We start from the raw sequence: 144,179 nt of genomic DNA, 5'->3' as shown, positions 1-144,179 counted from the left end.
ACAGGGGGCGGGAGCACAGGGAGCAAGAGAACAGGGAGCAGGAGAACAGGGGGCAGGAGAACAGGGAGCAGGAGAACAGGGAGCAGGAGAACAGGGAGCAAGAGAACAGGGAGCAGGAGAACAGGGAGCAGGAGAACAGGGAGCAGGAGAACAGGGAGCAAGAGAACAGGGAGCAGGAGAACAGGGAGCAAGAGAACAGGGGGCAGGAGAACAGGGACCATGAGAACAGGGAGCAGGAGAACAGGGAGCAAGAGAACAGGGAGCAGGAGAACAGGGAGCAGGAGAACAGGGAGCAGGAGAACAGGGAGCAAGAGAACAGGGAGCAGGAGAACAGGGAGCAAGAGAACAGGGGGCAGGAGAACAGGGACCATGAGAACAGGGAGCAGGAGAACAGGGAGCAAGAGAACAGGGAGCAGGAGAACAGGGAGCAGGAGAACAGGGAGCAAGAGAACAGGGAACAGGAGAACAGGGGGCAGGAGAACAGGGAGCAGGAGAACAGGGAGCAAGAGAACAGGAAGCAAGAGAACAAGGAGCGGGAGAACAGGGAGCAAGAGAACAGGGAGCAGGAGAACAGGGGGCAGGAGAACAGGGAGCAGGAGAACAGGGAGCAGGAGAACAGGGAGCACCTGGGCCCAGATGGCCACATCTGTGGATGGGAGAAGTAACACTGAGGAACCTCACCCTGAGATTGGACTTGGACCATTGAGACTAACATGGTTTGCTACTTGGGCAACCTTGACGTTTGCAGATATAAGACACAGACACATGGCCATGATCCAGACGACGGAATCCTTCAGGAAATGGAAACACATGATTTTGTCATCTCCAGGTCTGCCAGACACCAACGGCCTCAACCAACGGCCTTAACCAGCCCACAGGTCATTAAGGCCAGCCAGCATCAGAACACACAGAGTTTCCCTCTCACATGCATCCACACAGAGGTTCAAACAGCTGAACAAAACTGACAGATATTAGTCCACCTACCACCACTATGGACTTGAGTGAGCCTCTGGCAGCCTATCTCCTGCATCTTTGGTTAATAATTTCAGTAAAATGAAAGGCACCGCTGATGTATGCCACAAGGTGGTGATATTACACTTTGTATCGAGGACAGTAGCCCTCGCCAACATTCCATTTTTATGCAGTCTATGCTTCATACAGTAACCTAGCCTACATGCAATTTTTCATTTAAGGAAAGACATAAGAAGCCTACATTTAAATATATATGTTTGTTAAGCATACCATATGTACGATTTTCATTTAAAAATGCATATTATTACTGTTGCAATTTCATTCATTAATTAAAGTCCATGATTTTTACCACATTCGCACCATGCATTTACTTTTAATCAATGGACCGCATTTTGGACAATGCACGTGATGTCAGAGTAATCCGTGGAGCCGAAATGGCTACTCTGAACACACAGCGTGCGCAAGCCAACTGACTACTGAATGAGCCAGAGGAAGTGTACTCCACACCTTTCCGGTAGATCAGAGTAGTAGCACAGATAGAACAATGAGCCAGATATTTCACCGGACGTATAAATGTGAAGCATCCGGTTGGCGTTTCCACTTACTACCAAATATGGTGATGAGAGGAAGCCCAGTGGTCGGCAAGTGGGAGAAGATCGAGCGAGATAGATTTTGACCAAGATTCTGCTAATTTTCTCATCGTTGAAACATTTGATCTTGATACAGTTTTCTGCTTCCCAAACTATAATCTGTAACAAACAGAGTGGACTGCGTTTTGTAGACTTTACCCTTTGCCAAAGTTTCATAAAATTGCGTCGTTTAGAAGGAGTTAATGCACAAACGCACTTCACATAGGAAATATGCAAATAAATTATAGAACGCGCCAATAGGATCTTACTAGCTCGTGCTTGGCTCTGCCCACCTCCATACTTGTCCTGCCCACTATGATTAATTTGCTCCCATTGGAAACGACAGGCTCTGGTCTATCTTGGGTTAGTTATAACAATCGTTGGTAGTAGCACTTCAACTAGACTGAAAAGGAGAGAGACGAAAGCGGGTTGGAAATTACTGAGAGAGGAGGGGGGAAACAGAAAGTAATATATTTGTATTTATTCGGAGATTTGTGTAAAAGATTATAAAGGGTGCATACTGACTAACGTCCGCATTTTTCAGTTTCGTTGACCTATCCAGAATGTAGCGTGAAGTAGCTAGCAAGCTAGAAGTTAGCATTTAGCTGACGTTAGCTAGCAGCCGTTAGCTTGCTAAATTGAGCTTTCTGACACTCATCCCAAACCTCTTCTGTTTCAGGGGGACAAGAGGGGGCATTTTTGGATTAAATCAATGACCTTAGTCACCGGGACTTTAGGATAACGGGCTCCTACGAACGAGTGGGTAGCCCAGTGCGACGTTTGATGGAATAGCTGCAGAAAATTGCCTTTTCTCCTCCGGTGGTGCTGATCGAAACAAGGGCGAGAGGGGGGACCTCGAAACACATTCACCAAGAGGAAGTCAGAAGTACCGCAGGCTTTTTGGAGGGCCTATTCGAGTTCCATGCTCTATCAACAGACCCTCTAACCCGGAATAGAATAGAAATCGACAGGAATTAGAAATCAATAATATTAACATTTTGTGACAGCTACAATTAAGAAGTATACGGCTTGTCATACAATTGACTTTCCAAATCTTTGGGTACACCTTTGAACTTGGATGCCTCAAACTCTGAGCAATAAGTTATTAGCAGCAATCCTCAAAGTTACTGATTTGTCACCAGGAATAGGCTTATTGTTGCCAGTTTATTTGACGGACTCCCTTCTTTGGCCGACACCCTTCTTTGGCCGACACATTCGTTAAGCATTGATTGATCCTGACAATGCTCAGTGTGAGCTTCATATTTCACACCATGTCCATTGACAGTTAGTTGCAGGGTTACGCCAGGTTAAGCAAATACATTAAGTAAGTAATAAGGGACATACGGAAGAACCCAAGGTAGTTTTTTCATTTGAAACGGAATATTTATGCACTGTTTACAAGATGGGGAAAATGCTATCGAAAATCTTTGGCAACAAGGAGATGAGAATATTGATGCTTGGACTTGATGCTGCTGGAAAGACCACCATCCTTTACAAACTGAAACTTGGACAGTCAGTCACCACAATTCCTACTGTTGGTTTCAACGTCGAGACTGTCACCTACAAAAACGTAAAATTCAATGTATGGGACGTTGGAGGCCAAGATAAGATCCGTCCCCTGTGGCGACACTACTACACGGGCACTCAAGGGTTAATCTTTGTTGTGGATTGCGCTGACAGAGATCGCATCGATGAGGCGAGGCAGGAACTCCATCGCATCATTAATGACCGTGAAATGAGGGACGCCATCATCTTGATATTTGCTAATAAACAGGACCTGCCAGATGCCATGAAGCCGCACGAAATCCAAGAGAAACTAGGATTGACCCGCATCAGAGATAGGAATTGGTATGTTCAGCCCTCCTGTGCGACCACGGGAGACGGACTATATGAGGGGTTGACATGGCTAACATCAAATTACAAATCTTAATGATTGAATTATGACTGTTTTCGAAAAAAATTTAAACTACGAAGTTAAATTGAGGCAAGTAACAAATAACTTTACTTCTCAAATGAATATAATAAAGGAGTGGTTATCCATTTATTTTGATTACAATGATGATCCTACAACTAATTTATCTTTATAAGCTGTGTTTGCTGGTTTATAGTTTGCATCAACTCTGTAGCAAGCCTATGTCACGTTATTTTTGCGGCTTGATGAATACACAATTAAATGGGTTCATAATTCAAAACTACAGAGATTACCGCCTTTGACTATTCTTTATCCCATTTAATTATATTTTCTAATTAAGATGGATTTGTATATTTTCATTTGGGCTAAGGCTTGGTTCTGTTATGCTTTTAAGATACTGTTGGATTGATTGAGTAACAAGGGTCTGTTTCCTAGTTGTTCCTTTCAGAACTAAAGTCTGATGTTTAGTCTAGCTTGTTTGGGATAGCTAGCTACAACACCTTATATTAAACATGTTTTAATACAGAAACCCTGTAGCAAATTGAGTTATTTATTTTAGATTGTATTGGTGACTACACTGCAAGATGTGATTAAACTATTCACCATTTCTTACATTTCATTGTCAATATTCTGGACATTGTGACAAAATTATGTCTGAAAAGACATTGTGTAGTGTTTGGACTTGCCATCTGGAACCCATTTGCACAAGTGATTCCCTACAGTGGGCAATATTGTGAATTATCCCAAATTGTGCTCAAGCATAAAACTGAAACAGGCCTCTGGTAACTCAAACATGCTTTTTAGAATGCAGGTTTTGTTAATGGGTAGCCTAACATTGATGGTTATGTAGCCAATGGACTCAATATTCCAAAGGAATGTCATTCAGCTCTGAGCTCTCAACGTACTACCATTAATATGTCTCAGGATACGAGACCTATTACTAGACTAAATCTGCAGCATGAGTACAGAAGTACAGTAACCCTACAGCAGAGTGACCTGTCATTCAATGGGAGAGAGCAGCTCCCTGGTGAAATGATGTCATCTTTTGGTTCAGGTTTCTTACTCTTGTTGACTTGGAGAACCATGTACAGAACAATGTCATTGTAATGTCTAATAAAAAACAAACATTTTAAATGTCTAATTTTCTTGTTTTGATCATAACAGTGGTTAAAGGAACCCAGTTCCTTTAGGACTTGAAATCCATCATAAGAAAATAATGCTAGAAACAAGATTTTAATTGGTCTATGCTAATAGTTGACCACCTTTGCACTGCGAAAATTCTTATCTGATTGATGTGAACACCCCCCCCCCTTGAGGAATGTTTTGCAGAGCTCGCACTTGATGTGCTGCAGACTGCAGGTGTTCAATATCCAACACAAAAAATATTTTACAGCATTTCATTCAAATAAGTAGGCCTAATAAGTCATTATTCTGTTATGTGAACAACACAATGTCTTGTTGGAGAAGTGTTGCAATGAAAGCAGTTTATATACACTACAAGTAAAAAGTTTGGACACCTACTCATTCAAGGGTTTTTCTTAATTTTGATTAGTTTTTACATTGTAGAATAATAGCGAAGACATCAAAACTATGAAATAACACATATGGAATCATGCAGTAACCAAAAAAAGTGTTAAATCAAAATATATTTTATATTTGAGATTCTTCAAATAGCCACCCATTGCCTTGATGACAGCTTTGCACACTCTTGGCATTCTCTCAACCAGCTTCACCTGGAATGCTTTTCCAACAGTCTTGAAGGAGTTCCCACATGTGCTGAGCACTTGTTGGCTGCTTTTCCTTCACTCTGCCGTCCGACTCATCCCAAACCATCTCAATTGGGTTGAGGTTGGGGGATTGTGGAGGCCAGGTCATCTGTTGCAGCACTCCATCACTCTCCGTCTTGGTCAAATAGCCCTTACACAGCCTCGAGCTGTGTTGGGTCATTGTCCTGTTGAAAAACAAATGATAGTACCACTAAGCCCAAATCAGATGGGATGGCGTATCGCTGCAGAATGCTGTGGTAGCCATGCTGGTTAAGTGTGCCTTGAATTCTAAATAAATCACAGACAGTGTCACCAGCAAAGCACCCCCACACCATAACACCTCCTCCTCCTTGCTTCACGGTGGGAACTACACATGCAGAGATCATCCGTTCACCCACACCGCGTCTCACAAAGACACGGCGGTTTGAACCAAAAATCTCCAATCTGGACTCCAGACCAAAGGACAAATTTCCACCGGTCTAATGTCCATTGCTCGTGTTTCTTGGCCCAAGCAGGTCTCTTCTTCTTATTGGTGTCCTTTAGTAGTGTTTTCTTTGCAGTAATTCGACCATGAAGGCCTGATTCACACAGTCCCCTCTGAACAGTTGATGTTGAGACGTGTCTGTTACTTGAACTCTGTGAAGCATTTATTTGGGCTGCAATTTCTGAGGCTGATAACTCTAATGAACTTATCCTTTGCAGCAGAGGTAACTCTGGGTCTTCCATTCCTGTGGCGGTCCTCATGAGAGCCAGTTTCATCAGTGTGCTTGATTGTTTTTGCGACTGCACTTGAAGAAACTTTCAAAGTTCTTGAAATTTTCCATATTGACTGACCATCATGTCTTAAACTAATGATGGAATGTCGTTTCTCTTTGCTTATTTGAGCTTTTCTTGCCATAATATGGATTTGGTCTTTTACCAAATAGGGCTATCTTCTGTATACCCCCCTACCTTGTCACAACACAACTGACTGGCTCAAACGCCAATATTTTTAAGAAGGCAGACCTCTTAATTGAAATCCATTCCAGGTGACTACCTCATGAAGCTGGTTGGGAGAATGCCAAGAGTGTGCAAACCTGTCATCAAGGCAAAGGGTGGCTATTTGAAGAATCTCAAATAAAATATATTTTGATTTGTTTAACACTTGTTTGGTGACTACATGATTCCATATGTGTTATTTCATCATTTTGATGTCTTCACTATTATTCTACAATGTAGAAAATAGTAAAAAGAAAGAAAAACCCTTGAATGAGTAGGTGTGTCCAAACCTTTGACTGGTACTGTAGCTGTCCACCATTTTTTTTAAAGCCGGTATTGTCGCTCTGTTTGCCAACATTGGGAAATATATGTTTTCCCTATTACCCCAAGTCCAACTGGTTTCAGTGGAATAACTACAGAGCCACATGACTAGCCTGCATTGGGGTTTGGGTGATTGACTGGCTGCACAAATTGTTGGAGCAATACAGCTGTTTCTGAATTCTGTGCTCACTTGTTTGTGCTTGATATTGAGCCAATGCTGGGTTGTCAGCTGTTACTTCCTCTGCTTGTGGTTCAAAACAGGCTGCAAATTCTGTTTTTGCCCTCCCATCAATATTTGTTTAGAAGGAACTTACTTAATTGATTTATGCCCAGTACAAAACAAAGATTAAAAAAAACATTTGTAAATGTTCAATCTAGTTTATTGGGATACTTTACGGCATCGTTTCGAAAAAACCATCCTCCTGGTTTTTGTAGAGTTTTTTCAAGGGTCTTGATTTACCGAAAGAGGCCAACATCTGTTAACAAGTTATTGTGTCCTCTCCAGTTAGAATCAGTAAGCAATCCAGCTGCATGCTGGTTTGTATCTTGTCTGGGGTCCTGTGAATATTGTAAACTGTCCACCAGATTGGTTCAACTCTGAAAAACGTGTTTTTGTTGGTAGAAATTGTCCTGCTAAATGTGCTTTTTTTTATTGGGTGTTTTATCTTTGCCTCGAGGTAAATATAGATTAAGGAATCAAATAAAAGGTCACAATGGGACAAGGTCTCTAGTTACTCATTCATCTGTGTATTATCTCACACCAGGCAGTAATGGTGCCTTGGCCTTTTGAGAGCCAGAAATGCATTTCCTGGTAATTTAATTACCCCGAGGTGTCTTATTAAGTCTTGACTTAGTGAGTCTTATTGAGTAGTCCTCATTACAAGAGTCAAAAGAATAGGACCAGAGACTCAGGCCTTTATACTCACAGACACACTGACTCGATCAGCCGAAGAACCAGCTTGAGCTTATCTGGTTTGCACATACTGAACAGGGGTGCCAAGGCCATCATCTGTAGTCAGCCTATTGGTTCAGGAGGAGAGGAGTTCACTGAACCTGGAGTCAAAAGCCCAGAGAGAGACAGGCTTGACTTTTAAACCTGAGAAAGTCATAGGACAGATGTACAACCTGAATGACTCTTATAGCCCAGGCAACAGGAGCTTGTCATACAGTATCAGTAAAATATGGCTTTTGTTTGAGTGTCTAATATGGACTGCTCCTTGTTAGTGTAGCTGACTTCAAGGAGGAGGAACTTTTGGAGGATTCATTTTGCCTGACACTATGTGGAAGCCCAGGCAGTGGTGTCACATCACATGGGTGGTAGGTAGCCTAGCGGCTAGGAGCGTTGTCAGTATTCAGTAACCAAAAGGTTGCTGGTTCGAATCCCCGACTAGACTAGGTGAACAATCTGTCTGTGCCCTTGAGCAAGGCACTTATTGCTCCTGTAAGTCGCTCTGGATAAATGACCAAAATGTAAAATCTGAGTTTCATTTCCTCTTTAGCTCGAGGAAGTTATGAACTATGCTCCTGCAACTATGCACCTCACACAGCTGAATTAGTGGATATAAACATGTTGACTGTTCAGAAGCATTTAAAGACCTCCATGTCAATAGAATATATGGCATACCATGAACATTCTTACTTTGGACATGGAAAAGGATGAACATGTTTCAGCTGTGCTGTCAACATTTAGTCTAAATTTGTAGCCACTAGCCAGTAGGTCTCTCTCTGTTCCAAAGTCGATTCCTCTTTGCTTGCCATATGCTACTGGCCAGGAAGGGGTTGTTGGGGATTCTCTGGCACTGGGTGGCCATTTTTGAGAGGGTGTGGATTGTGGTTGAAGGTGCTATGGGTGGAGTGGGGTGTGGAAAAGGACTGATGTCCAGAGATGATGGAGGTTGAAGTTTAAAAATAACACACTTCTTACCACCACTGAAATGATGAGGAGGATAAAGTTACATATTAGAGGGACTTTTACCCTGAGCAGGAATGGAGAAGTAAAGGGGTCCTCGAACTGGCTCTAGCGTTTGGTTCAGGACGAGTTTCATTCTTCAGCTTATAAGGTGTTCAAAAGTAAAGACAGACCAAGACTAGTGGCTAGGGGATGTCTCCTCTCCCTGGACGATGGTATGGGTAGAACCTCATCAGCCTGGGGTGTGTGACGGGCGTCCCTCAACAGTAAAAGGGAGTCTGATCCCCCTCCAATCGATGTTGAAGGATGGAGGACTCACATCTTCCAGCGTCCCACAGAGTCAATACCTGGCAGTGCCACAGAGAGAGATAAGACAGGCCTCTCCTGGGATATTTATTGATCCCCATTCGAAACTGCAGTGGAGAGGCGGGGTCTGATGAATAAATTCAATAGAATTGTCCAAACCCCGCAAATGCTTGTTATAGGGGATGACATGACCCAGACCAAGCCCCTCCAATTTATACTTTTCCATGGCCAACTGTCATTTTTCGAACATTATCAATCATTTTCATATTGTTTTTTGTTGTTGTTAATAATCTGACTGATTGGATTTAATTTGTATTGATGTCATGTCTATAAAACATACTGATTGAGTCTTTGTATGTTAAACGGTTGCCTGAAATAGCAATGTGAATGTAAATACAAATGGTGCATGCACCATTATGTATATTGCTATATTGTGGTGGAGCCTTATTTCTTGAGGTCACAGGCTCTATGAATATGATTAACTGCTTGGTCTGAGTAGTCCTGTGTGCCCCTTGTTTAAAGGCCTAGTTCAGTTAAAAGTGTGATTTTTCTGTGTTTTATATATATTTCCATACTATGAGGTAAGAATAATACTGTGAAGTTGTGAAAATGATGACAATGCCCTTTTAGTGTAAGAGCTGTTTGAAAAGACTGCCTGAAATGTCAGCCTATTTTGGTGAGATGGCGTTTTGGCCTGCCTGGTGACATAATAGACCAATAAGAAAGAGAGCTCCAAACCTCTACCAATAACAGCTAGTTTTCAGTTTTCCCCTCCCCACTCAGACCACTCCCAGACAGTCTAGCAAAATTATTTCTTTTAAAATTGCTCTTTGCTAAGAGGCAATTGTTCTTTATTTTTGACAATTTTAATTGAAAATCACAAAGATACTTAATTGTTAACCAGAAATGATTTGATATTGAAACGGCTGCATTGTACCTTTAACAAAATGTTTAAAAAATAATCACTGCATTTCACCAGCAATAGGACTCCATTAGAGACAGACAGAGAGACACCGAGGAGGCACGATAGAAGGAATGCTTTAGTTCTCCCATTAAAGCTGATTAAGGACAATAAAGGGAGTGTTTACAGTCCTGACAAAGACAGGATTGATGGTGTTAGATGCGGGTAGGCCCTGGTGTTTTGGGCAACAGAAGATTTGTTTGTTATATTCAACAGATATCAACGGGTATTTCCTTTCTCAGCAGCACAGAAGGGGACAGTGTCCTTTATAGGTTTGATACAGTCATGTAGGGGTAACAAAAATAGGTGGGTAAACTCTGATTGCTGGTCATGTTGAATAAAATAATGTTTCCTTTACTCTCAATGCATTTTCCCACAAAAGGTGGGTAAACTGCATTCACTTGCGTTTACCCTCCACTACACCACTGGTTTGATATTAAGCAATAAGTGATACTGTTTACCATGAATTTCATGTATTACATTCAATACAACAGTCACACTTAATGTGTCAATCCATTTTGCTGTACATAAAGAGTACTGCCTTAGCAACAAGATTGGTGCATACGCCCTCTATCTAAGTCAAAGGCAATGGGACAAGTGGAGACATGCAGGAGGCGGAGCTAAGGACAAACAGAGGTCATTATCCATGCACATGTGTGTGTCCATATCCACACACAGTCAGTTGGCCATGGACTGATTCTGGCTTGTTTTAGCGCTGCACAGGTTTCCGTCAGACAGGTCAGGTGACGTCGACCCACATATGATACAGGCACTGGAGAGATGTATCACACAAACCACATGCCACAAGCAAAAGTGATTTATAGCTCTGGTAAAACACGCACATAAAAACACTGAAACATATGCTTACTTGCATTTTCTCAGATCAAGCAGTTAGTGTGCTTGTGTGTTGGTGTCAACACATGCACTCTGTCACCCTCCTTCCAGTAGGAGCTCGGTCAAGGGCCTCCATTACGACACTGACTTCAGTTGAATTGGGCAGTAATGGCTACTGTAGTTCTCCCTGCTTCATTATTACCAGATGATCTCCACAACCTTTGATAGCCATATGTCCCTGAGGGGGAGGACAGAGACAGTCAGACAGGTTTTACGACCATTCCTCGATGAAGAAAAGACCCCCAGTCCCCCTCTCTTCTCCCATTGGGGTTGGCTGGAATCCCAGAGACTTCCTGAGAGGAAAATATGTCTAGGAATGGGTTTTCATGCAATTGTGACGTACTTGATAGATGCACCAATGTCTGACGGATGTGTCAACAGTTGGGATTGGTCTTAGATGCTCTGCCAAGGTGGAATGATCATAGATGTGGTCATGGAGCATGTGCAGTGTCAGTGTTCCAGGACCCAAGACAACCACAGCATATGACAGTGATATGGAAAAGGATCAGGAAGCATGTGTTCACTGAACTTCAGTGTTACCAGTGGTGTACAGGCATGTGTTCTTGGAACCCTGCCACTGAAGACTCAATCATACTCTCCCCATTGAACCTGACAAAGTGTTAAGCACTTTTGTATCATAAACTCACATAGCAGGAGGGGGAGGGCGTAACTATATGCAAAGGTCACAGCTCGACGTGCACACCCTTTCGCACGTTTCTCCAAGAATGTGCAAGACAAATTAATCAGCAGGCCAGAATGTGCTGTTTGCTGGGCGACTATGGTATGGGTGACTATGGTAACTATGGGTAACTATGGTAACTACCTAATGGGGCCAGTGGAGTGGTTTTGGTATCACTGAGGTAAGACAGTTTGAACTGTTTCCTGTAGTGGAGTTACTCTATGCTACATAGAAAGGGGAAGAAGGCAAAGAATACCAAAGAGAACAATTTCACATTGCACTCTTGGCCAGATTGCACTCTTTGCCCAGTCTAGGCAAATATTTAACATGACCTGTGATAAACCTGTAGACATGACCTCAGTCTGATCCCTGTCTATGGTGTTTAGGCTTACTAAAGCATCAGGCCTTGTGAGTAACTCACCTCTGGCCCGCTCTCCTCTGCTCTTAGTTTGGGCTGTGAGTGTAGTCAACTAATGGCCCAATGCTGTAGCTTATGTTCAGCCACCACACCCAGGGGGATAATCCGTTTGTGGTTTGTGAGTAACGCGCACACACACACACACACACACACACACACACACACACACACACACACACACACACACACACACACACACACACACACACACACACACACACACACACACACACACACACACACACACACACACACACACACACACACAACACACACACACACACACAGTGATTCATGCAGATTATTTTACATCTGCCATGGGAGCCCCACTCAAAACCATATTCCACAAAGCTCTGTTGGGTAACTGTTTATCCTCAAGAACAGTAAAACATCCATTATTCAACCCAGTGAGGGAACCTCTCTCCTCTGGTAATCCCAACCCACAGCGAGTTAGCTACCTCTAATGCTACACTGTCAATAATCTACACATACACAGAGAGGTGCTCAGTTTAAAGCTGGGACAGGAAGGGGTTTGAAGTTAGCTCTGGGTTTCCTGCTGGGGCTCAGAGGCTTGAATGAAGTCATATGTGAGTCAAGCTCTCAGCAGACCAGAGTGAAAATACATACAGCTGCTGTCTGTGAGCAAAATAGAGACTTTAGATTGAGGATTGGTTATCACTACTGAATGTATGTTGGTGTAAATACCAGTGCTGGAAAAGGTACCGAATTGTCATACTTGAGTAAAAGTAAAGATACCTTAATAGAAAATGACTCAAGTAATAGTTAAAGTCACCCGGTAAAATACTACTTGAGTAAGTCTAGAAGTATTTGGTTTTAAATATAAATATACAGTGGGGAAAAAAGGTATTTAGTCAGCCACCAATTGTGCAAGTTCTCCCACTTAAAAAGATGAGAGAGGCCTGTAATTTTCATCATAGGTACACGTCAACTATGACAGACAAAATGAGAATTTTTTTCTCCAGAAAATCACATTGTAGGATTTTTAATGAATTTATTTGCAAATTATGGTGGAAAATAAGTATTTGGTCAATAACAAAAGTTTCTCAATACTTTGTTATATACCCTTTGTTGGCAATGACACAGGTCAAACGTTTTCTGTAAGTCTTCACAAGGTTTTCACACACTGTTGCTGGTATTTTGGCCCATTCCTCCATGCAGATCTCCTCTAGAGCAGTGATGTTTTGGGGCTGTCGCTGGGCAACACGGACTTTCAACTCCCTCCAAAGATTTTCTATGGGGTTGAGATCTGGAGACTGGCTAGGCCACTCCAGGACCTTGAAATGCTTCTTACGAAGCCACTCCTTCGTTGCCCGGGCGGTGTGTTTGGGATCATTGTCATGCTGAAAGACCCAGCCACGTTTCATCTTCAATGCCCTTGCTGATGGAAGGAGGTTTTCACTCAAAATCTCACGATACATGGCCCCATTCATTCTTTCCTTTACACGGATCAGTCGTCCTGGTCCCTTTGCAGAAAAACAGCCCCAAAGCATGATGTTTCCACCCCCATGCTTCACAGTAGGTATGGTGTTCTTTGGATGCAACTCAGCATTCTTTGTCCTCCAAACACAACGAGTTGAGTTTTTACCAAAAAGTTATATTTTGGTTTAATCTGACCATATGACATTCTCCCAATCCTCTTCTGGATCATCCAAATGCACTCTAGCAAACTTCAGACGGGCCTGGACATGTACTGGCTTAAGCAGGGGGACACGTCTGGCACTGCAGGATTTGAGTCCCTGGCGGCGTAGTGTGTTACTGATGGTAGGCTTTGTTACTTTGGTCCCAGCTCTCTGCAGGTCATTCACTAGGTCCCCCCGTGTGGTTCTGGGATTTTTGCTCACCGTTCTTGTGATCATTTTGACCCCACGGGGTGAGATCTTGAGTGGAGCCCCAGATCGAGGGAGATTATCAGTGGTCTTGTATGTCTTCCATTTCCTAATAATTGCTCCCACAGTTGATTTCTTCAAACCAAACTGCTTACCTATTGCAGATTCAGTCTTCCCAGCCTGGTGCAGGTCTACAATTTTGTTTCTGGTGTCCTTTGACAGCTCTTTGGTCTTGGCCATAGTGGAGTTTGGAGTGTGACTGTTTGAGGTTGTGGACAGGTGTCTTTTATACTGATAACAAGTTCAAACAGGTGCCATTAATACAGGTAACGAGTGGAGGACAGAGGAGCCTCTTAAAGAAGAAGTTACAGGTCTGTGAGAGCCAGAAATCTTGCTTGTTTGTAGGTGACCAAATACTTATTTTCCACCATAATTTGCAAATAAATTCATAAAAAATCCCACAATGTGATTTTCTGGAGAAATAAAATCTAAATTTGTCTGTCATAGTTGACGTGTACCTATGATGAAAATTACAGGCCTCTCTCATCTTTTTAAGTGGGATTACTTGTACCATTGGTGGCTGACTAAATACTTTTTTCCCCCACTGTAAGTATCAAAGTAAAAGAAAAAGAAATCATTTCAAATTGCTTATATTAAGCAAACCAGATATAACATATATATATATATTTAAATGATTTACGGATAGCCAGGTGCACACTCCAACACTCAGACATAATTTACAAACAAAGCATTTGTGTTTAGTTGAGTCCGCCAGATCAGAGGCAGTAGGGATGACCAGGGATGTTCTCTTGATCAAAATAAAATAAAATAAAATGCGCCGAATACAACAGGTGTAGACCTTACCATGAAATGCTTACTTACAAGCCCTTAACCAACAATGCAGTTCAAGAAAAATATATAAAATATTTACTAAATAAACTAACGTAAAAAATAAATAAAAAGTTACACAATAAAATAACAATAACGAGTTTATATACAGGGGGTACCGGTACCGAGTCAATGTGCGGGGGTGCAGGTTAGTCGAGGTAATTTGTACATGTAGGTAGGGGTAAAGTGACTATGCATAGATAGGATAAGAGCGTCTGCTAAATGACTAAAATGTAAATGTAAAATAATAAACAGCGAGGAGGGGGGGGGGGGGGGGGTTCAATGTAAATATTCCGGGTGGCCATTTGATGAATTGTTCAGCAGTCTTATGGCTTTGGGGTAGAAGCTGTTAAGGAGCCTTTTGGACCTAGACTTGGCGCTCTGGTACCGCTTGCCATGCGGTAGCAGAGAGAACAGTCTATGACTTGGGTGACTGGAGTCTTTGACAATTTTTTGGGCCTTCCTCTGACACCGCCTGGTATAGAGGTCCTGGATGGAGGCTGGTGATGTACTGGGCATTACGCACTACCCTCTGTAATACATTATGGTCGGATGCCGAGCAGTTGCCATACCAGGTGTTGATGCAACCTGTCAGGATGCTCTTGATGGTGCAGCTGTATAACTTTTTGAGGATCTGAGGACCCATGCCAAATCTTTTCATTCTCCTGAGGAGGAAAGGTGTTGTCGTGCCCTCTTCACAACTGTCTTGGTGTGTTTGGACCATGATAGTTTGATGGTAATGTGGACACCAAGGAACTTGAAACTCCTGACCCGCTCCACTACAGCTCCGTCGATGTGAATGGGGGCGTGTTCGGCCCTCCTTTTCCTGTAGTCCACAATCAGCTAATTTGTCTTGCTCACGTTGAGGGAGAGGTTGTTGTCCTGACACCACACTGCCAGGTCTATGACCTCCTCCCTATAGGCTGTCTCATCGTTGTCGGTGATCAGGCCTACCGCTGTTGTGTCGTCAGCAAACTTAATGATGGTGTTGGAGTCGTACTTGACCACGCAGTCGTGGGTGAACAGGGAGTACAGGAGGGGACTAAGCACGCACCCCTGAGGGGCCCCCGTGTTGAGGATCAGCGTGGCAGATGTGTTGCTGCCTACCCTTACCACATGGGGGCGGCCCGTCAGGAAGTCCAGGATCCAGTTGCAGAGGGAGGTGCTTAGTCCCAGGCTCCTTAGCTTAGTGATGAGCTTTGTGGGCACTATGGTGTTGAACGCTGAGCTATAGTCAATGAACAGCATTCTCGCATCGGTGTTCCTTTTGTCCAGGTGGGAAAGGGCAGTGTGGAGTGCGATTGAGATTGAGTCATCTGTGAATCTGTTGGGGCGGTATGCGAATTGGAGTGGGTTTAGGGTTTCCGGGATGATGGTGTTGATGTGAGCCATGACCAGTCTTTCAAAGCACTTCATGGTTACCGACATGAGTGCTATGGGGCGGTAGTCATTTAGGCTAGGTTACCTTCGCTTTCTTGAGCACAGGGACTATGGTGGTCTGCTATAAACATGTAGGTATTACAGACTCGGTCAGAGAGAGGTTGAAAATGTCAGTGAAGACACTTGCCAGTTGGTCCGCGCATGCTCTGAGTACACGTCCTATTAATCCGTCTGGCCCGCGGCCTTGTGAATGTTGACCTGTTTAAAGGTCTCGATCACATCGGCTACGGAGAGCGTGATCACACAGTCAACCAGAACAGCTGGTGCTCTCATGCATGCTTCAGTGTTGCTTGCCTCGAAGCGAGCATAAAAGGCATTTAGCTCATCTGGTAGGCTCGCGTCACTGGACAGCTCTTGACTGGGTTTCCCTTTGTAGTCCGTAATAGTTTGCAAGCCCTGCCACGTCCGACGAGCGTCAGAGCCGGTGTAGTAGGATTAAATCTTAGTCCTGTATTGACGCTTTGCCTGTTTGATGGTTCGTCTGAGGGCATAGCAGGATTTCTTATCAGCGTCCGGATTAGTGTCCCGCTCCTTGAAAGCAGCAGCTCTAGCCTTTAGCTCGGTGTGGATGTTGCCTGTAATCCATGGCTTCTGGTTGGGGTATGTACGTACGGTCACTGTGGGGACGACGTCGTCGATGCACTTATTGATGAAGCCGGTGACTGAGGTGGTATACGCCTCAATGCCATTGGATGAATCCCAGAACATATTCCAGTCTGTGCTAGCAAAACAGTCCTGTAGCGTAGCATCCGCGTCATCTGACCACTTCCGTATTGAGCGAGTCACTGGTACCTCCTGCTTTAGTTTTTGCTTGTAAGCAGGAATCAGGAGGATAGAATTATGGTCAGATTTGCCAAATGGAGGGCAAGGGAGAGCTTTGTATGCGTCTCTGTGTGTGGAGTGAAGGTGGTCTAGAGTAGTTTTTTTCTCTGGTTGATAAGTGACAGAATTTGACAATTTTCCTGTCCTGCTAAGCATTCAAAATGTAATGAGTACTTTTGGGTGTCATGGAAAATGTATGGAGTAAAAAATACATTATTTTCTTTAGGAATGTAGTGAAGTAAAAGTTGTCAAAAATATAAATGGTAAAGTAAAGTTCAGATACCCCAAAAAACGACGTAAGTAGTACTTTAAAGTATTTTTACTTAAGTACTTTATACCACTGTTAAATACATAGTAAATATTTAAATGTGGTGGTCCAGTGTAGTGAGAATAAGGGCCAGAAAGTCATAGGTGTTCACTGGGCATCGCTCCAGAATACATTACAATCATATCTTAGGCCCAAGGTTAAGTTATGAGAGAGAGACGGAGAGACAGAGACTGGGAGAGACAGAGAGGGGGAGAGACCGAGAGAGAAATAGCAAACAGTAGGGAGGCAGGGGTTGAATAGTGTCCTCTTATAAATGAGTAGTGACTGGTGGTCAGTGCTCTTTGGTGGACTGAGGCGGTGACATGAGCCTGTTAACCACCATAGCAATTTAATCCATTAAACGAAAGAAGAGCCCGGTCTAGTTGGCAGCTTGTGCATTGACCCATAATCATGATCGTTCCTTTTTAACAGCAATGCATTATGACTCACATAACATTATTTTGTGAGGAGCCCAGTAGGGGGCTTCTATTTATATCATATTATATGAAAGCCTGAAGTTTGTCTGTATACCTATCACAGCTGTGTAAGGGTGTGAACACACAGAAAAGCTGATTTACAGTATATTTGTCCCAGAATGCCTGGCCTCATATGGAGAGAGCACTGTGTTTGACCAGCTGTACAGGATAAGGAGAGAAGTGCTGGATCCAATGCTGGTCTCACTCCTTGTTAGGTCCTGTACAGTAGGAAGAACAGCACTCTAGACTACATCTGTTGTTGAGGGGAAATGAAGTCATTTGTAAATCTGGTTTATTACACATGTATAACTTCCTCATTGGATATTTTACCCTTCACTTTCTGTGTGTGGGTATGTGTGCTTGTGTGTGTGTACGGTATGTGTGTGTCTTCTCTCTCTGTATCAGGTCTTGTGAGTCAGAGGGCCTATATTTCCTTTGTTCCTTTGTTCAAGACTTAGTCAGAGAGTAGAGGTGCAGCACTGACCTCTGTTATAATGGAATCATTTAGATTTACATATAGAACACTTCTCATACTCAGTTGAGGTTAACTGACTGAACAAAAATATAAACGCAACATGTAAAGTGCTGGTCCCATGTTTCATGAGCTGAAATAAAAGATCCCAGAAATGTTCCATGTGCACAAAAAGCTTATTTCTCTCAAATGTTGTTTCCATATTTGTTTTACATCCCTGTTAGTGAGCATTTTATTATTTGCCAAGATAATCCATCCACCTGACAGGTGTGGCATATCAAGAAGCTCACTAAACAGCATGATATTTACACAGGTGCACCTTGTGCTGGGGACAATAAAAAGCCACTCTAAAATGTGCAGTTTTGTCACACAACACAATGCCACAGATGTCTCAATTTGTGTGCAATTGGTATGCTGACTGCAGGAATGTCCACCAGAGCTGTTGCCAGAGAACTGAATGTTCGTTTCTCTACCATAAGCCGCCTCCAATATTGTTTTAAAGAATTTGGCAGAGTGTCCAACCGACCTCACAATCGCAGACCACGTGTAACCACGCCAGCCCAGGACCTCCACATCCGTCTTCTTCACCTGCAGGATCGTCAGAGGGGGGAGGCACTCAGGAGTATTTCTGTCTGTAATAAAGCCCTTTTGTAAAGAAAACCTCATTCTAATTGGCTGGTTTTGGCTCTTCAGTGGGTCGGCCTGGCTCCTAAGTGGGTGGGCCTACCCCAGGCCCACCCATGGCTGCACCCCTGCCCAATCATGTGAAATCCATAGATTAGGGTCTAATGAATATATTTAAACTGATTTCCTTACATGAACTGTAACTCAGTAAAATCTTTGAAATTGTTGCATGTTGCGTTTACAATTTTGTTCAGTATATCTCTCATTATCTATGTCATACGCATATAAGTGGTGTTTGCAGCGACTGGTGTTTGCTGGTGATATTCACTGAGTGGCACTGGCGGCAGTATTCAGTGACTAACCTACTCCACCAGTGACAGGGTGATGGAGATACAGCATTCACCGTTCAGAGACTTCTCATTACACTCCATCCACAGAGGAGCTCACCACCACAGTGTCACACTCAATGACTGACTACGTCTGTGTGACTGACAGGATCCCATCTAATTGCAGTAGTGTCAGGGTTCAGAGTGACTACGTGGTCTGTTATACAGCAGCCTCTGACTGCCTGAAGGAACTCAAGAGAACCACAGCCCCGACAACCGGCCCTGCACGGCTTTGCTCACAGCCTCACACTACAGAGACTCAGACTGGTGAGAGGTAATGACTCAGGGAAACACTGGTGCTGCACACACACACATGCCCCCCTCCATCCGCATGCCTGCAGGGAGGGGTGGAGTCAACACTGTGGATGCATCAGCTAGTTTTAATGTCGTTGCTCCATCCATTTATTTTCTAGAACTGGGCTTTGCTCCATTGGCACTGTACACTCATTTTTCAACCCCATAGAACTGAGCTTTGCGAATAATCAGCCATCTCAAATCAAATAAAATTTTATTTGTCACATGCTTCGTAAACAACAGGTGTAGACTAACAGTGAAATGCTTACTTACGGGCCCCTCCCAACAAAGCAGAGAGAAAAATATAAAAAACAACAAAGTTAATAACTGGAGGAATATATACATAATGGGCGGCAGGTAGCTTAGTGGGTAAGAGCATTGTGCCAGTAACCGAAAGGTCGCTGGTTCTAATCCCAGAGCTGACTAGGTGAAAAATCGGTCGATGTGCCCTTAAGCAAGGCACTTAAACCTAATTGCTCCTGTAAGTCGTTCTGGAAAAGAGCGTCTGCTAAATGACTAAAAAAACAATGAGTAACGATAACTTGGCTATGTACCAGTACTGAGTAGATGTGCAGGGCTACGAGGTAATTGCAGTAAATACAGCGCCTTCAGAAAGTATTCACACCCCTTTACTTTTTCAACATGTTGTTGTGTTACAGCCTGAATTTAAAATGGATTACATTTAGATTTTGTGTCTCTGGCCTATACACAATACCTCATAATGTCAAAGCAATCTAGGGGAGGAGGTCTTTAGGGAGGGATTTAGTCATATCAGAGGAGCCCCACTTTAACATTCCCGGTCTATTTTTTATAATCTCAATCTGATATCTATTCTTCAACTTAAGTAGGCAAGAAAATAAGTGTTATTTTGTGAAGCAGCGACAACATCTCCTGGCTGGGCTGAGCTGGAGAGGCAGCAGTGTGATGACGATGGCACAAAGGCTCCTCTGTGTTACTGGGCTGTGATGCAGCAGTGTCTCTCTCTCTCTCGCCACCTCTCTCTCGCCACTGTTGTACTTAGGGTGAGGCTGCTTCCTCATGTTATTTTGAGTATCCTTTCATAGGAACCCAGAAGAGGTATGCAGTCTGTGGAATTTATGCAAAGGTTTGGGAATGTGCTCCATAAGGGTGCAATACGTTTCTAATAGACACCAATGGTGTGTTACTTAAAAAAATATGTTTTAGTCTGGTGAGAATGATTAACAACTTTACAGAGCACTTCCTAACCTGAGGATTAGGATCTGCATGCAAGACTGACACACAAAGATGGAAACAGTAGTCCCATCACATGGTCATCATCATAATGACTTCATGTTTTCCCTTTTCACAGAACTGTGAACAGAGAGGAAGTGGTACTTGGAAATAACAATGTGTAGGCAGGTTTACGGAAGTATGCTCCACATGTTGAGGTTTTTGTAGTTATACCGCCATCTGTTGGAAGAATTGCCTCTGAATACAGTATTTCCTAAACATTGGCCACCAGCAGTCCTTATTGTTTTGCTGACCAGTATATTTCAAAAATAGTTATACCATTCACACATACAGTATAACTATAAAACTACAAAAGGTCATTTCCTAAAGAAAATGTGCTTGCTAGTCTTGCAGTATTTATGGTTGTAAAATAAATAGTAGTAGTGGTAGTGACTGCAGTAGTAATCGTAATAGTAGTAATGGTAGTAATAGGGTTGTCATAGGCTATGGGTTAGTTAAAGTGAGACATTTTGGGGTGGTTTGTAGGTGTGGAGTTATTATAGTGGGTTATAGCGGGTTAGTATAGAAGGCTAGAGTGGTTACTATAGCATCTTAAGCCATAGAATGTGTATTTAAACTCTGAAAATGTTTTAGTTTGAACATTCTGAAAGGTCTGTGGCAGTGATTTCAGTTTAGCAAAGCCTGCATTCCGCCATTGAAATCAATGGGGATACAACAAGCTGAATAGTTTATAAAGAATAAATGATAGCGAAAAGCTGTGTTGAAGCAATCTATGTTGAGTCAGTCTGCACATGTCAACGTTGGGTTGGTATTTGTAGCTAAAACGCTTCTAGAGCAGTGGCTAATCCAAATGTTGCCTTTGAAGTCTATGGAGCTTTTAAACATATTTAAAACAGTTATAGTTCAAAAAGTATAAATAGCATCAACAATATTTTGACAAGCAATCTTAGTTTAGTCAGTCTGCAGGTCAACGTTGGGTTGGTGTTTGTAGCTGAAGCGGATCAAGAGCAGTGGCGAATCCAAGTACTTCCCATTCAAGCCTTTGGAGCTTTTATGAAGATTTAAAATGGTTCTAGTTCAAAAAGTATAAATGGTATCAAAAAGCTGTATACAAGCACACTATTACAGACCGGTCTGCACGTTTAAAAGTTTGAATGGCGTTTTTAGTAAAACAAATTGTAGACTAGTTATGACCGGAATTTTTACCATTCAAGTCTAGGCCCATTGAAATGCATTGGGATTTACTGTATGGAAATATGGTTGTAGTATAAAAAGTATAAGTAGTATCAATACGTTTAGTTTTTTTCAAGCACATGGAAGACAGTCAGACTGCACGTTTTAAAGTTGTTTTGGTGTTGGTAGCTTTTACCATTTTGGCGCTAAAGGTGGCAGCAGAAAGAGAATCAGAAGCACCACAGGGGGCCAGTATGAAAAATTAAAAAAGAATGTATGCACTCACTAACTGTAAGTCGCTCTGGATAAGAGCGTCTGCTAAATGACTAAAATGTAAAATGTAATGAACAATTTTTAAGGTTGTGCTTGGCTTTCAGCAAGCACACCTTATAACTACAAAATGACATTTCCTGAAGTAAATGTGTGTGCTTGCTAGTCTTGAAGTATTTATGGTTGTGGAATAGTAGTAGCAGTGGTAGTGACAGCAGTAGTAATGGTAGTAATACTAGTGGTAGTAATAGGGTTTTCATAGGCTATGGGTTGGTTACAGTGACCTATTTTTGGGTGGGTTGTAGGTGTGGAGTTGTTATAGTGGTTTATAGTGGGCTATTATAGTAGGCTAGAGTGAGCACTAAAGCATCATGAAAGTTCTGTGGCAGTGATTTCAGTTTAAAATGTTGAAGCCTGCATTCCACTATTGAAAGGAATGGGGATACAAAAATATATACATATAAATATACTTTTTTACAAGAGTAGCGCACTGGGCCTTTACTAGTCCTGTATTAGCGGGCCTATATAGCCATCTGTAGCGCAGGCAAAAACATGTATTTTTACAAAAGTAGTGCACTGGGACTTTGCTATTCCTGTTTTAGTGGACCGATATAGCCTTCTGTAGCACAGACCCAAAAAATTTACAGCACCCCAATATACAGTATCTCAGTTTATTGCATAAATCATGCATGCATTGGATTGCAATGCTGGTGCGGTAAAATAATCCAGTCCAGTTTAATGAATTACAGTGTAGGCTAATCCAAGTGCATGACACACGCTATGACAATGTAAATAGAGAAGAAGGCTAAAACGTGGTCAGCGGCAGATCATAATAGTGGCACAAAGTCTCCGGGTGAATGGAGGAGTTGTCCATGGTTCTGTCATTCAAGGTCCTTTATTTACCCTGTTCATATTGGGCACCAGACCGTTGCATTTTGGCTTCTGCTCAGATGGATGAAGCCAGAGAGGAACACATGCAACATACAGCCACCGATCTACCACAGATCTTACTTACAGTGGTGTAGTGCTATTGATTTTTTTGATGAGGGAGTACAGAAAATATATAAATTACGTCATAATTTCCTCAATCAAAGTTTGTACCGACAGATGTAGCCTATTGAATATCCTATCATGGCTCTCCAACCCTGTTTATTGAATGCTACCGTCCTGTAGGGTTTCAGTCCAACCCCAGTTGTAACTAACCCGATTCATTTTATAAACCAGCAAATTGTTAGAATCAGGTGCGCTAGATTAGGGTTGGAATAAAAACCTACAGGATGGGAGCTCTCCAGGAACTGGGTTGGAGAGCCCTGTTATAAAATATGCACAAAATGCATCCTCCAATTGCAACGTTTGCCTATGCCCACACGTATTGTCTCAAGAAAATGTTATTTTTTAAATATCTTCAAACACCAAGTTAGGCATACCTAATTTCAAAATAGGCCATCATCACTGTCAATCGTGAATGATAATTATTCTCGTTTTACGGGTGAAACATTCCAATAATTGGACTGATCTCAATCAGTTTCATGGGAATAGCCTATGCATTTCGATCTTGTTGAATTTCTGTTTCGTGAGCGAATTAGAGCAGATGATGTTAACAAACTATTAGTCTTGTATTTTGTTTCAATCAAAACATACAGTGCATTCGGAAAGTTTTCAGACCCTTTTCCTTTTTCCACATTTTGTTACGTTACAGCCTTATTCTAAAAATGATTAAATTATGTTCCCCCCTCAATCTACACACAATACCCCATAATGACAAAGCAAAAAATACAAAACAGAAATACCTTATTTACATAAGTATTCAAATCCTTTGCCAAGACTCGAAATTGAGCTCAGATGCATCCTGTTTCCATTGATTGAGCTGTTTCTACAACTTCATTGGAGTCCACCTGTGCTAAATTCAATTGATTGGACATGATTTGGAAAGGCACAGTTGCAAAAACCAAGCCATAAGGTCTAAGGAATTGTCCGTAGAGCTCCGATACAGGATTGTGTCGAGGCACAGATCTGGGGAAGGGTACCAAAACATTTCTACAGCATTGAAGGTCCCCAAGAACACAGTGGCCGCCATCATTCTTAAATTGAAGAAGTTTGGAACCACCAAGACTCTTCCTAGAGCTGGCCGCCCGGCCAAACTGAGCAATTGGGGTAGAAGGGCCTTGGTCAGGGAGGTGACCAAAAACCCGATGTGGAGATGGGAGAACCATCCAGAAGGACAACCATCTCTGCAGCACTCCACCAATCAGGCTTTTATGATAGTGACCAGACAGAAGCCTCCTCAGTAAAAGGCACACAACAGTCCACTTGGAGTTTGCCAAAAGGCAGCTAAAGGACTCTGACCATGAGAAACAAGATTCTCTGGTCTGATGAAACCAAGATTGAACTATTTGGCCTGAATGCCAAGCGTCACATCTGGAGGAAACCTGGCACCATCCCTACGGTGAAGCATGATGGTGGCAGCATCATGCTGTGGGGATGTTTTTCAGTGGCAGGGACTGGGAGACTAGTCAGGATCGACGGAATGATGAATGGAGCAAAGTACAGAGAGATCTTTGATCAAAACCTGCTCCAGTGCTCTCAGGACCTCAGACTGGGGCGAAGGTTCACCTTCCAACAGGACAACGACCCTAAGCACACAGCCAAGAAAACGCAGGAGTGGCTTCGGGACAAGTCTCTGAATGTAGTTGAGTGGCCCAGCCAGAGCCCGGACTTGAACCAGATCGAACATCTCTGGAGAGACCTGAAAATAGCTGTGCAGCGACGCTCCCCATCCAACCTGACAGAGCTTGAGAGGATCTGTAGAGAAGAATGGGAGAAACTCCCCAAATACAGGTGTGCCAAGCTTGTAGCGTCATACCCAAGAAGACTTGAGGCTGTAATTGCTGCCAAAGGTGCTTCAACAAAGTACTGAGTAAAGGGTCTGAATACTTACGTAAATGTGGTTTACTCTAAAAAAATCTGTTTTTGCTTTGTCATTATGGGGTATTGTGTGTGTAAATTGATGAGGGGGAAGAAACTATGTAATCTGTTTTAGAATAAGGCTGTAATGTAAGAAAATGTGGAAAAAGTCAAGGGGTCTGAATACTTTCCGAATGCACTTTATATCCTGCATAGTGGCTCTGACGCATTATAATTTTTTTGGGACTATACAGCTTCAGCTAACCATCCTAAAACCTAATTAGAAATTAGGTGTTTTTAGGGGTAACAGTAATGTTATAGGCCTGCTATGCTATTCGGTTCTGTAATATAAAATACTAATTAATCACTATGTGTTCTTGCAAGACATTGATTCAGCTTTGATCTAACTTTACTAAACGAGCACCATTGTGAGAAGTGATAATCTTCTATTTGTAATAATAATAATAATAATAATAAGTGATGAGTAGGACTATTAGGCATAGGAACCAGATCTCGATGAGTGTTATTTTAAACGATTGGAGCTCCCTTCTTGGTTCTAAAAGGACAGCACAAATACACCTTGATTTGATTAGCTTGAATACATGGTTACAATATATCTATTACAGAATAAAAGTAAACAGAGGGCTGAACTATCAATTCATATCATTTATTTGCATAGACTTAATCATCAAATCAATTGACCAAGATGTGAACATAAATCATTACTACGTAGAATTGCAGGAAATTCTTTTTAAAACAGACATAAAATCAAGCTTTTGGTGTGTTGTATTCATGCACCTCAATAAACTATAACCTAAATGCATTATTACCTCCAACTTGGCCCAATTTCCAATTTCCCACCCTGGCATAGCCTATCCTAACGGGCCCTACGTCTCAACCAATAGTCAATATATTCCAAAAAGGCCAAGGACTGGGTAGAGAAGAGGTGGTCCTCTGTAGCTCAATTGGTAGAGCATGGCGCTTTTAACGCCAGGGTAGTGGGTTCGATCCCCGGGACCACCCATACGTAAAAATGTATGCACACATGACTGTAAGTTGCTTTGGATAAAAGCATCTGCTAAATGACATAAAAAAAAGAAGAGTGTCTGAACATTAGACATTAAACTTTAGAACCCGATTTGTCAAGCGGCGGGAATATAAACAGATCATATACAAAGACCCAGACTTCAAAGTTGACACACCAGACCTACCTCCCAACATCGCACCAGACCTACCTCCCAACATCGCACCAGACCTACCTCCCAACATCGCACCAGACCTACCTCCCAACATCGCACCAGACCTCCCTCCCAACATCGCCCTGGTTGACAAACCAACCAAGGAGGAGCTAGTGTCAAATATTTTCAGCCTAACAATGCAACTAACTTTAGCTAGCCTAATAATGGCAGTGTGATGTTGTGGAACGCCATCAATAACATGTCATGCAATCATTGGTGGCTGTGTGCAGTGTGACTGCCATGTAGACCACCTGGAACAGCACCCTTCTCTACCTCAGGGGTGTATTCATTCTGGTAAACTCATGGGCATAGACATTAGAATGAATAGAACAGGCTTGGAACCTCTAAGTCTGGCAATTTGACTGGTCAACTCATGGGTACACTTGCAATGGCTGCCTGGTGTTGTCATCAAATCAACTGTTATTTGGCACATGCTTCGTAAACAACAGGTGTAGACTAACACCCTTCCCAACAATGCAGAGAGAGAGAAAATAGAAAAGCAATAACACGTAATAATAAAAGTAATAATAAATACACAATGAGTAATGATAACTAGGCTATATACATTTACATTTACGTCATTTAGCAGACGCTCTTATCCAGAGCGACTTACAGTTAGTGCATACATTATTGAATTTTTTCATACTGGCCCCCCGTGGGAATCGAACCCACAACCCTGGCGTTGCAAACACCATGCTCTACCAACTGAGCTACCTCCCTGCCGGCCATTCCCTCCCCTACCCTGGACGACGCTGGGCCAATTGTGCGCCGCCCCATTGGTCTCCCGGTTGCGGCCGGCTACGACAGAGCCTGGATTCGAACCAGGATCTCTAGTGGCACAGCTAGCACTGCGATGCAGTGCCTTAGACCACTGCGCCACTCGGGAGATATATACAAGGGGTACAAGTATTGAGTCGATGTGCAGGGATATGAGGTAATTGAGGTAGATATGTACATATAACTAGGAATAAAGTGACAGATAATAAACAGTAACAGCAGCGTATGTGATGAGTAAAAAAAAGTTGGTGCAAAAAGGGTCAATGAAGAAAGCTATTTTGTTAACTATTTAGCAGTCTAACGGCTTGGGGGTAGAAGCTGTTCAGGGTCCTGTTGGTTCCAGACTTGTGTAATGCAATAATTTCCATGGTAATGTAGAATGTTCATTCAAATTTTGCTAACTGATGTGGCTCATGCAATGGAATGTATTTTTTGTAATGTCAGTTGAGTTGATTCAACAAATCACAGCACTGTGTGTGGGTTTACAGGCTAATTACAATATTATTGGTATAAAAGCTAGACTGGCAATTGCAAGCAATATGTTCTTCTCTACTACCTCTATTGACTTTATACTTCTTACACTGTTCAGTAATATACATTCTTGTTCATGTAGACCCAAATTGTGAAGTGTGCATACATTCTATTCAATCAATGGTCTCAGAGTCTCAGCATTTGAACTTTGTTTATTGTGGTATAGCATGATATAAGCATAATTCAATATAATTCCAATGCAAGAACCCCCCACAATGTTGCCCCATCACCGATTTCAACTGCCCCCTTAGTCACTTTATCCTGGCGCCGGGTCTGGGGAGCAGCTGAGTAGACTAATGGCTGGTTAGGGGATGAGGCTGGCTCACAGCTATCACACGTGATATTATTGGATGAAGTACTCATTCTGATATGACATATCATGCTCTGAACTCTGATATTCTATTTGTAGGATACGTAGGGATGCATTCTGTGTTCAGTCATTCATTTCGATATGAGAAACATGCACCATTATTCATTGGCGGGTGGTAATGTTAGCTTGCCAGCTTAGACGCTACCGTAGCTAGCTAGCTAACTTTAATAACTATTTCGAACACAGGTTGCTTACTTCAAGCCGCATTCCATATTTCCCAGTCGGAACAGTTTGTTGCATGGTGTGCGTGATGACACAGCCAGAGAATATAGTGGGAGAATCTCAATTGCACACTCCTCGAGTCCTCTCCTCAAAACACATTGGCTGAGAAAGCCAGAGGTCTGATCTTCTCCTCCAATGGGTTTTAAGAAGGAGTCGAGGAGAGCAGAGGATGCGGAGTATGCAATTGTGATTCTCACAGGGAGAAGATTTGTTCCTGCCTCTCTTTTATGTGTGATACACTCTGCATCTGCACACTTTTCATCAGACAACCCCCCCCCCCCCTTTTATTTTTTGAGATCAAAACGGCGAATATTGCCAAAAAGTGGCAAGTTTGCATCCCTGTATAGAGCTTTTATTCAAATGTAAAATGGTTATAATTCAAAATGTATAAATGGTATCAAAAAGCTGTATACAAGTAACATATTCCAGACCAGTCTGCATGTTTAAAAGTTTGAATGTTTCTAGCTTTAATGGTTCAAGAGGTGTAGCTGCTCCATTTTTACCTATCCTCTCTATTCAAGTTGGGCGGCAGGTAGCTTAGTGGATAAGAGCGTTGTGCCAGTAACCGAAAGGTCGCTGGTTCTAATCCCCGAGCCGACTAGGTGAAAAATCTGTCGATGTGCCCTTAAGCAAGGCACTTAACTCTAATTGCTCATGTAAGTCGCTCTGGATAAGAGCGTCTGCTAAATGACTAAAAAAAAAAAGTCTATGGCCATTGAAATGCATTGGGATTTATGCAAATAGGGTTATTGTGTGAAAAGTATTTGTAGTATGAAAAATAATCTTTCAAGTGGTTTTGGTAGCTTTCACGGTTTTGATGCTACAGGTGGCAGCAGAATGAAAATAATCATAAGAAGAAGTATGAACAATTTTTAAGTATGAATAATTACCGAAAGCCAAACAAAATTATATACAATATCTAAAGTTGTTCTTGTTTTCAGCAAGCACATCTAATGAAACACTTATCTCCAAAGGGACAAGTTCACCATCCGAATGCACCAATTGCCAGAGCTCCTCTTGTCAAAGCAGCCTTTCTCATTTCGGTGAAAGCCTTCTTACTGTATCCCCCTGTAGTGCCAGCCTAATTAACTGACTATAAGAACAGTATAACCATATAACTCTGCACTCCCATTCAAATCTATTTGACAGTAAAAAAGAAAAGAAAAAACAGAAACATTTTAAGAGAGCATAAGCTTTAACATTGTATAGCAGGAGAAACTGGCAGAAGAGAAGAGAGACCATCTGAAATGCTGCTCTATGATACCATGTACTGAACCTCCCCTCCATCCCTCTCATGCCGTGTCCTCACCACCCAGTGGAGGGGGAGACTCAATACCGGCTCTGTGTCAAAGTAATAAGGCTAAACATGGCCAAGGAGAAGGGATGAATAAGAAGCCCTACTACTTTGATCCTTACAGTCCAGTGGCACTTGGAAAGCACATAGAGGGAGAAGAGAGAGACACTGGGAGTAATTATCTCAAATGATCTGTTGTGGTTATTTATAGCAAAGGCAACAAATGGCAATTAATCTCTATGTGAAATTGCTACATCCCTCCTGCCTTTTCCTGTTGAGTGGAATGATTTAGAGGCTATGTATTATCCACCAAGAAGGCCTTGAGGGATTTGAGGGTGGGGGTGGTGGTCTGTGATTCATTCAACTAATACGCACCCTTTCATCTCTGTCTTCTGTGTGTGTTTGTTGTGACTAGGACATTTTAGAATGTACAGTATGTGTATTCGTAAAAGGCTTTTTTGTCTTTGACAGGATAGGGAGGCGCGTCTGTACTGTACATGTGTGAGAGGGTGGCGGGGGGGATGACAACCAAAGCTGTTTATTGCTGAGAGGGTGAGAGCTATTTAAGTGGTTAACCCAATCCACTCATTAAAGCACCCATAATAATCCATGCCAAAGCCTTGATTATCTACTGTTTAATCATCCAAAATTGGATTATGGAGAACTAATTATTCTTTGACCGACTCCTTCATTTAGATTAAAACAAATCTGTTTGTATTCACATTAGATTCCAATAAATTTGAAGTTTGTGTAAATTAATACAAAGGTCAAACTTCAACAAACACTCAATGAAACAAGCCCAAACTCAGGGGAGTGAATAGTATACATCACAGATGGTCCTTTTAGCAGGTTTTAGGATAGTAGGATTTTCTCAACCCTCTTTAGAATCACTGCTAAGTGGACCACTTGATTGAACCCAGACAATGACTGGTAGAGTATGATTACTATCAGGGCAAACTCCCTATTAATCATCAATAATTAATCTGCCAAATTTGATTTATATAATGCTTTTTACAAAGTAATTTGTCAGCAAGTATTTAACATGGAGTTTGACCCCCACCTCTATTTGTACATTTCATTGAGTCTCTCCATATAGCTGAAGAGAGGGCATTGGAGGCAACCCTGCCCACTACACTACAGACCCACTATGTAAACAGTGATCAGCATGAAAGGCTGAGAGGAGGCCAATGCATGCCTGTGGGAGTTTGGGGCGTGCTTCATGGTTTATGCTTGAAAAAGAGCCATAATTTTCCTACTAATCTGGGGCTTGGTGAGGAATTCCCCCTGCATGGAGGGCCAGGCCATTCAGGAAAGCTGGCTATATGCTGGATCTACTTGGTGATGCATGATCATTGAATTACAGTATAGAATATAGAATAACTAAGACATATAACAGGCTTCTTGTGTAATTGCTCAAAAGTTACATTAAATGGTCAATGATATGGTGGCTCATTGTATTAATTGTGGTGAATGTCTACTTTAGCTTCTTAAATGTTAAATCTGAATCAACATTAACACTAAATTTAGAATTAGGAAATGATATCTTTCCATGTTCATGTTTAGCAACACATCTTGTCACCCTTTTCCATTGTGAGCAACTATTGCCCCCTACTGCTCAGGAATGAAGGAGCTATGGTCATTTCTATGAAAATCATGTGTTAGTTTAGTGGACCCATTTGTTTGAAACATACGACAGGCAATGGGTGCTAATCATAGGTCACAGGAGAGGACATGGCTAGAACCATTCCCATCCACCAGGCCTGTTCCCCAGGTATCCGTTTGCATGGAATCTAGTAATCAGCAAATTTCAAATTTCAATTCTGCACGAATTTATGGGGAAAACGCAAATTGGAACTTTCTCGTTCTCAACTCCTGTGGCTGGACGCTGCTCGGGCTTGATGGATGTATTCCCGCCTTGTCATTGGGCCTTATCCGAATGGCCTGTTCTACCTGGAACTTGCCTGCCAAGGAAGTCGTCTCCATCTGCATCTCCTCCTCCATCTTGTAGTGGAGTAGACGGAGAACATCAAGAGGATTGTTCCAATCAGCGCTGGTCCCATGTCACAAGTCGTGGAAACCAAAGGCAGCGACATTCTGCTAAGCGGACTGGAGTGTCTGCGAGAGGTCCGGAGCAGATTGACATGAGGAACAGCTTCACCGCACTGGTGCCTGATATACCTGCCCCTTCATCGCTGGGACTGCCTGTGTCTGCGACGGCTGTGATGACTCCAACTACGCTGACTCGTCGAGTTCGGCTCCTTTCCCTCTCTCTGGATCTGACGGGGCACTGACTGCTGTGGGAGGTCTGGACCTATTACCGGGAGCTGTGGGCGTACGCTATCCTGCTTCTGATGGGCCCATGAAAGGTTCCACGAATTGTGTGAGGGGTAGGAATGGGTGGATTTCTCCATCCCCTTCTCTGGCCATTGTATTGGATAGTTCAATGGTGAGAAATGTCTCAGTCCCTGGACCAAAAACTTACAGGACATCAATAAGCTTCTCCCAAACATTTTAAACCTGCATAAGGAAATTGAGTCTATCATAGTTCATGTGGGATTCAATGACATTATGAAGGGTAGCTCAGAACAGCTGAAGACGGATTTTAAAGAACTGATTGGGTCTCTGCTTGACACCAACAAACACCCCATAATATCTGGCCCTGTACCCTCCCTAAATCGTGGCATGGAACGTTTCAGCAGACCTTTAGCCGTCCATAACTGGCAACGTGACTATTGCAGCTCTGTGGGTGTAACATTTATTGACAATTCTGATACCTTCTGGAAACAAAGCTAATTTTATAAGGAGGATGGGATCCACCCAAATCATTTGGGTTCCAGGATCCTTTCACAGCATTATAAGGCTGCGTTGAGACAATGACCCAAGCCCAGCTCAGTTAATCCCTACCATTGTGTCGCTGAGTTGTCATAATGCTTCAGCAAATGTACATTACCCCAGGGGCGTTGGAAGACACAATGTAAGTAAACTAATTTATGTCCCTCTAACTGCCCTGAATGCCTCTGCTGATCCTACAGCTATTGTATGCAGTAATCATGTGCCTGTGAACCAGAGATACTATTAGCACTGAGGCGGTGTGCCCTAGTAGGAAGTCCACTGTGTGCAGCTCACCCTGCACTAACATAAATAACATGAGCATTTCTACTTCTGCTAAACTTCCCAGTAAAGCAATGAAAACAATCAAGCATTCCAGAAAAGTGCTAAAAATAGCCCACGTTAACATATGTAGCTTAAGAAATAAGGTTCATGAAATCATTAATTTGCTAGTAACAGATGACATTCATATTCCCACAATCTCTGAAACTCACTTAGATAATACCTTTGATGATACAGTGGTAGCAAAACATGGTTAGAACATCTACAGAAAAGACAGACATGCCAATGGTGGAGGTGTTGCTGTTTATAGTTGAAGTTGGAAGTTTACATACACCTTAGCCAAATACATTTAAACTCAGTTTTTCACAATTCCTGACATTTAATCCTAGTAAAAATTCCCTATTTTAGGTCAGTTAGGATCACCACTTTATTTTAAGAATGTGAAATGTCCGAATAATAGTAGAGAGAATGATTTATTTCAGCTTTGATTTCTTTCATCACATTCCCAGTGGGTAAGAAGTTTACATACACTCAATGAGTATTTGGTAGCATTGCCTTTAAATTGTTTAACTTGGGTCAAACGTTTCAGGTAGCCTTCCACAAGCTTCCCACAATAAGTTGGGTGAATTTTGGCCCATTCCTCCGGACAGAGCTGGTGTAACTGAGTCAGGTTTGTAGGCCTCCTTGCTCGCACACGCTTTTTCAGTTCTGCCCACAAATCTTCTATAGGATTGAGGTCAGGGTTTTGTGATGGCCACTCCAATACCTTGACTTTGTTGTCCTTAAGCCATTTTGCCACAACTTTGGAAGTATGCTTGGGGTCATTGTCCATTTGGAAGACCCATTTGCGACCAAGCTTTAACTTCCTGACTGATGTCTTGAGATGTTGCTTCAATATATCCACATAATTTTCCTTCCTCGTGATGCCATCTATTTTGTGAAGTGCACCAGTCCCTCCTGCAGCAAAGCACCCCCACAGCATGATGCTGCCACCCCCGTGCTTCACGGTTGGAATGGTGTTCTTCGGCTTGCAAGCATCCCCCTTTTTCCTCCAAACACAACAATGTTCATTATGGCCAAACAGTTCTATTTTTATTTCATCAGACCAGAGGACATTTCTCCAAAAAGTACGATCTTTGTCCCCATGTGCAGTTGCAAACCGTAGTCTGGCTCTTTTATGGCGGTTTTGGAGCAGTGGCTTCTTCCTTGCTGAGCTGCCTTTCAGGTTATGTCGATATAGGACTCGTTTTACTGTGGATATAGATACTTTTGTACCTGTTTCCTCCAGCATCTTCACAAGGTCCTTTGCTGTTGTTCTGGGATTGATTTGCACTTTTCGCACCAAAGTACATTCATCTCTAGGAGACAGAACGCGTCTCCTTCCTGAGCGGTATGACGGCTGCGTGGTCCCATGGTGTTTATACTTGTGTACTATTGTTTGTACAGATGAACGTGGTACCTTCAGGCATTTGGAAATTACTCCCAAGGACGAACCAGACTTGTGGAGGTCTACAATTTATTTTTTTGAGGTCTTGGCGGTTTTCTTTTGATTTTCCCATGATGTCAAGCAAAGAGGCACTGAGTTTGAAGGTAGGCCATGAAATACATCCATAGGTAGACCTCCAATTGACTCAAATGATGTCAATTAGCCTATCAGAAGCTTCTAAAGCCATGACATCATTTTCTGGAATTTTCCAAGCTGTTTAAAGGCACAGTCAACTTAGTGTATGTAAACTTCTGACCCACTGGAATTGTGATACAGTGAATTATAGGTGAAATAATATGTCTGTAAACAATTGTTGGAAATATTACTTGTGTCCTGAACAAAGTAGATGTCCTAACCGACTTGCCAAAATTAGTTAATAAGACATTTGTGGAATGGTTGAAAAATGAGTTTTAATGTCTCCAACCTAAGTGTATGTAAACTTCTGACTTCAACTGTATATTCAGAACCACATTCCTGTAAAGCTTAGAGAGGATCTCATGTTAAAAACACTGTTGAAGTTATATGGCTATAGGTTCATGTGCCTCACCTAAAGCCCATTCTTGTGGGAGGGTGCTATACACCATTGTGTTTGACCAGATACAATGCTATTTTACAGTAAACAAATTGACAACAGACTTTCAGCACGCTTATAGGGAAGGACATTCAACAAGCACGGCACTTACACAAATGACTGATGATTGGCTGAGAGAAATTGATGATAAAAAGATTGTGGGAGCTGTTTTGTTAGACTTCAGTGCGGCTTTTGACATTATGGATCATAGCCTGCTGATAGAAAACGTATGTGTTATGGCTTTGCACCCCCTGCTATATTGTGGCTAAAGAGTTACCTATCTAACAGAACACAGAGGGTGTTGTTTAATGGAAGCCACATTACATTTTACATTTTATTCATTTAGCAGACACTCTTATCCAGAGCGACTTACAGTTAGTGAGTGCATACATTCTTTTTCTTCATATTGGCCCCCCGTGGGAAACGAACCCACAACCCTGGCGTTGCAAGCGCCATGCTCTACCAACTGAGCTACACAGATCCTCTCAAGCTCTGTCAAGTTGGATGGGAGCATCGCTGCACAGCTATTTTCAGGTCTCTCCAGGGATGTTCGATCAGGTTCAAGTCCAGGCTCTGGCTGGGCCACTTAAGGACATTCAGAGACTTGTCTCGAAGCCAATCCTGCGTTGTCTTGGCTGTGTGCGTAGGGTCATTGTCCTGTTGGAAGGTGAACCTTCATCCCAGTCTGAGGTCCTGAGCAGGTTATCATCAAGGATCTCTCTGTACTTTGCTCCGTTCATCTTTCCCTTGATCCTTGCCGCTGAAAAATATCCCCACAGCATGATGCTGCCACCACCATGCTTCACCGTAGGGATGTATTGGCCAGGTGATGAGCGGTGCCTGGTTTCCTCCAGACGTGACGCTTGGCATTCAGGCCAAAGAGTTCAATCTTGTTTTCATCAGACCAGAGAATCTTGTTTCTCATGGTCTGAAACTCCTTTAGGTGCCTTTTGGCAAACTCCAAGCGGGCTGTCATGTGCCTTTTACTGAGGAGTGGCTTCCGTCTGGCCACTCTACCGTAAAGGCCTGATCGGTGGAGTGCTGCAGAGATGGTTGTCCTTCTGGAAGGGACTCCCATCTCCACAGAGGAACTCTGGAGCTCTGTTAGAGTGACCATTGGGTTCTTGGTCACCTCCCTGACCAAGGCCCTTCTCCCACGATTGCTCAGTTTGGCCAGGCAGCCAACACTACATATGCCATTGAAACCAGCATTACCCTCATGTTCTATTGGTTTTCAAATCAACTTTCTAATATTGTCCAGCAGCCAAAGGCACAATCCTAGTCATATTAGTATCCCATGCTAGTTGATGCATCTTTACATCTCCCCTCTTTCTTAATTTCTAAAGGATATTTTCATCTCTGTCACATGAAACCGCACGAGACCGCTTGCGCATGTAGTGCACTTGAGAATGGTGTTTTCCCGCTAATTGCATTTTGGAACATTTGCGTGTAGCCTACAGCCATGTGCGCATTGCTGAGCTTATAATATGAAGAAATAAACCTGTATCAACATTTTAAGCTAAACGGTCTGATCTGTTGCATCAGCCTCATTGCTTTCATTATTTTTTTTTATATACAGTAGTTGTATGAATTTTGTCTCTGTCGTCACAGTCCCAGAACTGTCCCAGAGTCTGTTGAACCATCCTTGAAATATTTTACGCCTTTAATTATTTTATAAAGACATAAAAAGTATTTGGTTGTAATTGTAATGTTGCAATATTTTACAGGCTACCAAGGGTGGCAAACCATCCTCCAGGATAGCGTTAAAGGGGCAGTGTTATATTTTGAGACAGTCTTGAATATGCAAAGAGTGTAGCCTACATGTTTGTCTGATTCTCTATGGTAAAAAAGATCGTAATGCATTGTAAAGTGGTTCCTTGCATCATACAATGATGTAAACATGGTGTTACAGACTTTTTTTGGAGAAGTGACTTGAGCTTTCGGAAGGTAAAAAAAAAGAAAAAAAAAGTGGCTAACAAGTGGCTAAAAAAGTTACATGTCAAGGCCTGGACTAGCTATAGAAGACCTGTCTGTCATTGAAGGAGACTGCCATATTAGTTCAATAACAACACTGACAGAAATAAACTGTAAGATTAAAACGACATTTGATTAGAGATATTAGGCTACTTGTTGTGCCAGGAATATATTCACACATTTTTTTTTTAATATTAGTTACTCCTTCATACGCAGAACACTTCTAATGTCAGCATGATAATGTGGTAAACCCTCGCAAAACATGGATAATTCTGCCTGCCAACTGGCAGTCCCTCCATCCAACCACAGGAATATGAAGGGAGAGCTGAGGATGTTCATCACATTGTCCTAAAAGCTGCCAAAAAAACCAGGCAAAACTAAGAACAGAAGAGTATCTGGTCAGTTACACAACTTCCTTGATAAGATGATAATTCTTACCCTCTGTTCATAACAGGGGGTCATGTGCCTCTGTGGCTAGGGAAAGTTCCTGTGTGTGTGCACATTTTACCTGAGCCTCCAGGTGGGTTAGGTTTCATCCTCTCCAGGGGTTCAGAAAAAGCAGGTTCTGGGCAGGAGATGATGGGCATCTTTGAGGATGAATCTGACGGGTTCTGCTCAGCCATTGCCTTCTCTGATTGGCTCCCCTTGACCTGTCGCCGCTTCTTCACCAGGTAAAATCAGGAATTCCCCAGGGCAGCTGTTTAGGCCCCTTACTTTTTTCAATCTTTACTAATGACATGCCACTAGCTACGAGTAAAGCCAGTGTGTCTATGTATGCAGATGAATCAACACTATACACGTCAGCTACTACAGCGAGTGAAATCACTGCAACACTTAACAAAGAGCTACAGTTAGTTTCAGAACTGGTGGCAAGGAATAAGTTAGTACTAAATATTTCAAAAACTAAAAGCATTGTATTCGGGACAAATCATTCACTAAACCTCTAAATCTTGTAATAAATAATTTGGAAATTGAGCAAGTTGAGATGACTAAACTGCTTGGAGTAACCCTGGACTGTACACTGTCATGGTAAAAACATGTTGATACAACAGTAGCTAAGATGGGGCCCAGTCTGTCCATAATAAAGCACTGCTCTGCCTTTTTAACAACACTATCAACAAGGCAGGTCCTACAGGCCCTAGTTGTGTCGCACCTGGACTACTGTTCAGTTGTGTGGTCAGGTGCCACAAAGAGGGACCTCGGAAAATAACAATTGGCTCAGAACAGGGCAGCACAGCTTAAATGTACACTGAGAGCTAACATTAATAATATGCATGTAAATCTCTTATGGTTCAAAGTGGAGGAGAGATTGACTTCATCACTACTTGTTTTTGTAAGAAGTGTTGACATACTGAATGCACCGAGGTGTCTGTTTAAACTACTAGCACACAGCTCGGACACCCATCCATACCCCACAAGACATGCCACCAAAGGTCTCTTTACAATCCCCAAGTCAAGAACAGACTATGGTAGGCACACAGTACTACATAGAGCCATTGCTACATGGAACTCTATTCCACATCAGGTATCTGATGCAAGCAGTAGAATCAGATTTGTATTTATTTAAAAAAAAATACACCTTATGGAACAGCGGGGACACACATACACATGATAAGAGACACGCACTCTACACACACGTACACATGGATTTTGTATTGTGTATATACAGTGCCTTCGGAAACCAAACACTTTTAGACATTTACTCAAGTAGTATTTTATTGGGTGTCTTTCACTTGAGTCATTTTCGATTAAGGTGTCTTTACTTTTACTCAAGAAGGACAATTGGGTACTTTTTCCACGACTGAGTTTACACACAGCTGTTCGGCGACGCAGATAGCTATTTAGCACAGATAGTAGACTGTCTTCTGTCTGTTTTCCGTAAAGAAGCGCTGTAACATGGATATATAGCCTTGCGGGAACCTTAACCCTATAAAAAGGTGTGACGTAATTTAACAATTTTTTAAAATACATTTTAGAATAAGGCTGTAATGTAACAAAATGTGGAAAAAGTAAAGGGTTCTGAATACTTTCCGAATGCACTGTGTGTGTGTGTGTGTGTGTGTGTGTGTGTGTATATATATATATATATATATACACACATATCTATACACTTCCAGTCAAAAGTTTGGACACACTTACTCATTCCAGAGATTCTTTATTTTTACTATTTTCTACATTGTAGAATAATAGTGAAAACATCAAAACGATGAAATAACACATATGGAATCATGTAGTAACCAAAAAAGTGTTCTTTTATATTTGAGATTCAAATAGCCACCCTTTGCCTTGATGACAGCTTTCCACACTCTTGGCATTCTCTCAACCAGCTTCATGAGGAATGCTTTTCCAACAGTCTTGAAGAAGTTCCCACATATTCTGAGCCCTTGTTGGCTGCTTTTCCTTCACTCTGCGGTCCAACTCATCCCAAACCATCTCAATTGGGTTGAGGTCGGGTGACTGTGGAGGCCAGGTCATCTGATGCAGCACTCCATCACTCACAGCCTGGAGGTGTGTTTTGGGTCATTGTCCTGTTGAAAAACAAATGATAGTCCCACTAAGCCCAAACCAGATGGGATGGAGTATCGCTGCAGAATGCTGTGGTAGCCATGCTGGTTAAGTGTGCCTTGAATTCTAAATAAATCACAGACAGTGTCACCAGCAAAGCACCCCCACGCTTTACGGTGGGAACCACACATGCAGAGATCATCCGATCCCCCACACCGCGTCTCACAAAGACACAGCGGTTTGAACCAAAAATCTCCAATTTGGACTCATCAGACCAAAGGACAGATTTCGAATGTCCATTCCTCGTGTTTCTTGGCCCAAGCAGGTCTCTTCTTCTTATTGGTGTCCTTTAGTAGTGGTTTCTTTGTAGCAATTCGACCATGAAGGCCTGATTCACACAGTCCCCTCTGAGCAGTTGATGTTGAGGTGTCTGTGACTTGAACTCTGTGAAACATTTATTTGGCCTGCAATTTCTGAGGCTGGTAACTCTAATAAACGTATCCTTTGCAGCAGAGGTAACTCTGGGTCTTCCATTCCAGTGGCGGTCCTCATGAGAGCCAGTTTCATCATAGCGCTTGATGGTTTTTGCGACTGCACAAGTTCTTGAAATGTTCCATATTGACTGACCTTCATGTCTTAAAGTAATGATGGACAGTCATTTCTCTTTGCTTATTTGAGCTGTTCTTGCCATAATATGGACTTGGTCTTTTACCAAATAGGGCCATCTTCTTTATACCCCCCCTACCTTGTCACAACACAACTGATTGGCTCAAATGCATTAAGAAGGAAATAAATTCAACAAATTAAATGTTAACAAGGCACACCTGTTAATTGAAATGCATTCCAGGTGACTACCTCATGAAGCTGGTTAAGAGAATGCCAAGAGTGTGCAAAGCTGTCATTAAGGCAAAGGGTGGGTATTTGAAGAATCTCAAATATTTTGATTTGTTTAACACTTTTTCGTTTACTACATGATTCCATGTGTTATTCCCTCCCCTACCCTGGACGACGCTGGGCCAATTGTGCGCCGCCCATGAGTCTCCCGGTCGCGGCCGGCTGCGACAGAGCCTGGATTCGAACCAGGATCTCTAGTGGCACAGTTAGCACTGCGATGCAGTGCCTTAGACCACTGCGCCACTCAGGAGTTCATACCACTCAGGAAGGAGACGTGTTCTGTCTCCTAGAGATGAACGTACTTTGGTGCGAAAAGTGCAAATCAATCCCAGAAGAACAGCAAAGAACCTTGTGAAGATGCTGGAGGAAACCGGTCCAAAAGTATCAAATCCACAGTAAAACGAGTCCTATATCGACATAACCTGAAAGGCCGCTCAGCAAAAGAAGAAGCCACTGCTCCAAAACCGCCATAAAAAAGCCAGACTACGGTTTGCAACTGCACATGGGGACAAAGATCGTACTTTTTTGAGAAATGTCCTCTGGTCTGATGAAACAAAAATAGAACTGTTTGGCCATAATGACCATCATTATGTTTGGAGGAAAAACAGGGAGGCTTGCAAGCCGAAGAACACCATCCCAACCGTGAAGCACGGGGGTGGCAGCATCATGCTGTGGGGGTGCTTTGCTCCAGGAGGGACTGGTGCACTTCACAAAATAGATGGCATCACGAGGAAGGAAATGTATGTGGCTATATTGAAGCAACATCTCAAGACATCAGTCAGGAAGTTAAAGCTTGGTCGCAAATGCGTCTTCCAAATGGACAATGACCCCAAGCATACTTCCAAAGTTGTGGCAAAATGGCTTAAGGACAACAAAGTCAAGGTATTGGAGTGGCCATCACAAAGCCCTGACCTCAATCCTATAGAACATTTGTGGGCAGAACTGAAAAAGCAAGTGCGAGCAAGGAGGCCTACAAACTTGACTCAGTTACACCAGCTCTGTCAGGAGGAATGGGCCAAAATTCACCCAACTTATTGTGGGAAGCTTGTGGAAGGCAACCCGAAACGTTTGACCCAAGTTAAACAATTTAAAGGCAATGCTACCAAATACTAATTGAGTGTATGTAAACTTCTGATCCACTGGGAATGTGATGAAATAAATAAAAGCTGAAATAAATCACTCTACTATTATTCGGACATTTCACATTCTTAAAATAAAGTGGTGATCCTAACTGACCTAAGACAGGGAATTTTTACTAGGATTAAATGTCAGGAATTGTGAAAAACTGAGTTTAAATGTATTTGGCTAAGGTGTATGTAAACTTCCGACTTCAACTGTACAGTCGTGGTCAAAAGTTGAGAATGACACAAGTATTGGTCTTCACAAAGTTCACTGCTTCAGTGTTATGAGATATTTTTGTCAGATGTTACTATGGTATACTGAAGTATAATTACAAGCATTCCATAAGTGTCAAAGGCTTTTATTGACAATTACATTAAGTTTATGCAAAGAGTCAATATTTGCAGTGTTGACCCTTCTTTTTCAAGACCTCTGCAATCCGCCCTGGCATGCTGTCAATTAACTTCTGGGCCACGTCCTGACTGATGGCAGCCCATTCTTGCATAATCAATGCTTGGAGTTTGTCAGAATTTGTGGTTTTTTTTTGTCCACCCGCCTCTTGAAGACCGACCACAAGTTCCCAATGGGATTAAGGTCTGGGGAGTTTCCTGGCCATGGACCCAAAATGTTGATGTTTTGTTCCCCGAGCCACTTAGTTATCACTTTTGCCTTATGGCAAGGTGCTCCATCTTGCTGGAAAAGGCATTGGTCGTCACCAAACTGTTCTTGGATGGTTGGGAGAAGTTGCTCTTGGAGGATGTGTTGGTACCATTCTTTATTCATGGCTGTGTTCTTAGGCAAAATTGTGAGTGAGCCCACTCCCTTGGCTGAGAAGCAACCCCACACATGAATGGTCTCAGGATGCTTTACTGTTGGCATGACACAGGACTGATGGTAGCGTTCACCTTCTCCGGACAAGGTGTTTTCCGGATGCCCCAAACAATCGGAAAGGGGATTCATCAGAGAAAATGACTTTACCCCAGTCCTCAGCAGTCCAATCCCTGTACCTTTTGCAGAATATCAGTCTGTCCCTGATGTTTTTCCTGGAGAGAAGAGGCTTCTTTGCTGCCCTTCTTGACACCAGGCCATCCTCCAAAAGTCTTCGCCTCACTGTGCGTGCAGATGCACTCGCACCTGCCTGCTGCCATTCCTGAGCAAGCTCTGCACTGGTGGTGCCCCGATCCCACAGCTGAATCAACTTTAGGAGACGGTCCTGGCGCTTGCTGGACTTTCTTGGGCGCCCTGATGCCTTCTTCACAACAACTGAACCTCTCTCCTTGATGTTCTTGATGATTCGATAAATGGTTGATTTAGGTGCAATCTTACTAGCAGCAATATCCTTGCCCGTGAAGCCCTTTTTGTGCAAAGCAATGATGATGGCACGTGTTTCCTTGCAGGTAACCATGGTTAGCAGAGGAAGAACAATGATTTCAAGCACCACCCTCCTTTTAAAGCTTCCAGTATGTTATTCTAACTCAATCAGCATGACAGAGTGATCTCCAGGCTTATCCTCGTCAACACTCTCACCTGTGTTAACGAGAGAATCACTGACAAGATGGCAGCTGGTCCTTTTGTGGCAGGGCTGAAATGCAGTGGAAATGTTTTTTGGGGATTAAGTTCATTTTAATGGCAAAGAGAGACTTTGCAATTAATTGCAATTCATCTGATCACTCTTCATGACATTCTGGAGTATATGCAAATTGCCATTATCAAAACTGAGGCAGCAGACTTTGTGAAAATTAGTATTTGTGTCATTCTCAAAACTTTTGACCATGACTGTATGTATGTATGTATGTATGTATGTATGTATGTATGTATGTATGTATGTATGTACGTACAGTGGGGTAAAAAACATATTTAGTCAGCCACCAATTGTGCAAGTTCTCCCACTTAAAAAGATGAGAGAGGCCTGTAATTTTCATCATAGGTACACGTCAACTATGACAGACAAATTGAGAAAAAAATATCCAGAAAATCACATTGTAGGATTTTTAATGAATTTATTTGCAAATTATGGTGGAAAATAAGTATTTGGTCACCTACAAACAAGCAAGATTTCTGGCTCTCACAGACCTGTAACTTCTTCTTTAAGAGGCTCCTCTGTCCTCCACTCGTTACCTGTATTAATGGCACCTGTTTGAACTTGTTATCAGTATAAAAGACACCTGTCCACAACCTCAAACAGTCACACTCCAAACTCCACTATGGCCAAGACCAAAGAGCTGTCAAAGGACACCAGAAACAAAATTGTAGACCTGCACCAGGCTGGGAAGACTGAATCTGCAATAGGTAAGCAGCTTGGTTTGAAGAAATAAACTGTGGGAGCAATTATTAGGAAATGGAAGACATACAAGACCACTGATAATCTCCCTCGATCTGGGACTCCACGCAAGATCTCACCCGTGGGGTCAAAATGATCACAAGTGAGCAAAACGGTGAGCAAAAATCACAGAACCACACGGGGGGACCTAGTGAATGACCTGCAGAGAGCTGGGACCAAAGTAACAAAGCCTACCATCAGTAACACACTACGCTGCCAGGGACTCAAATCCTGCAGTGCCAGACGTGTCCCCCTGCTTAAGCCAGTACATGTCCAGGCCCGTCTGAAGTTTGCTAGAGTGCATTTGGATGATCCAGAAGAGGATTGGGAGAATGTCATATGGTCAGATGAAACCAAAATAGAACTTTTTGGTAAAAACTCAACTCGTCGTGTTTGGAGGACAAAGAATGCTGAGTTGCATCCAAAGAACACCATACCTACTGTGAAGCATGGGGGTGGAAACATCATGCTTTGGGGCTGTTTTTCTGCAAAGGGACCAGGACGACTGATCCGTGTAAAGGAAAGAATGAATGGGGCCATGTATCGTGAGATTTTGAGTGAAAACCTCCTTCCATCAGCAAGGGCATTGAAGATGAAACGTGGCTGGGTCTTTCAGCATGACAATGATCCCAAACACACCGCCCGGGCAACGAAGGAGTGGCTTCGTAAGAAGCATTTCAAGGTCCTGGAGTGGCCTAGCCAGTCTCCAGATCTCAACCCCATAGAAAATCTTTGGAGGGAGTTGAAAGTCCGTGTTGCCCAGCGACAGCCCCAAAACATCACTGCTCTAGAGGAGATCTGCATGGAGGAATGGGCCAAAATACCAGCAACAGTGTGTGAAAACCTTGTGAAGACTTACAGAAAACGTTTGACCTGTGTCATTGCCAACAAAGGGTATATAACAAAGTATTGAGAAACTTTTGTTATTGACCAAATACTTATTTTCCACCATAATTTGCAAATAAATTCATTAAAAATCCTACAATGTGATTTTCTGGATTTTTCTTTCTCATTTTGTCTGTCATAGTTGACGTGTACCTATGATGAAAATTACAGGCCTCTCTCATCTTTTTAAGTGGGAGAACTTGCACAATTGGTGGCTGACTAAATACTTTCCCCCCCCACTGTATACACACATACACAGCATTCGGAAAGTATTCAGATCCCTTGACTTTTTCCACATTTTGTTAGGTTACAGCCTTATTCTAAAATTGATTAAAATTGTTTTTTTTCCCCCTCATCAATCCACACACAATAGCCCCATAATGACAACGCATAAACAGGTTTTTAGAAATGTTTGCTAATTTATTAAAAATAAAAAACTGAAATATTACATTTACATAAGTATTCAGACCCTTTACTCAGTACTTTGTTGAAGCACCTTTGGCAGCGATTACAGCCTCGAGTCTTCTTGTGTATGACGCTACAAGCTTGGCTGTATGCTTAGGATCATTATCCTGTTGGAAGGTGAATCTTCGCCCCAGTCTGAGGTCCTGAGTGCTCTGGAGCAGGTTTTCATTAAGGATCTCTCTGTTAATCTTTGCCTCGATCCTGACTAGTCTCCCAGTCCCTGCCGCTGAAAAACATCCCCACAGCATGATGCTGTCACCACCATGCTTCACCGTAGGGATGGTGCCAGGTTTCCTCCAGACGTGACGCTTGGCATTAAGGCCAGAGTTCAATCTTGGTTTCATCAGACCAGAGAATCTTGTTTCTCATGGTCTGAGAGTCTTTAGGTGTCTTTTGGCAAACTCCAAGTGGACTGTAATGTGCCTTTTACTGAGGAGTGGCTTCCGTCTGGCCACTCTACCATAAAGGCCTGATTGGTGGAGTGCTGCAGAGATGGTTGTCCTTCTGGAAAGTTCTCCCATTTCCACAGAGGAACTCTGGACATCTGTCAGAGTGACTATCGGGTTCTTGATCACCTCCTTGAACAAGGACCTTCTCCCCCGATTGCTCAGTTTGGCCAGGCGGCCAGCTCTAGGAAGAGTATTGGTGGTTCCAAACTTCTTCATTTAAGAATCTTGGAGGCCACTGTGTTCTTTGGGACCTTCAATGCTGCAGACATTTGTTTTTACCCTTCCCTAGATCTGTGCCTCGACACAATCCCGTCTCTGAGCTCTACGGACAATTCCATCGTGGCTTGTTTTTTTCTCTGAAATGCACTGTCAACTGTGGGACCTTATATAGACAGGTGTGTGCCTTTCCAAATCATGTCCAATCAATTGAATTTACCACAGGTGGATTCCAATGAAGTTGTAGAAACATCAAGGATGATCAATTGAAACAGGATGCACCTGAGCTCAATTTCGAGTCTCATAGCAAAAGGTCTGAATACTTATGTAAATAAGGTATGTTTTTTTTTTTATACATTTGCAAAAAATTCTAAAAACCTGTTTTTGCTTTGTCATTATGGGGTATTGTGCGTAGATTGCTGATGATTCTTTTTAAAAAACGTTTTCCAAAATGTGGAAAAAGTCAAGGGGTCTGAATACTTTTCAAAGGCACTGTATGTGATAGTAGAGTAGTGGCCTGAGGGAACACACTTAATGTGTTATGAAAAGTGTTATGAAATGTAATGTAATATTTTAAATAACTGCCTTAATGTTGCTGGACCCCTAATGGGGATCCTTAATAAATACAAATACCAAAAAATCCATGACTATTCATGCAGAATAGAACGAGCAGGGCATTGTGCAAGAGCACAGAGTAATTTCATGTTCAGTGCTCCATGCTGTGCACCAATGTGTAAGGGCTGGACGGGGCTACCACACTGAACAAATAGCTCAGTGCATCGCAGCGAATAGTGATTGTCTGCTTCTATCTACATCTACACACAATCACTTTGCTGCTGAGCATATGTATTTTACATACTTAAAACAGCTAAAATCATCATAGAAAATAAATTCAAAATCTATTTATTTCATGAACTTTTATTAAGAATTCAATTAATTATCCTACAAATGTGTTCCTACAGTTAAATACTGAAATGAGAAAATATAGAATAATGTTTTATTTTCCCTTTTCACTAACTGGTATATTGTATTTATTATTATGGTGCAATGACAATCACAGGCTGGTAAAACTCATAGCACGTACTGAGACACAATATGGATATATATAATAGGAAGGATTTTTAGATAAGTTATTAGTGCTCTACCCTCTAAACACAATCACATAATGTTGGGGTCCATTCCATTTCAATTACTCAGTTGAACTGTAAATTCATTTCTCCATAGGAGTGCAAGTTAATTATATGTATAACACAACAACCCTGACACCCACACCCACCTACTCACTCACTCAGACAGCTCTGCGAATGTGAAGGATGCAGATGTCAGGACTGTTATACTCTGGGTCCTGCTTGTCCAAAGGGATCTCTTCAGACTGGAAGTATCGTAGCAGCAACTGATTGGACAACAGACCAGAGGACCAGCAAGTCATTGAAGAGGAACATGATCCTAAGATCTCCATAAGAGACATGAAAAGCTTAAATATAACAGCCACCTACATTTCCTTACACAACAGTTTATGTGATAACAGGAGGACAGACAGAATACTCACCTCAAAAAATGTTTTATAAACTTTGCGGTTGACATCCACTGTGTGTTGCTCATAGCATCATATGATGCAGGTCTCTGGTCCAGCCAGGTGCTTCACAGACTAAGTACAAAAGATGGTCAACAGTTAAAACAACAAACAGTCATTTTTTCAACCATGTATTGAACTCAAGGCAACTCGTAGTGTTCTAATACTGAATGTGTTGGGCAGTTGTACAGGTCTTGAAGCAATAATAAGCAAGTCCCACAAAAACTGAACCAAATTTTCAAATTGCAGCATGAATTGCGTAGCACAACGGTAAATGTGAAAGTATAACACCTGTGCATAATAGAAGCAGTCCACCATCAGGATAAAATGTGGGTGTAGTAGAAACTCTGACACATTTTCACCCCTTTAAAGATAAGAGAATTCCACATTAAGCATTTTCATTGTACATGTTTTGGACATCAACTATAGGCAGCTAGACCACATACAGAAAATCCATGGTTTGCATGCACATTACAGCCGACTGTGGTGACGATGGTTGTCGCTTGTGTTACGTAATAAAATCTCTATATTAACCAACAAGAACTAGAATAAGTACAGTACAGAGCATTTCAGTACCTTGGCTGTGATGGATCCACTGCTGATAAGTGTCTGGTTCTCTTGAATATTGACTTGGAGTAGAAACTGCAGTTCAACTGGACAGACGCATAAACTGGCGTTAGTTAGCTAGCTAGCAGTGAAAGTGAAGCAAATAGTTGGTTTACTAGCTAGCTAGCTAATAGGTCAAGAACATGTATTTAGTGGCTAACGTCACTCACCCCAAATATGCTGCATAAGGCATCTCTTACAAAATATGTATATTGTTCTAATGTTTGTTCCGCCATCTTGTTCTCTGACGTTTTACCGCTTCCTCATTGCATCCACGCCCACTGTGACTTGTGGCACCGCCCACCTGGCGAAATGCTGCCAAAGATGGCGGGTAATTGAAGATAGTTAACGCAGGCCGTTTACCATTCGGAAAAAAATGTCAGTTCCGGTCTACTTAAGGGGGTGGCTCTCCCATAGACACCAACGCGATAGCAGCTGGGTTTGGTCTACTGCTGCATTCAAATCAACTGCGAACTCGGTAATCTCCTACTTCAGTGCGTTCAAGACAACTGGGAACTCGGAAATAAACTAGTCATCCAACTCGGAATTCCAAGTCGGGAACTCGGGCCTCTTTCTAGAGCTCCGACATTCCGACCTGAATATCAATGATGACATGATTTGACCTAGTTTTTTCCACCGAGATCCCAGTTGTTGTGGAAGCTAGATTAATATTTGTGTGTGTGTGAACTGTGCCTTATATTACGCTCGTGCGTTGAATATGTTAGCTGACTCGCGCCCATTGACCCTGACTTTGCGGGAAAGTTATAAACGATGGCTACCTGAGGTTGAGGTAACTTAGCCGTCAACAAACTGTGAGGTGACCTTCTGTTATTATAATTTCTCTAAATTTGTTTGCCGAATCACCATCAAAACTCTTTGAAATGCTTCGAAGTAGTACAGAGGAGTTGACACCTGGCAACACCTCGGACTCCGGAAGAAGCTCGGTGCTGTCACCTTTGTATCATCGAGGCGGACAAAATGGGCCCGTGTCGCTCGGTCGTGGATCAACATCTGCAGGCCTGCTCACAAGAGGTAGGCCTACATAAACTATTTCCCGTTAGCTATGTAAACAAGCGTGCTAGCTAGCTAAGCTAACCATTCTGATTAAATGGAAATCATGTTGGCAAAGTTGAGCACTGCTAAATTCTCTAAATAAAGCTTATACACATTTTCATATTTTTAATTATCTAGGCTACAAGGCACTTAGCCAGGCAGGCTTATTTAGATTGAGTTGTAGACTATAAGTTGATGGCATCTTTCTTTGACTCAGGTCAGGTGAATCACAACTTCAGAGGGGGCAGGACAAGTTCATCTGTCCCACCCTCCAGTGGCTCCTCATTCTATGGGACCCCCAGACTCATGGGGGGAACCCCCAGACTCGGGAGGACCCCAGGCTCAGCTGGGGCTGTAGGCATACACCCTGTATGGACGCCACAGACAGAACCCTCTGGTAAAGCCATAGCGCAGACACACGCAACTGAGTTGTTTTTCACTGGGCTGTCTCAGTTTGAGAGTTGAATTATTCCGCTCTCTCCATTCCAGCAGTGACCACTAGCTGCTCCTCTGTGACCTCGGCCACTGCTGCCTCTGTGATTGTGGCGGTGGTAGAAGGGCGTGGGTTGGCCAGGGGGGAGATTGGCATGGCCAGTATCAACCTGAAATGCCCAGAGCTGGTCCTCTCTCAGTTTGCAGACACTGGGACCTATGCCAAGGTAGAACATAATAAACAAACAGGCTGAATTGGTTTACTGTCTTCAGTATCTCAGAACAGGGACAGACAGGCAAATCCATCTCCATGCAGCCTAGCTAAGTGCATGGTTATCTCAGTGTACTAAAGGAGCATTAAACTTGTCTCTGATCCACTTCCAGGTTATCACCAAGCTTCACATCCTGGTGCCACTGGAGATACTAATGCCAGACACTGCCAGTGAGAAAGGCAAAGGGACCAAGCTATACAACCTCATCACAGAAAACTTTCAGGTACTGAGTCGAGGTGGTCTGTCTATACTGCTGAAGTGAGACTTTTACCTTTGTCTTATGTGTTATTTGTTGCCTAACCTTCTTCTTTATGTTTCAGTCAGTATCTTTCACTGCAATCCAGAGAAAGTACTTCAATGAGAGAAAAGGGCTGGAGTACATCCAGCAACTGTGTGCAGCAGAGTACAACACTGTTATCATGGAGGTGCAAGCTAAGTATGTCACTGGGCTCAGAGAGCACAACAATAATAGTCTGTCACTTCATAATAATCAGTCCATTAAACTGCAGTGTTCATCCCCAGATACTATTGCCTGGCAGCTGCTGCTGCTTTGCTGAAATACTTTGAGTTCATTCAGAACTCCATCTATGCACCAAAGTCACTGAAAGTAAGCTTCAAAGGGAGTGAGCAGACTGCCATGATCGATTCAGCGTCTGCCACTAACCTGGAGCTGGTTGTCAACAACCGGGACCACAGGTATGGGGGCGTGGCAGAAGGATGTGAGACCGTCTCACTTATCAGTTTTTCAAACATGGTCAATACATCAAGAGAGTATGTGATGTCCAGGGTGTGTGTACATTTGTGTGTCTGCAGGAGTGAACATACCCTGTTAGGGGTGCTGAACTACACCAAAACCCCTGGTGGGGGAAGGAGGCTGCGCTCTAACATTCTAGAGCCCTTGCTGGATGTCGATACCATAAACATACGTCTGGACACCATTCAAGAGCTGTTACAGGACGAGGAGCTCTTCTTTGGCTTAAAGAACGGTTAGTAACAGCTACTAACGGTGTTACCTTATATTACAGTGATAGGTTTTCAATGTTGATTGACAGTTCTTTAAAGATTAGTGTATTTCCTTTGTTCATTTCTACTGTGCCTGCAGCCATTGGACATTTTCTGGATATAGACCAACTGCTCTCTGTTCTTGTCCAGATTCCCAAGCAGGAAACGGTACATATAGACGTTATTTGATTACTTGTGATACATTTGATTAAATAAACTATTATATTGCTCCTTTCAATGGTATGGTTTCCTGAAGGTAAAATAGTTGTCAAAGCCATAATGATGGAACAGTGAGAGTAATGTTAGAATCTGTCTGTTTTCCTCTCAATGAAGGTTCAAGTTGCAGAATCAAAGATTACACATGTGATTCAGCTGAAGCATACTCTGGAGTTGGTACCACCACTGAGGGTAAGTGCTCTGTGTCCTTATAATATATTCAAAATCATTACTGTTGTTGTACCATGTGCCTTTTTATAACCAGTATTGTGTAAACAGATGGTGCTGAAGAACTGTAACACTGCTCTGCTGAAGGCTTACAGCAGCTCACTGGAAGACAACAGGTACATTATCACTAAAGGGATTGGGTTTTCAATTAACAGGCCTCTAGAACACCTCTCAGGCACATTGCCTTCATTGATCACATTATGTTTCCTCAGGTTTGACATGATCCTGGACCAGATCAAGACAGTGATTAATGATGACACCAGCTACATGAAGGGGAGCCTCAACATGCGTACACAGAAGTGCTACGCTGTGCGCCCCAACATCAATGAGTTCCTGGACATCGCCCGGCGAGCCTACACTGAGATTGTGGATGACATTGCAGGTGTTCACTAGATGGTTATGATGTTTTAAAGGGATATGCAAATTGATAATCTCTTATCGGATTATCCCTAATTTATTTCAAACTGTCTCTGATGTGTTATGTGTAGCCTACAGTAAATCTTTCCTGGTGTGAATTACATAATGAACCCTGCTGATGCACAGGGCTGGTTGACCAGGTGGGGGAGAAGTATGGCTTGCTGATACGCACCAGCTTCAGCACAGCTCGAGGCTTCTACATCCAGATGAAACTGGAGGGGGGAGCTTTACCTGATGGGGAACTCCCAGCTGACTTCATCAAGGTAATAACCTATTTGATGAACACCTCTGTACCTGGCAATGCTGGATTGTGGCAATGATGAATGGATTATACAGAGCATTAAGTGAGAGAAACCCATTACAAGGTGTCATGTTGCTTCATGTTCATTGTTTAAAGTGGCTGTACCTGTCAGAATTTCTTTGGCCCTATATTACACTAAAACTTGTTCGGTATTCTCATTCATAGTAATATATTTTCATATTCTTGCTGTGTTTTATTCACACTTTCCTCAGGTGACAAAGCACAAGAACAACTACAGCTTCACCACAGCAGACCTGATGAAGATGAATGATCGCTGTGATGAGGCTCTGAGGGAAATATTCCACATGTCCTATGTGTGAGTAAAGAGCAGCTTCACAGCCTCACAATTATCAGGCTACATTTTCAGTGTATAATGTGTACAGAAAAATATGTATTCTTTGCTTTGATCTGACTGACAAACCTACCCTTTATTTCTGTTATTATCATGTGTCATAAAGCGTCTGCTAAATGACGTAAATGTAAATAACTGGGGGAAATTGGATTGATTTATTATTGTTTACCCAGTAGATGGGGCTATTTAGTTTGTTGTGGCGTTGTAGATAATGTTGTCCTGTTTACACCTGTCTCTTTCCAGGGTGGTGTGTCAGCTGCTGAGTACAGTTCATGAGCGTATCCACTGTCTTTACAAACTGTCCGATGCTGTGTCCATGCTAGACATGCTGCTGTCACTAGCCAATGCATGCACCATCTCAGACTATGGTAAGTCAAGCAGGAACGTTAATAAATGTAATCAATGATTAATTTATTCTGTACATTTCTGCAACAGAACACAAAAAGTATGTGTTGCTCAAATTCATAGTTCACGCTAACCATATGATCCAGTCAGATTCAAGCTATCCCTGGAGTGGTTTGACCTCTAGACAGTATCTGAAGAAACCCACCCACTCATCCATCTCACATAGCATACAGTCATAGCAGCATGAGTGAATAGTGTGTCAGCAGCAGCACCCCCAGTTCTCCTCTATAAGTGACAAAGAGGCTGCTGTGATCTGCTCTCTATTTAACATTGGTTGCCCTGCTAGCTTAAGTTGTCTGGGCAGCAGCTCCCATAACCATGTGGGTGGTGACCAATGGCCCACAGCTGTCTGAAAAAGGATCTCTGGAGGGACTTGTGCTGACTGACGGCCCTCTCTGTCTCAGTCATCTCACTCTCAGATTACCCTGGTCACGTAACCGTTACTGTATTTGACCAGACCAATCTCTCTGCAAGACACGACTACTGCATGTACTGTACGCTAGAAGTGTTTGGAATTTTCTCATAAAATGTGTGATAAAATAACAAACACAACTGAATGTCATCCACAGTAATTCAACACAGAGGAAAACATTTATTTACCAACCACGTAATTGTACATTTGAATTGTATTGTAATTGTTTTCCTTCTCTGTGCCTGCAGTGCGTCCTGAGTTCACAGACACACTGGCCATCAAGCAAGGTCGTCACCCCATTCTGGAGCGCATCGTTGGCCAGCAGCCCGTGTCCAACAACAGCTACATCTCTGAGGGCAGCAACTTTGTCATCATCACTGGGCCCAACATGAGCGGCAAGTCCACCTACCTCAAACAGGTGGCGCTGTGCCAGATCATGGCTCAGATAGGTGGGTGGAGAAACCACAAAATTAATTTGAAATGGAATGTAGTTATATAATTAACTTAATTTTCTGTGTTGTAACCATTCAACGGGCTTACTCACAGGCTATTTATATAATGAGTCTGATCTTTCCTAGGCTCCTTTGTGCCTGCTGAGTATGCCTCCTTCCGCATTGCTGACCAGATTTTCACCAGAATCGGGGTGGATGACGACTTTGAGACAAACTCCTCAACCTTTATGGTGGAAATGAAGGAGGTACATTTTCCATATATTGGCCAGTGGTTTGGTATGGATTTTCGAAATACCGCAAAGTAATTATATTTCATTTATTTGTCTTTGTACTCCCAAGGTCTCATATTTAATCCATAATGTGAGTGATCGGTCTCTCATTATCATAGACGAGCTTGGGCGTGGTACTAGTGCTGAGGAGGGTGTCGGCATCTGTCACTCTGTCTGCGAATTCCTCCTTAGCCTCAGGGTAGGTACAGTGTCCAACCAGCACAGTGCCTCTCTCCTATCTGAAACAATGGATGATTAATTTGATTTTTATGTATGAATCATGGAGTCCTTTCTTTTCTTTGACTTCCTGTTACATGCACTGCTCAGATCATAAGATAAATATGTGTGCTCAGCTGTTTACCTGCTGGTCCCAGGCGTTCACTCTGTTTGCCACACACTTCCTGGAGCTATGTCAGCTGGAGACATTGTACCCCAATGTGGAAAACCAGCACATGGAGGTTCAGCACACCCGCACTGGTGACACGGGTACAGAGAGTGTCTTCTATACCTTCCTGCTGAGCCGTGGAAGCTCTGAGGAAAGAAACTATGGTAAGGAAATACAATCAGACACTTAACATTGTCCAATCTCAATCATTCAACTTAATGGTAAAAGGTTTACTGTAATGTTCAACTTGCAGGTCTGAGGGCTGCGGAGATGACTGCACTGCCTACAACCATAATCCAAGAAGCAAAGGCGATTAGCTCCAAAATCAGCCAACAGCTCTTGGTATGCTTTTCCAGTAGGCCATGTCTTATAATTATTTAGATCTAATTTACTATCCCATCATCTTATTCTCTGTGGTCCCTGCTGGTCCGTCAACCTGTCATCTTCCTCCTCCCTCCTACCCTGTCTCAGGCCAAGCACCACAGTGATCCGGAAACGCAACGGCAGAGAGCAGTGTACCACCTGGCCACCCGGCTCCTGCAGACAGCCAGGAACTCCAAGCTGGACCCTGACAGCCTGCGCATCTATCTGAAGGGCCTGAAGAGACACTATGAAGCAGAGCTGCAGGTCACAGGAGAGCCTGTGTCCATGGAGACAGAGGAAGAATGATTCAGATGAGGAAAGGGATGTCAAAGGGTGGGAAGGGGGCGATGAGATGGAGAGGAATTTTGAGGAAGCTTGTGGACTTATGAATGATGCTGTTTGACTATAAATGGTCTCCTATAATGATATTCAATGACATTGTTGTTAGATGTTCCCATGGGGGGCCAGTATGAAAAATGTATGCACTCACTAAAACTAAGTTGCTCTGGATAAGAGTGTCTGCTAAATGACTAAAATGTAAATGTTGAGTATTTGTTTTGTCTCGATGTTAATCTGTAATATTTGGAGAATTTTTTAAAAATATTTTCCTAAAGTGTCTTATTAACTTGACATGGAGCTGGACAACAAGGGAGGGGCCCACATTTTTAACACCCACGTAGCTTCAAAACCCCTATCAGAGAAGAAGGCCCTGCCTTTCCAACGTCCTCGTCTCCAGTCTCCTCCCTTCATTGAATTCTACGCTGTGTCCTGAGACATATCGACCCGCCCACGCGAAACAAGATACACGGGCAGCGTTGAGTTGTGCAGCTCTGGGGAACTCACCATTTCATTTCAACATTTAGGAAACTGCGGAATTAAAACACCTCAGGGTATGTACATTACATGTTCTCATAACATTTTTTTTACGAGCTAGGCACTCAAGGTTTCGCGTAGCTGAGACAGTAATCTGGGCCTGGCACTAGCGCCAATGCACTGCCGGAAAATCGGGGACGCAAGAGTGGGTCAGATTTCAGGACAGGGGGGTGGGTGACTTTGTAGACGAGGCCTTTTGTTGGGATTGGCTTCTCAGGTGCTGTAGACTGGGTTAGGTTTTATATTAAGCCAACAGTAACTGTTTTGGAAACGTTATTTCTAAACAACATAAAGTATGTGGTTTCCAGCATTTCACCTGTTTAAAATAGAATAACGTTAACTATGTCCGTACATCTCGAGACGTCACTCACTGACCAGACAAGTTTTCCTGTAAGTGTCATGATTTGCAGCACGATGACACAGATGGAACTGGCTAACAAACGTAACGTTAATCACTTCATTTATTGTTGGCTGGTTTCCTTGGACAGCAAACTAGTTAGCTAGCTAAACGCCCTGACCCAAAAAGATGGCCTACTTCGTTTGTCTAAAGGAAGGCAGGCGTCATTGGAAAAGCCGGAGTAGTTAGCGAACTATCCATGAAATACATTAACTAGTTACCAACATGTACGGCCCTAGTCAAATAATGACATTACGGCTTTGTAACTAGCCAGTTCGTATCCAAAGCAGGGCCTTACCAAAGCCCTTCCGCCAGTATCGTGTCCACCCACTCATGTGTATGTTGCTAGCAAGTTACATTGAACAAAAATATAAACGCAACATGTGAAGTGTTGGTCCCATGTTTCATGAGCTGAAACGAAAGATCCCAGAAATGCTCCATATGCACAAAAAGCTTATTTCTCTCAAATATTGTGCTACAACTAGTTTCCATCCCTGTTAGTGAGCATTTCTTCTTTGCCAAGATAATCCATCCACCTGACAGGTGTGGCATATCAAGAAGCTGATAAAATGGCATGATCATTACACAGGTGCACCTTGTTGGGGACAATAAAAGGCCACTCTAAAATGTGCAGTTTTGTCACACAACACAATGCCACAGATGTCTCAAGTTTTGAGGGAGTGTGCAATTGGCATGCTGACTGCAGGAACAGCTCTGGTGGACATTTCTCTACCATAAGCCCCCTCCAATGTCATTTTATTGAATTTGGCAGCATGTCCAACCAGCCTCACAACTGCAGACCATGTGTATGGTGTCGTCTGGGCGAGCGGTTTGCTGATGTCCGCTGTGAACCAAGTATCCCATGGTGGGGTTATGGTATGGGCAGGCAAAAGCTACAGACAATTAACACAATTGCATTTTATCGATGGCAATTTGAATGCACAGAGATACCGTGAAGAGATCCCGAGGCCCATTGTCGTGCCATTCATCCACTGCCATCACCTCGTGTTTCAGCATGCTAATACACTGCCCCATGTCGCAAGGAAGCTGAACATTTCCAAGTTCTTCCGTGACCTGCATACTCACCAGACATGTCACCCATTGAGCATGTTTGGGATGGTCTGGATCAACGTATGACAGCGTGTTCCTGCCAATATCCAGCAACTTCGCACAACCTTTGAAGAGGAGTGGGACAACATTCCACAGGCCACAATCAACAGCCTGATCAACTCTATGCGAAGGAGATGTCGCGCTGTATGAGGCAAATGGTGGTCACACCAGATACTGATCCATGCCCCTGCCTTTGTGACCAACAGATGCATATCTGTATTCCCTGTCATATGAAATCCATAGATTAGGGCCTAATGAATTTATTTAAATTGACTGATTTCCTTATGAACTGTAGCTCAGTAAAATCTTTGAAATGGTTGCATTTATATTTTTGTTCAGTATAGATAATACATTTGTATTATGGTTAGTAAGATAATAGCAGAGCAATATCTAACCACAAGTGCTGCTTGCTAACTTACGTGCAAGGACATGGCAGGCATGCCAGCAGAGACAGAACATTTCATCGCCTTGAAACGGAACTGATTAGCCTAGGGCTAGGCCTTATGCAATACTAGCTAGGGGAGTTTTGCTTAGAACAGCCTGTTAGCACGGCACAAAACACCCGTTGTAGGCAGTTTTGTGGGTAAAGGAAATTACTACTTTATCTGTAGAATAGTTTAATTAGCTAGCTGGTTACATTCACAGCATTACACTGTTTTAATGGACGGAGAGATTACTGTTTTGAGTTGTCCCAGTCATCTGCACCTAAATGGTTGTTAGGCTTATCATATGATCTCGAATGGTCTAATACAGTGATTGTTGTGAGCCTCACATCAGTGTGCGTTTCTCTCCCACCATCTGTAGCTGTTGAGAAGAATGAGTGATCCTTGAGGTTTGTGTTTAACTAGCTAGGCTACTCCGGTATTTTGAAGATGATCTCTGCTTGTCATATCTATAACATTTTAACTGGATGAAGTCCCCCAAGTGCTCTTATTCATTACCCAATGACTTGTGTTGACAGGGGCCATCTACAAAATCTGTATGGCTTGACATTTGTGAAATGCTCTCCTTATGTTGCAGCCATATGAGGAGGTATTTTTGCAGTAGGCGATATACGTCCAGACTCCCTGGTCCTTTTCCTTACATTAGGGTTGTAATAATTAGTCCAAACAAGTTTTTTAACTAAAACAAGAGTTTCTGTTGGACAAATTCAGTTAGGTCCTTCCCCATTTGCTTCCATTTAAGAAACGCTTTGCAACAGAATTGGCGAAATGGATAACCTTTTTTTTCGGTTACCTTTAGTGATTGGTCAGTTAGGATTGTGTGTGTGTGTGTGTGTGTGAATGGCGGCCTTCTCTTGTGAGTCTTATTCCAGATATGGCTTGAAGGGGTGGTGATTCTATTTGTTTGCACCCACAGGGCTGGCTGCTGAGATACCTTACCAGCCTCTGGCTTCAGAGAGGCGTTGCAGTAAACCTCATGGCTTAACCTGCATACTGAGGGATGTAACGGCTGGTTCTTGTCAATGTCCCCCTCAATATCTCTGTGGGTTTATCTGCAATACTTAAATTATGCATATTTTGGCATGTTCAAGAATATATCCTACTGAAACATTAGCAGAGTAAAAATAAGTTTACTGCTGTTACTTTTGAACACGATATCACTGATACATATTACAGATAAAGGTCATGTGTAGTGTGCCCTTAAAGGCTGGTTCGTCACACTCTGTTTTCTCTCCTTCAGGACTGATAGATTATAAAGGGTTCCCGACCCAAGGCCGCCATGTCTGTCCCTGCCAAAGGGACAGCTAGCCAATGGCCTGAGAGGGCTTTGTCTTCCGGGCTCATTTCCATGCTGGGACATGGCTCCTGCTGTACTGGGAAACTTTGCACCCTCCAGTCTGAAGCATAGCTAGGGCTGCAAGCAAGCAAGCAGGCAGGCATACCCCACCCATCCTGTCCACACTGCCTTAGTGTTCTTTTCTGCTTAAGAGGTGTTTACTTTCACAGCTCCAGTTGTCCCGCCTAGGGTGTTTCCTGGTGAAGTAACTGTTAACGGTGGGTGCTCTGGTTTGGTGCCGAAAGGGTTAGTGGCCCAACAGCTCGCTAATCAGTTTGTTTTTGCACTTACATTTAAAATTTTTACATTTTTAGTCATTTAGCAGACACTCTTATCCAGAGCGACTTACAGTTAGTGAGTGCACACATTATTATTTGTTTTTTTCATACTGGTCCCCCGTGGGAATCAAACCCACAACCCTGGCGTTGCAAACACCATGCTCTACCAACTGAGCTACATCCCTGCCGGCCATTCCCTCCCCTACACTGGACGACGCTGGGCCAATTGTGCGCCGCCCTGTGGGTCTCCCGGTCACGGCCGGCTATGACATTCGAACCAGGATCTCTAGTGGCACAGCTAGCACTGCGATGCAGAGCCTTAGACCACTGCGCCACTCGGGAGAGCATAATATATATATATATATCTTTGTGTGACCTTGTATTCAAAATGTGAATTCTTCCATTGAGTACATTGTCATATGCCCAATCATGCCCTCCTACTCCCTGCTTTTGTTATTGAGCAACTTTGGTTCATATTGTTAGCCTTGAAAGCCTCTAGTTGCTTTTCCTACTGGTATCATGTCCAATATGGATGGAGTACTTTCAAATGAGGTATCCGATAAGCTCATTTTACTCAACAGATAAGCAAATCTTACTCAACAAAGAGATGTGGCAAAGAATTTTGTGCGAATATTTGCTCTTCTGATCAACTAGAAACTGGCACATACAACTAGAAACTGGCACATTAACCATTATGTGGTTTGAATAGGGGCAATTTCATGGTCACAGAATGATGCTGAGACTCACATTTTCACATTAAAATGTATTCCAAATAAAAAACATTGTTGCTAAATTGAACACCATATAACTCTATGCACAATAACTACTTTTAACAATTTCCACCGAACATTTTCCAAAAACACATTTACTTGAACAGTGCAGATGCGAAGTTTGGTAACAGAATGATGGTAAAATCTCCCTCTGTTTGTGACCAAGTTTTCCAAAAACTCTGTTAAATATCTACTCTTAAGATTCAGATGTCTGCAGAAAGAATGGGGTGTCGGCTATGATATGTCACCTTGGGTTTGAAAAAATCTATTTTGGTTATTGAACTACAGTAAGTGAAGTGGATTAACACCTGGTAATATAATGACATAATGGGTCCCTGATCTGTACTACACGGAAATGCATAATGATTGATATGAATGCCATTCTCTTCATGATGTGTCCTGAATATGTACACAACGGTTGTTACGTTCTCCCCTCGGGTGTAGTTCGTCTGAGGAGGAGACGTAAATGCCTGGGCCTGCGCACACAAGATAAACTAGATGAAGGTGGGAGAAATGTGGGGTGTAATGAACTAAAACAACCAGACAACAACCAGATCTCAAGGTTAGCCCTCTGGGGATGTTTAGTAAGGTACTTAAACAAAATAAACAACACCCATAAAGAAACAACAAATCAATCAAATAAACCAGGGAAGGTAAGAGAAGGGAATATTTGGGAACGGGGTCCAATTAATGAAAATAAACAAAAGGTCCCTCTTCTACACACCTAAACCTTCCTATCACACTCTAACCCTAACCCACTTTCCTACCTGTTTACCAAAAATACAGGGGTGACACCCGCCCGGCTAACCTAGTGTGTAAAACAATGGGTTATCTACGTGTGAATGTACACCCATGGGCAGATCTACCTTTCCCTTCTCCAGGACCTAGGTAGGGTGGAGTACATCAGCTAACTGTGCCACTAGAGATCCTGGTTCGAATCCAGGCTCTGTCGCCGCCGGCCGCGACCGGGAGACTCATGGGCGGCGCACAATTGGCCCAGCGTCGTCCAGGGTAGGGGAGGGAATGGCCGGCAGGGATGTAGCTCAGTTGATAGAGCATGGCGTTTGCAACGCCAGGGTTGTGGTTTCGATTCCCACGGGGGGCCAGTATAAAAAAAATATGTATTCACTAACTGTAAGTCGCTCTGGATAAGAGCGTCTGCTAAATGACTAAAATGTAATCAGGAGGACAGGCTGGAACACAAACAAAGATAAATTAACACAGCCAAACAACAAGTGTCCTCTCCCCTCCTTTCTTCGAGCTCACACGGCAAACAGGTATACTCTCATCAATCAGCTACAGCTGCCAGGACTCCGGACCGAAGCCACGCCCACCATCGTCAGCCGCAACTCAGCACACCTGTAATGCCCAGAACACACAAACACACTACAAAGGAAAATGGGGAGAAAGAAAAATACGTCACACGTAACAACGGTAGAAATATGCAATATCCTCCTTTGCATATTTGGGTATTTTAATGATCTCTGCCCCAAAACAAGAACACATTTTAACCGATCATAGATGCCTGTTTCTCAAGTTACACTGTACATTAGTGTGCTCTACTGCAATGGATCCCAACCTTTTTCGGTTACTGTTACCACCGACTGAATTTTTCTCTGCCCGGAGAACCTCCTTGTGTGCATTTTACCAGTAAGCATATGGTCTCATTAGTCTTTTCAAGTACCCCCTGTGGATAGGCCAAGTACCCCCTGTGGATAGGCCAAGTACCCCCTGTGGATAGGCCAAGTACCCCCTGTGGATAGGCCAAGTACCCCCAGGGGTCCTAGTACTCCGAGTTGGGAACCACTGCTCTACTGGACACTACAGTACTCTACTGTGCTGTTCAAACTTGTGAAACATTGGTCTGGCCCACCGGACCAAAAATCTACGTCTGTGGAAATCAATTACTATTAAATAAATACTTCACAGAGTTCAAGTAACATACACATCTCAACATCAACTGTTCAGAGGAGACTGTGTGAATCAGGCTTTCATGGTTGAATTGCTGCAAAGAATCCACTACTAAAGGACACCAATAAGAAGAAGAGACTTGCTTGGGCCAAGAATCATGAGCAATGGACATTAGACCAGTGGAAATTTGTCCTTTGGTCTGGAGTCCAAATTGGAGATTTTTGGTTCCAACCGCCGTGTCTTTGATAGACGCGGTGTGGGTGAACAGATGATCTCCACATGTGTATTTCCCACCGTAAAGCATGGAGGTGTTATGGTGTGGGGGTGCTTTGCTGGTGACACTGTCAGTGATTTATTTAGAATTCAAGGCACACTTAACCAGCATGGCTACCACAGCATTCTGCAGTGATACGCCATCCCATCTGGTTTGGGCTTAGTGGGACTATCATTTGTTTTTCAACAGGACAATGACCCAACACACCTCCAGGCTGTGTAAGGGCTATTTGACCAAGAAGGAGAGTGATGGAGTGCTGCATCAGATGGCCTGGCCTCCACAATCCCCAACCTCAACCACATTGAGATGGTTTGGGATGAGTTGGACCGCAGAGTGAAGGAAAAGCAGCCAACAAGTGCTCAGCATATGTGGGAACTCCTTCAAGACTGTTGGAAAGCATTTCAGGTGAATCTGGTTTAGAGAATGCCAAGCGTGTGCAAAGCTGTCATCAAGGCAAAGGGTGGCTATTTGAATAATCTTTGAAAAAGGTTTAACACCTTTTTTTGGTTACTACATGATTCCATATGTGTTATTTCATAGTTTTGATGTCTTCACTATTATTCTACAATGTAGAAAATAGTAAAAATAAAGAAAAACCCTTGAATGAGTAGTTGTCCAAACTTTTGACTGGTACTGTACATTCAAATTTAATTATATTCCCTTTTGTGCGACTTGAGCTGTTTCCCCTATCCAGCTGTTCCATTCTCTGTGTAGCCTGCTGCTACAGGTAATTGCCAGAATAAAGGAAATGTCAACATAGTGTCTTAATAGGGCGTTGGGCCACCACGAGCCGCCAGAACAGCTTCAATGCGCCTTGGCATAGATTCTTCCAGTGTCTGGAGCTTCCTGTGGAATCACCTCATGCTTTCAATTGTATCCCTCTTCCTTTATTTTGGGAGTTGCCTATAGAATTGAGAGGTATCACTCGAGTCGCAACAAAATGGAATATAACATTGTGCATAAAGTTCGGAATGACTATTTCATGTGTACAACATCGAAAGATCTGCATCGCTATATTGAGAGCTTTGCCGTTTCTACGAATTTGACATGCTCCTATGAACTTCACATGTTGGTGCTCATTGGTCTTTTTACATGGAAATTCTCATATGCATTATTGCTCTGTGAGGAAAAATGCCCTGTGTTTTTTCTATTTGGGCAAGTTAAGTGTCTGACCCTGTGGCATCGCGATACTGTTTGTTATCGTGATACTTGGCCTGGTATCACATTGTTAGTGAAATGTTGGTATTGTGACAACCTCATTCTGAAAATAGGCAAATTGTCTTGCAGTTGACACAGATTTTCCGTGCTAAATTAGTCACCTTTTTAGGCCCTCACCAGTTAACATCTCTGCTTAAGCCCATCAAGCCCAGAGCATCACTGCAGCGGAAAGTTATTCTTAAATGTATTATCATGGGTAATCTGATTTAATCCAAATTAGGGCCTACCTAAGAGGCCCAGCATGTATCTGCTAGACAGAGCCGAGTCCTGTGCTATTGCTGACACCAATCTGAATCCAGAGCAGGCGGGTATTGCCAGGTCAGCAGCACTGTTTGTAATTTTGACAAAAATAGTACACTTCTATCTAGACCGTGACCCAGGGCTGAAATGTTTTCATTTCCGCTCGGTGGTGTACAAATAAAGCGATGCCTGACTGAGTGAAACAATCAATGTTCAGATGATCACTGGACAGGCATTTCCTTGTAATGTTATTTGGCTACGTACTGGTTCTCATTTCTACCACTATCGTCTCTCCACTATTGTGGTTTTTTGTAACTAATAGAGCCGACTATGTTTGCATCCATTGTTGGTCTCCTTCGTTCTCTTTCCTACCACAAACTCCTAGGACTACCTCCAGTGTAGGAGCTACGAGACCGGTGTAGGCTTCACTTTGGCTGATGACTACTTATTGCTGTGTCTTGGGCCTGCCAGGGCAAGAGGAGCCTTTTCTCCTTTAACCAGTCAACGGGCTGGTTCAAAACTGCAGTACTGGTGTGACATTTACATGTTGGTGTTATTTTTGCCCCTTGCAAAGCCCTTCTGTAATGAGTTTAGAATGTCATGTAACTCTGCAGGTGCATTGAGGAAGGGGACTGGATTAACCATGGAGAGGGTCAAGCCATCAGATTTACATTTACATTTTAGTCATTTAGCAGACGCTCTTATCCAGAGCGACTTATCAGATGTCAATTTTTGTGTCCCTCATCTAATGGTATAGCAGTTAGCTAACATAAAGATAAACTGATTAATTCAATATGTATTGTTTTTCTTAATTACCAACTGTAGTAGTTAGTCTACCCTGTGTCAGTGTTTTCCATTAGCTCCGGCTGTCGGCTAATCAACTGGTTACAGACTAATTTTCAGCGGGCTACTTTTTCCACTTCATATTAACTACTTTTCATTTACAAGTTTCAATTTGCTATTCTGTCGAGCCCACTGTCGAGCCCTCTCCCGCTATAATGAAAGATATGCAGTCAAATGTCTTTACATGGAGGAGGGAGAGAGCATGATGCTCGTGAAATTGCACGTCCCATGTAATGGAAGTGGTAACGATGAGTCAAAATCCACCTAGCCTAATTATTGTTTTCTGGCACATTCATTTATTTTCTTTCCCGTGTTTCACAAAGCCAGCCACACTGAGTCGTGGCGCATAGGCTATTTACTGTGCTTTGATTGACAACTGAACAGCCAGTGTCAAACTGAATAAAGTCAAACTTCTATATCTCTTTGCCATTTATAAATCATGCTAGGTCATATGTCCATGGTATCGCATCGGGACAAGGAAACCAAAGGATTTCCTAGGTTTCTTTTCCTTGGATATCGGGACTTGCCAGACAGTGACGCTAAAGGGAGTGACTGACTCAGTCAGTGTAGCCTACCGAATCGCATCGGTGAGAGTGCTGTTCATTTTGGCTCCCTAATTTGCGTAGGCTTTTTGGCGATTATCTGCAGATAAATTATGAAAACATTCAATGAAGATGGTGAATCATAACTGCAGGAACAATAGGGAATGGAGAGCCTCATTCTGGTTCAAATATGATAATTAGGGCCCTCACTGAATCCAGGCATTCAAACAGAACTCAACAATTTTCAAAACTGTATGGACCTGAAGGTGTTACATTTTATTAATTTGCACTAGTTTATCAGAAGACATGAACAGAATGCATCAGTGACTCTCATTTCCTGAAACTTTCTGAAGAGGCAACGAGAATGTGCGGTGTGCGCGTCTACCATTAAAATTCTAAAAACCAGGCAGAATAAACGACATCTAAAGCCTGTATATCGAAAATACAGATTTTTGTTGGTAAACCTGAAAAATGTATTGAACTCGCCAAATTGAGCACGGTTTCAAATGATCACTCTATGAGAATAACTGTTCCAGACGCGAAATGCGCATCACTTCACGCTGGCAACTTTTTTTGGAAAAATATTCTGTTCCATTTTATTCTATTATATTAATGTTTTTTTTACTATAAAATAGATGTCTTGACTGTGATAAGGGTTCTGGAAATAAGAGCGTCTTGTCTGCTAAATTAACAAAGCAAGGCTATGCCATTGCTGAGGTTACTGCCTTTTTGAAGATTGTGTTCCGTGATATAATATAAGCATTTGGTATTACGGATTCAATAAATTAATCTAAAATGGCACTTGCTTCTTTTAACTGACTGAAAAAAAATATAATAATAATATATATATATATATATATATATATATATATATATATATATATATATATATATATATATATATATATATATATATATATATATATATATATATATATATATATATATATATATATATATATATATACTGCTCAAAAAAATAAAGGGAACACTAAAATAACACATCCTAGATCTGAATGAATGAAATAATCTTATTAAATACTTTTTTCTTTACATAGTTGAATGTGCTGACAACAAAATCACACAAAAATTATCAATGGAAATCAAATGTATCAACCCATGGAGGTCTGGATTTGGAGTCACCCTCAAAATTAAAGTGGAAAACCACACTACAGGCTGATCCAACTTTGATGTAATGTCCTTAAAACAAGTCAAAATGAGGCTCAGTAGTGTGTGTGTGGCCTCCACGTGCCTGTATGACCTCCCTACAACGCCTGGGCATGCTCCTGATGAGGTGGCAGATGGTCTCCTGAGGGATCTCCTCCCAGACCTGGACTAAAGCATCCGCCAACTCCTGGACAGTCTGTGGTGCAACGTGGCGTTGGTGGATGGAGCGAGACATGATGTCCCAGATGTGCTCAATTGGATTCAGGTCTGGGGAACGGGCGGGCCAGTCCATAGCATCAATGCCTTCCTCTTGCAGGAACTGCTGACACACTCCAGCCACATGAGGTCTAGCATTGTCTTGCATTAGGAGGAACCCAGGGCCAACCGCACCAGCATATGGTCTCACAAGGGGTCTGAGGATCTCATCTCGGTACCTAATGGCAGTCAGGCTACCTCTGGCGAGCACATGGAGGGCTGTGCGGCCCCCCCAAAGAAATGCCACCCCACATCATGACTGACCCACCGCCAAACCGGTCATGCTGGAGGATGTTGCAGGCAGCAGAACGTTCTCCACGGCGTCTCCAGACTCTGTCACGTCTGTCACATGTGCTCAGTGTGAACCTGCTTTCATCTGTGAAGAGCACAGGGCGCCAGTGGCGAATTTGCCAATCTTGGTGTTCTCTGGAAAATGCCAAATGTCCTGCACGGTGTTGGGCTGTAAGCACAACCCCCACCTGTGGACGTCGGGCCCTCATACCACCCTCATGGAGTCTGTTTCTGACCGTTTGAGCAGACACATGCACATTTGTGGCCTGCTGGAGGTAATTTTGCAGGGCTCTGGCAGTGCTCCTCCTGCTCCTCCTTGCACAAAGGCGGAGGTAGCGGTCCTGCTGCTGGGTTGTTGCCCTCCTACGGCCTCCTCCACGTCTCCTGATGTACTGGCCTGTCTCCTGGTAGCGCCTCCATGCTCTGGACACTACGCTGACAGACACAGCAAACCTTCTTGCCACAGCTCGCATTGATGTGCCATCCTGGATGAGCTGCACTACCTGAGCCACTTGTGTGGGTTGTAGACTCCGTCTTATGCTACCACTAGACTCCAACCAAATGCTTCCTGTAGTTGTTGATCAGTCTCTCACGTCGCTGTGGAGGAATTTTGGCCCACTCTTCCATGCAGAACTGCTTGAACTCAGTGACATGTGGGTTTTCAAGCATGAACTGCTCGTTTCAAGTCCTGCCACAACATCTCAATTGGGATTAGGTCTGGACTTTGACTAGGCCATTCCAAAACTTCCAATTTGTTGCTTTTTAGCAATTTTTATGTAGACTTGATTGTGTGTTTTGGATCATTGTCTTGCTGCATGACCCAGCTGCGCTTCAGCTTCAGCTCACAGACGGATGGTCTGACATTCTCCTGTAGAATTCTCTGATACAGAGCAGAATTCATGGTTCCTTCTATTAAGGCAAGTCGTCCAGGTCCTGAGGCAGAAAAGCATCCCCAAACCATCACACCACCACCACCATGCTTGACCTTTTGGTATGATGTTCTTACTGTGGAATGCAGTGTTTTTTGTTTTCACCAGGCATAATGGGACCCATCTCGTCCAAAAAGCTGACTCAAGTTTGCCAAAAAGCACCTGGATGATCATCAAGACTCTTGGAAGAAAGTTCTATGGACAGATGATTCAAAAGTATAACTTTTTGGACGACATGGTTCCAGTAATGCCTGGCGAAAACCAAACTCTGCATTCCACAGTAAGAACATCATACCTCAACATGGGGGCCCCTCAGGGGTGTGTGCTCAGTTCCCTCCTGTACTCCCTGTTCACTCATGACTGCATGGCCAGGCACGACTCCAACACCATCATGAAGTTTGCAGATGACACAACAGTGGTAGGCCTGATCACCGACAATGACGAGACAGCCTATAGGGAGGAGGTCAGAGACCTGGCCGTGTGGTGCCAGGACAACAACCTCTCCCTCAACATGATCAAGACAAAGCAGATGATTGTGGACTACAGGAAAAAAAAGAGGACCGCGCACGCCCCCATTCTCATCGACGGGGCTGTAGTGGAGCAGGTTGAGAGCTTCCTTGGTATCCACATTACGAACAAACTAACATGGTCCAAGCACACCCAAGACAGTCGTGAAGAGGGTACGACAAAACCTATTCCCCCTCAGGAGACTGAAAAGATTTGGCATGTGTCCTCAGATCTTCAAAAGGTTCTACAGCTGCGCCATTGAGAGCATCCTGACTGGTTGCATCACTGCCTGGTATGGCAACTGCTCGGCCTCCGACTGCAAGGCACTACAGAGGGTAGTGCGTGCGGCCCAGTACATCACTGGGGCCAAGCTTCCTGCCATCCAGGACCTCTATACCAGGCGTTGTCAGAGGAAGACCATAAAAATTGTCAAAGACTCCAGCCACCCTAGTCATACCGGAGCGCCAAGTCTAGGTCCAAGAGGCTTCTAAACAGATTCTACCCCCAACCATAAGACTCCTGAACATCTAATCAAATGGCTACCCAGACTATTTCCATTGCCCCCCTCCCCTCTCTGTTAAGCTGCTGCTACTCTCTGTTTATTATCTATGCATAGTCACTTTAATAACTACCTACATGTAGATATTACCTCGACTAACCGGTGCCCCGCACATTGACTCGGTACCGGTACCCCCTGTATATAGCCTCGCTATTGTTATTTTTACTGCTGTTCTTTTAATTATTTGTTACTTTTATTTTGTATTTTATATTGTATGTCTTTGATTTATTTTGGTATTCTTTCTGCATTGTTGGTTAAGGGCTTGTAAATAAGCATTTCACTGGAAGGTCTACACCTGTTGTATTCGGCGCATGTGACAAAATTTGATTTGACACACACACCAGTCAAAAGTTTGGACATACCTACTCATTCCAGGGTTTTTCTTTATTTTTACTATTTTCTACATTTTAGAATAATAGTGAAGACATCAAAACTATAAAATAGCACAGGTCTCATGTAGTAACCAATAAAGGGTTAATCAAATGAAAATATCTTTGAAATTCTTCAAAGTAGCCACCGTTTGCCTTGATGACAGTTTTGCACACTCTTGGCATTCTCTCAACCAGCTTCATGAGGTAGTCACATGGAATGCATTTCAATTAACAGGTTTGCCTTGTTAAAAGTTAATTTGTGGAATTTCTTTCCTTAATGCTTTTGAGCCAATCAGTTGTGTTGTGACAAGGTAGGGGTGGTATACAGAAGATAGCCCTATTTGATAAATGACCAAGTCCATATTATGGCAAGAACAGCTCAAATAAGCAAAGAGAAACGACAGTCCATCATCACTTTAAGACATGAAGGTGAATCAATGTGGAACATTTCAAGAACTTTGAAAGTTTCTTCAAGTGCAGTAGCAAAAACCATCAAGCGCTATGATGAAACTGTCTCTCATGAGGACCGCCACAGGAATGGAAGATCCAGAGTTACCTCTGCTGCAGAGGATAAGTTCATTAGAGTTAACTGCACCCCCTAATAAATGCTTCACAGAGTTCAAGTAACAGACACATCTGAACATCAACTGTTCAGAGGAGATCGCGTGAATTAGGCCTTCATGGTCGAATTGCTGCAAAGAAACCACTACTAAAGTACACCAATAAGAAGAAGAGACCTGCTTGGGCCAAGAAACACGAGCAATGGACATTAGACCGGTGGAAATGTGTCCTTTGGTCTGGAGTCCAAATTGGAGATTTTTGGTTCCAACCGCCGTGTCTTTGTGAGACGCAGAGTAGGTGAACGGATGATCTCCGCATTTGTGGTTCCCAAAGTGAAGCACGGAGGAGGAGGTGTGATGGTGTGGGGGTGCTTTGCTGGTGACACTGTCAGTGATTTTATTTAGAATTCAAGGCACACTTATCCAGCATGGATTACCACAGCACTCTGCAGCGATACGCCATCCCATCTGATTTGGGCTTAGTCCCACTATCATTTTGTTTTTCAACAGGACAATGACCCAACACACCTCCAGGCTGTGTAAGGGCTATTTTACAAAGAAGGAGAATGATGGAGTGCTGCATCAGATGATCTGGCCTCCACAATCCCCTGACCTTAACCCAATTGGGTTGGTTTGGGATGAGTTGGACCGCAGAGTGAAGGAAAAGCAGCCAACAAGTGCTCAGCATATGTGGGAACTCTTTCAAGACTGTTGGAAAAGCATTCCAGATTAAGCTGGTTGAGAGAATGCCAAGAGTGTGCAAAGCTGTCATCAAGGCAAAGGGTGGCTACTTTGAAGAATCTAACATCTAAAATATATTTTGATTTGTTTAACACTTTTTTTGGTTACTACATAATTCCATATGTGTTATTTCAACTGTTTTTGCTTTTTCATTATGTGGTATTGTGTGTAGTTTTAACTATTTAATCCATTTTAGAATAAGTCTGTAACGTAACAGAGGAAAAAGTCAAGGGGTCTGAGTACTTTCCGAATTCACTGTAGACCTAGACGATATCCACAATACCACAACTAATTTTTCCAATCTGGGAGGTGATCTTGATAAAGTATTCAATAATTTCGCTTTGTATTTTAGATGGAATCAAGGTATTAGAATGTACCAGAGGCCATCAAAATAGAGCTCCTTCGACAAAAGGAGTAGCCTGGCTGGCTACTCTATGCACTTGTGGAAAACACTGCTTTGTGTATAAAGAAAGTAGGCGGTGGGCCAGGACCGTGTAGTCTAATAGGATCATATCACAGAGACGACTTAGCGGAGAGTGAGGGAGGACACACACTAATCACCCCTCCCTCACGCACTCACTCGTTCTCACACACACATACATTCTCACTGCACAGGGCTGGCTCGCTCTGTCTGCAGACAACCTCTAGGAGAAAAAGTAATTGAGTTATATTTCTTACCAATAGATTTATGCAGTGTGGGAAAATGCATTAGCATTTCTGCTGTAGTATATCAAACCCATAAAGTATTGAGGAAATGTCAGCAGCAGCCTCTTATCAGGGAGGCACTGGGAGCGAGGTGGAATGCCTTCTGGCACCACAGGTATTCATATCAGGCTGGCTGGAAGTGCCCAAAGCTGTTTTAATAATAATTCGGGGGATGCTTATATATGTCCTGTTATACAAGTGTGTAATGGAAATGTTTTTTTTTTTCCTTTCCCAACTCCCCCTGAGACACCCGCAGGGAGTGGGGTCAGGATTGTACAGGGTCCTTGGAGCTAGGTTAAGTGCCTTGCACAAGGGCAGAGCAACAGATTTTTCACCTTGCCGGATCCAGTATTCAAACAAGCGACCTTTTGGTTGCTGGCCCCAGCGCTCTAACCTCGAGGCTACCTGCCGCCGCATTTCACGTTACCCCATTTCCCTTTCACTGGGCTGCTCTGGCATGGGATGGGGCTGTGCCAGTGTCTGGCTGGCCGGCCTTGACGTTTGGAATTGACCATAGTCTTTGTGAGAGAAACCAACTTTTTTAAATCTATGACATGTGTCAACAAAGACATAGGACATTTAGACATGAACTGATCAGCTATTTTGCAATATTTGCAGCTATGCAGCATTTCTATTTTTTTATGTCTTGGCTATTTTGAAAGTTTGCTTTGTGCTTATGACTTATGTGCATAAAACTAATGACTCATGCTTGCTCTCTCTTCAGAATGGCGCTGGACATCTATGACTCTCAGTACCTGGTGATCTTGGCCCCCTGCCTGGTCATCGCCCTCATCTTCCTCTTCTTCTGGCTCTTCATGAAGGAGACCTCCTATGACGAGGTGCTGGCCAGGCAGAAACGAGACCTCAAGCTGCCACCCTCCAAACCAGACACCCGCAAGAAGAACGACAAGAAAAAGAGCAAGAAGAAAGAGGGCAGTAGCAGAGGGGATGGAGGAGAGTCTGAGGACGACCTGCGGGACTTTGACGTGGCTGACGCCGTGAGCAGCTTCACCGCTGAGGAGGAGGAGGAGGAGGAGCCTGCCCCTGTGGCTCCGCCCACCCCCGTTCCTGCCCATGTGGCAGCGCCAGCCGAGGCCCCTGCAGGGGTGAGGGAGAGGAAGAAGAAGGAGAAGAAAGCCGTAAAGGCAGCTGCCGCTGCAGCCGCTCCCCCTGCCGAGGAAACTGCGTTGAACGGCTCCAAGCAAGCCAGCCACAAAGCAGAGCCCCCTGCCCCAGTGGTTAAACCCAGTCCCCCCTCACCCCAGCCTGACCCTCAACCCCCAGCCCAGGCTCAGACCCCCCCCCAGTCCTCTGGCAAGAAGAAGAAGGAGAAGAAGCAGAAGACAGAGGCTGGTGAGTAGCAGGCCAGAGTGGCTTTAGTAGGATGAGAGAATGTGTGGTTCACGGTGCGCTTGCCTGTGTCTGCAAACGGGGCTAGCGCCTTCCCCGAGGCCACTAGTTAGTGTCTGAGTGCACATCTATCCTCCCGAATCAAATCGGATTATTTAAAGCCCAGTATGAGAAGGGAGCAGGAGGGAGGGAGTTTGTTACAATGGCCATAACCTCAAAATTCCTTCTACATTTACATTTACGTCATTTAGCAGACGCTCTTATCCAGAGCGACTTACAAATTGGTGCATTCACCCTATAGCCAGTGGGTTAACCACTTTACACATTTTTTTTTTTAAGGGGGCGGGGGGGTAGAAGGATTACTTTATCCTATAGTCTACACAAATGTATCACAAGGCCATCATAATGGCATCCTTTTTTCCCTCTATCTCTAAAGCCTAATTGTCCTCGTGTTGGTTCCTGTCTAGTGGAAGAAGAGATTAAGGTGGAGAAAGCTCCAGCTCCTGTCAAAAAGGAGGCTCCCGTGCCCGTGGAAACGAAAGCCCAGGATGGTACTGCCCCCCCAGCCACCACCTCAACCAGTGGCAAAAAAAAGAACTCTGCCAAGAAGCAGAAGACTGAGCATGGTAAGGATGATGAAGACTTACTGATACTGCTGTGTAATCAGAGCAGGTTCAGAGACATTGTTCGAAGCTGCTAGCAGAAAGCAAAACAAATTTTACTCTGCCTATTTTTTTAAATTAAATCCTTGGGCCCACTATCTCAATTTGTGTGCCTTGGCTGGCCCCAAATATGACAATGTGTTTCGGTCTCCACCAGGCCAAGTGGATGATGTCCAGCCTGACTCTGCAGCTCCTGCTAACCACCATGGTGATGCGCCCTCCAAGGGGAGTGTCAAGAAACAGAAGAACGAGATGGATAAAGGTGAGAAACCTACACTCCAAAATATAGCTACTATACCATGTTTAAAGCTGACATATGAACAATTACATTTTATAAATCTATTTACACTGCACCCTTCTATTCCACTCCGCTGCCATGCAACACTTGTATAACACATCATAGTTCATCCTCTGCATGTATGTGTGTGTATTTGTAGAGAACTCTGAGGTGAAGCTGAAGGAGCTGCTTTTGGGCCTGGGCAGTCTGGCCTTGTCACAGGCAGAGGCTGTCAGTGTGGTCACTGTGCTTAAAGAGAAGAACCCGTCTGCCCTGGACGCTTGGCAGAAGTCTGCAGCTAAGGCTGACCCCTCATCCCTGGAGAGAGAGAGGCTCCTCACCACTCTGCAGGAGGAGGCCTCCATCGCCAAGGACAAGGTCCAGCAGCTCAGCAAGGTGCAGCTATACAGACTCATAATATAACCTGAAGATACCGGTACAATAATACATATCCATTGACTACATCACTGGTTGATTACCTGTGGACTCTGGCCATGGCTGGGTGGCATTTCATTCCAATACTGATCTGCTGCCGTTTCTGCCCTTTCCTGTGTTAGGAGCTGCAGCAGGAGAAGCAGAAGACTGTGAGAGTGGAGGCTGTTCTGAGGGACCAGCGTGGGGCACTGGAGAAGGAGCTGAATGTCATGCAGGCTAAATCCCAGGGAGAGCTCCAGGGCATGCAGATGAAGGTGACCACCATCCACCACTCTGATACCTTTACTAAAACAGGCCAAACCTCAACTTCCATCACCTTTTACTATCATGCTTTATACTCCAACGTCAGTCCTGAGGCAGCATAGACGAGTGTTTGTTTGATGCTGTATGTTCGGTGGTACTGACTCCCAGTGTTGTGTACTCTGTAGTTCCAGAAGCTGAGGGAGCAGCTGGAGGGTCAGATCGCCAGGCTGCAGCAGGAGAACGGCATCCTGAGAGACGCAGTCAGCTCTGCCACCAACCAGATGGAGAGCAAGTGAGTGCCACCTCCCAGCCATCTGTTCCTAGATTGTAAAGATGTTAAGGTCTTTGATTGGTATTGTATCGCACTGTAGGAATACTAGTTGCCTTTGAGGCATGGATGAGTGTGTGGGTTGTAATAGTGGTTGTGGTGTGCATGGCAGGCAGTCGTCGGAGCTGAACCAGCTGCGCTCAGAGTACTCTGGTCTGATGAAGGAGCTGGCAGAGAACAACAACAAGCTGCAGCAGGAGGAGCACCAGAGGAAGTCGCTGGAGGTCAACTACAAGCAGAACGTGTCTCAGCTGGAGGTATGCTGTCTGTCAGGGGAGGGGCCGTGCCTCACACAGGCATCTTATTTAGTTATTCACTAGGCTGCCCAACAGAGATTAAACACAAAGGAATCTCTCCTTCATGGTGAGACCTGGACTGGACTATTTAGGGTTTCTCACTGTAACCATGGGAGGGCCTGTGTGTGTCCGTCCGTCCGTCCTGGGGGGGGGGCTGGGTGGTGTGTAATAGAACAGGGAAGTGGAGGATTGTGTTGGCTCAGGAAGTGGGGCAGTTTGAAGCTTTGTGCTCAGTATAAACACTGCTTCCCTGCAACAGACACCCAGGTCTGCCTTTCCTGTGTTATCACCATAACCACAGTACAGTGAGCGGGATTGTGAGAGGTTGTGTCAGTGTATGTACACTGTTAAAGTGCCAAGTGTTGTGTGTTGTCCCGTGGTCACCAGGCTCAACTGCAGGAAGCTAAGCGCCGCTGGGACGAGCTCCAGAACTACCTCCACAATGTCAACGCAGAGAGGGAGAAACTTCATGCTGCTAAAGAAGGTGATCACAGAGAATCGATAAACAGACCTCTGAAACTCAAGCTAATGCACCACCCATTGTCAATATGTAACAAATGTTACATATGACGAATGTGATATGACTGGGTCTGGTGTCTCTCCTCTCTCAGAGCTGCAGAGCCAGCTGCTGGCGGTGGAGACGGAGATGAGCAACAAGAACAAGGAGATCCAGACGCTGCACAGCAGCCTGACCGACATCATCGTGTCCAAGGACCAGGTGGAGCAGAAGGTGATGCAGCTGCTGGAGGTGTCCCAGCACAGCCTGACTGACAACTCAGCGCAGGTCCAGGTAGGGGAACACAGCCCGTATTGTTGTAATGACAGATGTGATGTGGATAACAATAACACGTTCCCTAGTGTGTACACTCACCAATGATTTACAGTTGACTGTTAAACTTGGATGTTATAGTTATTGTGCCAGGTGTGAACAGGACTTCACACTCAAACCATTCGGAAACAAGGGAGAGGGGTAGTTAAAAAGGGGAAACAGGTTTAGTTGAGAGACTACGGGATAAAACAATACGCTTCTTCTTAAATAGGCCAAATATCTGAAGTATTTTTGTATTTATATTTTTCATATTCTGGTATGCACTGAATAGAACATCCTTTTTATCCTGACAGGATCTCCTGAAGGAAAACAGTGGCCTTCAGGCCCAGATTAAGACTCTGCAGGCCCAGTTGAGCTCACAGGTATGGACCAACATGTTTCACCCTTTAGTTCATCAACAAGAGTTAATGTTTCTATGTATATGTGAGTGTGTTGTGACCACGGTCTTCTCTCCTCTTTCAGGCCTCTACTGTCTCCCACTTTGAGGAGCTCCAGAAGCTGTAAGTGTTTACACGTTTGATATGAATCCCCACCCCACTTGCACATCTGTGTAGCCTGATCCTTGAATGTCCTTCAGTTCCATATAATGTCCTCTTTGACTCTTGTCCCTGTCCTATGGGTTTTGTTGCTGACTGTGTCCAGGCTGGCTGAGAAGGAGCTGCAGAGGAAGAGTCTGGAGGACTCCCTGAATGGCGAGAGGAGCAGTGGCGCCAGCAGGGAAACTAACATGCAGGTACCTACAGTAAAACTCTGTAATACTGTCTAAACCCCCATTATTACACCAGCCCTGTAAAATACGGTCTGTTAACCGGATGGAATGTGTTGAGCTGTAGGAATGCTGCTCACAGTACAGTGGATTGATTTGAGGGCTTACTATAAATGGAATGAATTTCTTTGTGAAGCATAGTAGCTAGTACAGTTATAAAACAGAACTATGATAATCCCTTTGGGCCGCCTTTGTTCATTAAACAAAGTAAATTAGCTGAAAATGGTCATTAGGATAAAGATATCAAACTATTACTGTAGACCTAAATGCATACTGTCAAATTAATAGTGATTTCTACTTTGTATGAGCTGAATGTTGTTGACTCTGGGCTTCCTGCCCTCACCCTCCTCTCTTCTCTCTCCTCCACAGGCCATGCACAATGAGAACATGTCACTGAAGCTAGAGCTCCAGAAACTGCAGACTCAGATCTCTGAACAGGTCAGAAGTGAAACGCCTGTTTTCATAGATGGAACTCCTGCTGTGATCTACCAGTCCCTCAGTATGCATAACTCTCTGACACACCCTCTCCCTCCTCCTCTCCCCATCTAGACTGCTTCTCAGCTGGCCTTGGACCAGTTCCAGAGGAGGTATGTGAGAACGGAGAGCATTAAGACCACACCAGAAAACAATGCTATACTTCACGTTGACCCTGTCTCACTGTGTCTGTCTTTGTGTTGTCCCCCCCCCCCACACACACACACACTCACACAGTTTCCAAGAGAGGGAGGAGAACATCAAGACTGTGGAGGACCTGCTGAAGATGGGGCTGATTGAGGTGGCCAATAAGGAGGAGGAATTGAAGGTGAGCAGGGGTCAAGGGTCAGGGGAATGAGCTTGATTAGGTCACCACATATCACCGTTTTGATCGTGCATTGTGTAGACAAAAATTATGTTGAAGTGTTTGAAATCAAATTGCTTTCTCTGTCAGACTGTAAGACAAGAGAATGAGGCTCTGAAACAAGAGATGGAGGCTTTAAAGCAGCAGACTACTGAACAGGTAAGTGTACACACACACACACACACACTTCTTTCCCACACGGATCTGCTGTGTCTTTTTATTTTGCTAGTCTCAACCCCGTTCCCTCATCGATTCTCCCTCTTTCTTTTATTCCGCTTGTCTTTTCCTACTCTCAGACGATAGTGGACGCACTACAGAGCAAGTAAGTCGATGAAAAGACCACTTTTCCCCGTATTAACTGCTATGAAACAGCTTGCCATATTCATGGACAGTTTTGTCGTTCTGTGTTTCAAGGATCCAAGAGAAAGATGAGCAGATTAAGTCAATGGAGGAGAGCCTACAGACAGCACAGGCGAGTGACTCCAGCAATGGGATGACCATTAAGGTGTGTGTTTATAGTCCTATTTTTACACACTCGCTCTCTCCTCCTTCTCTCGCTCTCTCCTCCTTCTCTCGCTCTCTCCTCCTTCTCTCGCTCTCTACTCCTTCTCTCTACTCCTTCTCTCGCTCTCTACTCCTTCTCGCTCTCTGTTCCTTCTCTCGCTCTCTACTCCTTCTCTCGCTCTCTCCTTCTCTCGCCCTCTCCTCCTCTCGCTCTCTCCTCCCTCTCGCTCTCTTCCTTCTCTCCTCGCTCTCTTCCTTCTCTCCTCGCTCTCTTCCTTCTCTCCTCGCTCTCTTCCTTCTCTCCTCGCTCTCTCTCTCCTCGCTCTCTTTCTCTCCTCGCTCTCTCTCTCCTCTCGCTCTCCTCCTCCTCGCTCTCCTCCTCCTCGCTCTCCACCTCCTCGCTCTCCTCCTCCTCGCTCTGTCCTCCTCGCTCTCCTCCCTTGCTCTCTCTCTCCTCGCGCTCTCTCTCTCTCCTCGCGCTCTCTCTCTCTCCTCGCGCTCTCTCTCTCTCCTCGCGCTCTCTCTCTCTCCTCGCGCTCTCTCTCTCTCCTCGCGCTCTCTCTCTCTCCTCGCGCTCTCTCTCTCTCCTCGCGCTCTCTCTCTCTCCTCGCGCTCTCTCTCCTCGCGCTCTCTCTCCTCGCGCTCTCTCTCCTCGCGCTCTCTCTCCTCGCGCTCTCTCTCCTCGCGCTCTCTCTCCTCGCTCGCTCTCTCCTCGCTCTCTCGCCTCCTTCTCGCTCTCTCGCCTCATTCTCTCGCTCTCTCCTCCTTCTCTCGCTCTCTCCTCCTTCTCTCGCTCTCTCCTCCTTCTCTCGCTCTCTCTTCCTTCTCTCGCTCTCTCCTCCCTCTTCCTCTCTCTTCCTTCTCTTCCTCTCTCTTCCTTCTCTTCCTCGCGCTCTCTCTCCTCGCGCTCTCTCTCCTCGCTCTCTCCTCGCTCTCTCTCTCTCCTCACTCTCTCTCTCCTCGCTCTCTCTCTCTCCTCGCTCTCTCTCTCCTCGCTCTCTCTCTCCTCGCTCTCTCTCCTCGCTCTCACTCTTCCCTCTCGCTCTCCTCCTCACTCTCTCTCCTCGCTCACTCGCCTCCTTCTCGCTCTCTCTCCTCCTCGCGCTCTCCTCTCGCTCTCTCCTCATTTTTTCTTTCTCCTCTCTCTCCCCACTCCCCTCTCTCCCTCCTCCCTCTCCTCCCTCGCTCTCTCCTCCCTCTCTTCCCTCGCTCTCTCTCCTCCCTCGCTCTCTCTCCTCGCTCGCTCTCTCCTCGCTCGCTCTCCTCCCTCCTCCTCCTTTCTCTCCTCCTCTCTCGCCTCATTCTCTCGCTCTCCTCTCGCGCTCTCATCCCCCTCTCTCTCCTCCCTCTCTCTCTCCTCCCTCTCTCTCTCCTCCCACTCTCTCTCCTCCCACTCTCTCTCCTCCCACTCTCTCTCCTCCCACTCTCTCTCCTCCCACTCTCTCTCCTCCCTCTCTCTCTCCTCCCACTCTCTCTCCTTTCTCTCCTTTCTCTCCTTCCTCTCCTCTCTCTCCTCACTCTCTCGCTCCCCTCCTTTCTCTCCCCTCCTTTCTCTCCTTCTTTCTCTCCTTCTATTGCCTCCTTCTCGCTCTCTCTCCTTCTCTCTCGCCTCCTTCTCGCTCTCTCCTCCCTCACTCTCTCTCCTCTCGCTCTCTCCTCCTTTTCTCTCTCCTCTCGCTCTCTCCTCCTTTTCTCTCTCTTCTCTCTCTCCGCCTTTTCTCTCTCCTCTCTCTCTCTCCTCTCTCTCCTCCTTTTCTCTCTCTCTCCCTCTCTCCGCTCTCTCTCCGCTCTCTCCACTCTCTCCTCGCTCTCGCTCTCCCTCTCCTCGCTCTCTCGCTCCTCCTTCTCTCTCTCTCCTCTCTCTCGCTCTCTCCTCCCTCGCTCTCTCCTCCCTCGCTCTCTCTTATCTCCTCCGCTCTCTCCTCCCTCGCTCTCTCTTATCTCCTCCGCTCTCTCCTCCTCCTCGCTCTCTCTCCTCCTCGCTCTCTCTTTCCTCCTCCTGTCTCTCTCCTCCTCTCTATTCAGCTTCCTGTCTCTCTCCTCCTCTCTCTATTCCTCTCTCTATTCAGCTTCCTCGCTCTCGCTCTCCTCGCTCTCGCTCTCCTCCCTCTCGCTCTCCTCCCTCTCTTCTCCCTCCTCCCTCTCTCTCTTCCTCGCTTCCTCTCTCTCCTCATGTCTATCTCTCCTCCCTCTCGCTCTCTCCTCCTCTTCTCTCTCCTCCGTCTCTTCCTCTCTCCTCCGTCTCTTCCTCTCTCCTCCTTCTCTTCCTCTCTTCCTCTCTCCTCCCTCGCTCTCCCCCTCCTCGCTCTCCCCCTCCTCGCTCTCGCTCTCCTCCCTCTCGCTCTCCTCCCTCTCGCTCTCCTCCCTCTCGCTCTCCTCCCTCTCGCTCTCCTCCCTCTCTCTCCTCCCTCTCCCTCTCTCTCCTCCCTCTCCCACCTCCTCGCTCTCCCACCTCCTCGCTCTCCCACCTCCTCGCTCTCCCACCTCCTCGCTCTCCCACCTCCTCGCTCTCCCACCTCCTCGCTCTCTCACCTCCTCGCTCTCTCTCTCCTCTCTCTCTTTCTCCTCTCTCTCTCCTCCCTCTCTCTCCTCCTCCTCGCTCTCCTCCCTCTCGCTCTCCTCGCTCTCCTCCCTCTCGCTCTCCTCGCTCTCCTCCCTCTCGCTCTCCTCGCTCTCCTCCCTCTCTCTCCTTGCTCTCGCTCTCTCCTCGCTCTTTCTCCTCCCTCTCTCTCCTCCTTCTCGCGCTCTCCTCGCTCGCTCTCTCTCTTCCTCGCTTCCTCTCTCTCCTCATGTCTATCTCTCCTCTCTCCTCCCTCTCTCGCTCTCCTCCTTTTCTCTCTCCTTCTCTCTCTCCTCCTTCTGTCTCTCTCTCCTCCCCTCTCTTTCTCTCCCCCCTTCTCTTCCTCTCTCTCTTCTCGCTCTTTGCTCCTTCTCTCTCCCCTTCTCTTCCTCTCTCCTCTCTCTCCTCATGTCTCTCTCCTCCCGTCTCTCTCCTCCCTCTCTCGCTCTCCTCCCTAGCTTTCTCCTCCCTCGCTCTCTCCCCTCACTCTCTCCTCCTTCTCTCACTCTCCCTCCTCATTCTCTCTCTCCTTCTCTTCCTCTCTCTCCTACTCCTTTCTCTCTTCCCCTCTTTTCTCTCTTCCCCTCTTCTGTCTATCTCTCCTCCCTCTGTCTCCTCTTTCTTTCTCTCCTTCTCTCTTGTCTCCTCGCTCTCTCGCCTCCTCCTTCTCGCTCTTTCGCCTCCTTCTCGCTCTCTCGCCTCCTCCTTCTCGCTCTCTCCTCTCCTCCTTTTCTCTCTCCTCGCTCTCTCCTCTCTCCTCTCGCTCTCTCCCTCTCTCTCCTCTCGCTCTCTCTCTCTCTCCTCTCGCTCTCCTCCTTTTCTCTCTCTTCCTCTCTCTCCTTCTCTCTCCTCCTTCTGTCTCCTTTTCTCTCTCCCCTTCTCTTCCGTCTCCTTTTCTCGCTCTCCTCTCTCGCTCTCCCCCCTCGCTCTCTCCCCCCTCGCTCTCTCCCCTTCTCTTCCTCTCTCTCCTCCTTATGTCTATCTCTCCTCCCCCTCGCTCTCTCCCCCCTCGCTCTCCTCTCCCCCCTCGCTCTCTCCCCTTCTCTTCCGCTCTCTCCTCCTTATGTCTATCTCTCCTCCCTCGCTCTCTCCCCTCGCTTTCTCTCCTCCTTCGCTCACTCCTCCTGTCTCTTTCTCTCTCTGCCTCTCCTCTCTCTCCCCTTCTCTTCCTCTCTCCTCTCTCTCCCCTTCTCTTCCTCTCTCCTCCTTCTCTTCCTCTCTCCTCCCTCGCTCTCCTCCCTCTCGCTCTCCTCCCTCTCGCTCTCCTCCCTCTCCCTCTCTCTCCTCGCTCTCCCACCTCCTCGCTCTCTCCTCTCTCTCTTTCTCCTCTCTCTCTTTCTCCTCTCTCTCCTCCTCCTCGCTCTCCCCCTCCTCGCTCTCCCCCTCCTCGCTCTCCTCCCTCTCGCTCTCCTCCCTCTCGCTCTCCTCCCTCTCGCTCTCCTCCCTCTCGCTCTCCTCGCTCTCCTCCCTCTCGCGCTCCTCTCTCTCGCTCTCCTCGCTCTCCTCCCTCTCTCTCTCCTCCCTCTCCCTCTCTCTCCTCCCTCTCCCACCTCCTCGCTCTCTCACCTCCTCGCTCTCCCACCTCCTCGCTCTCTCACCTCCTCGCTCTCTCACCTCCTCGCTCTCTCACCTCCTCGCTCTCTCTCTCCTCTCTCTCTTTCTCCTCTCTCTCTCCTCCCTCTCTCTCCTCCTCCTCGCTCTCCTCCCTCTCGCTCTCCTCGCTCTCCTCCCTCTCGCTCTCCTCGCTCCTCCCTCTCCCTCTCTCTCCTCGCTCTCGCTCTCTCCTCGCTCTTTCTCCTCTCTCTCCTCCCTCTCTCTCCTCCTTCTCGCGCTCTCCTCGCTCGCTCTCTCTCCTCTCGCTCTCTCCTCCTTTTCTCTCTCCCTCGCTTCCTCTCTCTCCTCATGTCTATCTCTCCTCTCTCCTCCCTCTCTCGCTCTCCTCCTTTTCTCTCTCCTTCTCTCTCTCCTCCTTCTGTCTCTCTCTCCTCCCCTTCTCTTCCTCTCTCTCTTCTCGCTCTTTGCTCCTTCTCTCTCCCCTTCTCTTCCTCTCTCCTCTCTCTCCTCATGTCTCTCTCCTCCCGTCTCTCTCCTCCCTCGCTCTCCTCCCTAGCTTTCTCCTCCCTCGCTCTCTCCCCTCACTCTCTCCTCCTTCTCTCACTCTCCCTCCTCCTTCTCTCTCTCCTTCTCTTCCTCTCTCTCCTACTCCTTTCTCTCTTCCCCTCTTTTCTCTCTTCCCCTCTTCTGTCTATCTCTCCTCCCTCTGTCTCCTCTTTCTTTCTCTCCTTCTCTCTTGTCTCCTTCTCGCTCTCTCGCCTCCTCCTTCTCGCTCTTTCGCCTCCTCCTTCTCGCTCTCTCGCCTCCTCCTTCTCGCGCTCTCTCCTCTCCTCCTTTTCTCTCTCCTCGCTCTCTCCTTCTCTCTCCTCTCGCTCTCTCTCTCTCTCCTCTCGCTCTCCTCCTTTTCTCTCTCCTCTCGCTCTCTCTCTCTCTCTCCTCTCGCTCTCTCTCTCTCCTCTCGCTCTCTCCTCCTTTTCTCTCTCTTCCTCTCTCCTCCCTCTCCTCCTTCTCTCTCTCCTTCTGTCTCCTTTTCTCACTCCCCTTCTCTTCCGTCTCCTTTTCTCTCTCCCCTTCTCTTCCTCTCTCTCCTCTCTCGCTCTCCTCTCTCTCCTCTCTCGCTCTCCTCTCTCGCTCCCCTCCCCCTCGCTCTCTCCCCCCTCGCTCTCTCCCCTTCTCTTCCTCTATCTCCTCCTTATGTCTATCTCTCCTCCCCCTCGCTCTCTCCCCCCTCGCTCTCCTCTCCCCCTCGCTCTCTCCCCCCTCGCTCTCTCCCCTTCTCTTCCGCTCTCTCCTCCTTATGTCTATCTCTCCTCCCTCGCTCTCCTCCCTCGCTCTCTCCCCTCGCTCTCTCCCCTCGCTTTCTCTCCTCCTTCGCTCACTCCTCCTGTCTCTTTCTCTCTGCCTCTCTACTCTCTCCCCTTCTCTTCCTCTCTCCTCTCTCTCCCCTTCTCTTCCTCTCTCCTCCTTCTCTTCCTCTCTCCCTCCTCGCTCTCCTCCCTCTCGCTCACCTCCCTCTCGCTCTCCTCCCCCTCGCTCTCCCACCTCCTCGCTCTCTCCTCGCTCTCTCCTCTCTCTCTTTCTCCTCTCTCTCCTCCCTCTCTCTCTCCCCCTCCTCGCTCTCCTCCCTCTCGCTCTCCTCGCTCTCCTCTCTCTCGCTCTCCTCTCTCTCGCTCTCCTCGCTCTCCTCCCTCTCGCTCTCCTCCCTCTCGCTCTCCTCCCTCTCCCTCTCTCTCCTCCCTCTCTCTCCTCGCTCTCCCACCTCCTCGCTCTCTCCTCTCTCTCTTTCTCCTCTCTCTCCTCCTCCTCTCTCTCCTCCTTGCTCTCCCCCTCCTCACTCTCCCCCTCCTCACTCTCTCTCCTCCCTCTCGCTCTCCTCCCTCTCCCACCTCCTCGCTCTCTCCTCGCTCTCTTTCTCCTCTCTCTCCTCCTTCTCGCGCTCTCCTCACTCGCTCTCTCCTCTCGCTCTCTCCTCCTTTTCTCTCTCTTCCTCGCTTCCTCTCTCTCCTCATGTCTATCTCTCCTCTCTCCTCCCTCTCTCGCTCTCCTCCTTTTCTCTCTCCTTCTCTCTCTCCTCCTTCTGTCTCTCTCCTCCCCTCTCTTTCTCTCTCCTCTTTCTGACTCCTTTTCTCTCTCCCCTTCTCTTCCTCTCTCTCTTCTCGCTCTCTGCTCCTTCTCTCTCCCCTTCTCTTCCTCTCTCCTCTCTCTCCTCATGTCGCTCTCCTCCCTAGCTTTCTCCTCCCTCGCTCTCTCCCCTCGCTCTCTCCTCCTTCTCTCACTCCTTCTCCTCCTCCTCTCTCCTCCTTCTGTCTCCTTTTCTCTCTCTGCCTCTCCTCTCTCTCTCCTTCTCTACCTCTCTCTCTCCTCCTCCTTTCTCTCTTCCCCTCTTTTCTCTCTTCCCCTCTTCTGTCTCTCTCCTCCCTCTGTCTCTCTTCTTTCTCTCCTTCTCTCTTGTCTCCTCGCTCTCTCGCCTCCTCCTTCTCACTCTCCTCCCTCTCGCTCTCCTCCCTCTCCTCCCTCTCGCTCTCCTCCCTCTCGCTCTCCTCCCTCTCGCTCTCCTCCCTCTCGCTCTCCTCCCTCTCCCTCTCTCTCTCTTCCTTCTGTCTCTCTCTCCTCCCTCTCTCTCCGCCTCCTCTCTCCTCCTCTCTCCTCCTTCTGTTTCTCTCCTCCCGCTCTCTCTCCTCCTGTCTCTCTCCTCCTGCTCTCTCTCTCTCCTCTCTCTGCTCCGCTCTCTCTCCCCCTCCTGTCTCTCTCCCCTCCCTAACTCTCCTCCTCCTCTCTCTCGCCTCCTTCTCGCTCTCTCCTCTCTCTCTTCTCCTCTCTCCTTCTGTCTCGCTGTCCTCCTTCTCGCTCTCCTTCTCTCTCTCCCCCTTCTCTCTCTCCTCCCTCGCTCTTTCCTCCTCGCTCTCTTCCTCTCTCCTCTCCTGTCTCACCGTCTCCTCCTCCTCGCTCTCCCCCGTCTCTCTCTCCTCCTGCTCTCTCCCCCTTCTGTCTCTCTCCTCCTGTCCCGCTCTCGCTCTCCCCCCCGTCTCTCCTCCTTCTCTCCTCTCTCTCCACCCGCTCTCTCCTCTCTCTCTCTCCTCCCGCTATCTCTCCTCCTTCTCTCCTCTCTCTCTCCTCCCGCTCTCTCCTTCTCCTGTCGCTCTCCTCCCTCTCTCTCTCTCCTCCTCCGGTTTCTCTCTCTCTCTAAGCTGTATGTCAGCAACATCATCATATGGTACTCTGCATTTTGTTTTGTGATTTTTTTCAATCCCAGATTTGTAACAAATGTGAAAATAACATTTTAATAACATGTTACTCTTTTGGTTCTAGACTGTGCTGTGTTTCCCTGCTGGGTGTTTGATGTGACCCTATGTTGTATGTGTTGTCCCTGCAGTCTCTGGAGCAGCAGGTGGTGGGGCTGGAGCAGCTGAGACAGAAGGAGGCTGAGGACACCACCAGTGCCAGCAACCAGCTCCTAGAACTACAGACACAGTAAGCCTCCTGTCTATCCCTCCACTCTGTCCTACTCGATTACTGCATTGTACCCTGAGAAGTTAGACTAACACACAGTCTCTGTTGCAGGCTTGCTGCTAAGGACCAGGAGATCCAGACACTACAGAGTGAGTTGGAGGCGAGGGCCAAGGAGGTGAGCGACAAGGTGCAGGAGCTACAGCAGCAACAGGTGAGGGAATAGGTGAAAACAGTTCATTGGTCATCTGTACTGGAGAAGGAGAAAAATAATAAGAGTTAAGTAACTGACACACAACTTTTTTCTTGTTATAGCAAACCCACACAGAGGCCCCAAGCCCAGAACTGCTGACAGCGTGAGTCACTGCAATACTTCACAGAATTCCCTTCAGTATACAGTAGGTGTCCCTTGGCATGGGGCTACCCAGCAGCGTTGCGCTTGGTAGTGGTGGTAATGTATGTGTCGTGTTCTGTCCTCCAGATTGGCAGAGAAGGAGAAGCAGGTGTCTGATCTCCAGGGAGAGCTGGCTAAGCTGAGGGAGTCCCTGGAGCTTCACAGGAACAAGAACAACGTAGGTGTCCTGTCCTGTGCTGCAGACAGTCCTGCTGCTTCCCCAGCCCACACCCACACTACCTACCTCTCCAGTCTAGCCCTGAGATACATCTGCAGACCTCATCCTCTATGTGCTCTGCTAAACCAGGGGTTCCAAACCTCTCCTCGGGTACCCCTAGCCATTCTATGGATGTGAACTATTCCAGAGCTAGCACACCTGATTCAACTTGTCAACTAATTATCAAGCCCTTGACTAGGTGAATCAGATTAGTTAGTTCAGGGCTACAACAAAATTGCGAAATGTCTGGGGATCCCATAGGAAAGGTTTGAAAACCACTGCCCTAAACCACACCCCTCAGTGATGTCATCTACCCATGCATCTGCAGTCCTGTGCACCTCTGCTTCATCTGAACAATCTCCCTATACTAATTTTCCCAAGTGGTTAAGTTGCATTTTGTCTGACTATGAATGGAATTAATTAAGCTACTTGAAACTATTCAAGTCAATGATTGATCTACTATTACATTTTAGTTCTGTTAATTTGCAATTCCACGCTTATGTTGGCTTTCTACAATCAAACAGCACAGTTTTTAGGGCAGTCAGTCTACTCTGCTCTGTTCACAAGGAGTGCCTATTCCTGTATCTGCGTGTGAATGCTCCGGGGCATAACAACAGCCTTGTTTTACAGACCAAGACCTACCTTGTTGACTAGCTCTATATTATGTCATTTGGCTTTTCCTGTCTAGGCACATTTGACTTTTTTGGCAGTCAGCTCCAGCTCTCATTCTTCAGATTCTTTCAGTGTCTATCTCAAAGACCTCTACTGAGTGACTAGCTGTTTCACTGTTTGTTTTTGCCAATACAATTTAGTGGCCGATCCTTTTAAAGACTCAATGGTTAGATGGGCAACTCATGTTAAGCTGCGCTTGACACTTAGACTGGTTTACAGGTAAAGTGCAGTGAGGGAGGTCTTTAAACCTAGACTCAGAAACAGCATAGGACAGGACAGCTGTACAGAAAAGCAGAGTAGAGTAGAAAATAGTTTTAGCTAATGGTTCTCTGTTCATCCCTATATGAATTGTGTTTGTGGGTCACTGCATACTTTTCCCTGAGGCTGAACTGAAAGTGGTATCTCTCTGAAACTGACCAGGCGCTTCAGGTGGAAAAACTGGAGCGCTATGGAGGCTTTGGCAGCCACTGAGTCAATGCTTCAGGGGAAACTCTGCAAAGTTCTCAAGGTTCGGACCCTGCTTCCAGTCTGCTTCACTCTAGATTGAAAACCTGATTCATCCCCAAACAGCTATTGCCATAATCGACAAGTCAGATTACTCCATTATTCACACAGATACTGCTGCATACTCATTTCTCCCCTCTTTCTGCCCCTCTTTCTGCACTTTGGACCTGTATAATTGGCAGTCTGTCTCCATTAAGCTATTCCCCTCAGGAATTTCAGAAAGACTCAAATGAATTTTGTCAAATTTTAACACTGCTGTTCTTGAGTTCTGCTTGCTATTCCGCGCTAGAATTTGTTGAAGGACACAATTTGCTTTACTTATACAGTACAGCTATATATACCTACATAAATTCCAGTACAAAGTAAAGAAACTGGCATTTGAAAATGAGTGACTGACTCCAGATTTCATGTAGCTTGATGGTCATAATGAGTATGAGATCCATGATCTTTGATGCTCCTCTCACTTCCTGCCATGTGCTTCCCTCATTTCCTTTCCCCAATCCTGCATGTGTTCCATTATACTTTGTGATGTGTGTATATACTGTCATCAATACAGACATCAGCTGCTAGTGAAATTTTATTCCAAGATTTTCTAAAGAAATTTGATCCTGCAGAAATGCAGTTTGCACATATTCTGGACATCATTTTTAAATCAGTCAACATCATTATTTTGTATAAAATCATTTTTGAAAATTTGATAAAATAACAAGTGATACTATTGATCACATTCAGAAATCGTGCAGTTTGTGTACACCACCACCTTACTGCATTGACTTATATACTGAACAAAAATATAAACGCAGCATTCCACACTTTCACCGGTTTTACTGAGTTACAGTTCATATAAGGAAATCAGTCAATTGAAATAAATTCATTAGGCCCTAATCTATGGATTTCACATGAGAATGGGAATACAGATATGCATCTGTTGGTCACAGATACTGTACCTTAAAAAAAAAAAAGGTAGTGGATCAGAAAAACAGTCAGTATCTGGTGTGACCACCATTTTCCTCATGCAGTGTGACACATCTCCTTTGCATAGAGTTGATCAGGCTGTTGATTGTGGCCTGTTGAATGTTGTCCCACTGAGCGAAGTTGCTGGATATTGGCGGGAATTGTAACACGCTGTCGTACACTCCCTCAAAACTTTAGGTATCTGTGACATTGTATTGTGTGACAAAACTGCAGAAATGCTCACTAACAGGAATGTAAACACATTTGTGCAAATCATTTGAGAGAAATAAGCTTTTTGTGCTTATGGAACATTTCTGGGATCTTTTATTTCAGCTCATGAAATATGGGACCAACATTTTACATGTTGCGTTTATATTTTTGTTCAGTATAGAAACCAGACAGTAATATTGACACAAGCTCCTCTGCTATAGCTGCTGTTAATATCCACCCAGTTGTTTCCTAAGGTTTTTTCTAGTCCTTTTCATCAGTGAGAATATGATCTGCCATGACCCTTTGCTTAGCCATATGTATTTAGGGACCCACCATAGATCATAGACTAACATATTGCTCTCCTACTATAAACAGTTGTGGGTGTTCAGTATATTTTTGCCACAGCTCTAACACCTAGTGACTCCCTTCTCATGTCCATAAAGCAGACAGGGTACATAGTGAACTGATTTTCCCAGCAGCTGCCCTCGGCCATCTTGGTACAGTAAAAAATTGCCATATTTAAGCTGAGTGTTGGAGTTCCTGGACACCTGTTGTGTACGCTCAGGAAAATGCATGCTTATACACAATCCAAAGCATATGTCATAGCATAGATCCCTTTCCCCTTACAACACAAGGTGTTAATGAGAGTAGAGATGAATGTGCCAGCTGTCACTTACAGGATTCACTCCATCGGAGGGTAGATGTGTTATACGGGACATCTCTCCTCCTGAGAGTTTCAAGCCCTGTGCAGCTAGTATGATTAATGGTACCAACAATATGGGTTTTGTTTGGTGGTTCTTCATACTGGAAGCATGTGTGGTGCTCTATGGATGTCTGTCTCTGGGAAGAATGTTAGCTACTTGGGGGCATTACTGCAACGGAATGAACAAGAGTGAATATCATGTTCCTCCTTGAAAGGAGACAAAAAATAAACTTTGTGAACCTTTGGAGAGCAGGGCGAGGTCTAAAGCTTAATGAACTTGTCTCGTGGTTGTGTGTGGCTGCTGAACAGTGGGGGTGTATGAATACTTGCTTGAAGCACTCTAAATAATTGAGCCATTGAAAATGTTAGCTGTTTGTTACACTGGAGTGTCGTGGAGAGGGAGTTGAGCTTGTCACAGGCCATGCTCCTGTATGCACTCTGAGATGGGAGGAGTGAAACCAAGTGAGCAGAGAGGTAGTGATTTGAAGTGTTGGATGTTTGCCTGCACAGTCGTCATACAGGTTCCTGGAATGTGTGTGAGCCCTGAGTGCAGTCCATGTTGAATGTCCCCTTTTCTCTTTCTCTTCTCCTCCTCCCTCTCCTCCTCAGGAGAACCAGAAAGCCCTAGAGACAGCCCAGGCAGAGTGTCGAGATGTTTTGCACAGACTGCTTCCCAACGTGCCTCTGCCCACTGAACATGTAAGGTCTCGCATACTATGCCATTTAGCAAACACTTTTACCCAAAGCGACTTAGTCATGCATGCATACGTTTTACGTATGGGTGGTCCTGGGAATTGAACCTACTATACTGCCGTTGCAAGCGCCATGCTCTACCAACTGAGCTACAGAGGACCACATGATGTGATATTAAATTCTAAATGAATCTGTTCCACATGGTCTATAGTTGTGTAGCTTCACTACTGTAGTCTTCTGTCTCAGAACCACCAGGAGTGGCTGCAGAGGTTTGAGACTGCAGTGAAAGAGGCCCCAGCAGCAGAGCCCAGCCCTGCCCCTGATGCAGCACCTGAACCAGCTGCAGCTCCAGGGGGCTCAGAGGACACCAAGGTTTCCTTAAAGACTCATATGTTTTAAAATGTCTGAGTACTGCAGTGGAAAGAAGTGTAACCAGGGCTGTTCCTTTCACCAGATATTGGCTGATAAGCTGAAGGAATCGGAAGAGGCCCAGAAGGTTCTACAGAAAGATTGTGAGACGTACAAGAAAGTGTTGGCTGAGACGGTGAGGCGACGCTCTTTATCAGTGTTCTGTAGATAATGTTATAAAGGTGTCATGAGGAGACTGTGAAACTAACCTGTAATACCCTCTACTGTCCACAGGAGGGCATCCTGCAGCGCCTCCAGAGCTGTGTGGAGCAGGAGGAGTCTCGCTGGAAGGTGAAACTGAATCTGTCACAGACAGAGCTGAAAGAGGTGAACACTGAAGAACATTCAATCAAACTCCAATTGTATTTATATTGCCTTTTTAACAATATCAATGGTATGTGTGGTGCAGTGGAGGCTGGTGGGAGGAGCTATAGGAGGACGGGCTCATTGTAAGAATGGAATAAATGGGACAGTATCAAACATATGGAAACCACGTTTGACTCTGTTCCTTTTATTCCATTCCAGCCATTTACAATGAGCCTGTCCTCCTGTAGCTACTCCCACCAGCCTCCAATGGTGTGGTGCTTATGGTCACTCTCCTGCCCTTTCTTTCTTAGATGAGTATGAAAGTGGCAGCACTGGAGCAGGAGGTGGACAGACTGAGCGACGGTGGGGAGTTGGTCAACGTCAGTCCTTCAGTTGAACACTTTACATACCGCTCAGCAATTGTATTATTTTGACTCATTCAATTTAAGTGATTTTCATACATAGGTCAAAATTGGGTGTTTTGTACCTCCATAGTTGAGAAGAGACAAGCAGTACCTTGAGTCTGAGCTGGAGCGAGCAGAGCGCGAGAGCGCCACCTATGGAACGGAGGTCAGCGAGGTGAGCTGACTCGACTTCCTGTCATCTACCGGTCATACTCGGTCATGTCATAGTGGTTATCCATCTATGTAGTCATAGGGGCGGCAGGTAACCTAGCGGTTAAGAGCGTTGGACCAGTAACAAGGCACTTAACCCTAATTACTCTGGGTAAGCGCGTCTGCTAAATGACTCAAATGTAAATGTAGTCATTCCCCTCTGCATTGTTTGTGGGTGGCAGTGTACTTACTATATGTTTATGGAGCATGTCTCTGTTTACTGTTTGTGGTATCCACCATTGTGTTAGTACATGCAACAGTTGGACATTACATTCATACACACAACACACATTTTTCATTGTAGAATGCTCTGTTTTAGAGGGTTAACGAACTTCACACAGTAACTTACAGCACTTCATATTTATCCAGTTTTTCCTGTTAAATCAGTTGTTTCCCCTGGCCCCGGGTCCCACAGCCGCCCAGTTAAAAACATCTCACACTTAATTTCAGTTTAAAGATCAGTTGACTGAACTGCAGAGCAAACTTGATGGCTCTTATACAGAAGCAGTCAGGCAGAAAGAGGAGCTGAATTTGGTAAGCCTTGCTCACCAATATAGGTAGAGCTCCTATAACCTGTGCCTCCTCCCTACTTCACCACCACCACCCAACGTTATCTCTGGGGTCACCACCTGCCTGGAGAATACAGGGTTCTCAATGTCCTTTGGGTGTCATTCCATCTATCTACAACCTCTGGATACAGTAGTGATATAATCTTAAATGCAACAGGCTAAAGTGTTTTTATATGCATGTGTAAGGTGAGTTTTCTTTGCTTTTTAGGAGGCCGTTAGTTATATTCTTAGTTTAACAATAGACTGGAGTATTAGTATCATAGGTTATAGATGGACCTTCCATACTCGTGAGAGGACAGACTTAAAACACTACTGTTTCCATTCCGCACACTATCCACTATCCCCCTCTATCCACTATCCCCCTCAAACTCCACTCTGGACCTCGAAGCCAGTTCTACTGCGTTTTTTTCATGGTTCCCCTATTATCAGGGACTGATTTAGGTGGGTGCAATTATCAGGGAGAACAGAAAACCAGCAGGCTCCCGACCTCGTAGAGTAAGAGTTGAATATGCCTGCACTATCCCATCAAATCAAATGTTATTTGTCACATACACGTGTTTAGCAGATGTTATAGCGGGTGTAGCGAAATGCTTGTGCTTCTAGCTCTGACAGTGCAATAATATCTAACAAGTAGTATCTAACAATTTCACAACATATACCTAATACACACAGACTTCAGCCCTGCCCCTAGGAGCCTGTTTCAAACCGTCCTCGCCGTGCACTTCACCCCAGCTGCCGTTTGCCATTCTTTTTGTAGGTCACTTGATGTCATCCTACGGTTTTTGAGTGATATTTGAATGAGTTGGCCGTCATCCCGGTCAGTAGAGTCGTTTTCGCCCTCTGCCGGTCTGTAGCTTTGTTGTCCCAAATGTCTGCTGCTTGACCTTGTTCTTATGAACCGCCGTCTTTGACATTTTAAGGATGGAAGCAACCTGACGCTCACTGTATCCCTCTGCCAGTAAAGCCAGAATTGAACCCTTCTTTTCCTCACTCAAAACATTCCTTTTCAACTCTTTTGGCATGGTCAATAGTTATTTTTTGATTAATATTACTTTTGAGGTACTATTAGCACTGTTTTTGCCATCCAGCTGGTCCTATTGCAAGAGGATAGTGATGACCACAGCAGTGGTTTTTATACTTTTCCTCGTTAAATAAGATTTGGTTCATGTGATCACCTAATCAGTACCTAATTCAGTAGAATGAGGTGTGCCTGTGTTGGATTCAACAGACACTGGAATGGAATGGCTGTCATACATGTAGAGATGCTGATTTAAGACAAATTTGCAGTGGTCTCTTAATTTTTTCCAGAGCTGTATGGACAAGCAATGACAGAGCAGCATGGACTAAGATACAGTAGAATATTATAGAATAGAATGCAGTATATACATATGAGATGAGTAGTGCAAGATACAGTGGGGAGAACAAGTATTTGATACACTGCCGATTTTGCAGGTTTTCCTACTTACAAAGCATGTAGAGGTCTGTAATTTGTATCATAGGTACACTACAACTGTGAGAGACGGAATCTAAAACAAAAATCCAGAAAATCACATTGTATGATTTTTAAGTAATTAATTTGCATTGTATTGCATGACATAAGTATTTGATACATCAGAAAAGCAGAACTTAATATTTGGTACAGAAACCTTTGTTTGCAATTACAGAGATCATACGTTTCCTGTAGGTCTTGACCAGGTTTGCACACACTGCAGCAGGGATTTTGGCCCACTCCTCCATACAGACCTTCTCCAGATCCTTCAGGTTTCGGGGCTGTCGCTGGGCAATACGGACTTTCAGCTCCCTCCAAATATTTTCTATTGGTTTGAGGTCTGGAGACTGGCTAGGCCACTCCAGGACCTTGAGATGCTTCTTACGGAGCCACTCCTTAGTTGCCCTGGCTGTGTGTTTCGGGTTGTTGTCATGCTGGAAGACCCAGCCACAACCCATCTTCAATGCTCTTACTGAGGGAAGGAGGTTGTTGGCCAAGATCTCGCGATACATGGCCCCATTCATCCTCCCCTCAATACGGTGCAGTCGTCCTGTCCACTTTTGCAGTTTCCACCTCCATGCTTCACGGTTGGGATGGTGTTCTTGGGGTTGTACTCATCCTTCTTCCTCCAAACACGGCGAGTGGAGTTTAGACCAAAAAGCTCTATTTTTGTCTCATCAGACCACATGACCTTCTCCCATTCCTCCTCTGGATCATCCAGATGGTCATTGGCAAACTTCAGACGGGCCTGGACATACGCTGGCTTGAGCAGGGGGACCTTGCGTGCGCTGCAGGATTTTAATCCATGACGGCGTTGTGTGTTACTAATGGTTTTCTTTGAGACTGTGGTCCCAGCTCTCTTCAGGTCATTGACCAGGTCATTGACCAGGTCCTGCCGTGTAGTTCTGGGCTGATCCCTCACCTTCCTCATGAGCATTGATGCCCCACGAGGTGAGATCTTGCATGGAGCCCCAGACCGAGGGTGATTGACCGTCATCTTGAACTTCTTCAATTTTCTAATAATTGCGCCAACATTTGTTGCCTTCTCACCAAGCTGCTTGCCTATTGTCCTGTAGCCCATCCCAGCCTTGTGCAGGTCTACAATTTTATCCCTGATGTCCTTACACAGCTCTCTGGTCTTGGCCATTGTGGAGAGGTTGGAGTCTGTTTGATTGTGTGTGGACAGGTGTCTTTTATACAGGTAACGAGTTCAAACAGGTGCAGTTAATACAGGTAATGAGTGAAGAACAGGAGGGCTTCTTAAAGAAAAACGAACAGGTCTGTAAAGCTGGAATTCTTACTGGTTGGTAGGTGATCAAATACTTATGTCATGCAATAAAATGCAAATTAATTACTTAAAAATCATACAATGTGATTTTCTGGATTTTTGTTTTAGATTCCGTCTCTCACAGTTGAAGTGTACCTATTATATAAATTACAGACCTCTACATGCTTTGTAAGTAGGAAAACCTGCAAAATCGGCAGTGTATCAAATACTTGTTCTCCCCACTGTATGTAAACATTATCAAAGTGACTAGTGTTCCATTTCTTAAAGTGGCCAGTGATTTCAATAGGCAGCAGCAGCCTCTAATGTGCTAGTGATGGCTATTTAACAGTCTGATGGCCTTGAGATAAAAGCTGTTTTTCATTCTCTCGGTCCCAGCTTTGATGCACCTGTACTGACCTCGCCTTCTGGATGTTAGCGGGGTGAACAGGCAGTGGCTCGGGAGGTTGATGTCCTTGATCTTTTTGGCATTCCTGTGACATCGGGTGCTGTATGTGTCTTGCGTTCGGCAGACCGCACCACCCTCTGGAGAGCCCTGCGGTTGGCAGACCGCACCACCCTCTGGAGAGCCCTGCGGTTGCGGGCGGTGCAGTTGCCGTACCAGGCGGTGATACAGCCCGACAGGATGCTCTCAATTGTGCATCTGTAAAAGTTTGAGTGTTTTAGGTGCCAAGCCAAATTTCTTCAGCCTCCTGAGGTTGAAGAGGCTCTGTTGCGCCACTGTCTGCGTGGGTGGACCATTTCAGTTTGTCAGTGACGTGTACGCCAAGGAACTTGAAGCTTTCCACCTTCTCCACTGCGGTCCCGTCGATGTGGATAGGGGGGTGCACCCTCTGCTGTTTCCTGAAGTCCACGATCATCTCCTTTGTTTTGTTGATGTTGAGTGAGAGGTTATTTAAATTCAATATAACTACCCCTACTGGTCAATAAAACTACCCCTAGGTAAAGGCTTATAGTGGCTTGCTGCTACTCCTGCACAGGCCAATGAGTTTCTTCATGTCGGCCATCTTTGGGGATAAATGTTATGCCTTCAACTGCACGCACACTTTCATAATTTCATCATTCATATGCCTCCACACACAATTGAAACATTTTCAACGTCTGTCTCTTGTCTTGCCACCCTTCTGTCTGTGAATGCCTTCAAGGATACCTAAACATCTGATGGTTTTTCATTTGACAATGCATAATAAAAAATAAAAATAAATATTTGTCAGTGTCTAGCTAAGTATTATTATTGAATACCTAGTTTAGTAGATAACAAAGAGTTGTCATAAGTAGATATAGCTACATGTCTACCTCACCCACTCTAAAAACAGATGTTCGCTTTTTCTTGGTAGAAATATAAAAAATATATATAACCTCGTGTATATGCAAATTCCCCCCTCCAAACAGTTTGAGATCAGATTTCACCAGGAGTGGAACAGTCATTGTCATGTGTTGTGTCTCATCTCTGTTGGTGTTTGGTTGCAGCTGAAGACCCAGCTGACTGAGACTCTGTCTAAACTGGAGAGCGAGGAGAGTGAGAGGCAGAAGGTGGCTGGGGATCTCTATAAGGTAAGACAGCCCCTTGTCCCTCAGGATTGGACTACCTTAAGTTTGTTTGGATGTACATTGTTGTTAGAGAAACAGTTTGTCACCAGTCCCAAGTCTAGAATGAAACAACACTCTAGGAGCTAGATACACTCTGAACATTTGAATATGTGGATGTGTAGAACACACTTATATTACCTGAAATGTAAGCTTAAATGTTTCTTGTAATTTCCCCCACTCTGCTCCACCTCAGGCCCAGCAGTCTCTGGCCCTGATCCAGGAGGAGATCTGCAAAGAGACGGGCCAGGGTGACCTGATAAAGAACAGCAACCTCTCATCACACGTAAGACATACTGGAGAGGGAAGGGGAACTTGTCTGTGGCTGGGTGTAAAAATAAAATAACAACTTTTTTTGTTGTTGTTGGCAGTCACACATATTATCTAGGTAGTGTACATTCATGGTAAAAACAAAGGTAGCTACTAGTAGTTGTAGTATTGATAGTTGGTAGATGTAGTATTGTAGTTGTATATTAAATGTAACCAGTCTTTACCTAGGAGTAGTTTTATTGACCAGTAGGGGTAGTTATATTGAAAGTGACCAGAGGGTGGTAACTAACCTGTCACTATGTCCCTCAGGAGGAGATTGACAGGAAGGAGAAGAAGACGGCAGGCCTAAACCAAACTGTGAGGGAACTGCAGCAGCTGCTACAGGCTGTCAACCGGCAACTCACCAAGGGACAGGAGGCGGTACGACATTAGACAACACAGCCATCAAAAGAAGGCTTTCAAATATAGGAATCAATTTACAATAAATGGAGGGTATAACTGGCATGTAAGTCTTCATTGTAACTCTAACGAGGTATTGAACTGTGCTTTCTTGCAGGAATCAGACTCGTCTGAAGTATAGGGAGGGGAGGATGGACCCTCTCTACAGAGACAACCTCTCCACCTCTACCACTCCTCTCCTATCATGCCCTCATCTTCTCCTGCTACACTCCTCGCTTTCCCTTTCACCTGTACTGTAGGCAGCCTTTTGCTGACCCCCTGCCCAGCGCTGACCTATAACCTCTGACCTCCACCTGCTCCTCCTCAGCAGGGTCAGGGATAGACCTGGCTGGGCCCCAGAGGAGAGGGGCTCCCTTAAACTACAAACATGCCGAACACCAAACCAGACCTTACTACTGCAAAGTCCCACCACATTCCTCATGATCCCTACAGTAGCACAGCCAGAGCTAAAGGCATCCTACACATTCAGACTGTGTGGCATACCCCCGTTCAGTACCCCCCTTTTTTCAATGGAACGCTTTGAATACAGACATCCTATTTCCCTGTCTAGTTTTCTTTGTCAAGAGAGCGATGAAGTGGATTCCTAAATGAACTTTGGGTTCTCTGACCTTTTTTAAGTTAAAAAGGACAAATATATTGTTTAAAAAATGTAACTGTTAGGACCTGCTGACTTTACACTACAATTGTTGATCTCTTTGACTCCTGTCCCGACAACTCAAACACGTACTGTACATGTGTTGATTCATGAAACATAGCTACTATACATGCATACTTTGGCTGAGTATTGGGAGGGAGGGCAAGAGGATAGGAGAGGGTCCCAGCATGTCAGACGGGTCACTAAGTAACTCTAACCATGGAGATGCATAGAGGAAGTCTGTAAAATGGAGATGCATAGAGGAAGTCTGTAAGTGCAGCGCGGGTATGAGGGAGGCTGTGGCCCTGCCTCGCTGTGGGAGCAGAACGACAGGTCTACAGAGTTGAGGCTTTTAATCCTTCTGTAACTACTCGAGGAATCCCATATCTGTATTCAACGCTCGCTATATTGTTGGTAATTTCATTAACACTGAATATTTCGTGTTTTTTTTTGTAACAGGTGATCGTTAGTAAAAGGGATGCTTGATAAATCTACTTTGTCCTGTGTTTAGTTCTGCTCCTCTTGACTGCACTTTCTTTGCCATACCACACTGTGGGGCACCAATCTCCCAGACCTTATCTCTGCTTTTAAGAGCAAAGACGGGGGCCTAGTTCATTGCAATTTTGTCCATCCTACACTTACAAAATCAACCCCTCAACACATCTAGAAACCACCTTGAAACGTAGTGTACTACTTTGCCTACCCGAGGGTTGAGGGAAGCTTTTATGTCGTTGCTTTCAACAATCGGATACCGCTCAGTTTTTACACTGATGACCAACGTGCTAAGGGGTGCATGACTAATAAGCTGAATAATGTAAGGCTGTGCTCCCCTTTCAAGATAAAAAGCTTGCTGTCATGTGGTGGGAGTAATTTTAGGACACAGGAGGGTATTCGTGTGATTATGGTGTTAGCATGACGCCTAAATTACGGAACGTTCTGGGTGTGACCCGGATTGCCATCAGGATGGCAACAAAACGTTACTCAACAGGTTCCGCACTCTTGCGAAACATTGTGTAACACGTTGAGTCATTATGCTCTAGTTTAGTGGAAGTATGGCTGTTGTGTGGGCTGAAATTGTATAAATAGTTGGAGTTTAGCTATAATTATGACTTTGTGGCTGTGGTAACTAGTGACGACCTGTCATAATGGATCGCCAAGTAGGACACCTGCCCCTTGCTGTTATCTGGAAACTTTTCAACTGGAAATTCCATCAGGTTTGTCACTGTAGCCGCTGTACAAGCAATGGATCAGTGAATTCCATGTCCTGGTTTTACCTCCCATTCCCGGTGGAGTTCAACATATTAGGGAGGGAGGGCATCGCATCTCTGGCGCATACTAATGACCATATTCATATACATATTCAGATTATTCGGAGGGGTTGAGTTAAATGCCGAAGACACATTTCGGTTGAATGACTAGGTATCCCCTTCCCTTTCCCATATACTGTAGTTCATGTTTTAAGAATTAGCCTTGAGTGTTTGTTTTCAACTTCTTTACATTAGCTAAGATGGAGAGGAAATACCAGTTCTAAAATGGCATGATCATAGAGGAATTTGTGTGTGAGTCAGAGATAGTAGTACAGTCATTGCTCTGCTCTTGTCACCTGTAAACATGTATGTGGTCCTTCAGGACTGTAGAAGAGTAACAACAGGACTTTTGTTCAGCACAAGGGTCAGGGGAGAAAGCAGCATAGGATCAGCACATTCCAAACATTCTCCCACACTGTCATGCTGCAGTCAGCTGATTATGGGCCTTGGCTGTCATGGAGACCTAGCTAGCGACAAAACAGGTGCAACACCATAACCTCAGCATACCCCTCTCTACCCTGATATGAGACAGGACAGTACATCAGTGCCTCTGTCAAACCCCTTAGATGTAAATAAACATAGTTGCTTCACTTTCCTACGCTGCAGATCTCCAGGAATCCAGTGTCTAGATTCCTCACACACATGCATTGTCCTATGAAGTATATTTCACACTCTGTTTAAATAATGACTCATGTCTGTTCTTGGAAATGTTATGTCCATATGAGAGAGGTAGTCTAAATGAGTTCCATGTGAATGGAACTGTCGCTGAAATAGTACTCTACAATCACATCCCATTCCCACGAACTCTTAACACACATGTACACAGTCTAAGACTGACAGGGAACTTGACCTCTCCTGATGTAGACGATGCTGCAGGGGGAGGGCAGGGAGGGACTAGGAAGGAAAATAGGAGCTTTGTCTTCAATACGTCATCATGGTTCATAAAGTTAGTCACTATTGTGCAATTTGTTGCATTGAGTCTCTGTTCCATGCCTATTACCAAGAAACATCTGACTTTGTATGCACACACACACACACTCAAGCCAGACCCACCTCCACAGAGCAGCTCCCCCTCTGCATCTGCTCCCCATCAGTGTGGTATGTGCTAGAGAGCCTTTGATCCCCCCACTTTGTGTGTGCGCTTGTGTATGTTTGGGGGGGGGGGGGGGGGTGTATTGAAAGGGAGTCCCATGGTGCTCTTTTAAACAGACAATAGTCTCTCTATGAAATGGGGGACAGACTGTCTCACACAAAAGGGCTGTAAATAGTAATTATACCCCAGGCTGATAAGACTAGCCTGAGGGGAAGAAAGTTGGTGTTTTATAGCACAAGTAGCTTGATCCTAATTTACAGACATAGAGGTTTATCTGTAATAACAGTAGTATTAATGGACTGATATGGAGAGCCATGAACGTAACCAACAAATGCCATGGTTTAAAGTGGGTTGCTGTATTACGTACAGATGGAAAGACAGGATTAGTACATCAAAGTCCTCCCACTATTAGGCCTTAGAGTTGTCAGAACTATTTTTGGTGATGCAAAACATCGCTGTGGTTTTCCTTCACTATCTTTTGTTTTGGTGTTAACTGTTATTGCACTTTTAAACTGAACACCACTTCAAACAGGTTGTAATAGCAGAGTGGAGCACACCATTGAAGGGGGACTCAATTTGCTATTGACAATGGAGAGTTAGGAGGAATGGGGCACTTAACCAAGCAGAGCCTTGTGAAAACAGAACAGAGACAGCCAAGTGTTGATGAGGAGGGTAGACAGAAGTGTAGAAGTGGCACATTCATTAGAAAGGTGTGACAAGACTGGACATATGGGATAGGAGGACCGGAGGGATTTCCTAGTTGAAAATTTGAGATTAATTTAACATTGGTTTGGCTTCTGCCGCTTTCAGCTCAGTAAGACTGATAGTGAATGGCACTGTCCTTTTTTATGACTCATGGGCTTTTGTGTGGTTGTTTTTGCAGGAGGCAGCAGTGTGTGCCATAAAAGGGCACGTTCGACTTTGGGGTGGGGTTCTGGTTGGAGGTGAAAAGGTTAACATATAGAGGGGGAGAGTGTGTAATATTCCTGCCTTGGAAAGATGAGTGATACAGGCCCATGAAATGTTAGCAACATATACTAAGTTGATTAGTTGTCCACATTTCACCATTGGGTAACAGTGAATCACATTGAAGTGAGGCTAGATGCTTGCTGGAAGGTGTAGGTCAGAGATATTCACTCCTGGACTTAACAGGGAACTTTGCCCCAGCTCCCCCCATTATAAATAGCCAACCAATTGCAGCATTGGCCTGGGTGTCTAATGTATATTTTTGTGAGCATGCAGTTGCTGTGTTATTCACTTGAGGCAGAACTGCTGACTTTGTCTTTGAGCAGAGAGAATGGTCTGATTCGGCCTGTCAGCACTGTGGCCCCCAACAGTTAGTCACAGCAGCCAACAGTATTTGCATCACTCACTCTCAACACAAAACCGAGAGGATATAATTTGTGTCTGCTCCGTTTCATCCTGCATTTAAAATAATGTAATATGTTTAGAAAGCCAGTATGAGGGTTTGCGCTCAGGCTAGAATGAAAAGCGGCCGGTGCGTGGGAGAGAAAATATCTGTAGAGTTCAAAAGGTACTAGCACTCAAAACCATGAAAAGGAATAACCCAAGGAGGCCGAGATGCAAAAAATAATATAATTAATTTAATCCATGCTCAAAAGAATACAAAAAGTGAAAGCGCAAGGTGCTAATCAAAATAAAAAAAGGAACAGAGCATACGTTTCGGCCTTATGCTTCATCAGTGCTGTACAAACAAATTAAGACACGTACGTAAGACACCTGCTGTGCGTTAACAGGCCCAACAGGTGCAAGCTAATAGTTGATTAGAGACTGGCGAATAGGGAGTCAATGCATATTAACAAGGAATATATAGAATAGTATAAAACATAGACGAGTGGGTCCACAAAATAAGAAATTCCTGCATAAGTCGAGTCATTGAGGGGGATACTGTCCCACTCATTCCAAATTCACCCTAGTTGATGTTGTCATTGTATGTGTGTAAGGGACACTGCTGTTGTGGATGTGTGGCTCAGGGCTCTGCTCCATACTACCTACCTACCGTGTATTTTGTTGTAAGAATTGTAATATCTTTCCAGTTCTTTCTAGCAAAAAAAGTATATATACACAATTCTGAACAATGAGTAAATGTCTACTTGTTCATTGTTTAAGGTTGTTAGTTATCAGCTGTTTGTATTTTTATATAGTATAATGCAACTAAATTGAGAACTATCAGTGGGGTGGATGGGTAATAGTAATATGAATTTGCATCAGGACACTTCTGGGGGGATTCTGGCAAGACACCGGGAGTGTCGGCTTAGTTCTGGCAGACGAATCGGCCCGATGTACTCTGGGCAGTCATTCAATATGACGTCGGGCCGAGCCCGGCACCCGGATTCGGGCCGATTAAATAAGTCCCGGCGCGCCGGAATAGGGCCGCGTCCTCATTGCTAGCTGGGTCCGCTTACATACACATCCAGGCACGCCTGCCAGCCTTAAAGAATCATACTGCACCGTGCAAGCTATATTAACATAGGAATCCACCTGGACCCCCTGCCCATAATTGGACAGGTTTCATCTGTATCTGTGTAAGTCTGTGAGTTTCGAACGTTCTGTTCTTTCAAAATGATGTGGAAAGTGAATGCTATGATCCCTTTAAGAATTTCCAGATTGTACTCTTTGTTTACATAATAGAAGGTGCGGCCTCATATCTAGCCATGCCCATCATGTGATGTAGTCAAACAAGGGAAGTCTGTTGTCATTTGTCGAATTTCTTTGACAAAAAAAGGTATTATAGAAGTCAAATGATGAACAAGACAATATCCAATCAATATATCAGTATACATCGATAAAGTGTTTGATCAATAAATGGCAAAAAAAAATAAGTGGAATGTGTCTAAAGTCCCCAACCCCCTATATAAAGTAAAAGACAACTGAATGGTATGGTCCACCCTCTGCTCCTGGCTGTTTTGGGATCTGCTTTTAGAGCGGACTGAACCGCCGAGTTGCGTTAGTTACGACTCCCTTACAAAACAACGTTTTTATTCCATTAATTTTAGAAGAAACACGGCTCTATATGGTCGTAAATACGTATGCGACGAGATATACAGTGAGATGGCAGTTGCGTACACCCTTTGTAGGGAATCCCTTGTGTTCTTTTCCCTCTGAATTTGAAAGAAGTACATTGAGATCGAGGGGCGCCTGCTGTCCATTGAAGCAAGAAGCCTAATGTTTTCGCCAAGCCAGGAGGAGCAGTGCGCCCCTACAAAAGACCCAATAAAATACGGGGAGTTGGTAGTATTAGGGTAAGTTGAAGAAAAGCTTCCGTAACTTGTTAAACGTAGGTATTGGTATTTTCGAAAGTCAACAAGCTAGCTAGCTAACAATTTGTAGGCTAGTTGGAGAATTCGAGGCTAGTGACCGCTTGAACTTTTTTCCAGCACTGAAAACACATGAGTTAGCTATCTTGTAGGTGAATAAATATGAATGCTTTATTTCGATTAAGATGTCGACAATGGCATAGGAAAAGTTGGTAACATAGGTACAGTTGTTATCGTTAGGCCCCAGAGAAGTTGACGCGCTCACGTTACTCAACAAATCAGAAATGTGTAACGTCAACTATCTGTTTTCATTTACCTTTTCTGAAACGGTAAACATTTTTGCTCCTGTTCTAACCGAGGACGAGAAGTATAAACATTATATTTATTTACAACGTAACCCACAATACATTTGTAGATTGTGGGGGAGAGGTTTGAGAGAAGAGTACATATGAGCAAATCACAGAATTCCCAACCTTGCAACAACAGTGTTCTTTTAGCGCCTGTGTTGTATCTTTTTTGTTCCAATAAAAGTTGCTCACAAGTAATGACTGGATTCAGGGCGGTTGAGGAATTCGGAAGTGGGGATCCCCCATCCCCCAATCCTAGCTTTTCTTCACTACCATGTTGCTTTGCTTACGTGAAAAAGTCATCTCTCATAGCACCAGAGTATGCTACAGTATTTCCACGTGACTTTAATGAAGGCTCAGACGTAGGCTAATGTAGGCCTGCTTCTACCTTTTTCATGTATACTGATTCAGCGATAATATAGTCTTTAATGATTTAGTGCTCAACTATTTTTGAACTGACAGGAGCACTACCCACAGAATAAAAGTGATCAACTATGTTCTCAATCGATACAAGTAAAAAATAGCAAATAATTTAAAGAGCAGCAGTAAAATAAAATAACAGTAGGGAGGCTGTACAGAGTCAATGTGTGGGGGCACCAGTTAGTCGAGGTAATTTAGGTAATATGTACGTGTGGGTAGAGTTAAAGTGACTATGCATAAATAAACAGAGGTAGCAGCAGCGTAAAAGAGGGGGTGGGGGGCAATGCAAATATTCAGGGTAGCCATGATTAGCTGTTCAGGAGTCTTATGGCTTGGGGGTAGAAGCTGTTAAGAAGCCTTTTGGACCTAGACTTGGCACTCCGGTACCACTTACCGTGCGGTAGCAGAGAGAACAGTCTATGACTAGGGTGGCTGGAGTCTTTGACAATTTTTATGGCCTTCCTCTGACACCGCCTGGTATAGAGGTCCTGGATGGCAGGAAGCTTGGCCCCAGTGATGTACTGGGCCGTACGCACTACCCTCTGTAGTGCCTTGCGGTTGGAGGCCGAGCAGTTGCCATACCAGGCGGTGACGCAACCAGTCAGGATGCTCTCGATGGTGCAGCTGTATAACTTTTTGCGGATCGGAGGACCCATGCCAAATCTTTTCAGTCTCCTTAGGGGGGAATAGGCTTTGCCGTGCCCTCTTCACGACTGTCTTGGTGTGTTTGGACCATGATAGTTTGTTGGTGATGTGGACACCAAGAAACTTGAAGCTCTGAACCTGTTCCACTACAGCCCCGTCGATGAGAATGGGGGCGTGCTCAGTCCTAATTTTTCCTGTAGTCCACAATCATCTCCTTTGTCTTGATCACGTTAAGGGAGAGGTTGTTATCCTGGCACCACATGGCCAGGTCTCTGACCTCCTCCCTATAGGCAGTCTCCTCCCTATAGGCAACAGACGTGAGTGCTACGGGTCGGAACATGCAAACACCATTGGACATGTTTGTTCCATTTACACATAATTAAATGCTATAAAGTAAGTAGGCTTATACTATCCCATTCATAGATGCTTAAAACTACCTTTAGCGCCTATTGATGATAGCAGGGGTGCCACTTTGGTTGTAGAAGTGGGGGGGACATAAACTGGCGGGGGTACTCCCCCAGAATTGGTTTGGGCATCTAAAGCTAATTTCCTGCATTTTTACACAATCTAATATGCCGTCTCTATTTACAACAAAAAGTAAGCAATAATGCCCAGTCATCAAGCTAGGTAAGAGATCATTATTTACATTTTAGTCATTTAGCAGATGCTCTTATCCAGAGCGACTTACAGTTAGTGAGTGCATACATTCTTCAACATTATTAAATATGTTTGTGATTTAATAAGACTGAACTAAATCAAAGGTAATTCAATAATAAATATTGTTGCACCTTTTAACCAATAGCCTAATAACTGAACAGCTCTTGAAAAAATATACTTTTGATTGTCTTTCTAAGACATCCTCTATATCACATTTCAGCCAGCCCGAGCCTCCTGCACGCCCGACCCACACCAGTCTAGTCAATAACTCAACTCTCTCCCAACACAATTTCCTTCCCAGTTCACACCTTAAAATAAACACATACACCTAAATATACATTAACACACAGAGACAGCAAATCCTCCATATAATTAATCTCAGGACTAATAGTATTGTAGAGCTTCTTTTTTTAAACTTGCACTCAATATAGCTGGGTTGCCCCGTCCTGTCCCTAGGACAGCACCCTGCAGCCCCCCAACACACCCGACTCAGCTTTAGGATCTTAGTGAAACATTTGTGTCGGGTGTGTTAGGCCAGAGTGACAACCCACAGGACAGCAGACCCCCAGGGCCAGGACTGAGCAGCCCAGCAGTTAGGGATTGCCTAAATAGGTATCTCCCCTGACATGGGCATGTTTTCAATACAGACTCCTTTAGTCGTACTGTATTCCAAATAAGGCATCCAGACCTTATGAAAGTTGCCCAGTATACCCTTAATCTTTTTAATAAATCAAATCTAGTGATACATAACTTGACATTTTGGGAGCATAACCAACCTTCCAATTAATGGCAATTCATTTCTTAGCCACTATAAATGCTTGGTTACACAGTGTCTTCAGATAAGTCTCCAGTATCAACATTTCCAAGCAAGCAAAAACAGGGAGAATCTGTAGACCTGCTGAGATAAAAGAGCATACTCTTTGCCAAAATTCAGCCAGCCTTCACAAGACCATAACATATGCAAATATTTTGTTTTTTACACCTCCAGTAGAGGAATTACATTTCTGAGTGCATGTAATTCAGTTTCACTGGCATATAGTACATTCTATGGATGGCCTTAAACTGCAGTAATTTGTCTGAGATGATATGAACATGGCTGGGCATTCAAACATATCTGTATGTGTATGAGTCTCCCGAGTGGCGCAGTGGTGTAAGGCACTGCGCCACTCGAGTCTAGATCCTGGTTCGAATCCAGACTCTGTCGTAGCCGGCGGCGACCGGGAGACCCATGGGGCGGCGCACAATTAGCCAGCGTCGTCCAGGGTAGGGGAGGGAATGACCGGCAGGGATGTAGCTCAGTTGGTAGAGCATGGCGTTTGCAACGCCAGGGTTGTGGGTTAAATTCCCACGGGGGGCCAGTATGAAAATGTATGCACTCACTTAACTGTAAATCGCTCAGGATTAGAGCGTCTGCTAAAATGACTAAAATTTAAAAAATTTAAATGTATCCATTCATCCTCATCAATAGCTTCTACCAGGTCTTCCTCACATTTTTGTTAGACATGTTTTGTGTCATCGGGAAAAGCCTCTATCAACCCACGATACAGTTTGGAAATCAACTTTGGAGGTTTGTCAGAGTGCCTTAAAGTAGCGTCTGGCTTGTCCAGTGTTTGCTGCACAGAGAGAATAAAGTGTTGTATCTGTAAAAATTCACCTCAACTCCGTCACAGACTGGTCTTCCCTGGCTACCTGACCCTGCTGAGACCCTGTCACCATCTGATCCTCTTAAAATGAGGAATGACACAGAATTACCTTGGTGTACAGTTATACATTATATTATCCAATAATAGAGTCAATAGTTGAATTATTGAAATTACAATTATTCCCAGATGGTAGCTTTAAGCTTAATCTGCTGTCCTGTAGCTACTGTAGGTCTACCCATCAATTCAAGATGGAACTTTGTATCATTCACTGATATTATTAATATACAGTGCATTCGGAAAGTATTCAGACCCCTTGACTTTTTCCACATTTTGTTACGTTACAGCCTAATTCTAAAATTGATTAAATATGTTTTCCCCCTCATCAATCTACACACAATAGCCCACAATGACAAAGTGAAAATCTGTTTTTAGAAATGTTTGCAAATGTATTAAAAAGAAACATAAATACCTAATTTACATAAGTATTCAGACCCTTTTGCTATGAGACTCGAAATTGAGCTCAGGTACATCCTGTTTCCATTGATCATCCTTGAAACGTTTCTACAGCTTGATTGGAGTCCACCTGTGGTAAATTCAATTGATTGGACATGATTTGGAAAGGCACACACCTGTCTATATAAGGTCCCACAGTTGACAGATCATGTCAGAAGAAAAACCAAGCCATGAGGTCAAAGGAATTGTCCGTAGAGCTCCGAGACAGGATTGTGGCGAGGCACAGATCTGGGGAAGGGCACCAAAAAAGAATTCTGCAGCATTGAAGGTCCCCAAGAACACAGTGGCCTCTATCATTCTTAAATGGAAGAAGTTTGGAACCACCAAGACTGTTCCTAGAGCTGGTTGCCCGACCAAACTGAGCAATCGGGGGAGAAGGGCCTTGGTCAGAGAGATCACCAAGAACCCGATGGTCACTCTGACAGAGCTCCAGAGTTCCTCTGTGGAGATGGGAGTACCTTCCAGAAATACAACCATCTCTGCAGCGCTCCACCAATCAGGCCTTTTATGGTAGAGTGGCCAGACGGAAGCCACTCCTCAGTAAAAGGCACATGACAGTCCTGTTGGGGTTTGCCAAAAGGCACCTAAAGGACTCTGACCATGAGAAACAAGATTCTTTGGTCTGATGGAACCAAGATTGAACTATTTGGCCTGAATCCCTACGGTGAAGCATGATTGTGGCAACATGTTGTGGGGATGTTTTTCAGTGGCAGGGACTGGGAGACTAGTCAGGATCGGGGGAAAGATGTATGGAGCAAAGTACAGAGAGATCCTTGATGAATTCCTGCTCCAGAGCGCTCAGGACCTCACATTGGGGCAAAGGTTCACCTTTCCAACAGGACAACGACCCTAAGCACACAGCCAAGACAATGCAGGAGTGGCTTCGGGACAAGCCTCTGAATGTCCTTGAGTGGCCCAGCCAGAGCCCGGACTTGAACCTTGATCGAACATGTCTGGAGATCTGCAAATAGCTGACAGAGCTTGAGAGGATCTGCAGAGAAGAATGGGAGAAACTCACCAAAGTTGTGCCAAGCTTGTAGCGTCATACCCAAGAACACTCAAGGCTGTAATCGCTGCCAAAGGTGTATCAATAAAGTACTGAGTAAAGGGTCTGAATACTTATGTAAATATGATATTTCAGTTTTTTATTAAATTTTTTATAAATGAGCAATTTTTTTTGCTCTGTCATTATGGGGTATTGTGGGTAGATTGATGAGGGGAAAAAATGATATTTAATCAGTTTTAGAATAAGGCTGTAACGTAACAAAATGTGGAAAAATACTTTCCGTGTGTGTATACAGTTGAAGTCTAAAGTTTACATACACTTAGGTTAAAACTCGTTTTTCAACCACTCAAATTTCTTGTTAACAAACTATAGTTTTGGCAAGTCGGTTAGGACATCTACTTTGTGCATGACACAAGTAATTTTTCCAACAATTGTTTACAGACAGATTATTCACTTACAGTGGGGAAAAAAAGTATTTAGTCAGCCACCAATTGTGCAAGTTCTCCCACTTAAAAAGATGAGAGGCCTGTAATTTTCATCATAGGTACACGTCAACTATGACAGACAAAATTAGAAAAGAAAATCCAGAAAATCACATTGTAGGATTTTTTTAATGAATTTATTTGCAAATTATGGTGGAAAATAAGTATTTGGTCAATAACAAACGTTTCTCAATACTTTGTTATATACCCTTTGTTGTCAATGACGCAGGTCAAACGTTTTCTGTAAGTCTTCACAAGGTTTTCACACACTGTTGCTGGTATTTTGGCCCATTCCTCCATGCAGATCTACTCTAGAGCAGTGATGTTTTTGGGCTGTCGCTGGGCAACACGGACTTTCAACTCCCTCCAAAGATTTTCTATGGGGTTGAGATCTGGAGACTGGCTAGGCCACTCCAGGACCTTGAAATGCTTCTTACAAAGCCACTCCTTCGTTGCCCGGGCGGTGTGTTGGGGATCATTGTCATGCTGAAAGACCCAGCCACGTTTCATCTTCAATGCCCTTGCTGATGGAAGGAGGTTTTCACTCAAAATCTCACGATACATGGCCCCATTCATTCTTTCCTTTACACGGATCAGTCGTCCTGGTCCCTTTGCAGAAAAACAGCCCCAAAGCATGATGTTTCCACCCCCATGCTTCACAGTAGGTATGGTGTTCTTTGGATGCAACTCAGCATTCTTTGTCCTCCAAACACGACGAGTTGAGTTTTTACCAAAAAGTTCTATTTTGGTTTCATCTGACCATATGACATTCTCCCAATCCTCTTCTGGATCATCCAAATGCACTCTAGCAAACTTCAGACGGGCCTGGACATGTACTGGCTTAAGCAGGGGGACACGTCTGGCACTGCAGGATTTGAGTCCCAGGCGGCATAGTGTGTTACTGATGGTAGGCTTTGTTACTTTGGTCCCAGCTCTCTGCAGGTCATTCACCAGGTCCCCCCGTGTGGTTCTGGGATTTATGCTCACCATTCTTGTGATCATTTTGACCCCACGGGGTGAGATCTTGCGTGGAGCCCCAGATCGAGGGAGATTATCAGTGGTCTTGTATGTCTTCCATTTCCTAATAATTGCTCCCACAGTTGATTTCTTCAAACCAAGCTGCTTACCTATTGCAGATTCAGTCTTCCCAGCCTGGTGCAGGTCTACAATTTTGTTTCTGGTGTCCTTTGACAGCTCTTTGGTCTTGGCCATAGTGGAGTTTGGAGTGTGACTGTTTGAGGTTGTGGAAAGGTGTCTTTTATACTGATAACAAGTTCAAACAGGTGCCATTAATACAGGTAACGAGTGGAGGACAGAGGAGCCTCTTAAAGAAGAAGTTACAGGTCTGTGAGAGCCAGAAATCTTGCTTGTTTGTAGGTGACCAAATACCACCATAATTTGCAAATAAATTCATAAAAAATCCTACAATGTGATTTTCCGGAAAAAATATTCTAAATTTGTCTGTCATAGTTGACGTGTACCTATGATGAAAATTACAGGCCTCTCTCATCTTTTTAAGTGGGAGAACTTGCACAATTGGTGGCTGACTAAATACTTTTTTTCCCCACTGTATAATTCACTGTATCACAATTCCAGTGGGTCAGAAGTTTACATACACTAAGTTGACTGCCTTTGGAAAATTCCAGAAAATGATGTCATGGCTTTAGAAGCTTCTGATAGGCTAATTGACATGATTTTAGTCAATTGGAGGTGTACCTGTGGATGTATTTCAAGGACTACCTTCAAACTCAGTGCCTCTTTTGCTTGACATCATGGGACAATCTAAAGAAATCAGCCAATACCTCAGGAAAAAAAAATGGAAGACCTCCACAAGTCTTGTTCATCCTTGGGAGCAATTTCGAAACGCCTGAAGGTACCACGTTCATCTGTACAAAAAATAGCACGCAAGTATAAACACCGTGGGACCACGCAGCCGTCATACCGCTCAGGAAGGACACGCATTCTGTCTCCTAGAGATGAACGTACTTTGGTGCAAATCAATCCCAGAACAACAGCAAAGGACCTTGTGAAGATGCTGGAGGAAACGGCTACAAAAGTATCTATATCAACAGTAAAACTAGTCCTATATCAACAACCTGAAAAGCCGCTCAGCAAGGAAGAAGCCACTGCTCCAAAACCTCCATAAAAAAGACAGACTACGGTTTGCAACTGCACATGGGGACAAAGATCGTACTTTTTGGAGAAATGTCCTCTGGTCTGATGAAACAAAAATGCTTTTGAACCAATCAGTTGTGTTGTGACAAGGAAGGGGTGGTATACAGTAGATGGCCCTATTTGATAAAAGACCAAGTCCATATTATGTCAAGATTAGCTCAAATAAGTAAAGAGAAACGACAGTCCATCATTACTTAAAGACTTGAAGGTCAGTCAATCGGAACATTTCAAGAACTTTTTAAGTTTCTTGAAGTGCAGTCACAAAAACCATCATGGGCTATGATGAAACTGGCTCTCATGAGGACCGCCACAGGAATGGAAGACCCAGAGTTACCTCAGCTGCAGAGGATAAGTTCGTTAGAGTTAACTGCACCTCAGATTGCAGCCCAAATAAATGCTTCACAGAGTTCAAGTAACAGACACATCTCAACATCAACTGTTCAGAGGAGACTGCGTGAATCAGGCCTTCATGGTCAAATTGCTGCAAAGAAACCAGTACTAAAGCACACCAATAAGAAGAAGAGACTTGCTTGGGTCAAGAAACACGAGCAATGGGCATTACACCGGTGGAAATATGTCCTTTGGTCTGATGAGTCCAAATGTGAGATTTTTGCTGCCAACCACTGTGTCTTTGAGAGACGCATGGTAGGTGAACGGATTATCTTCGCATGTGTGGTTCCCTCCGTGAAGCATGGGGTGGGGGTGCTTTGCTGGTGACACTGTCAGTGATTTTATTTAGAATTCAAGGCACACTTAACCAACATGGCTACCACAGCATTCTGCAGCGATATGCCATCTGGTTTGCGCTTAGTGGGACTATCATTTTCAACAAGACAATGACCCAAAACACACCTCCAGGCTGTGTAAGGGCTATTTGACCAAGGAGAGTGATGGAGTGCTGCATCAGATGACCTGGCCTCCACAATCACCCGACCTCCACCCAATTGAGATGGTTTGGGATGAGTTGAATAAAGAAAGACCCTTGAATGGGTAGGTGTGTCCAAACTTTTGACTGGTAGAGTGTGTGTGTACATAAACATACTGCATTCAAAAACTATTCAGACCCTTTCCACATTTTGTTACAGTATAGCCTTATTCTAAAATGGATTTTACAAAATGGTTATATTACGTCACCTTTTAGATAGTTAAGGTTCCCTCAAGGCCATATATCCATGTTACAGTACTTCTTCACGGAAAACATACAGAAGACAGTCTACTATCTGTGCAAAATAGCTATCTGCTTCTCTGAACAGCTGTGTGTAAACACAGTCGTGGAAAAGTACCCAATTGTCATACTTGAGTAAAAGTAAAGATACCTTAATAAAAAATGACTCTAGTGAAAGACGCCCAATAAAGTACTACTTGAGTAAAAGTCTAAAAGTATTTGGTTTTAAATATACTTAAGCATCAAAAGTAAATGTAATTGCTAAAATGTACGTGCCGCAATTTGTATTTATTATTTTCTCCAACACTCAGACATAATTAGCAAACAATGCATTTGTGTTTAGTGAGTCCGCCAGAGCAGAGGCAGTAGAGATGACCAGGGATGTTCTCTTGATAAGTGTGTGAATTTGACCATTTTCCTGTCCTGCTAAGCCTTCAAAATGTAACAAGTACTTTTGGGTGTCAGAGAAAATGTATGAAGTAAAAAGTACATAATTTTCTTTAGGAATGTAGTGAAGTAAAAGTAGTCAAATATAAATGTGGACAGTAAGTGTATATTTTGCATTTGTAAAAGTAGAGGGCTTTATGTTTCTAGAACTGTAGTGCAATTGAGAATCGATTCACGTTTAGATGGAGTATTTGGCTGTTTTGGCTGCCAGAGCCAATTCGCCTGTGAACAGAACATTGAATGTTCTTGGAATAAAAGGAGTAACCTTAGGCTCCTTTAGTCCATTGTTGGGCTAGCCTACACTATACAGTTAATGTTGAAGTTCTCACTTATTTGGTCATGTATAATTAGGTGCCATAGATGTAATGATGTGTGTGTATATCAATGTATTAGCTCCTGAAACATTGGTAGTCTAGTAATATCCCCCCTGGCGCTAAGAAAGCACTATCATTTTAATTTTGCTTAGTGATGTGTTTCCGAACCTGTTTGTTTGGGACTATTTGATCCTGTAGTGAAGGGGAAAATACCAATATTTAAGTCCTCCATTTGTTAATATTTATGGTCTATCTTTGCCGGTGTGGCTGTTACTCTCATTCAGCAGTGCTATGACTATCCTTCTTGGGTAACATTTCATTGTGCTTCAGGCACAAGCACCTAGACCATTTTTTCCTTCTTTTTTTAAAGAAAAGTGTGTCGTTGTATTGCTTGCTTTTTCATTGTAAGGTGTTATTAAAAATGAATGGAGAGAGTATGAAATAATGCATCAGTCATTTGTTTGGTGCTTTGTGAATTTCATGTATAGAGTGTCTCTTAAAAGCATTTTGGATTAGGTGCTTTTAAAAGATTTATGTAGGGTGTGGAAGAATGGGGGTCTGTCCCTTAACCCCCCCCCACACACACACCACATACATATTCTCACTGGTGACTGTTCTGAGTCAGTGTGTGCCGTTGTTGGCTATACTTATGGACCAGACGCCTGCCATCTTAAAGTTGTTCAATGGCTTATCATTTTTGCTATTTTCTAGATTTAGATCAAAAGTGACATCTTCGTGACATATCATTTGAATGCAGAGCGTACAAGACCTGTTTTGAATAGCCATTCTCACCCGAGTTTGTCTTATCCCAGTGGTGGCATAGATGCTTGCATGGCCACTTTCCTGGCTTTGCCTGGCAGCACTGGCAATGGACCGGCTGGGTGAGTAGGTCTTAGGGAATGAAAAGAGGGATTGATCAGGATACAGCCTCTGCCTCTCCCCAATCCCCGCTGTCCATTCATTGTGCCTGTGGGACTGAACCTATTGATTGCATTGTGTTAGTCTCCTAAGAACGGCTCTGTGAGGGAATCTTATATTCGACTCGGACATCTCCGGTTAGGTGGAGCACAGACCTCCAAACCACCAAGATGGGAGGGGGGTGACTAACTGTAGATGACATCTACTGTTGAGGATGAACCATAAATGTTGCTGTACATTGTCACAGTTTGGACTGGTTGTGACTTAAAGCCCCTCAGACTCTGTCAGGGTGACTAGGGGAGTGCTGGTGACTCTTTCCTGTGAATGGCATGGCTGGAGGACAGGGATGCTCAGAGCCTCTAGTCTAATCTCTGCTACTACCAAAAGGCTAAATCCGCTATCTGTCTGGCCCAGGTAAAAGGAAATGGATTACAATAGCTACAGTACAGATGCTGTCCCAGCTAATGCAATGACGAAGGTGGCTCCAGGTGACATTACACACTTCACGTCCTGTCCGTAAAGATGGATAATGGACTGGTATTTATGTCCAGTCTTCCCATCTGACCCCAAATGGCTTAACTGGAGTGGGGGGGAGAGATGTTTTGGCACAGTATCATCAAGCTAGAGAGATCTACTTTTGTCACATGCTTAGTCTACACCTGTTGTTTACGAACAGTGAAATGCCCATCCCAACAATGTTGAGCGTGAGAAATAGAAAAGTAATAAAGATAACACAAGGAATAAATACACAGTGAGTAATGATAACTTGGCTATATACACAGGGTACAAGTACAGAGTCGATGTGCAGGAGTATGAGGTAATTGAGGTAGATGTGTACATATGGGTAGGGGTAAAGTAACTAGGCAACAGGATAGATAATAAGCAGCAGCGTATGTAATGAGTCAAAATAATTAGTGCGAAGGGGGGTCAATGCACATACAGTGAGCTCCAAAAGTATTGGGACAGTGACAATTTTGTTTTAGTTTTGGCTCTGTACTCCAGAGTACAGAGGCAAAACTATACAATGACTGAGGTTAAAGTACATAAATTATACAATGACTATGAGGTTAAAGTGCAGACTGTCAGCTTTCATTTGAGGGTATTTTCATCCATATCGGGTGAACCATTTGGAAATTACAGCACTTGTTGTACATAGTAAATCTGGATACCGCCCAACCCTAGTAGCGTCCACATTCATGTAGAAGTGTTTAGAAACATATTCTTATTTACAATAAAAGTGACTCCAAAATGACACACTACATTATTTACCATTTATTTATATTGGGCACAAAATAATCTGAAACACAACAAATGCATTACATTTACATTTACGTCATTTAGCAGACGCTCTTATCCAGAGCGACTTACAAGTTGGTGCATTCACCCTATAAATGCATCCATCAAGTATGGATGAAAATACCCTCAAATTAAAGCTGACAGTCTGCACTTTAACCTCATAGTCCATTGTTTAATTTCAAATCCAAAGTGCTGGAGTACAGAGCCAAAACAACAAAAAATGTGTCACTGTAGTCCGGGCAGCTATTTGGTCAACTTTTTTTAGTGGGTAGAAGCTGTTCAGTGTCCTGTTGGTTCCAGACGGTGCATCGGTACCGCTTGCCGTGTCGTAGCAAAGAGAACAGTCTATGACTTGGGTGGCTGGAATCGTTGAAATTTCTAGGGCCTTTCTCTGACATCGCCTGGTATAGAGGCAATGGCATTGACTGGTACCAAGGACAATAATCACTTTAGAGACAGGTGGCTGGCGAAGGCTAACAACAGAGTGGAATTGATCCTGCCTCATTGTGGACTGATCACTGCGTTAGTGACTTGTTTCATATTGATCGTACTCGTGTGCAGTCAGTCAACGATGGCAGAGCTAACATATTCCCCTGTGAGAGAGTTACGTTTAGCAGACCAGCTCTCTACCCTGTTCTGACTTAGGCCATGTGTTTGCCGGGGTGGGGTGGGGGGGCTTTGGGGATTACAGTGTACTGGTTTGTTGTTTAGCACATTCACTAATTCAATTAAAGGAGTTTTTTACTTAATGAACATAATTGATTCTGAAATACTGTGATCGCAGTTTTACGTGTCAATCTGAACTCTCTTATTTACACGATCATTGTGGGTGGGTGGTGACAGAAGGCCTTTGTTGGATGGGAGGAGAGCATGGGGTTTCCCAGCTGTAGGGTCCAGCTGGTGGATGTAGAATATTGGTCTGTTCTGGAAGGGGCATCTCCATTCACCAGGCAGACCAACCTTGTAGTAATATCAGACTGAGAGTGACTGGGCATCACAAGGGTGCACCAAGATAGAATTGTGAACCACACAATTGTTATGATGAGGCCATTTTGTCCTGTGTGTTTTTTTTTAATGGAGTCAGCCAATTCAGGTTCCAAGTTCTTGTGACTAATACGGTAGAGCTATTACGCTGTTGAACCATCATGTGAGTCAGAGAGCCTCGCCGGTCTGGACAGTCCTGTAAAGGGCAGCAGGAGACCTGACACATATCCTAACTCTGCTCTGCTACAGAATAGTGTAGATCAACAGCTGGAGCTACATCGTGGCTAGCTTAGACAGGGAAAGCATTTAAAGTGCATTATGTAATAATCCAAGGTGATGCTTATATCACAAGTAAAATGAATGTGATTTCTGGTGGTGGATTAATGGAAATGGCCCTTCTCTAAAACCCCAGGAACACATTTTATTATTCATCGCACATTCACTTCCAGACATGCGTATTCTGTAACATATTTACCCACCCTTTGTGGAGAATTAATTCCCCTGGTCTCAAATGTTGAAAACTCACATCTTTCTCCTCTTCTTTTATGACAGGTACAATGGCTCCCTCCCGAACGGAGACCGGGGCAGAAGGAAAAGCCGCTTCGCCCTGTACAAGAGAACCAAAGCCAACGGTGTTAAACCCAGCACCGTCCATATCCTCAACACCCCACAGGCCAGCAAGGTAAACCAGGAACCTAGTCTGCTCATGTAGGCTATTCATGAATGAACTAAGTAATTGGTTGGATTAATACTTGATGAGTTCTCATGAAAATGATTGTCATTTTTTACATTAATTTCTACACACAAAAAATGTTTTTCATGTATCTACATTGGAACCTCAGTCAAGAAAATATTGCTGCTCTATTGAGAGATCTGTGACATTTACTACACAAAAGCTGCAGACTGCAGCCAGTCCTCCAGAAAAGGAGGACTGCTAGAAATCTGCCTAGTTCATGTCTGTGCTCTTGCATTCCAACATTTGGTCTCCTAGCAAAATCAAGCACACATTTCACAGCACTTCTCCTTTTTGAAGTTTGCGTCTTTTGGCTTTAGGCCCTTGAGTCTGGGTTGGTCTCCCACCCCTGTAGCCTGACTGTGAAGTCTGCTGGCTGGCTGCTCTCACTGGGAGAAGGTTAGGCGCTAGCTGATAAAGGCAGTGTAATATCTCAGATGGCCTGTTTACTGAACTGTACTGTGCTCTGCTCTGTTTCATGACACTAGGGCTGACCCCATTTAGTCGATTGTTTGGTCGATAGGCTGTTGGTCGACCAATATTTCTTTAGTCGAGCAGTAGAAAAAAAACAATAATTCATGGTGTGCAAGACACCTGTCTGATTTGCGCCTGTCTGGGTGAACTAATCCATTGTGGAGGCCGTGGGGATGGCACAGTCCTACACTCTAAGGCAGGGGTGTCAAACGTACGGCCCGCGGGCCGGATCAGGATCATTATTATTATTTTTTTGGTAAAGTATAAAAATGCGCTGCAATTTTTCAATAAAATTAACTGCTGTTCCAATTGCGTCCACTGGATGGCGCAATAGCAAGCAAACTGTTTATACCGGGGCAGAGCAAGTAGGTCAAGCACGTGCAGCCAATGAGCTACTTTGTTTTGCACGCGATATTTATTACGGCTTCTACTTTTAACATTATGTGCTTTGGCACCCTCATTGCCCCAATATGTCTCTGTCAAAAAAGAGAAAAGTGGACGCAGAGTGTTCCAAGAAAAGGGGTCATCCTATTTATTCACGGAATTGAATGGGAAAGCTGTATGTTTGGTGTGTTCAGAGCATGTTGCAGTGCTGAAAGAATATAACCTTCGTCGCCACTATGTGAGTCTTCATGCCGACAAGTATGACAACTTTCAAGGACAGCGGAGATGAGAGAAGGTGAATGAACTGTTGGCGGGTCTGAAGAAACAGCAGTCTGTGTTTACTCACAGCCGAGACATCAGTGACGCTGCAGTGAAAGCTAGCTACCTCATTGCTAATGAAATCGCAGTGGCTTCAAAACCATTTAGTGAGGGTGAATTTGTAAAAACATGCATGATGAAGGCAGCGGAGATTGTGTGCCCTGAAAAGCGGCAGGCTTTTGCAAATATCAGCCTGACAAGAAACACAGTTGCAGACAGGATTTCCGATCTTTCAGTGGATTTGGATAGCCAGTTGAAGCAAAAAGCAAAGTCATTTATTGCGTTTTCGGTTGCAATTGATGAAAGCACGGACATTACAGATGTTGCACAACTGGCCATTTTCATCCGCGGAGTTGATGACACATTGACCGTCACCGAGGAGTTCGTGGAGTTGGTGCCGATGACAGATACAACGACAGCAGCTGATATTTTTACCGCACTCGTCGGCGCGCTGGACAGTGTCGGAGTGGACTGGTCCCGCGCTGTCAACAGATGGTGCGCCCTCAATGAACGGGAAAAAAGCAGGCGTTGTGACAAAGTTCAGAGAGAAAGTGCAATCTGCAAATGGAGGACGTGATTTTTTGACTTTTCACTGTATTTTGCACCAGGAGGCTTTGTGTTGCAAGTCATTAAAGATGGATAACGTCATGAAGGTGGTCATCCAAACTGTTAATTTCATCCGATCCAGAAGCCTGAATCACCGTCAGTTTGACAGCCTTCTGTTGTATGTTGATCGTATTAAAACAAAGAAAACAATCTGAAGTTGTTGTTTTTAAGTTATATATACACCATGATTTTTCCGGTCCGGCCCACTTGGGAATAGATTTTCCTCCATGTGGCCCCTGAGCTAAAATGAGTTTGACACCCCTGCTCTAAGGCATGTGCTACTGAAATGGTTAAGGACAATGGTGCAACACAACAAATTATATTATTTTATAACAAATGCGCTTTCTACCGCGTTTTGATAGCGGTCGCTGTCCGCGGTTCTGAAACATCAGTGCGCTGTTGAATTAGTGCCTTTTCCTAGACCATGTTGCTATGCGCATAATAGCAAAGTTAACCTGCATATTGGTGTTGAGAACAATAGGGCGGAGGCAGCAGCGGAGTTAGGAGACGAGAAAACAGCCCTTGCCTTAATTGTCTAGGAAAAGTGAGGAGAGCGGAAACCCCAACTTAATTAGGTATATAATCAATAGCATAACTGTTAAATGTGCCTGGCTTTATAAATCATCCATATATACAGTGGGGGAAAAAGTATTTAGTCAGCCACCAATTGTGCAAGTTCTCCCACTTAAAAAGATGAGAGAGGCCTGTAATTTTCATCATAGGTACACGTCAACTATGACAGACAAATTGAGAAAAAAAAATCCAGAAAATCACATTGTATGATCTTTTATGAATTTATTTGCAAATTATGGTGGAAAATAAGTATTTGGTCACCTACAAACAAGCAAATTTCTGGCTCTCACAGACCTGTAACTTCTTATTTAAGAGGCTCCTCTGTCCTCCACTCGTTACCTGTATTAATGGCACCTGTTTGAACTTGTTATCAGTATAAAAGACACCTGTCCACAACCTCAAACAGTCACACTCCAAACTCCACTATGGCCAAGACCAAAGAGCTGTCAAAGGACACCAGAAACAAAATTGTAGACCTGCACCAGGCTGGGAAGACTGAATCTGCAATAGGTAAGCAGCTTGGTTTGAAGAAATCAACTGTGGGAGCAATTATTAGGAAATGGAAGACATACAAGACCACTGATAATCTCCCTCGATCTGGGGCTCCACGCAAGATCTCACCCCGTGGGGTCAAAATGATCACAAGAACGGTGAGCAAAATTCCCAGAACCACACGGGGGGACCTAGTGAATGACCTGCAGAGAGCTGGGACCAAAGTAACAAAGCCTACTATCAGTAACACACTACGCCGCCAGGGACTCAAATCCTGCAGTGCCAGACGTGTCCCCCTGCTTAAGCCAGTACATGTCCAGGCCCGTCTGAAGTTTGCTAGAGTGCATTTGGATGATCCAGAAGAGGATTGGGAGAATGTCAGATGAAACCAAAATAGAACTTTTTGGTAAAACCTCAACTCGTCGTGTTTGGAGGACAAAGAATGCTGAGTTGCATCCAAATAACACCATACCTACTGTGAAGCATGGGGGTGGAAACCTCATGATTTGGGGCTGTTTTTCTGCAAAGGGACCAGGACGACTGATCCGTGTAAAGGAAAGAATGAATGGGGCTATGTATCGTGAGATTTTGAGTGAAAACCTCCTTCCATCAGCAAGGGCATTGAAGATGAAACGTGGCTGGGTCTTTCAGCATGACAATGATCCCAAACACACTGCCCGGGCAACGAAGGAGTGGCTTCGTAAGAAGCATTTCAAGGTCCTGGAGTGGCCTAGCCAGTCTCCAGATCTCAACCCCATAGAAAATCTTTGGAGGGAGTTGAAAGTCCGTGTTGCCCAGCGACAGCCCCAAAACATCACTGCTCTAGAGGAGATCTGCATGGAGGAATGGGCCAAAATACCAGCAACAGTGTGTGAAAACCTTGTGAAGACTTACAGAAAACGTTTGACCTGTGTCATTGCCAACAAATGGTATATAACAAAGTATTGAGAAACTTTTATTGACCAAATACTTATTTTCCACCATAATTTGCAAAAAAAATCATTAAAAATCCTACAATGTGATTTTCTGGATTTTTTTCCCTCATTTTGTCTGTCATAGTTGACATGTACCTATGATGAAAATTACAGGCCTCTCTCATCTTTTTAAGTGGGAGAACTTGCACAATTGGTGGCTGACTAAATACTTTTTTCCCCCACTGTGTGTGTGTATGTGTGTGTATATGTGTGTGTGTATATGTATATATATATATATATATATATATATATATACACACACACACACACAGTGGGGAGAACAAGTATTTGATACACTGCCGATTTTGCAGGTTTTCCTACTTACAAAGCATGTAGAGGTCTGTAATTTTTATCATAGGTACACTTCAACTGTGAGAGACAGAATCTAAAACAAAAATCCAGAAAATCACATTGTATAATTTAAGTAATTGATTTGCATTTTATTGCATGACATAAGTATTTGATACATCGGAAAAGCAGAACTTAATATGTGTTACAGAAACCTTTGTTTGCAATTACAGAGATCATATGTTTCCTGTAGGTCTTGACCAGGTTTGCACACACTGCAGCAGGGATTTTAGTCCCACTCCTCCATACAGACCTTCTCCAGATCCTTCAGGTTTCGGGGCTGTCGCTGGGCAATACGGACTTTCAGCTCCCTCCAAAGATTTTCTATTGGGTTCAGGTCTGGAAACTGGCTAGGCCACTCCAGGACCTTGAGATGCTTCTTACGGAGCCACTCCTTAGTTGCCCTGGCTGTGTGTTTCGGGTCGTTGTCATGCTGGAAGACCCAGCCATGACCCATCTTCAATACTCTTACTGAGGGAAGGAGGTTGTTGGCCAAGATCTCGCGATACATGGCCCCATCCATCCTCCCCTCAATACGGTGCAGTCGCCCTGTCCCCTTTGCAGAAAAGCATCCCCAAAGAATGATGTTTCCACCTCCATGCTTCACGGTTGGGATGGTGTTCTTGGGGTTGTACTCATCCTTCTTCTTCCTCCAAACACGGTGAGTGGAGTTTAGACCAAAAAGCTCTATTTTTGTCTCATCAGACAACATGACCTTCTCCCATTCCTCCTCTGGATCATCCAGATGGTCATTGGCAAACTTCATACGGGCCTGGACATGCGCTGGCTTGAGCAGGGGGACCTTGCGTGCGCTGCAGGATTTTAATCCATGACGGCGTAGTGTGTTACTAATGGTTTTCTTTGAGACTGTGGTCCCAGCTCTCTTCAGGTCATTGACCAGGTCCTGCCGTGTAGTTCTGGGCTGATCCTTCACCTTTCTCATGATCATTGATGCCCCACGAGGTGAGATCTTGCATGGAGCCGCAGACCGAGGGTGATTGACCGTCATATTGAACTTCTTCCATTTTCTAATAATTGCGCCAACAGTTGTTGCCTTCTCACCAGGCTGCTTGCCCATTGTCCTGTAGCCCATCCCAGCCTTGTGCAGGTCTACAATTGTATCCCTGATGTTCTTACACAGCTCTCTGGTCTTGGCCATTGTGGAGAGGTTGGAGTCTGTTTGATTGAGTGTGTGGACAGATGTATTTTATACAGGTAACGAGTTCAAACAGGTGCAGTTAATACAGGAAATGAGTGGAGAACAGGAGTGATTCTTAAAGAAAAACGAACAGGTCTGTGAGAGCCGGAATTCTTACTGCTTGGTAGGTGATCAAATACTTATGTCATGCAATAAAATGCTAATTAATTACTTAAAATCATACAATGTGATTTTCTGGATTATTTTTTTCGATTGCGTCTCTCACAGTTGAAGTGTACCTATGATAAAAATTACAGACCTCCTACATGCTTTGTAAGTAGGAAAACCTGCAAAATCGGCAGTGTATCAAATACTTGTTCTCCCCACTTTGTGTGTGTGTGTGTGTATATATATATATACATACATACATACATACATACACACACACACACACACACACACACACACACACACACACACACACACACACACACACACACACACACACACACACACACACACACACACACACAGTGAGGGGGAAAAGTATTTGATCCCCTGCTGATTTTGTATGTTTGCCCACTGACAAAGAAATGATCAGTCTATAATTTTAATGGTAGGTTTATTTGAACAGTGAGAGACAGAATAACAACAAAAAAATACAGAAAAACGCATGTCAAAAATGTTATAAATTGATTTACATTTTAATGAGGGAAATAAGTATTTTACCCCCTCTCAATCACAAAGATTTCTGGTTCCCAGGTGTCTTTTATACAGGTAACGAGCTGAGATTAGGAGCACACTCTTAAAGGGAGTGCTCCTAATCTCAGTTTGTTACCTGTATAAAAGACACCTGTCCACAGAAGCAATCAATCAATCAGATTCCAAACTCTCCATCATGGCCAAGACCAAAGAGCTCTCCAAGGATGTTAGGGACAAGATTGTAGACCTACACAAGGCTGGAATGGGCTACAAGACCATCGCCAAGCAGCTTGGTGAAAAGGTGACAACAGTTGGTGCGATTATTCACAAATGGAAGAAACACAAAATAACTGTCAATCTCCCTCGGCCTGGGGCTCCATGCAAGATCTCACCTCGTGGAGTTGCAATGATCATGAGAACGGTGAGGAATCAGCCCAGAACTACACGGGAGGATCTTGTCAATGATCTCAAGGCAGCTGGGACCATAGTCACCAAGAAAACAATTGGTAACACACTACGCCGTAAAGGACTGAAATCCTGCAGCGCCCGCAAGGTCCCCCTGCTCAAGAAAGCACATATACAGGCCCGTCTGTAGTTTGCCAATGAACAGCTGAATGATTCAGAGGAGAACTGGGTGAAAGTGTTGTGGTCAGATGAGACCAAAATCGAGAATCAACTCAACTCGCTGTGTTTGGAGGAGGAGGAATGCTGCCTATGACCCCAAGAACACCATCCCCACCGTCAAACATGGCGGTGGAAACATTATGCTTTGGGGGTGTTTTTCTGCTAAGTGGACAGGACAACTTCACCGCATCAAAGGGACGATGGACGGGGCCATGTACCGTCAAATCTTGGGTGAGAACCTCCTTCCCTCAGCCAGGGCATTGAAAATGGGTCGTGGATGGGTATTCCAGCATGACAATGACCCAAAACACATGGCCAAGGCAACAAAGGAGTGGCTCAAGAAGAAGCACATTAAGGTCCTGGAGTGGCCTAGCCAGTCTCCAGACCTTAATCCCATAGAAAATCTGTGGAGGGAGCTGAAGGTTCGAGTTGCTAAACGTCAGCCTCGAAACTTTAATGACTTGGAGAAGATCTGCAAAGAGGAGTGGAACAAAATCCCTCCTGAGATGTGTGCAAACCTGGTGGCCAACTACAAGAAACGTCTGACCTCTGTGATTGCCAACAAGGGTTTTGCCACCAAGTACTAAGTCATGTTTTGCAGAGGGGTCAAATACTTATTTCCCTCATTTAAAATTTATGCGTTTCTTGATTTTTTTGTTTTTTGTTATTATGTCTCTCACTGTTCAAATAAACCTACCATTAAAATTATAGACTGATCATGTCTTTGTCAGTGAGCAAACGTACAAAATCAGCAGGGGATCAAATACTTTTTTCCTTATATATATAACTCCACTAATTTGAAGGGGTGTCCACATACTTTTGTGTGTGTATGTATGTATGTATGTATGTATGTATGTATGTATGTATGTATGTATGTATGTATGTATGTATGTATGTATGTATGTATGTGTGTGTGTATATATATATATATATATATATATATATATATATATATATATATATATATATATATATATATATACACACACACACACACACACACACACACAGTTGAAGTCGGAAGTTAACATACACCTTAGCCAAATACATTTAAACTCAGTTTTTCACAATTCCTGACATTTTATTCCTAGTAAAAATTCCCTGTCTTAGGTCCGTTATGATCACCACTTTATTTTTTCCACAAGCTTCCCATAATAAGTTGGGTGAATTTTGGCCCATTCCTCCTGACAGAGCTGGTGTAACCGAGTCAGGTTTGTAGGCCTCCTTGCTCACACACGCTTTTTCAGTTCTGCCCACAAATTGTCTATAGGATTGAGGTCAGGGCTTTGTGATGGCCACTCCAATACCTTGACTTTGTTGTCCTTAAGCCATTTTGCCACAACTTTGGAAGTATGCTTGGGGTCTTCCTGACTGATGTCTTGATGTTGCTTCAATATATCCACATAATTTTCCTTCCTCATGATGTGCCATCTATTTTGTGAAGTGCACCAGTCCCTCCTGCAGCAAATTACCCCCACAGCATGATGCTGCCACCCCCGTGCTTCACGGTTGAGATGGTGTTCTTCGGCTTGCAAGCGTTCCCCCTTTTTCCTCCAAACATAACAATGGTCATTATGGCCAAACAGTTCTATTTTTGTTTCATCAGACCAGAGGACATTTCTCCAAAAGGTAAGATCTTTGTCCCCATGTGCAGTTGCAAACTGTAGTCTGGCTTTTTTATGGCGTTCGGAGCAGTGGCTTCTTCCTTGCTGAGCTGCCTTTCAGGTTATGTCGATATAGGACTCGTTTTACTGTGGATATAAAGATTTTTGTACCTGTTTCCTCCAGCATCTTCACAAGGTCCTTTGCTGTTGTTCTAGGATTGATTTGCACTTTTCGTACCAAAGTACGTTCATCTCTAGGAGACAGAATGCGTCTCCTTCCTGAGCGGTATGGCGGCTGCGTGGTCCCATGATGTTTATACTTGCGTACTATTGTTTGTACAGATGAACGTGGTACCTTCAGGCGTTTGGAAATTGCTCCCAAGGATGAACCAGACTTGTCGATTTTTCTTTTGATTTTCCCATGATGTCAAGCAAAGAGGCACTGACTTTGAAGGTAGGCCTTGAAATACATCCACATGTACACCTCCAATTGACTCAAATTATGTCCATTTGCCTATCAGAAGCTTCTAAAGCGATGACATCATTTTCTGGAATTTTCCAAGTTGTTTAAAGGCACAGTCAACTTAGTGTATATAAACTTCTGAACCACTGGAATTGTGATACAATGAATTATAAGTGAAATAATCTGTCTGTAAACAATTGTTGGAAAAATTACTTGTCATGCACAAAGTAGATGTCCTAACCGACTTGCCAAAACTATAGTTTGTTAAGAATAAATTTGTGGAGTGGTTGAAAAATGAGTTTTAATGACGCCAACCGAAGTGTGTGTGTGTGAGAGAGAGACTTACTGAAGAGCTCAGTGACTTTCAGTGTGGCACCGTCATAGCATGCCACCTTTCCAACAAGTCAGTTCGTCAAATATCTGCCCTGCTAGAGCTGCCCCGGTCAACTGTAAGTGCTGTTATTGTGACGTTGAAACGTCCAGGAGTAACAGCGGCTCAGCCGCAAAGTGGTAGGCCACACAAGCTCACAGAACAGGACCGCTGTCTTCGGTCCTTTAGGATCACCACGGAAACTACCTGAAAACAATTTCACAATTTCGGCTGTTTTTAATCTTTGCTATGCTGTAATAAAAGCTTTACACTTTTTTTTTCATCAGAACAGCCCCTGGTATTACTTATTTATTTAGTGTTGTTTACATTGTTTCAAATAGTCAGAAATTATATTAACAATAATAACCCTCCTTTTTCTTGATCTCCTTGTTTTTATTATGATTATTATAATAAGTATTGTTGTTATCTTTAGTAGGCTTAGTATAGCAGCTTTGTATAACCACCATCGAGCTGTAGGCCTAAGAGCACATCCTGTTTTAGTCTTAATACAAATAAAATAAAATGTTATTAGTCACATACATGTGTTTAGCTGTTATTGCTGGTGTAGCGAAATGCTTGTGCTTCTAGCTCCGACAGTGCAGTAATATCTAACAATTTCACAACATATACACACAAATCTAAGTGTGTAAAACCCCTAGCACCTTCACCTCCCTTTTCCCTCTGCCACTCTGTTATCACCCTGGTATCAGGGCCTGTATTTAGCTTGGTTTAGTGGGTGAAGTGAGGAGGAAGTTGTTGCAATTGGCTGACCTTCCGCTCACAGCTGTACACACAAAGATGAAATGGCTGTTCATTCTGGCAGGCAAGAAAGGGAACCTTGTTTTGAAATTCTCCCTTTTGTGGCCCTCAGTAGCCTACCACTGTTGTCAGTGAATGAGTTCAACATACCTATCGTCCTTGAGCCAGCACTGAGAGTTCTATTTGAAAGCAGAGATGTGAGATGTCCATTGAGAGGGCAACTATTATGGATATCCGTTTGTATCCCCCGATGCGTTCTCTCGCTCAGTAGGAATGTGTTTCTCACTCTGTTTTCACTCACTCACCCAAGAAGACACACACACCATGTGAACATAGTGAGAAGGCTGACTGACTGAATGAGTGGGGCTATGCACACTCTGGCAGATAATGAGGATCTCTGCCACTGCCAGACTCCTATTCAAATCATGCCTCTGCTCTCTAATCTTCCCTCTTGATCTCAATTAGAGGGGTCTGTCCGGGTGTGTGTGTCTTTGTGATGTGTGTTCCTTTGGGTGTTCCCTAACATAAGGTTTAGGCCACTTCTTTCTCCAGATCTCATTTGGTTGCGTGGGACTTTAGCACTGGGTATGCAGAAATCCAAAAGGAGAACCAAATGTTGTGTTGAAAATGTTAGTTAACTCTATCATAGTTTATGTTTCTAACTCCCGCAGACCCCCCCCCCACCCCCCACCCCCCCACCCCTGGTAGCTTGGGTCGTATGTAGACCGTGCCTAGTGTAGCGGGAGGGCTGTGACTGATAAACTGTATCTGACCACAGACCGACACGGATAGATGGATGTTGGCAGTGTGCTCTGTGTTATCAAGACAAGCCCCAGTATGTCTCACTACTGACATTTCTGGATCTCTTTTTGTTGTTGTTGCTGCAGCTGCACAATACAGCAATTGTGAGTGACCCACTTTTACGTCTCCCTCTCTCCCTTGCTCACGTGATGGAGCTGTTAAGGGAAATGGAATTTAGATTCTGATTAGAGTGGATGGGATGGGTGGTGGCACGGCTGTATTTGAGAGGCTTGAAATGAATCCCCCCTCACGGAGCTCAGCTGATAGCCTGGCCTTTGTTGACTGAGCCTAGAGGCTGGTTTATGGTCACTGTAATGGAAGTGTTACATCATAAGAACACTGATCCCTACTGTCCCATTCTGAGTATTACTGTCCTGACTCTATTTGTTTTCATCCAGTGATATAATCAAGGGGTTGTGCAACAGTCTAATGATTTCCTCAACACGAGTGGTGGAGCGGTTGCGGAAGGCAGTTTCCGATCGTGACTCCCTGGCACACGGCTGCTCTGTGATCTAATGTTGTGAGAACAAACAGTGGTCATAAGATGCTACCTGGTCAGTAGTAACCTGCCTAAATGACTACTGACCCGTAGCACGTCTGTAGCGATGAAGTGCTGTGAAAGGCTGGTCATGGCTCACATAAACGGCATCATCCCAGAAACCCTAGACCCACTCCAATTTGCATACCACCCAAACAGATCCACAAATGACGCAATCTCTATTGCACTCAACACTGCCCTTTCCCACCTGGACAAAAGGAACACCTACGTGAGAATGCTATTAATTGACTACAGCTCAGCGTTCAACAGCATAGTGCCCTCAAAGCTCATCACTAAGCTAAGGACCCTGGGACTAAACACCTCCCTCTGCAACTGGATCCTGGACTTCCTGATGGGCTGCCCCCAGGTGTTAAGGGTAGGCAACAACACATCTGTCATGCTGATCCTCAACACGGGGCCCCTCAGGGGTGTATGCTTAGTCCCCTCCTGTACTCCCTGTTCACCCATGACTGCGTGGCCAAGCACGACTCCAACACCAACATTAAGTTTGCCGACGACACAACGGTGGTACGCCTGATCACCGACAATGATGAGACAGCCTATAGGAAGGAGGTCAGAGACCTGGCGGTGTGGTGCCAGGACAACAACCTCTCCCTCAACGTGATCAAGACAAAGGAGATGATCGTGGACTACAGGAAAAGGAGGGCCGAGCATGCCCGCATTCTCATCGACGGGGCTGTAGTGGAGCAGGTTGAGAGTTTCAAGTTCCTTGGTGTCCACATCACCAACAAACTATCATGGTCCAAACACACCAAGACAGCACAACAACGCCTATTCCCCTTCAGGAGACTGGAAAGATTTGGCATGGGTCCTAAGATCCTCAAAATGTTATACAGCTGCACCATCGAGAGCATCCTGACTAGTTGCATCACCGACTGGTATGGCAACTGCTCGGCCTCTGACCGCAAGGCACTACAGAGGGTAGTGCGTACGGCCCAGTACATCACTGGGGCCAAGCTTCCTGCCATTTAGGACCTCTATACCAGCCGGTGTCAGAGGAAGGCCATAAAAATTGTCAAAGACTCCAGCCACCCTAGTCATAGACTGTTCTCTCTGCTACCGCACGGCAAGCGGTACCGGAGTGCCAAGTCTCTAGGTCCAAAAGTCTTCTTAACAGCTTCTACCCCCAAGCAATAAGACACCTGAACAGCTAATCATGGCTACCCAGACTATTTGCATTCCCCCCCCCACCTCAACCCCCTCTTTTACGCAGCTGCTACTCTGTTTATTATTTATGCATAGTCACTTTAACTCTACCCACGTAAAAATTACATTGACTAACCTGTACCCCCGCACATTGACTCGGTACCGGTACCCCCTGTATATAGCCTCGTTATTGTTATTTTATTGTTGCTCTTTCATCTTTTATTTTTTACTTTAGTTTATTTAGTAAATACTTTTCTTAACTCTTATTTTTCTTAAATGCATTGTTGGTTAAGGGCTTGTAAGTAAGCATTTCACGGTAAGGTTATATTCGGCGCATGTTACAAATAAAATTTGATTTGATTTCATCACCTTTTATAGCACTGAAGAAGCCCTTTGTTTCAATAGATCTGTATGATTTAATTAGTAATGAGCTCATACAATAATGTAATTTACATATGACTGTTAATATCCTATTAAGAGTTTCAATGTAAAATAACTGTCATCAGTCCATTGTATGCATGTGTAGAATGCATCTTCTGATCTTCCTCTGCTGCTGTTGTTTCAGGCGGTGAACTGCAAAGGGCAGCACAGTATTTCCTACACTCTGTCCAGGAACCAGACGGTAGTGGTGGAATACTGCCATGACAATGACACAGACATGTTTCAGGTAAATCCACCCGTTTCAATATTCCAGATGCTCCATTGGTCTGAGTTTAGCAGATTACCCTGCCATACAGTGGCTTGCGAAAGTATTCACCCCCTTGCCATTTTTCCTATTTCGTTGCCTTACAACCTGGAATTAAAATGGATTTTTTGGGGGTTTGTATCATTTGATTTACACAACATGCCTACCCCTTTGAAGATGCAAATTAAAAGATTTTGTAAAACAAACAAGAAATAAGACAAAAAAACAGAACTTGAGCGTGCATAACTATTCACCCCCCCAAAGTCAATACTTTGTAGAGCCACTTTTTGCAGCAATTACAGCTGCAAGTCTCTTGGGGTATGTTATTATAAGCTTGGCACATCTAGCCACTGGGATTTTTGCCCATTCTTCAAGGCAAAACTGCTCCAGCTCCTTCAAGTTGGATGGGTTCCGCTGGTGTACAGCAATCTTTAAGTCATACCACAGATTCTCAATTGGATTGAGGTCTGGGCTTTGACTAGGCCATTGCAAGACATTAACATTTTTCTCCTTAAACCACTTGAGTGTTGCTTTAGCAGTATGCTTAGGGTCATTGTCCTGCTGGAAGGTGAACCTCCGTCCCAGTCTCTGGAAGACTGAAACAGGTTTCCTCAAGAATTTCCCTGTATTTAGCGCCATCCTTCAATTCTGACCAGTTTCCCAGTCCCTGCCGATAAAAAAACATCCCCACAGCATGATGCTGCCACCACCATGCTTCACTGTGGGGATGGTGTTCTCGGGATAATGAGAGGTGTTGGGTTTGCGCCAGACATAGCGTTTTCCTTGATGGCCAAAAAGCTCAATTTTAGTCTCATCTGACCAGAGTACCTTCTTCCATATGTTTGGGGAGTCTCCCACATGCGTTTGGCAAACACCAAACGTGTTTGCTTATTTTTTTCTTTAAGTAATGGCTTTTTTTCTGGCCACTCTTCCGTAAAGCCCGGCTTTGTGGAGTGTAAGGCTTAAAGTTTATAAGGCAATCTGCTTAGTAATATTAATTGTATATGTTATTGCATTTTAACAATCAACTCTGGTCTGTTTTATTTATTTCTTAATGCCTCATATGGAATTGTTTGCTACATAGCTGGGCAGTGTTTCTATAGCACTCTGGTCTCTCTGTGTCAGTCTGTCCCTGTCTCTCTTTGTCCCCACCCCACTCCTTCCCTCAAGTGAACATGTGTTCTGTACACTATCCCCTAGCGTTAATCTAAATTTACATCAGGGAGACCGCTCCACTCCCACCAGATGGAGAAGTTCTACTGCTCCAGACAAGTGCTTTACATTCAAACCTTTTAATGTGTCCATGTGTCTGCAAACAGCACTAAGTAAACAAAAGCCATACCCAGCAGAGAGCTGATTTTAAAAAACCCACTCAAGGACAAACGTTGGCCTACTAAAATAACGTTTGACACTTCAGATAGAGCTTGTCGATCTTCAGCTCGACAAGCTGAAAATCTTATTAGTAAATCTCGATACCAAAATTATGAACATGGAGAGAAATCAGGGAAAATATTTGCACACCAGCTGCGTCAGAGAACCGAGACTCAAACCATACCTGAGATAAATATCGAGCTGGGTAACAAGTGTATTGATCATTTAGAGATCAATTCATGCTTTCATAACTTTTACTCACAATTATACATTTTGGAATCCGCTGGTAACGCTACCTTATTCAACACCTTCTTTGAGAACTTAGATATTCCCACAGTTGAACCTAAGATACTGTAGCTGCTGAATTGGAAGAACAGTTCTCTGTAGAAGAGATTGTTGGCAATTAAATCTGTGCAGTGTGGTAAATCCTCTGGGCCCGGCGGATTTCCGAGCGAATTCTTTAAAGAATTCTCAGATCAACTTTTTCCTCTCTTGCTTTCAGTATTTGAGGAATCATTCTCCTCAAACTCTTTACCCTCAACAATGAGACAGGCATATATTTCACTTATTGTAAAAAATGTAAACTCTTGTGGTTCATATAGGCCAATTTCTTTATTAAATTGCAATGTAAAGATACTTTTTAAGATGCTTGCCCGCCATTTTGAGTCAGTCCTTCCCTCCATTATCTCTACAGATCAAACTGGTTTCATTTCAAAATCGTCATTCTTTTTTCAACATTGGACATCTTTATATATACTTTATAATCCCTCTTCATCTGACAAGCCAGAGATATTGTTATCACTAGATGCCGAGAAGGCGTTTGATCAGGTGGAGTGGGGTTATCTTTTTTATACTCTCAAACAATTTGGATTTGATCCCAATTTTATATCCTGTATCAAAGTCCTTTACTCCTCCTCTATGGCAGCAGTGCGCACAAATAATAACCTTTCATCCTATCTCCAACTTCAACGTGGGACAAGACAGGGTTCGTCCTCTGTCGGCTCCGCTGTTTGCCATCGCAATCGAGCCTTTAGCCATAGCAATATGTAATAACGCCACTATCAAAGGTATTCGAAAAGGGTGTTAAGAGAATAAAGTCTCACTCTATGCGAATGACATTCTATTTATCTAACACTTTAACTGATTTTCCAGAGATCCAGGATCTACTACAGACATTTTGGTAAAATATCTGGGTATAAAGTTAATCTACAAAACAGTGAATTGATGTCTATTGATCCTGTGCAAACTTATTTTAGTAATGTGCCCTTCAAAGTGAGTACACAGAAATTGAGATACTTGAGAACTTGGGTTACACACGATTTCAAAGATCTCTATATAGCCAATTTCCCTCCCTTGAAACTCCACCTGAAACAGGATCTTGAACGCTGGGATTTACGTTCTCTTTCTTTGGGTGGAAGAATTAACGCTGTTAAAATGAATGTATTACTTAAGCTTTTATACTTATTTCAATGTATTCCTATCTTTCTGACAAAATATTTTTTTTATCTCCATAGATAAACTGATATCTGCTTTTATCTGGAACAAGAAAAACCCCTCGGATATGTAAAAGCGTATTGCAGAGATCTCGCCCCCAGGGTGGTCTAGCACTTCCGAACTTTCTATATTATTACTGGGCAGCTAATATAAGAATCCTGATGAATTGGATGACAGAAATCCCTGATGTTGCAGGACCGAAATGGTTGACCTTAGAGATTTCATCCTGTGGCCCCACCTCCTTAGCTGCGCCTCTGCTCAAAACTCACATTAGTTGAGCCTGTTTCCAAATACACTAAAAACCCTATTGTGAAACATTCTCAAAACATCTGTAAACAGTTCAGGCGATCGTTTTCTCTCAGTGAATTTTCGACTTCTGCCCTGTTATTAAGGAACCATACATTCTCTCCATCAGTATTAGACAGGGCGTTTCATATCTGGTCTGGAAAGGGGATCTCCTCACTGAATGACTTGAACATTGATATGGATTTTGCATCTTTTGAACAGTTAGTACAGAAGTTAAATATTCCTAGATCCCATTTATTTAGGTACCTACAACTGCATAGTTTTGTATCTTCACGTTCTAGTCACTTCCCATCACGCCCACCTACCTCCCTTCTAGACTCTGTTTTTAAATGTATCCTTATATCAATGGAGGCATAGGTTTGGTCTATACCAGGGTTCCCCAACTGGCGGGCCGAATTTGGCCCGCTGGTGGTTTTATTTGCCCCCAAAGTTTTCTGAGCAAATAAATAAATAAAATAACATGTTTTGTGTGGAATTTTCATTGTTTGACATAAGACTGTAAAAACACCAGGAAATCAGCTCCAAGTGACTTTAATTTAAGAAATCTGTTCCCAAGTATTTCCACGCATAACAGAGACACGTGATCGTGGAGTAGCAGAGAACAGTCTATGACTAGGGTGGCTGGAGTCTTTGACAATTTTTATGGCCTTCCTCTGACACCGCCTGGTATAGAGGCCCTGGATGGCAGGAAGCTTGGCCCCAGTGATGTACTGCGCCGTACGCACTACCCTCTGTAGTGCCTTGCGGTCGGAGGCCGAGCAGTTGCCATACCAGTCAGTGATGCAACCAGTCAGGATGCTCTCGATGGTGCAGCTGTAGAATCTTTTGAGGATCTGAGGACCCATGCCAAATCTTTTCAGTCTCCTTAGGGGGGAATAGGTTTTGTCGTGCCCTCTTCACAACTGTCTTGGTGTGCTTGGACCATGTTAGTTTGTTGGTGATGTGGACACCAAGGAACTTGAAGCTCTCAACCTGCTCTGCTACAGCCCCGTCGATGAGAATGGGGGCGTGCTCGGTCCTCTTCTTTTTCCTGTAGTCCACAATCATCTCCTTTGTCTTGATCATGTTGAGGGAGAGGTTGTTGTCCTGGCACCACATGGCCAGGTCTTTGACCACCTCCCTATAGACTGTCTCATCGTTGTCGGTGATCAGGCCTACCGCTGTTGTGTCATTGGCAAACTTAATGATGGTGTTGGTGTCGTGCCTGGCCATGCAGTCATGAGTGAACAGGTAGTACAGGAGGGGACTGAGCACGCACCCCTGAGGGGCCCCCGTGTTGAGGATCAGCGTGGCGGATGTGTTGTTACCTACAACCTGGGGTCGGCCCATCATGAAGTCCAGGATCCAGTTGCAGAGGGAGGTGTTTAGTCCCAGGGTCCATAGCTTAGTGATGAGCTTTGAGGGCACTATGGTGTTGAACGCTGAACTGTAGTCAATGAATAGCATTCTCACATAGGTGTTCCTTTTGTCCAGGTGTGAACGCGCAGTGTGGAGCGCAATAGACATTGCATCATCTGTGGATCTGTTTGTGTGGTATGCAAATTGGAGTGGGTCTAGGGTTTCTGGGATAATGGTGTTGATGTGAGCCCTGACCAGCCTTTCAAAGCAATTCATGGCTACAGACGTGGGTGCTACGGGTCGTTAGTCATTTAGGCAGGTTACCTTAGTGTTCTTTGGCACAGGGACTATGGTGGTCTGCTTGAAACATGTTGGTATTACAGACAGGGAGAGGTTGAAAATGTCAGTGAAGACACTTGCCAGTTGGTCAGTGCATGCTCGGAGTACACGTCCTGGTAATCCGTCTGGCTCTGCGGCCTTGTGAATGTTGACCTGTTTAAAGGTCTTACTCACATCGGCTACGGAGAGTGTGATCACACAGTCGTCCAGAACAGCTGATGCTCTCATGCATGTTTCAGTGTTACTTGCCTCGAAGCGAGCACAAAAGTAATTTAGCTCGTCTGGTTGGCTCGTGTCACTGGACAGCTCGCGGCTGTGCTTCCCTTTGTAGTCTGTAATAGTTTGCAAGCCCTGCCACATCCGACGAGCATCGGAGTTTGTGTAGTACGATTCAATCTTAGTCCTGTATTGACGATTTGCCTGTTTGATGGTTTGTCGGAGGGCATAGTGGGATTTCTTATAAGCTTCCGGGTTAAGAGTTCCGCTCCTTGAAAGCGGCAGCTCTACCTTAGAAGTTACAAAATAAGTTACAAACAATGCGAAAAAACACACAAAATAGCCCGGTTGGTTAATAGTCCATAACACATTTACATTACATTTACGTCATTTAGCAGACGCTCTTATCCAGAGCGACTTACAAATAGGATATTTTGTGTTGAGGGAAGGCACATTATGTTGAGTTCACAGAATGTTTTCTAACCAGACAATGGAAACTCAGATGTTGGTTCACTGATAGAGGAGTAATGGTGCTGCTGGTAGGTTCCTCAAACCTGGGTTGTATTCATTAGTGCACACCGTTTCAAGACGTAGCAAAACTCAAATAAGCGTTTCTTATTGGAAAAGTTCAGGCAGTCCCACCCCGTGTCAGTCAGTTTTCTTCCGTTTGGGGTCTAGTGAATACCACCCTGTTGTTGGACGGCAGCCATCCCCTCCGGCGCCATTGACATTTTGTTACGTTACAGCCTTATTCTAAAATTGATTAAATAAAAATTGTCCTCAATCTACACACACTACCCCATAATGACAAAGCGAAAACAGGTTTTCAGACATTTTATCAAATGTATTACAAATAAAAAAGATACCTTATTTACATAAGTATTCAGACCCTTTGCTATGAGACTCGAAATTGAGCTTAGGTGCATCCTGTTTCCTTTGATCATCCTTGAGATGTTTCTACAACTTGATTGGAGTCCACGTGGTAAATTCAATTGATTGGACATGATATGGAAAGTCCCACAGTTGACAGTGCATGTCAGAGTAAAAACCAAGCCATGAGGTCGAAGGAATTGTCCGTAGAGCTCGGAGACAGGAGAATGTGGAGGCACAGATCTGGGGAAGGGTACAATTTTAAAACATTTTAGAATAAGGCTGTAACGTAACAAACTGTGGAAAAAGTCTAGGGGTCAGAATACTTTCCAAATGCACTGTATAAAACCTGCCTTTATTTCATTATTCGGAGTGGCACCATAGGAGGCCCCCTCTAAACAGTTATATGGGCAACATGCTGGCATTTTTTAAAACTATTTATTGAGGAAATTGCCCATGAATGTGGGTACTGACCTAAAAACAAACACATTCTAAACCACCTTGTTTTACAAATGGATGTTCAAACCTTAATGGTGCAGGTGTCTGTTCTAACCTGGGCTGACTATGTTGTCCTGCAGATTGGCCGCTCCACAGAGAGCCCCATAGACTTTGTGGTGACGGACACAGTGTCTGGGGGTCAGGAGGGAGAGGAGACGCCCATCACCCAGAGCACCATCTCGCGCTTCGCCTGCCGTGTCGTGTGTGAGCGGGTCCTGCCCTACACCGCCCGCATCTACGCTGCTGGCTTTGACTCCTCCAAGAACATCTTCCTGGGGGTAAGACTGGGCTCACAGGGGACTGTCCCAAGGTTAGGAATAATAATAATAATAATATGCCATTTAGCAGACGCTTTTATCCAAAGCGACTTACAGTCATGCGTGCATACATTTTTCGTGTATGGGTGGTCCCGGGGATCGAACCCACTACCTTGGCGTTACAGGCGCCGTGCTCTACCAGCTGAGCTACAGAGGACTGTCTCCTGGGTTGACTGGTATTCAGATTTGTTGTTGTTGTTGTTCATTTTATGACAATAATGCACAATGGAACACTTCTAGCATGTTTTTGATTTCTCCTCTTGTTTTCCTCCTAAGAATCTAAGCCTGGTTCGCAAATGCATGTCTAGCATTCCAGACAGAACGAACTAGATTAGCACACAATTTATACTAGCACCAGTGTTATGTAAGCCCACTACAGTGTGACTTTCCCCCTGTCTCATCCTCAGGAAAAAGCCGCCAAGTGGAAGAACCCGGATGGTCACATGGACGGGCTAACAACCAATGGAGTGCTGGTGATGCACCCCAGGGGTGGGTTCACGGAGGAGTCCAAGCCCGGTGTATGGAGGGAGATCTCTGTGTGTGGGGACGTTTACACCTTGAGAGAGACCCGCTCTGCTCAGACCCGCGGCAAACTGGTCAGTAGCACTGATGATGCTCCACCATTACCCTCATCAAATCTGTTCTCAGTCATTAGGTCAAATAAAGAACCATTAAAAAACATCAGAGCATTCAACATTATACTGTTACATCTTTAAAATTCCATACCCAATTACACCAAAACCAAATTGATCCCTATACCACTCTACAAAGGAAGCAATGTTTTTTTCTTTTAAAAACATAGTTTCCATATACTTTGTGTTCAAACCCAGCTGTGTCAGTGTTAAGCCCAATGTAACCTAATGGAGCTGTGTGTGCTGCGTTGCCCCCTGCAGGTGGAGTGTGAGAGCAACGTGCTGCAGGACGGCTCCCTGGTAGACCTGTGTGGAGCCACCCTGCTGTGGCGCACAGCTGACGGCCTCTTCCACACGCCCACCCAGAAGCACCTGGAGGCCCTGCGGCAGGAGATTAACGCAGCGCGGCCCCAGTGCCCTGTGGGCCTCAACACCCTGGCTTTCCCCAGCATGCAGCGCAGCCGCGCCCTCTCCTCCCTGGAGGACAAGCAGCCCTGGGTCTACCTGGCCTGTGGCCACGTGCATGGCTACCACAACTGGGGTCACCGCTCTGAGCAGGAGCCCAACGCCCAGCGAGAGTGCCCCATGTGCCGGACCGTGGGACCCTACGTGCCGCTGTGGCTGGGCTGCGAGCCCGCCTTCTACGTGGACGTGGGCGCCCCCACACACGCCTTTGTGCCGTGCGGACACGTGTGCTCGGAGAAGTCGGCAAAGTACTGGGCGGAGATCCCTCTGCCCCATGGCACCCACGCCTTCCACGCTGCCTGCCCATTCTGTGCCACCCAGCTCAGCCTCACCCAGGGCTGTGCCAAGCTCATCTTCCAGGGCCCCATTGACTGAGCTGCGGGGCCTTGGGTTGGGTGAAAGAACGAAGCAGGAGGGCCAACATGCTGTGAAACTGTTCAGACTATTTAGTGCTTTGTTTTTTTTATCACCGGACTGGAAATAGGAGGAACGCTTCACAAGGCTGATGGTGTACTACAACAGTGTGTTCCAAGTTTCCATGGAGATGGGCCTGAAGCCAGTGGTCCATTACAGTGTTTGGTTTGGGCTTCTGGTCCGCTGGATGGCCACTGTGGTGTACACACAGCGATGTGGAGCACAGTGGACCTAAGGAACAACCACAGAAGCCATCATACTCTTCAGCTGCCAGCCGTCAGCTTTCAACTCAACTGAGCTAACTCTCTGGACTGTGCAAGCTAAAATGGCTGCTCATTTCAAGTAGAAGGGCTACAAAACGGGTTTATCGATCATAGTTAGGGTCTGTGGGGGTTGGGTGGGGTGGGTTCATGGTGGGCCTGAGGTGCATGATTTTCACAGAGCCAGACAGCTGGTCTGTTGGCTGGGAGGAGGACCGAGCGAGCCAGCGAGGTTCATGGGTAACTAGTTAAGTGCTCCCCATTGGCTCCTCAGCCCTTATCTGATTTGTAATGGCATCCAGAACATTTAGCCTTTCCAGAGGTGAGTTGAACTCTGTTCTGTTCAGGGAACAGATCCTTAAAAGAAAACAAGTGTTTTTCTCTCCTCTTGTACAGAGATGTATTCCAGTGCCTGGGGCTCCCAATAAAACCCTGGGTATTTTTTACTAAATGGAAAAAAGCTATTTTGTTGAGGGTTAAGGGAGGGGGAGAGTTTTACATACATAAAGTATAAAGACATGTAACCCACATGGATTATTTTCCATATTTCTATTATTTCTTAAGTATTTTACTACACTGAGGTGTACAGTAAAAAAAAAAATGAAAATGTTAATATATTTTTCTCTTGTGTAACTATTGTGTGCATGTGGGTTGGATCATATGGGTGTGCTTGAATGTGTCAACACCGGCTCATACGGAGACATTAGTCCCTTATGACGTAACAACCAAAAGGCAACAACAGGCCACTGGCATGAACCTTGTGGGTCATGACAATAAATGTATTAAAATACATACTCTCCTCACCATTGGCGCTTTAGCCTAAATTATGCAATTGCTTTACTGAAGGGCTAGGTCTGTTCCTTCTAAATATACTGTAAAACTCGGGTGTCTCATGATATCAGTAAGGCCGTCGTCATATCTAGTGAAATAGATGAGCTTTTGGAAGTGTAACTCACTCAGTCACACATCAACCCACACCTTACTGTCTTTGGTCTTGTCCCACACTCCCAGATACTGTGTTCAATGTGCACTGTTGAATTTGTAGCTTTATCTCATGCTGGGTTTTATCCAATGATTTGTACGCTCCCAAACCTGGGCACAGTCACTGCAGCATTGACGGATTATACCAAATATAAAATGAGTTCTCTCTGATGCAACAACTGCTTCCTGCAACCCAAAGTGTTACTGTTAGCGAATTAAAAATCTAACTGCTATTGTAGAATACAAAACAAATCTAGTTCTGGATGACAGTCAAAGCTATTTGGTTGTACTCATTCTCACAAGGATAATATCATGTGCAATGCCAACTTTATCAAATCCAATTGTGGAGATGGATCAAGTGGGCCAAATACGTATGAATGGATAAGAACTGACGTTGGAGTTGGTCTGTGAGATGGAAATAAGTTGAAACTGAAGAATTAGAAACAAATGTGTGTGCTCTTCTTCGATGCGGGCTAGTTTGACTGTGCCCATGTATGTAGAGTGTAGCTCAACATATACAAACCACCACCGTATTAATGGATAAGATAGTGAGCATCATGATACTGAGATGTTAAGTGTTCTTACTGTAGCTATGTACAAGTTGCACAATGAATGAACATGTTGGAAGAGAGCTATTCTTTTCAGCTACACTGAGAAGCCAAATAATATAGTGACATCACGTGTGTCTCTACAATGCACATGGGCTCAAATACAGTACTGACAAGTGGTGTGTCCTCTCCTTTTGTTGGTGGACTACAGAGGTTCCCCCTCCAGATGTGAGGTCTTGGTAGTATGAAGCTAACAGTAAGACTGATGTGGTGACATGACAGGTGATCATTCAATGGCTTTGATTGTAACTTCTATGTGATGAGTAGCAGGGTAAAAGAAGGGTATCTACATTAGCATTCCCCCCACTGTGCCCAGTCAGTGCTGACAGTACGCAGATAAAGACCATGCTCTGGAACAGCTGTAATGTAGCACAAACATTCCTCCTTGAATACTTGGGAGGCATAGCCGCGGGAAGTAAGTGTGCTGAGGGTGCTGTAACACCCCCTGAAAAATCAGAACACAAAAAAAAGAACAATGTCTCACAAAAGTAGTGCACTGGTTCTTTACTAGTCCTGTATTAGCGGACCGATGTAGCGCGTCTGAAAAAATCGCAGCACCCCCATCCCCAAACATCTTCCCTATGTTGGGAGGGGTCCTGTGGTTGGTTCACTCAAGGACCTGCTCAGTGCATTTTGTCTCCAAACTCTGTACACAGGTCATAGCTTGCACTGATGCTCCCAAAGCCTACTTGCAAAAATAAACCATTTGTTTAAAACAATGTTGCTCGTCTTTGTTTGGTTTCAGTTCTGTGTGGGATCTCACTACACGTTAGTATTTTCTCTCTCTTTTTTTCTCCAGGGGAGAGCTCAGACACAGTCTAGTCTGGCTGACCCCAAACTCCAAGTCTTCCCTTGCTGTGTACCACATGAGTTGCATTAGACAGGCTAGACGCAAGCAGTCCCCTATTACTACAAATGATGCAGTCACGATTCCCACATTTGGGAAATTCGCAGGGGTCAGCATTGCCGGAGTGCAATGGCCGAGCCTCACTGGGTGAACCTCGTGATCAAGGTGTCTCCCCTGCCAGGAAAGTATACGTTAGTATTTCTACAACAGTATGAGCCAACTGATAATCATGTGTAAAGGTTTTTAGATGCCTATTGCCTATATCTATGATCAAAATCACTTATATTGTAAAAGGTAAGGCTCACATTTAGGCTACTAAAACCTTTTTGAAAAATAATACTCAGGAACACATCTAAGTTAGGACAGGGTTTGCGAAGGTAGGCAAATGTATTTTTGCAGAATGGTGACCATGTTAAAACACTGTGGGAAGAAGGTTCCAGTTCTGAGTGACAGCAGGCCAAGGTTAATTTTTGATGACTAGCCTGAAATGCCCTGGCTGTGATTCTCTGGCTCCCCCGCAGGATAACAGGCATTACTGCATCTCACGGAGGCTTTCATCATAGTTGCTGACATGTTGCATCATTCCCAATCTTCATTCAACCAGATGTTAATAAAGTTGGCTCTATCAAAGAGGTACAATTTTAGATAAGATGGAAAAAATATGATCGTAACTTTCTTTGTACATGTCATATCTCATCAGCGACAGCCTACTCTTTATTTTACCATACAGAACACATCAGCAACATTTCCTGATACTATCCTTGTTTCAAAATGGTCATAGCAAGTTAGTGTAGGCCTCATTTTTTACAGAAAAAAATGTATAATAGGAACATTTCCTGACCCTTTGATATTTGTTTCCTCTGTTTATGCAGGTCACCTTACAAACCACTAGAGGACACTATTACCTCAACTATGGACATAGCGCTACCCAATGTCCTGTAAGGAACGAATGATGTCCAAGTGAACTATTGGACCCACAACCCATGGCAGCAGTGGATGACACCGATAAAAGAGAAGGAATCCATTTACAACAAATTATGAATAATATTTATGACAGACGGCACATCAAGATCATATATTGATGTCATGCTTTTTCCTAATTTGCTGATATCAATATGTGAAAAGTACAGAGTCACATGGGCGTGTAGTGTCTGGAAGGGGGAAGTAATGTATAATTTCCTTGGCATTCCTCATGTTGCAATTTATAAAAGAAGCTAGCTATACCAGTGAAAATCATGGACCCAAGTCATGTCATTGAGTTTTCTTGACATTGTAGAATAATTGTTCATGTTGAAACGTTGTACAATGACGGTGACATTTTCCCTCAAACACATTTTAACTTTCTCCCCTCTAAACTAAGGGTGCATGAAAGGATTTAAATACATAACATGTCATTTAGTCAGTTTGAGGAGGAGGATGGAGCAGTGGGATGCCATGCCTCCTAATTAACATTACTCCTGTGAATGTGAGGGGGTTCATGTGTCTGCACCCTAGCCTGTTTTTCTGAATGACAGAGGAGACACTGAAGGTGACAGAATGCTAATTTGGGAGATCACTGGTTGGCTTCCCTGCTTTAAGCGGGGCAGGGTTATGCAAATAAATGAGACTGAAACAGTGACAGTTTCTAAATGTGAATGAGCTGTTTTATAGAGACTTTATTATACATTTACTATTGGTAAAAGAGTGATATAAACAGTTTTCTTTTATCAGCCCTTGACTTAGGAAAGAAAATATGTTGAAAACAAGAGCAGTGAATTAAAACTGCCCTTAATTCATATATTCAATTTTAATGATAACTTCACAAATTCACGTGCATATTAACATCATAGATTTAAAGCAGCACATTGAAGGGATCAGGCATGACTAAAGCATGAAATTAACTTCCAGTTTCTTTGCCATTTGCCAAGGAAGTATTCCTTTTTTGTGTATGCTAAATGTCTCAATTTCTACCATTTATCCACCTAAACAGCATTGCTATGCTTGAGTCTTTAGCTAGTAATACAGCAGAAGTTTGGGTGGTAGTGATGATACAATGTTGAAGCATTAACCATCAAGATGGACATAACCAATTAGTAGACTGACAGCCGCTTTGGTCTCTGGAAGTGTGGAGCTTAGTGCCACTGTGCTGTGGAGGCTTCACAGTCTGTATGCTGTTGCTGAGCGGTACATCAAGAGTACACCACAAACCGAAAGGTAGACCGATACAATGTGTGTGATTTATTTCAGCCCACTGACAGACTCAGTCAGGATGCCTGTCTTCACCAGAGGCCCGTACCTGCAGGATCAAAGACAGACAGGCAGGATATGTCACATCCTATCAGCCAGAGATTCAGGCGCCCAAGGAAGCCGATTGAAACCAGAACAGAACAGACATCCAAGTCTGTGTCCTCTCCCTTCTGATAACCTTGACTACATCACTCCTCCCTTTCATGTTGTACTAAAGCATCTGTTGAAGTGATCAGGTGAACAGTGTTTGATGAGTAGGGATACATGTGTGTTTTAACAGGTGTGTAGATGGGAAGCTGGCAGTGAGTGAGGAGGGGAGGAGTTTTAAGAGGAGATCAGAAGAGTCAACCTCAGTGAATGGTGGGTAAATTCTTCTGGGAAGACAGCCTGGTCTCATAGACTAAACGTAACATTAGTACATGTAAATCTGAGACGCTCAAATGTGTATGATATGTTACGTTTGGTATGGTTACATAAGACAGAAGGTTACTTAAGGCAAAAATGAAAGTAGGGTGGGTGTGTTTTGCAAATTCGTAACCTATTGTACAAATTACAATTCGTAACGTACTATTCAAATTGTAATTTGTAGCATATCATAAGAAATGGATGATGGACAACCACAAATTAATACATACCATATCAAACATACCATATCATACTAATTGGAGTGTCCTGGATTTACATTTACTATGTTACATCCACCCCTGAGTCCAGGTTGGGGAAGAGGGTGGGGGTATCATTAATTTAAATTTGCAGTCCATTACAAAACCATAAAAATTAAATCAATATCCATCTTATAGAAAGTGTGAGTCTAAACAAAATGTCAGTTGATGCCACATAGGCCTACATATTTAGATATAAGTAAAAAAAAAAAAATAAGGTGATAGTGGTGGATAATAATCAAATAGTAGGGGAGAGTGGGATAAATCCTAGGCCTTAGCCTACTTGAAAATGGTTTAGAACACAGGAGGCCGGTGGTACCTTAATTGGGGAGGACTGGCTCATAGTAATGGTTGGAAAGGAATAAATGGAATGGTATCACTCAATTCCAGCCGTTATTATGAGCCGTCCTCCCCTCAGCAGCCTCCTGTGGTTTAGAAGATGGCCATGGGGTATGTATGGTGAGCGGTAGAATATAATGCAATGTTGCCATGCAGCTATGTTGTCTTGTAAACCTTATTATCCTAGCTGGAGATGCCATCTCACTTGCGGTGTCTGAATGGTGTAACCACCCTCATGTCTCTTTGTGTCTCCTCTTCTATTTTCTGTCCAAGACCCGGTGAACTGGCATGCGAAATGCCACAGGTGGTTGGAGGCTGCACGCCAAGCTATCAATAGGACGGACACCTTAGCCGGCGAGTTGGATGCTATGATATTTACCTCTCCCAGCATGCGGCCGAGGCAAATGATATGCAGATCATCGTCTGTAAATAAGAGATAGGGTTCTCCCCCCTCGCTTTAAAAAAAATGAAGTAACAACACACGCACACCGAATCACGCACAAACACAACAAGAAGAACGTTTGTTTCCCCGCTTTTTAATGGAGTAAACTTGGCAGTCGTTTTAATCTCCTGGCAAATTGAACCGGTAGGGGATCGTGGCAAGCGTTGGATGAATGTTATTAATTATTCGCTATATCCGTTTTGCGCAATTAGTCACTGTTTGCCACCGAAAACGTCTAATTAATTATCAACACCCGGTATTCAACCGAAGTTACATTTACCTCGAAATACGCACCAGTCAACAGCCAGCCCAGCAGCCGTCCACGCTTCCCAGGGCCCCATGGTTGAGCAGCTCTCTGCAAATAAGAGCCGGTTAGAGAGGGTATAAGAAAATATTTTTTTAAATTCCTGAACTCCCAACCTCTATTTTCCTTGATATATGTAACAGCAGGATCCCAGCGTCTAAAAAAAAAATTGGCATAGCCTACTCCAGGTCTAGTTTGAATATTAAATATTACATTATTGCTCTAGGATTCAATTAGTTTTTAATACACTATATATACAAAAGTAACTGGACACCCCTTCATATTAGTGGATTTGGCTATTTCAGCCACACGGTTGCTGACAGGTGTATAAAATCGAGCACATAGATAATCTCCATAGACACACATTGGCAGCAGAATGGCCTTACATTTACATTTACATCATTT

At 44.1% G+C, this 144,179-nt stretch overlaps 5 protein-coding genes across 6 annotated transcripts; 4 read left to right on the top strand and 1 right to left on the bottom strand.

Moving 5' to 3' along the window:
* The first annotated feature begins 2,911 nt into the window (after positions 1–2,911).
* LOC311102513 (ADP-ribosylation factor 6) lies at positions 2,912–3,615 on the top strand. The gene has a single exon (XM_084143875.1). It carries the CDS (start codon positions 3,004–3,006, stop codon positions 3,529–3,531), a length of 528 nt encoding a protein of 175 aa, XP_084000001.1. The 5' UTR covers positions 2,912–3,003; the 3' UTR covers positions 3,532–3,615.
* Positions 3,616–46,485: 42,870 nt separating this feature from the next.
* LOC311102635 (uncharacterized protein) lies at positions 46,486–47,707 on the bottom strand. The gene is made up of 3 exons (XM_084144002.1): positions 47,637–47,707; positions 47,437–47,513; positions 46,486–46,680 (listed from the first exon to the last, which is right to left on the bottom strand). The coding sequence occupies exons 1-3, from the start codon at positions 47,650–47,652 to the stop codon at positions 46,576–46,578; spliced, it is 198 nt and encodes a 65-aa protein (XP_084000128.1). The 5' UTR covers positions 47,653–47,707; the 3' UTR covers positions 46,486–46,575.
* A 1,378-nt stretch (positions 47,708–49,085) lies between these two features.
* msh4 (mutS homolog 4) lies at positions 49,086–54,574 on the top strand. Its single transcript, XM_084143835.1, has 18 exons — positions 49,086–49,178; positions 49,336–49,446; positions 49,544–49,659; positions 49,746–49,919; positions 50,037–50,209; positions 50,326–50,393; positions 50,559–50,633; positions 50,721–50,785; positions 50,882–51,051; positions 51,213–51,349; positions 51,600–51,703; positions 51,983–52,107; positions 52,805–53,005; positions 53,135–53,253; positions 53,348–53,476; positions 53,652–53,826; positions 53,916–54,004; positions 54,134–54,574. Exons 1-18 carry the CDS (start codon positions 49,107–49,109, stop codon positions 54,329–54,331), a joined length of 2,301 nt encoding a protein of 766 aa, XP_083999961.1. The 5' UTR covers positions 49,086–49,106; the 3' UTR covers positions 54,332–54,574.
* A 219-nt stretch (positions 54,575–54,793) lies between these two features.
* Positions 54,794–98,682, top strand: LOC311102827 (kinectin-like). The gene is made up of 33 exons (XM_084144257.1): positions 54,794–54,915; positions 71,070–71,698; positions 72,163–72,321; positions 72,515–72,619; positions 72,795–73,030; positions 73,192–73,323; positions 73,498–73,604; positions 73,753–73,897; positions 74,324–74,420; positions 74,548–74,726; positions 75,059–75,127; positions 75,228–75,265; positions 75,408–75,498; positions 75,901–75,969; positions 76,081–76,118; positions 76,243–76,333; positions 76,460–76,528; positions 76,666–76,691; positions 76,784–76,874; positions 84,361–84,458; positions 84,549–84,648; positions 84,750–84,790; positions 84,916–85,006; positions 88,698–88,787; positions 89,028–89,153; positions 89,236–89,325; positions 89,424–89,516; positions 89,807–89,875; positions 89,991–90,074; positions 94,923–95,006; positions 95,236–95,325; positions 95,619–95,729; positions 95,866–98,682. Exons 2-33 carry the CDS (start codon positions 71,071–71,073, stop codon positions 95,887–95,889), a joined length of 3,561 nt encoding a protein of 1,186 aa, XP_084000383.1. The 5' UTR covers positions 54,794–54,915; position 71,070; the 3' UTR covers positions 95,890–98,682.
* Positions 98,683–101,732: 3,050 nt separating this feature from the next.
* Positions 101,733–139,673, top strand: peli2 (pellino E3 ubiquitin protein ligase family member 2). 2 transcript variants are annotated; one of them, XM_084143877.1, is made up of 6 exons: positions 101,733–102,065; positions 115,645–115,774; positions 128,726–128,827; positions 135,358–135,555; positions 136,002–136,190; positions 136,488–139,673. In XM_084143877.1, the coding sequence occupies exons 1-6, from the start codon at positions 101,989–101,991 to the stop codon at positions 137,064–137,066; spliced, it is 1,275 nt and encodes a 424-aa protein (XP_084000003.1). In that variant the 5' UTR covers positions 101,733–101,988; the 3' UTR covers positions 137,067–139,673. The 2 variants fall into 2 exon arrangements, with proteins under 2 accessions (XP_084000003.1, XP_084000004.1); XM_084143878.1 differs by lacking the exons at positions 101,733–102,065; positions 115,645–115,774 and adding an exon at positions 124,413–124,516.
* The last annotated feature ends 4,506 nt before the right edge of the window (positions 139,674–144,179 follow it).

This window comes from Coregonus lavaretus (assembly GCF_964263955.1).
Source record: "Coregonus lavaretus genome assembly, chromosome: 27".
In the NCBI taxonomy this organism is placed as follows: domain Eukaryota; kingdom Metazoa; phylum Chordata; class Actinopteri; order Salmoniformes; family Salmonidae; genus Coregonus; species Coregonus lavaretus.
Note: the sequence above shows the minus strand (reverse complement) of the source record. Positions and strands in the feature narration are given on the sequence as shown.

Excerpts from the sequence above, each read along its gene's own strand:
- LOC311102635 (XM_084144002.1), bottom strand. Across the intron at positions 46,681-47,436 it reads GTGGATCCATCACAGCCAAG|TTGCTGCTACGATACTTCCA; the intron begins GTACTGAAATGC and ends TTGTCCAATCAG.
- LOC311102513 (XM_084143875.1), top strand. The coding sequence starts at position 3,004 with ATGGGGAAAATGCTATCGAAAATCTTTGGCAACAAGGAGATGAGAATA.
- LOC311102827 (XM_084144257.1), top strand. The coding sequence starts at position 71,071 with ATGGCGCTGGACATCTATGACTCTCAGTACCTGGTGATCTTGGCCCCC. Across the intron at positions 74,727-75,058 it reads ACAACTCAGCGCAGGTCCAG|GATCTCCTGAAGGAAAACAG; the intron begins GTAGGGGAACAC and ends TTATCCTGACAG. Across the intron at positions 76,875-84,360 it reads GCAATGGGATGACCATTAAG|TCTCTGGAGCAGCAGGTGGT; the intron begins GTGTGTGTTTAT and ends TTGTCCCTGCAG.
- msh4 (XM_084143835.1), top strand. The coding sequence starts at position 49,107 with ATGGCCAGTATCAACCTGAAATGCCCAGAGCTGGTCCTCTCTCAGTTT. Across the intron at positions 49,660-49,745 it reads ATCATGGAGGTGCAAGCTAA|ATACTATTGCCTGGCAGCTG; the intron begins GTATGTCACTGG and ends GTTCATCCCCAG. Across the intron at positions 53,006-53,134 it reads CCAGATCATGGCTCAGATAG|GCTCCTTTGTGCCTGCTGAG; the intron begins GTGGGTGGAGAA and ends GATCTTTCCTAG.
- peli2 (XM_084143877.1), top strand. The coding sequence starts at position 101,989 with ATGTTTTCGCCAAGCCAGGAGGAGCAGTGCGCCCCTACAAAAGACCCA. Across the intron at positions 128,828-135,357 it reads ATGACACAGACATGTTTCAG|ATTGGCCGCTCCACAGAGAG; the intron begins GTAAATCCACCC and ends GTTGTCCTGCAG. Across the intron at positions 135,556-136,001 it reads CCAAGAACATCTTCCTGGGG|GAAAAAGCCGCCAAGTGGAA; the intron begins GTAAGACTGGGC and ends TCTCATCCTCAG.